This window comes from Camellia sinensis, chromosome 4, assembly GCF_055761805.1.
Source record: "Camellia sinensis isolate YWXY chromosome 4, ASM5576180v1, whole genome shotgun sequence".
NCBI classification, from domain to species: domain Eukaryota; kingdom Viridiplantae; phylum Streptophyta; class Magnoliopsida; order Ericales; family Theaceae; genus Camellia; species Camellia sinensis.
Window position 1 is genome coordinate 204,479,764 of NC_138964.1, and position 144,179 is coordinate 204,623,942.

Here is a 144,179-nt window from a genome sequence, read left to right on the forward strand (position 1 = left end):
CAGAGCTCTAGGTTAGAATACCTAGGGACGGTGGGAAGAGGTTTAACCTCAATTGAGGAGTAGTGTCATGTGTTAGGAGGAATAGAATTGTGTAACTCATAGTTTTTGAGAGCTCTATGCTAATCATAGTAACTATCATTGTTTGATGCTAACTGGGTTGACGCCAAATTTGTCGGATATAAAATCATCACTGCTCTATCTTCATTGAACCTTTCCAATTCGACAAAGTATTGCCTTAAGATGATCAATTGGCAATTTTTGAGTCATGTTTATTGTATCTTGTATGTTGTTCTCATGAAAATCGATTGCACTCTTTTAATCTTTACAGGGTGAAGAATCTCAGGTGTTTGGTTTGAAATGTGTATGGCCAAACACAATTTCAATTCAAATATCTAGTTTGGTCACCAGCTCCATAATCTTAACCCTATTAAAAGTTCAAAACTATCATGTCATCCGACTTTACCGTTTGCTCAAATTCCTTTTGAATTCTTATGCTAGTTATGCTATGGCCGTAGCCACGTCATACTCTTTCTTCTCTACTATAATTGTGTGGATCTTGGGATTAGAGCTTGAACGATTAGAAACACCTATAAGTGTAGCTTCACTGCTAGGAGGTCAAACTCAAGTAGATAATGTCTGCAAATCATGTGAACTAGGAGTCTCTAATTTACGTTTAACTTGCGACCTACGAGTCACGAAAATTTCAGACTTTGACGTTATCCTAGGAATGGACTGGTTATCAGCCCATAGAGCCACCATTGATCGCTATCGGAAGACGGTGATTGCTTACTCTCAGGATGGAACACGATTCCAATTTAAGGGGGATAGACAAGATTCCCTATCACTGACACTTGGAAATTCAAAGTGGCACAATCACCTAGTTGGGTGGCTAGCCAGCTTAGTTCTGGAAGATAAAGATCGTATGGAACTAGGGCTACGAATATGCTGATGTGTTCCCAGAGGAATTACCAGGACTACCCCCAAAGCGAGAAGTAGACTTTACCATTGAACTACAACCTGGTACATCACCGATTTTAATGGCACCACATCGTCTGGCACCAGCTGAATTGAGAAAGCCAAAGACATAGTTGCAAGAATTATTGGACAAGGAATTTATAAGGCCAAGCACGTTCCTGTGGGAAGCACCAACCTTATTCGCAAAGAAGAAGGATGGAACCTTAAGATTGTGCATCGATTATCGACAACTAAATCGAGCCACCATTAAAAATCGATATCCCTTACCCAGAATTGATGACTTGTTTGATCAATTAAGAGGTTCAAAATGTTTTTCCAAAATTGACCTTAGGTCGGGATACCACCAACTTCGTGTTAGAGGAGAAGATATACCCAAAACTGCATTTCGAACCCGTTATGGCCACTATGAGTTTGTGGTAATGCCATTTGGTTTGACAAATGCTCCTGGGGTATTCATGAGTTTAATGAACAAAATTTTTACCCCCTATTTAGACCAATTTGTGGTAGTATTCATTGACGATATTTTGATACACTCACGATCGGAGGAAGACCACGAGCAACATCTGAGGACCATTTTGCAAATTCTAAGAGAAAACCAATTGTATGCTAAAGCTAGCAAATGTGAATTTTGGCTAAAGAAAGTAAAGTTCTTAGGTCATGTTGTATCTGAATCAGGGATATCAGTGGATCCCGCTAAAGTAGAAGCAATGATGGGGTGGAAACAACCTAAGAATACGTTTAAGATTCGTAGTTTCTTGGGATTAGCAGGTTATTATAGGAGATTCATTCAGGATTTCTCCAAATTAGCCAAGCCGATGACACGCCTAACGCAAAAAGGAGTAAAGTTTGAATGGAACGAAGCGTGTGAACAGTCATTTCAAGAACTCAAGAAGAGACTGACAAGCGCTCCTATATTAGTCATACCCGAACGTGACGTTGGGTACACTGTTATTGTGATGCCTCTAAGGAAGGGTTAGGTAGTGTGTTAATGCAAAACAGGAAGGTAGTAGCTTACGGATCAAGACAATTGAAGAATCATGAGAAAAATTATCCTACTCACGATCTGGAGTTGGTAGCTGTGGTCTATGCACTTAAGACTTGGCGACATTACCTTTATGGTGAAAAATTTGAGATATTTACCAATCACAAAAGCTTGAAGTACTTGTTCACACAAAGAGATTGAACATGAGGCAGAGACGCTGGATGGAGTACCTTGAAGATTACCAATTTACCTTGTCCTATCATCCCAGAAAGGCTAATGTTGTAGCAGATGCACTAAGTCGAAAGACAAGAGAGATTGTAGCCAACATATCAATTAAAGAATGGGAAATGGTAAGCACTGTGAATGAGTTTAAGTTACAACCAGAGACTCAGAATGGGAGGGGTAGGTTGTTTACAATAGTTACAACACCCCAACTTCTTACCAAAGTGTTGGAAGCCCAAAGGTTTGATCAAGAGACCGACTTCATCAAGGCCCGATTAGTGTCCGGGGAATCTTCACTAGATTGGACGCTCCATCAAGATGGTAGTTTAAGGTATTTAGGTAGAATTTTTGTGCCAAACATCGAACAATTAAGAGAGGAAGTACTTAAAGAATTTCACCATTCGGTTTTTACGGTTCATCTGGGAGGAAATAAGATGTACCAGGATCTTAAGCGGCAGTATTGGTGGAGTGGAATGAAGAAGGACGTTGCTCAATTCGTATCTAAGTGCTTGACGTGTCAGCAAGTGAAGGCAGAACATCAAAGGCCGGCAGGGAAACTCCAACCTTTACCAATACCTAAGTGGAAATGGGAACACATAACAATGGATTTTGTAACGGGATTACCCCGATCGCCGCAAGGCCATGATGCAATTTGGGTGGTGGTTGATCGATTAACTAAGACGGCACATTTCCTACCAATAGGACCAGCAGCCACACTCGAATCTTTAAGTCGATTATTTATTCGAGAAATCATTAGATTGCACGGAGTACCAGTCTCAATAGTGTCAGATCGTGATTCTCGTTTTACGTTACAATTCTGGCAAAGTCTGCAAAAGGCCTTGGGTACAGAGTTGTGTTTTAGTACAGCTTTTCACCCTCAAACTGACGGTCAATCGGAAAGAACAATTCAGACTTTAGAAGACATGCTTCGAGCTTGTGTGATGGACTTTAAAGGTAGTTGGGAGAAATATTTACCACTAGTCGAATTCTCTTACAATAACAGTTTTCAAGCAAGTATTGGTATGGCACCGTATGAAGCTTTGTACGGACGGCCTTGCCGATCACCAATATGTTGGACAGAAGTCGGAGAAGCACCTCTTTTAGGGCCAGAGTTAGTTCAGGAAACTACCGAGAAGGTGAAACTAATTAGGCAAAGGCTTGAGACCGCTCAGAGTAGGCAGAAAAGCTATGCAGATCAAAGGAGAAGACCTTTAGCATTTAAAGTTGGAGATCATGTGTTTCTGAATATACAGCCTCGCCGAGGAGTTGTTCGTTTCGGAAAGAAGGGAAAGTTGTCACCTCGCTTCATAGGGCCTTTCGAAATTTTGGACAAAATAGGATAAGAGGCGTACCGTTTGGCTCTACCACCTCAACTGGCTGGAGTACATAATGTTTTCCACGTCTCTATGCTACGGAAATACGAGCCACACCCTTCTCACATCATCAATTGGGAGGAAATTAATCTTGATGAAGACGTGACATTTGAAGAAAAGCCTGTCAAGATTTTAGATCATCGCGAGAAGAAATTACGAGGCAAAACTATACCATTGGTTCGAGTTCTCTGGAGACATCGTGGGACGGAAGAGTCAACGTGGGAGCGAGAAGATGTGATACGTATCAGTTACCCTCAACTATTCGAGTCTAAAGGTACGAATGAATTTCGAGGACGAAATTTTCTTTTAGGAGGGTAGATTGTGAAAACCCATCTTTTAATTATTCTTTAAAGAAAATTTATTAATTAATTTTGTCTACAGTCTATCTGAATTATACATTAGTGTAAAAGTTAATTTTAAATTGACTCAATTCAATCACTAACAAGACATTATTAAGAATAATAATTTTGTGGGTGTTCAATATTTGTTGTTTATAAATTATTTTAATTATGATTCAATATAATAACTATTCTTACTAAATACCTTTGTTAAAAATCTTAGTGTGTCAATTTTCAGAAACCCACACAAAAAAAAAAAAAAAAATAAAAAAAAAAAATAATAATAATAATAATAATAATACAAACAAACAAACCATGGGCAAACAACCCATAGTTTCTACCAAACCCACCATCCTTTATAAAATTTAGGGAAGAACTTATGAAAATTAGAGAAAGTCATTCTTAGAACTTGAAGAAAGGGAATGGAATGTTTTTGAGAAAATAAAATAATGGAAAGAATGAAAGGGAGAGAGAGATGTCTTCAATATATATATGCATGCAAGCCTTCCTTGTGCATGCAAGCATTCGGGAGAAGAAAAAAAAAAAAAGAAGAAGAGAGAAATACCCAAAGCAACCAAGCTTAGTGATAGGAGAGGAAGAAGAGTAGGAGATTAAGGAAGCCAAAATTCTCAACCATTTTGTCACTCTATTACTAAGTAAGAAAACCCTCTCAACCCTCTCATTTTTTTTAATATAATTGAAATTTTTCCGATTATGTACATTTGATACATTGTCTAAAACTGTGTTGAGAATACTCTGTCTTGAATCTGCCAGCATGTTACCCGAATTTTTAGACAATTTTATACTCAGAATTTCGAGATGATTTCTTCTACAAATGTGTTGATAATGATGTCTAGTTTATCCTGAAATTTTCGGAAACAATTTTTGAGCTTTCTACGAATTTATACAAATTTTTAACTAAATCTGAAACAGTGTTGAGAATAATCTGTCTTGAATCTGCCAGCATGTTACCCGAATTTTTAGACAATTTTATACTCAGAATTTCGAGATGATTTCTTCTACAAAGTTGTTGATAATGATGTCTAGTTTATCCAGAAATTTTTGGAAACAATTGTTGAGCGTTTTACGAATTTATACAAATTTCTAACTGAATCTGAAACTGTGAGACAGATTTTACCATGTATGTGAAAATTTATTTAAAATTCTATACTAAGCCAAATCTTGTAATTTCTGACTAGAAGATGAAATTTGAGAAGTCTAGTTTCATAATAAATCCTTAGATTATGGGTTTGATCTATAAATTTAAGCATGGAATTAAAATAAGGAAATGTGACAAATCTGTGTCATAAACACCCTTGAAATTTGTTTAGAATTATTTATAAGTTATGTTGGGAAAAGCTTTCTGAAAAATAACCATAACATATTTATTGAGTATCCTGTAGATTGATATGAATTTTAGAGTTGTATAAGTAATGTATTTATAATTTTATTTGCAAGATATATACTCTGAAAATTTTCTGGACAGAATAAAATCACCACTTTAATATTATGCTAGTCTAATTTTGTAAATCAAAAATTTGTGCATGTGTGTGTTTAGGGTTTAATTCTTGTATCTAAGTTATTATTCCATACCATGGTTTAAATAAATTGTTTATTTAAATTCTGTACTTTTATTTAGTATTGTGTGACACATGCAATATTTTATGATTGGGAATTTTAATGAGTTGTATAACATTACTTGTGATTAAAAATTTGGAGTTATTTGTGATTAATATCAAAATTAACTGAAATGATTAACGACATATACAAAGTTAACAATTGACGGTTAATACCAGTTGCTCGGGGTGAGTCTTGGTTTAAAGACTGTACGGAATTAAGAGTTGACGGTTAACACCGGTTGTTCAGGGTGAGCCCTGGTTTTGAGAATTCTCACGTAAATTGTGTTACGAAACTCTAAGATGGCACGGGACGTATTTGAACCCTTTTCGGTATTCGGTTTTGGAATAAGGGTGGATGTGCAGGTGGCACACAGGGAGGTTGCTTACCCCTGGCAGACCGTTTCCTTGGGGCAGACCACGGATGCCACTACTTGGGTATATAACTCCGGACGTGGGCATCCCTGGTAGTTACGGTTGGTAACACTTAAATATTTGACCAAGGGAGGGTTTCAAATTAACCGTTGCCATGCTTAGTGGTTGGTGAGTTAAATCTCTTTGGTGAGATTTCGAGTGTCACCTAAATTATTAAAATTACTGAAACTATTCTAATGGTTGTAATTTATGTGTATAATTATATTGTTATCTCATGTTTAGAATATTATTATTTGTCTCTTAAAAAGAATGGTAGGTTGGTTACGTTTTCTTACTGTGTTGCAAAACTCATGGCATATATTTTGTTGCCCTGGCGTTTCATGCCAGATTATGTTGAAGAAGCGACTGAGGCTGAAATTGGAGCTGCTGCCAATATCGAACCTTGGATGACTTAGAGTCAATATTTTGTCAGAATAAAATCCTGTTATCCCTTGTATTAGGATTAAACTATGTTGTGACGTTGTGTGTGAACTTGTAGTTTTATTCTGTCGTTGGACTTTGGCTTTGTAAGAACTTAAAAGTTCCTAACTAGTAGTTAAAATTTTATCTAGCAAGTTATTGTTAATTAAAATCTTATGACGTTTCAAAAAAAAAATTTTTTTTGGGGCGTCACAGCTTGGTATCAGAGCTCTAGGTTAGAATACCTAGGGACGGTGGGAAGAGGTTTAACCTCAATTGAGGAGTAGTGTCATGTGTTAGGAGGAATAGAATTGTGTAACTCATAGTTTTTGAGAGCTCTATGCTAATCATAGTAACTATCATTGTTTGATGCTAACTGGGTTGACGCCAAATTTGTCGGATATAAAATCATCACTGCTCTATCTTCATTGAACCTTTCCAATTCGACAAAGTATTGCCTTAAGATGATCAATTGGCAATTTTTGAGTCATGTTTATTGTATCTTGTATGTTGTTCTCATGAAAATCGATTGCACTCTTTTAATCTTTACAGGGTGAAGAATCTCAGGTGTTTGGTTTGAAATGTGTATGGCCAAACACAATTTCAATTCAAATATCTAGTTTGGTCACCAGCTCCATAATCTTAACCCTATTAAAAGTTCAAAACTATCATGTCATCCGACTTTACCGTTTGCTCAAATTCCTTTTGAATTCTTATGCTAGTTATGCTATGGCCGTAGCCACGTCATACTCTTTCTTCTCTACTATAATTGTGTGGATCTTGGGATTAGAGCTTGAACGATTAGAAACACCTATAAGTGTAGCTTCACTGCTAGGAGGTCAAACTCAAGTAGATAATGTCTGCAAATCATGTGAACTAGGAGTCTCTAATTTACGTTTAACTTGCGACCTACGAGTCACGGAAATTTCAGACTTTGACGTTATCCTAGGAATGGACTGGTTATCAGCCCATAGAGCCACCATTGATCGCTATCGGAAGACGGTGATTGCTTACTCTCAGGATGGAACACGATTCCAATTTAAGGGGGATAGACAAGATTCCCTATCACTGACACTTGGAAATTCAAAGTGGCACAATCACCTAGTTGGGTGGCTAGCCAGCTTAGTTCTGGAAGATAAAGATCGTATGGAACTAGGGCTACGAATATGCTGATGTGTTCCCAGAGGAATTACCAGGACTACCCCCAAAGCGAGAAGTAGACTTTACCATTGAACTACAACCTGGTACATCACCGATTTTAATGGCACCACATCGTCTGGCACCAGCTGAATTGAGAAAGCTAAAGACATAGTTGCAAGAATTATTGGACAAGGAATTTATAAGGCCAAGCACGTTCCTGTGGGAAGCACCAACCTTATTCGCAAAGAAGAAGGATGGAACCTTAAGATTGTGCATCGATTATCGACAACTAAATCGAGCCACCATTAAAAATCGATATCCCTTACCCAGAATTGATGACTTGTTTGATCAATTAAGAGGTTCAAAATGTTTTTCCAAAATTGACCTTAGGTCGGGATACCACCAACTTCGTGTTAGAGGAGAAGATATACCCAAAACTGCATTTCGAACCCGTTATGGCCACTATGAGTTTGTGGTAATGCCATTTGGTTTGACAAATGCTCCTGGGGTATTCATGAGTTTAATGAACAAAATTTTTACCCCCTATTTAGACCAATTTGTGGTAGTATTCATTGACGATATTTTGATACACTCACGATCGGAGGAAGACCACGAGCAACATCTGAGGACCATTTTGCAAATTCTAAGAGAAAACCAATTGTATGCTAAAGCTAGCAAATGTGAATTTTGGCTAAAGAAAGTAAAGTTCTTAGGTCATGTTGTATCTGAATCAGGGATATCAGTGGATCCCGCTAAAGTAGAAGCAATGATGGGGTGGAAACAACCTAAGAATACGTTTGAGATTCGTAGTTTCTTGGGATTAGCAGGTTATTATAGGAGATTCATTCAGGATTTCTCCAAATTAGCCAAGCCGATGACACGCCTAACGCAAAAAGGAGTAAAGTTTGAATGGAACGAAGCGTGTGAACAGTCATTTCAAGAACTCAAGAAGAGACTGACAAGCGCTCCTATATTAGTCATACCCGAACGTGACGTTGGGTACACTGTTATTGTGATGCCTCTAAGGAAGGGTTAGGTAGTGTGTTAATGCAAAACAGGAAGGTAGTAGCTTACGGATCAAGACAATTGAAGAATCATGAGAAAAATTATCCTACTCACGATCTGGAGTTGGCAGCTGTGGTCTATGCACTTAAGACTTGGCGACATTACCTTTATGGTGAAAAATTTGAGATATTTACCGATCACAAAAGCTTGAAGTACTTGTTCACACAAAGAGATTGAACATGAGGCAGAGACGCTGGATGGAGTACCTTGAAGATTACCAATTTACCTTGTCCTATCATCCCGGAAAGGCTAATGTTGTAGCAGATGCACTAAGTCGAAAGACAAGAGAGATTGTAGCCAACATATCAATTAAAGAATGGGAAATGGTAAGCACTGTGAATGAGTTTAAGTTACAACCAGAGACTCAGAATGGGAGGGGTAGGTTGTTTACAATAGTTATAACACCCCAACTTCTTACCAAAGTGTTGGAAGCCCAAAGGTTTGATCAGGAGACCGACTTCATCAAGGCCCGATTAGTGTCCGGGGAATCTTCACTAGATTGGACGCTCCATCAAGATGGTAGTTTAAGGTATTTAGGTAGAATTTTTGTGCCAAACATCGAACAATTAAGAGAGGAAGTACTTAAAGAATTTCACCATTCGGTTTTTACGGTTCATCTGGGAGGAAATAAGATGTACCAGGATCTTAAGCGGCAGTATTGGTGGAGTGGAATGAAGAAGGACGTTGCTCAATTCGTATCTAAGTGCTTGACGTGTCAGCAAGTGAAGGCAGAACATCAAAGGCCGGCAGGGAAACTCCAACCTTTACCAATACCTAAGTGGAAATGGGAACACATAACAATGGATTTTGTAACGGGATTACCCCGATCGCCGCAAGGCCATGATGCAATTTGGGTGGTGGTTGATCGATTAACTAAGACGGCACATTTCCTACCAATAGGACCAGCAGCCACACTCGAATCTTTAAGTCGATTATTTATTCGAGAAATCATTAGATTGCACGGAGTACCAGTCTCAATAGTGTCAGATCGTGATTCTCGTTTTACGTTACAATTCTGGCAAAGTCTGCAAAAGGCCTTGGGTACAGAGTTGTGTTTTAGTACAGCTTTTCACCCTCAAACTGACGGTCAATCGGAAAGAACAATTCAGACTTTAGAAGACATGCTTCGAGCTTGTGTGATGGACTTTAAAGGTAGTTGGGAGAAATATTTACCACTAGTCGAATTCTCTTACAATAACAGTTTTCAAGCAAGTATTGGTATGGCACCGTATGAAGCTTTGTACGGACGGCCTTGCCGATCACCAATATGTTGGACAGAAGTCGGAGAAGCACCTCTTTTAGGGCCAGAGTTAGTTCAGGAAACTACCGAGAAGGTGAAACTAATTAGGCAAAGGCTTGAGACCGCTCAGAGTAGGCAGAAAAGCTATGCAGATCAAAGGAGAAGACCTTTAGCATTTAAAGTTGGAGATCATGTGTTTCTGAATATACAGCCTCGCCGAGGAGTTGTTCGTTTCGGAAAGAAGGGAAAGTTGTCACCTCGCTTCATAGGGCCTTTCGAAATTTTGGACAAAATAGGATAAGAGGCGTACCGTTTGGCTCTACCACCTCAACTGGCTGGAGTACATAATGTTTTCCACGTCTCTATGCTACGGAAATACGAGCCACACCCTTCTCACATCATCAATTGGGAGGAAATTAATCTTGATGAAGACGTGACATTTGAAGAAAAGCCTGTCAAGATTTTAGATCATCGCGAGAAGAAATTACGAGGCAAAACTATACCATTGGTTCGAGTTCTCTGGAGACATCGTGGGACGGAAGAGTCAACGTGGGAGCGAGAAGATGTGATACGTATCAATTACCCTCAACTATTCGAGTCTAAAGGTACGAATTAATTTCGAGGACGAAATTTTCTTTTAGGAGGGTAGATTGTGAAAACCCATCTTTTAATTATTCTTTAAAGAAAATTTATTAATTAATTTTGTCTACAGTCTATCTGAATTATACATTAGTGTAAAAGTTAATTTTAAATTGACTCAATTCAATCACTAACAAGACATTATTAAGAATAATAATTTTGTGGGTGTTCAATATTTGTTGTTTATAAATTATTTTAATTATGATTCAATATAATAACTATTCTTACTAAATACCTTTGTTAAAAATCTTAGTGTGTCAATTTTCAGAAACCCACACAAAAAAAAAAAAAAAAATAAAAAAAAAAAAAAATAATAATAATAATAATAATACAAACAAACAAACCATGGGCAAACAACCCATAGTTTCTACCAAACCCACCATCCTTTATAAAATTTAGGGAAGAACTTATGAAAATTAGAGAAAGTCATTCTTAGAACTTGGAGAAAGGGAATGGAATGTTTTTGAGAAAATAAAATAATGGAAAGAATGAAAGGGAGAGAGAGATGTCTTCAATATATATATGCATGCAAGCCTTCCTTGTGCATGCAAGCATTCGGGAGAAGAAAAAAAAAAAAAGAAGAAGAGAGAAATACCCAAAGCAACCAAGCTTAGTGATAGGAGAGGAAGAAGAGTAGGAGATTAAGGAAGCCAAAATTCTCAACCATTTTGTCACTCTATTACTAAGTAAGAAAACCCTCTCAACCCTCTCATTTTTTTTAATATAATTGAAATTTTTCCGATTATGTACATTTGATACATTGTCTAAAACTGTGTTGAGAATACTCTGTCTTGAATCTGCCAGCATGTTACCCGAATTTTTAGACAATTTTATACTCAGAATTTCGAGATGATTTCTTCTACAAATGTGTTGATAATGATGTCTAGTTTATCCTGAAATTTTCGGAAACAATTTTTGAGCTTTCTACGAATTTATACAAATTTTTAACTAAATCTGAAACAGTGTTGAGAATAATCTGTCTTGAATCTGCCAGCATGTTACCCGAATTTTTAGACAATTTTATACTCTGAATTTCGAGATGATTTCTTCTACAAAGTTGTTGATAATGATGTCTAGTTTATCCAGAAATTTTTGGAAACAATTTTTGAGCTTTTTACGAATTTATACAAATTTCTAACTGAATCTGAAACTGTGAGACAGATTTTACCATGTATGTGAAAATTTATTTAAAATTCTATACTAAGCCAAATCTTGTAATTTCTGACTAGAAGATGAAATTTGAGAAGTCTAGTTTCATAATAAATCCTTAGATTATGGGTTTGATCTATAAATTTAAGCATGGAATTAAAATAAGGAAATGTGACAAATCTGTGTCATAAACACCCTTGAAATTTGTTTAGAATTATTTATAAGTTATGTTGGGAAAAGCTTTCTGAAAAATAACCATAACATATTTATTGAGTATCCTGTAGATTGATATGAATTTTAGAGTTGTATAAGTAATGTATTTATAATTTTATTTGCAAGATATATACTCTGAAAATTTTCTGGACAGAATAAAATCACCACTTTAATATTATGCTAGTCTAATTTTGTAAATCAAAAATTTGTGCATGTGTGTGTTTAGGGTTTAATTCTTGTATCTAAGTTATTATTCCATACCATGGTTTAAATAAATTGTTTATTTAAATTCTGTACTTTTATTTAGTATTGTGTGACACATGCAATATTTTATGATTGGGAATTTTAATGAGTTGTATAACATTACTTGTGATTAAAAATTTGGAGTTATTTGTGATTAATATCAAAATTAACTGAAATGATTAACGACATATACAAAGTTAACAATTGACGGTTAACACCAGTTGCTCGGGGTGAGTCTTGGTTTAAAGACTGTACGGAATTAAGAGTTGACGGTTAACACCGGTTGTTCAGGGTGAGCTCTGGTTTTGAGAATTCTCACGTAAATTGTGTTACGAAACTCTAAGATGGCACGGGACGTATTTGAACCCTTTTCGGTATTCGGTTTTGGAATAAGGGTGGATGTGCAGGTGGCACACAGGGAGGTTGCTTACCCCTGGCAGACCGTTTCCTTGGGGCAGACCACGGATGCCACTACTTGGGTATATAACTCCGGACGTGGGCATCCCTGGTAGTTACGGTTGGTAACACTTAAATATTTGACCAAGGGAGGGTTTCAAATTAACCGTTGCCATGCTTAGTGGTTGGTGAGTTAAATCTCTTTGGTGAGATTTCGAGTGTCACCTAAATTATTAAAATTACTGAAACTATTCTAATGGTTGTAATTTCTGTGTATAATTATATTGTTATCTCATGTTTAGAATATTATTATTTGTCTCTTAAAAAGAATGGTAGGTTGGTTACGTTTTCTTACTGTGTTGCAAAACTCATGGCATATATTTTGTTGCCCTGGCGTTTCATGCCAGATTATGTTGAAGAAGCGACTGAGGCTGAAATTGGAGCTGCTGCCAATATCGAACCTTGGATGACTTAGAGTCAATATTTTGTCAGAATAAAATCCTGTTATCCCTTGTATTAGGATTAAACTATGTTGTGACGTTGTGTGTGAACTTGTAGTTTTATTCTGTCGTTGGACTTTGGCTTTGTAAGAACTTAAAAGTTCCTAACTAGTAGTTAAAATTTTATCTAGCAAGTTATTGTTAATTAAAATCTTATGACGTTTCAAAAAAAAATTTTTTTTTGGGGCGTCACACTGCATGAATGCCTGTGGGTGAAGGTTGGGTTATTTGAATTGGAATAATTCATCAAATGTTTGTTTTATGCCCACTAGATAGTGGCAAAACCATCTTTTCTAAGCCCACCTGCGGGTGGCAAAATCTGCATTTTAAACCTACTTGCGAGTAGCAAACCATCTTTCAAATAAACAAACATGAAATGTTTTGTTCCAATTCGGGCGACCCAGTCTATACTTATATGCCGTGTGCATCACATAGTAACCTAGGCTAATAACCGGAATAAGGACACATAAAGTTTTCAAAAATTAATATCATGGTTAGTAGAGGCCGATCTTTGATCGGGCGAGCGGGGATACTCACGAAGTGACCTTCCCCAATCGTACCCAAGTTCCCGAGCCGAGGCAACTTTGGTGATGACGGACACGTGGCCTTTGGCACCGAGTCAGGGTTTCCTAAATTTTTCCAAAATAAAATATTTAGGTGGCGACTCTGTATCTGGCAAAGCAGTTCATGTTTGGCACTTTTTTCAAAATTCAGTTTTTCTCAAAACGATTTGCCGGATTTGGACTCTTTGGTTTAGACTTAGAACCGTGACAAATTTGAGAGTCCTGAGCTGTAGTGACCCCAAAATGAACGGAATGGGAGCTCGTTCCTCCCGGGGCGTTCGGGGACGTCTACAGTTTCTGGCGACTCTGCTGGGGATTTAGAGAACTTGACTCGAACTCTTGATATCTGTTTTTGACTACACTTGTGTGTTTCTTTGCATTGCATTTGCACTGGTGCGCCTAGGACACCGTGTTTGCCATCTGCTATTCCTGAACGGTTTGCCGGAGGCTTGTCTTGTCAAGGCATGACCATAAGGCTGACCGGTTGTGGGCTCTGCCTGTATCGGAACACAAACCCCGGTTTTACCGGGGCACCCTTTTTGACCATTCGACCTAGTGCATATTCGAATCCATAGTGACCATTCCAAACTAGGACAGGTTGCTTACCCGTTTATAGGTTGTTTGAAACCGCTGCGTGCGTAGTGAAACCCTAGCTCCTGACAGAATAGGACAGGGAAACCCTACCCCAACATAGGGGTGTTTTGGCTCTCACTTGTCTGCTATGTGCTTTAGAGTGCGTCTCTACAGGAATGCATGTATCAGTTTGTAAGTCTGGGCATCAGGCCTGTGGGCATTACTATCAGTATTTGGGAGTTAGCTTTACCTGTGGGTATTTGACTCAGATTTGGGGCAGAATTTGGGGGCAGAATTCAGTAGAGGGCACACTCATTCAACTATGCTCGTATCTGTTCAGATGGAATCAGGCTGAGATGCTGTCTGTTTTCTCTTTTGCTAGGGTAGTCTGGGAACCATAGCTTCAGAAGGCTCCGATGTCCCCCGAGGTTCATCGAACTTGTGCTGATAGACTTTGTTAGGTCAGAGATTCAGTTCAAGGGCAATCAGTGTTCCTTCGCCAGAGGCAAGGTAAAAAGGGCTAGTCGGGCACAAATCACTGGTTCAGCAGTTACCAGGTCAGCGGCCCTTATCCACCCCACCAGTGAACAGTCAGGCTGAGGTCTCAGTTTCTACTGCAGGGATAGATACCAATCAGTCAGATGGAACAACAGAACACGTCAGGGATGGAGGCAATGATGAGCCAGATGCAAGAAAGTATGAGACTCATGCAGCAGGATGCTGCCCGTCAGGAGGAATTTGCAAACAGCAGGCTGCGATCATGGCTCAGCAGGCCGAGCTCATCACCAAGCTGCAACAGCAAAGCGGCGCGTCCGCTTCACAACAAGTTCCTCCCCCAACAGGAGCTCCAGCACCTGGGGAGACGCCAAACGTCCAGGATGATACGGACATTCCAGGCGGGCCGGCTCTGCCCCCAATTTTACCTCAACTATCCAAAACACCTACCAATCTACCGGACTCTCCCTCCGAGTTCGAGGTCGACCCCACAGCATTGAAGTTGAGCAAGCTTGAAAAGCTATTCAAGAAATCCCAGGGGGTAAAGTCCATCCCGGGCATTGAGGACGGGTACACCGACGCAGCTATAACTCTGCCGGACAGGTTCAAGATGCCTCACATCGACCGTTTTGATGGGTCAGGAGATCCCATGGTCCACTTGAGCTTGTTTTCAGATGTTTTGCGCCCGATGGGCTTGACAAGATTACAGAAGCTCTCCCTTTTTGGTAGGACCCTGTCGGGTATTGCAGTCACCTGGTATGCCAAATTGGAGGATTCAGTGAAACAAAGCTGGGAGGAGATGGCCGAGGCCTTCGTCGCACAATATTCATACAATACCCAAATCGAGATTACGACCCGTGATCTTGAGACGATGAGGCAGGAGCCGAAGGAGAGCTTCTCAGAGTTCGTAGCCCGCTGGAGGGCCAAGGCTTCAATGATGACCCTTAGACCCACTGACAAAGATCAAATTCGGATGATTGTGCGCAATCTCCAGCCCAAGCTAATGCAGAAAATGATCGTGATCCCCTTCCCTACCTTTCCAGACTTGCATGAGATGGGAGTGCAGATCGAGGATGCTATGAAGCAGGGCCTTTTTGACCAGGAGAAGGAGCAGCCCAGGAGGGCGTTTTCCCGCAGTTCGAATGCGACCACCAGTGGTGATGCAGCTGCAAGATCTTCTTATGTGGGCATGGTGGCTGCCACTGCACCAAAAACAACCATCCCATTCACCGGTGCATTCGGGAGTAGCTCGCAAGCAGCCAAAAATCCACCCCAAGCCAAGAAGGTTTTCACCCCACTTTATATGCCTTTGTCAAAGGCTCTAGGGGTTTTGATCAAGAAAGGGCATTTGAAGCCCCTGGAGCCGTAGCCATTACCAAAGAACCTCCCTCTCTCGCACAACCCAGCCGACTACTGTGCCTTCCATCAGCGAGCTGGCCATGACACTGACATGTGCTTTTGTCTCTGCCACGAAATACAAGATCTGATCAACAACGGGGTCATCCCCACACCAGGTCCTGCAAAGTCTATCGGCACTTGATCAGTGAACTTGGGGGATAATGTGATGTGATTGGGGGGATGAACCACCTGCGGGCAGCGCTCAGTTTACTCCAGATATAGTGGATGGCATGCACTGTTTTTGAGCATTTGCGAATGCTAGCTTTTGTGCTTTCTGACTTGGGTATTGGGTCAGTCTTGTTGTTTTGTTTTGAGTCCGTCTTTTGTTTTGAGTCAATCTCTTTTTGGTTTTGGGTCTGTCTTGTTGTATCGAGTCAGTCCTGTTGTATAGGAGTCGGGTGATTCCGGGGGGTGTTACCTCGGGCGTCACCATTTTGTTTTGTGTTTGTCTTTTCGTTTTGCTTTGAGTCTGTTCTTGCTTGGAGCCAGTTACACCAACAGATTTGAATGAAACAGCAGTGGTTTTTCACGCTCTTGTGTTTGCCTCGACCATATGCCAATTGTGCCAGAAAGTTTGAATGAAACGGCGGTACTTTTCGCCTACTCTTCTGCACCCCAAAATCATTGCATTGACCTAAGTTTTTTAAAACTTTTTGAACACTGCGGTGAAAACGAAGAGGAAGTAATTCCTCGGGTTTTGCAAAAATTTGATCATTTGAGAGAAAGAGAGGCGTGCTAAGCCCTTAATGAATGAAATCATGCTTGTTAGCGTGAGTACTGGGAAGGATCCTGGCTTGATCCAGATTGGTTCTACACTATTTTCAGGGCGAGTGATTTGTCGCTTTCTTAAAAATTTTCAAAAGCAAAATATTTTGCGCGGTCCTGCGAAGACCTGTGTGGAATCGCTCCTGAGATTGTGCAGCCTAGGATTGCTCTCAGCCTCGAGACTCAACCCCTTCGCTTCCAAACCTTGAAACTTGAATTCAGAAGGTTCAACGATCAACTATGATGTGAGGCTTGTGTGGCCGGATTTGAAGCAGCCCTCGAACAAGAGGCCAGGAAAGTCAAGTCAAGAAGATCAGACCTCATCAGAAGAAGCTTACAAAGCAAAACAGCAGCCATTCTTGGATTCAGATGACTTCAGGATCTCAAAACTATTTGACATGGACAAAGCTACACTTTTACCCTTGAGAGGCTCGCTGGGCCGAAAACCCGGAAGGGCGACCCAGGCAAAAGTTAGAGCAAAGAAAAAAAAAAGCAAAAAGAAGAAAAAGAACAAAAAAGAAGCAAAAAATGCAAAAAGAAAAAAAAAAAGAGAACAAAAAGAAAGATACAAAGAAAAGAACAAAAGAAAAGAAATGAAAAGAATTGAAAAGAAAAGAAGAACAAAGCTCGCAAGGTCGAAAACCCGCAACGGGCGCCTTGGCAAAAGTTAGAGCCTAAAAAGGAGAGGTTAATACCCGAGTGTACCTTAACCCCGAACTACGTAAGGCTTGATTCCCATCTTTGGGATACGTAGGCAACTTCATTCTGAAGTCCATCCGTAAAACACTTCAAATTCGATCGTGTCCATGCGATGGTTTTGGTCATCTTTGCCTTCTCTGTATCTGAGAATCTGGTTGCGTTCGTCACTCTGAGGACTGCCTACAAAGCGCTGAGGTGCCATCCAAACAAGGGGCAACTTTCCGTTGCCATTCAATACACCGCGGTGTCATTCAAACAAGGGGCAACTTTCCATTGCTATTCAATGCGCTGCAGTGCCGTTCAAACAAGGGGAAACTTTCCGTTGCCATTCAATGCACCGCGGTGTCGTTCAAACAAGGGGCAACTTTCCGTTGCCATGCAGCTCTCTTCGAGCAAGGGGGCAATTTTCATATAGATCCGAGGTTATACGTCTCAAGGGTAAGTTCCGCGCTTGTTAAACATCGGCCATTTGCAAAAATAGTTTTTGAGAATTTTTACTGAAGTTGACTAATCTTCTCGAAAAGTATTCCATTTTTAAAACTGGACCATTTCTTGGACCCAAAAGAGGAAAATTTTCAGTGCTCACAGCCTAACTTGCATGATTTCAAATCAGAAAATTGAACAAAGCATGTTAATCTAACTCTCATTTTGGTCAAAGTTTTTTTTTTAGGAGAAAACTAAAACAAAAAAAAAAATGGTCAAAATGATGAACTAAGGGCACAGTTGAGTCATGCTTCCTGTCTTTCCCATTGTCAAAATACTTGCCAGAAAGGGCACTCTACTTGCCAGAAAAGGGCACAACTGGAGCTAACAACAAAGGGCTGAAAGCTCTCTCACCCTCCAAGCAACGAGGTATCAAGCCACATGCGAAGCACGAACTGGAATGGGGCAAGATATTCCACTTCCTCATCTGGACATATTTGATCACGTCCAAACTCCCCGGAAGAGCATCGTCAACCGAGGTCAGCTACAGATTTGCTACACATCCTGTTGTAGCACAACCCCTCTGCGGGAGAAACTCACTAGCTGTGCGCAGGAAGAGAAGAATCTAGCAGAATGCTAGGGGCACGAGCCCACAGTTTGCTGTTTATCCATCAACCACCCAGGGGAGGGATGAAAAATGAGAGATTGAAGAATAGAGAGATGTGCGATGAGAGGAAAAGTGAGAAGAGGGCTTTTTCAGAAAAACAGAGCTTGAGGGCCGAGTGATGTGAGAACCACAAATGAAAGAGGGTGGGAAACACTACCCGGTGAAACAGGCTCCCTGTGCGCGTCTGAGTGTCGTGTCTTTTTGTTTTATCTCGATTCTTGTTTTGAGTCGTTTCGAGTGTTACTCGATGTGTCTAGGTTGTGTGCCTTTTATCTCCTTGTTGAGTTGTTTTGCTGTGTTCAGTCATAGGCTCAATACTTGGTCGAAAGCTCAACTCTGAATTTCAAAAATAAAATCGTTTTGTGCTCCGAGTGCCATGCCTTTCTCCACATTTATACAAAACAGAATTTGTTCTTTTGTAAAATCGCAGGATTCAACCCAGGTCATGTGAGAACAGTAGAACTAGGACCTATCTGAAGCTATATATGGTTCCGGACTGCAAAGCAAAAGCAAAAGAGAAAAATGTCGGGTATCTGAGTTTGTTTCAACTTCAGTAAGTTCCGAGACTACATTCTGTGTGTACCTCTGCAAGTCTTGCCAAAGCTCCGAAGTATGAGTGTGCCTCTACCTCAAGCTCAAAATCAAGTCAGCTTCAAGCCAAAATGGCAATCGAAGTGCTCCCTCAGAAAACCAGCCCTGCCAGATGCATCTTGGCTGTGTTTGCAATGAGTTCCTAGGAGACCAACTGCGACGGTGGAAACTAGAGTTCGGACGGCTATTGCCTAGAACGCAAAGGTTCGGAATTTCCGAGACTAAAGTCTGGTTTAAATACCCAGGGGTCTATCCTCGGCTTGAAATCTGTATGGCAGCCCCATAGATTGAGATAGCATGTGAATGCGCCTCGATCCTGGATACTGAATCAACCTAGTCTGTCACCCCGTTGGAGAATAGGGAAAGTTGTGAACATGGCCAGAAAGGAAAGGTAGTAACTGCGGTTTGGAAGTACAATCAAGAAAGTGCAAGGAGAACCCACTCTTTTCAGCTCAAAATGTTTCTGCGGAATTTTCAACTCATGTCTTCGATGTGTAGCTCATCGTCGGTCGGTATGCACGAGGTGTATCCTTTTTGGAATGTATCATTGACCCCTCCGAGAGGTAAATCGGAGGTTGCGTTTGGAAATTGGTCTACTTAAGGCTTGTATTCCCTTGTTCGGCATTTTGTGTCAAATATGCGTTGTCACGCACACTCCACTTGCATTGTTATGCATCCTTCCACCCGCATTGTTATGCACTTCTCATGCTTGCATTGTGATGCACGTTCCAATTGCATTGTTATGCACCCACTTCACTAGCATTGTTATGCTCATTCGTTGCATTGTTATGCACATTTATCTAGCATTGTTATGCTCATTGCTTGCATTGTTATGCACATCTATCTAGCATTGTTATGCTCATTACTTGCATTGTTATGTACACTTCACCTGCATCGTTATGCACCTTTTCACTTACAATTGTCGTCTTTTCTCCTCTCGCATGCGGCGCGTTAGGACATCTTCAGTTTCGAACATTCGGACGAGTTCCGGTGTTCATTCTTACCTTTTCTCCCTTGCATGTGATATGCTGAGAGGTTTTCTCTTGCGTGTGATACGCTGAGAAGTTTCCCTTTCCTCCCTTGCATGTGATATGCTGAGAGGTTTTCTCTTGCGTGTGATACGCTGAGAAGTTTCCCTTTCCTCCCTTGCGTGTGATATGCTGAGAGGTTTTCCCTTGCGTGTGATACGCTGAGAAATTTATCTTTTCTCTCTTGCATGTGATATGCTGAGAGGTTTTCTCTTGCGTGTGGTACGCTGAGAAATCTCCCTTTTCTCTCTTGCATGTGATATGCTGAGAGGTTTTCTCTTGCGTGTGATACGCTGAGAAATTTATCTTTCCTCCCTTACATGTGATATGCTGAGAGGTTTTCTCTTGCGTGTGATACGCTGAGAAGTTTTCCTTTTCTCTCTTGCATGTGATATGCTGAGAGCTTTTCTCTTGCATGTGATATGCTGAGAGGTTTTCCCTTGCATGTGATATGCTGAGAGGTTTTCCCTTGCATGTGATATGCTGAGAGGTTTTCTCTTGCGTGTGATACGCTGAGAAGTTTTCCTTTTCTCTCTTGCATGTGATATGCTGAGAGGTTTTCTCTTGCGTGTGATACGCTGAGAAATCTCTCTTTTCTCTCTTGCATGTGATATGCTGAGAGGTTTTCTCTTGCGTGTGATACGCTGAGGAATTTGCCTTTCTTCTCTTGTGTGTGATACGCTGAGAAGTTTACCTTCCCTCTTTTTCGTGTGATACGCTGAGAGGTTTACCTTCTTCCTCTCCTATGTGTGATTGTAACATGCGCCCGCGTGGGGCCTCAATGCTACGGTTCGGACTCGATTTGTGTCACGGTTCTAAATCTGAACCAAAGAGTCCAAATCTGGCAAATCGTTTTGAGAAACAGATTTTTGAAAAAGTAGTGCCAAACATGGACTGCTTTGCCAGATACAGAGTCGCCACCTAAATATTTTAAAATGGGAGAATTTAGGAAACCCTGACTCGGTGCCGAAGGCCACATGTCCGTCATCACCGGAGTTGTCTCGGCTCGGGAGCTTGGGTACGATCGGGGAAGGTCAGCTATGAGCACCCCCTTTCGCCCGGTCCGAAGACCGGCCTCTACTAACCGTGATATCCGTTTTTGAAAACTTTATGTGTTCTTATCCCGTTCACTAGCCTAGAATTACTATGTTATGCGCGCAGCAAACAAGTATAGACTAGATTGCCTAATTTGGAAATAAGCATTGCATATCCGTTTGTTTTGAAAATGCTTTGGAATTTGCTACTCGCAAGTAGGCTAAAACACGGATTTCAATGAGTTTTTCCAACTCAAACAATCGAACCTTCACCCACAGGCATCCAAGCAGTTTATAACACATAAGCATCTAGCCACATGTTAAGCATGCTGACATGGCAACATTCACACTCATGCGATATGCTAAAGCGGAAATACTTACATCGTACTCCGTGCCAAAACAAAGAACTCGTTAGCAAACATGCATGATCCAAGTCCATGTTAAGTGCCTAATGCATCGCATACAAAGTGTTGCTAGAATAGGCTCGGCTATCCTAAACATGGCATGTGAGAATGCACAACTATCACATATTTAGTTTAGAATTTGAAGTACAAATGCAGTTAGCGTGATGTACCGAGCCTAATGCATGCAATACAAATGCGTGGATGCACACATGCATAGCATAAGGTATGCTAATTTAAACGTGCCCTAATCTACCATCGTAAGCAGGTAAATAAAAGGGAAGAAAGAAGTGAGGTTGGAAGACATACACACCACCCACACACACTTATTACAGATTTGCCCTCGCTCGGAGGGACCAAATAAATATTACAGATTAATTAACTACGCAAGCTAATTAATAATTACAAATTAATTAATTTAATTAACAAATTAAATTAAGCTAAATAAAAACAGTAAATCGCCTCGGTAAACGCGCCGCCATGCATAGGCTGCCTCTGTTTTCCTTCCTTCACTCCTCTGTAGGCTGTCAAAACCTTAGGAATGCATCCCTGGACACTGGGGAGTGCCACCGGCTGAGTGGAATTACCACCGGCAGTGGTTTGTGGCCATCGGCACAAAATGAAGCTGTCGGCAGAGAAATTGTTGCCGGCCGGCACCTTACACTGCCGGTCGGCAGAGTGTTCCTGCAGAATCTGCAAATGACAGCAACAGAGGGCAAGGCAAAGCATGGCAGCACAATTCAAGGCATATATGCACCAACCATGTCCCTTATCATGATAATGACTCAAAGGGGCATGTGCCTCGATTCTCGGACCACCAATCACGTATTTCCATGCATGATGGCCCAAAGAACCAAGTATGCAACTTTGATTTCAAATGCAATGCAAACCAATCAAACCAAACAAGGCCCAATTCCTATCATCAAGTCAAGGAACAAGGCATGCATGCAAGATGCAATGCAACCTAAGCATACAAACTAAGGATGCAACATGGCATGAGGACAAGCTTATGCAAGCATACAAGCATACATATGGCAATGCAAATAGATAGAAAGATGGACTTAAACATGAATTAGGCAGCTCTAAATAGGTCTAAAACAGTAGCCATAATGCTATAATGAGGGACCAAATACATGCACACATGCACCTAATTGAAGGCCAACACTTAAGCACAAATTGAACAACCCTCAAACACATTTGAAAGGGGGAACATGGACTAATTAGCATGCAACATGAGCTCTAAAAATGCATGTTAGGATGGTGCCAAACCAAGCAACAAAATCAAGCCAAACATGCAACAAATAGTCCAAGTGTTCAAAGCAAGCCAATGGGGCATTGGATTACACTAAGCCAGACCAAACATGGCATGGACTAAATGACTAAAAACAGAATTTCAGCACATAACATAAGGCCCAAAAGACCACTTAGATGGCATCTAAATGGCTCAAAAACAAAGGCATGCACAAATGGTCAAAACATGGAGCATGTAACACATGCTTCCAAAGCATCAAAGGGGCATGCAAGGCAATCAAGCAAGCATGAAAATGGGACTGAAATAGCTTATAGGGTGGCCCCAAATCACCAAAACAATGCAAAGATGCCATGCTATACATTCATATGCTTAAGGCCAACAAGCCTAAATACAAAGGAGCTATATGATACATGCCAAATTCGACCCAAACAACCTAGGACAGACCTAGAACATGGCAAAACATGCACAAAATCTTCACAAGACTAAGCCTAAAACATGCTCCAACAAAGGCTAACAACCTGAGACATGTTAAGGCATCACAAGGCATTACAAGGCAACTATGCTAAGCATGCATGGAGTACCAAAACCAACTTGAAATCATGTTATATTATGGATATATAAGCATGAAAAACAGCCCAAACATGCTCAACACACACTCAAGCATAGTGCTCTCTCAAGAGGCCAAAATATGCCCTTTTCAAGGACAACAAGGAGAGGGGGTGGCCCTCTCCTTCTTGGGACTTCAAGGCATCATCTTCACCACTGAAATCCCTCAAGATTTCAGTGGTGAAGAGACCCCAACACCAAAATCCCGGAGCTAGCACAAAATGGCCTAAAATGAGGCCTTTCAAGGCCTAAGGGGGGTCAACCACCCTCAAACAACAAAACACTCTTAATAAACAATAAAGAGGGCTTAAAAACAGAACTTTTTTATGTTATACAATAAGCACAAAAACAGCTCTAAGATAGGTAGAAAATCAATGCAAAATTTGGAAAAAAAGGTGTAAGTTTCTTACCCTTGATGATCCCTTCACAAATGGTGCTCCAATGGCCTCCTTTAGCTTGGATCTAACACCAAAACTTCAAAACCAGTCCCTTAGAACCTCAAGAGCCAAAGGAAGGTGAAACACTAGGTGTTTGTGTGCAATAGTATGAACTAAACACTATTTTACACACACAAGAGGGAAAAAAAAGAGAGATAGGATGTGTATCTAATCCTAACCCTAAAACCAGAGCTTGGTCTGTATTTTTCTCTCCCTCTAATGTCCAAAATCTCCAACCCTTGCAACAAGAGAGAGAGCTCCTCTATATGGAAGCTTCTTGTCTTGTAAAGCTTACAAGACAAGCTTCATAAGAGGGAGACGTGTATGGAGGGATGCAAAAGTAAGACAGCTGTCTAAAAATATCTGCAAAAGCAGATGAACAGCAATCGGCCGGCCAAAAATGCCATCTTGGCCAAAAAAAGTGCCGACCGGCACAAAATAGTGCTGATCGGCAACAAAAAGTGCCTTTATTGCCGGTGGCAGCAAACACCAGCCGGTGGCCTCTAGCCACTGCCGGTGGTGGGTGGGGATGGTCTACAAGCCCCACCCTGCCTCTCAAGGGCAAGATGCAAGTGTTTGGTGCAAAACCAGACACTAAACGGTCGAGTTCGGGGATCCTGAGGCAAGGCGCGCGAGCCGAGACCTCCGGGAACTCCAAACGAACACAAACATGGAAGATCACCGTGTGTTCAAACGGTGACGTCCAAGTCTTGAGGACGGTCAAAAATGGGGTGTCTACAGTGATACGCAGAGAGATATTGTGTGTAAGACTCTGGGTTTTCTCAGTAGTCGCTTTTAGCCTTCTCCGCGTGAGACGCAGTGAGAATTGCATAATTTTCTTACATCCTTTCTACATGAAATGTAGTTAGATTTGTATTCACTTGCTTAAAACTGTCGCATAATTGCTTCATTACAGCTCTCTTTGCATGATCATGAGTGATAACCGGCTTCGCGTAGCGTATAAGTCCAACTTTCAAAACCGGCTTCGCGTAGCGTATAAGTCCAACTTTCAAAACCGACTTCGCGTAGCGTATAAGTCCAATCTTCAAAATCTTCTTGCATTCGCTTTGCATTTTGCCCCCTTTGCCTGCGGGCATGCCTGTGGGCACATCTCTGTTTATCTTGTACGTTTGTCTAAGTCTTCGGCCTTGTCAAAAATGGGTCGTCTCTGGGCTTTGACATTCACTCCCGTCACTTGTGACTTCCGAGTTCTGTCAAAGAGGGGCAACTGTAGACACCCCATTTTTGACCGACCTTAAGACTCAGACGTCACCGATTGAGCGCTTGGTGATGTTGCATATCGCACTCGTTCAGAAGTTTCAGAGTCGCGGCCGTGAGCCTTGCCTCCGAACTTCCGAACTCTCTTCTTTGTCTTGCCTCGGTTTGTGAACCAGACTCGATTTTCTCGGTTTCTTTTCCTGAGGGGAGGGAGAGGTCCCGTAGACCATCTCTCAGTGGCAGTGGGCTACATTTTGTGGCTGTAGGCCATTTTTCCCATTTCGGAGCCCGGTTCCCGGTTTTTCGGGACCGTTGGCCGTGTGCCTCGGTTCGGGACCGCCTAACCATCTCCGTTTGCTCTAAATTTTGGCATACATCTTATTTTCTCCCTTTTGAGGGACACTGGGGTCTGAGAAACCCATTTCGTGGCCGAACGCCACTTTTGGTGCTTAGCATCCCATTTTCGGGACCCCGAACTACGTGTTTTGGCCCCCGAGCTTTCGTTTTGCATCGGTTTTCGTTCATTTTTGGCAGGTGCCTCTGTTTCATCACCAGGAAGGTCACTGGAGGGTGGGAGGCCAGCAATTATCTTGGCAACCAGTTATATTCCATTTTCGCCCTCCGACACCCGTTTTTCTCACTTCCGAGCCAATGTTGAACACCTTGGGGCCACTTTCTTCAACCCCAAACCACATATTTGTGTTGTACACACATGGGAGGATCCTAATATGATATGGCCGGCCAAAAATTCCATTTGACCCTTTTGAACCCCTCTTAAAAATGGCCTATTACCTCTCCTGTTTTACAATTTCCAAATTCGAACCACAGAGTTGTGATGAGGGGACCTGGGAGGCCACCTTTTTGTGGTGGCCGGCCACTAAGTGAACTTGACCCTTTTGACCCCTAGCCGGCCGGCTAGGGGGGGTGGCCGGCCGGCCACCTGCAACTCCAAACGGTGGCCGGCCATAATCTTTACACTGTGGACTTTACAGCTGTATAGCTGTTTCCCCCAGAAAATATCTCAATCCGGGGGATATTTTGTGGGGGAAAGCCTTGGTCCTTTTGCCCCCACCCTTTCCTTCCATGCTCCCCCTCCTTTTGGTCCTTATAACCAGCTGCAAGCATTGGTATTAGGGGTTAGAAAAATTGATCTTCAAGCTTGGTATACAAAATCCTCCTCCATCTTTCTCATTTCCTTGAAAACCTCCAAGTCCAACACCACCATTTCTTCTACACCACCAACCCCCACCCTTCCATCCTCCATTCCAGAAGTTTGAAGGTGTTCTCCAAGGCCTAAGGGTGCTGAAAACTCAAGCCAAGAAGCATCCAAGACTTGTCTTCAAAGGTAAGTCCTATTTCCCCTCTTTTGAGCTTAATTTTGCAACATTTCTTAGCCATACATGCTTATTGTTTTGAGCTCCGGCCCTAACTAAAAGTGGCCTTATTTTGAGCTCTTTTTCACTTTTTCTTAAGGGCTCAACCCTGTTTGAGCCCCCCATATTGCACTTGCTTCAATATCTTCCTTGAATGCTATTTTCTTGCATGCTTTGACAGCCTATTATGCTTCCATTTTTGGTCATTTTACAGAGCTAGAAATAGTCTTATTTTGACCTTCTTAACATGTTTCATTGAGGGTCTTTGGCTGTTTGATGAATATTTTGTATACTTTGTGTTATAGCCAATTTTGAGCCTCATTTTGCATCGCATTTCTAGCATGTTTGTATACTGTTTTTGGGTTTTTACAGTTCTGTAAATATGCATATTTTTGGTCGCTCTTCAATGTTGTAGAAGGGAATTTTTCAGTTTGGGCTTTTCATATACCACTTGCCTCTTTGGCCACCTTTTGGCCCTTTTTTTTGCATAAGAGCTTAGCTATATCTATGTTTGTTTTTTAGGGTTTTTACAGTTCTGTAAATGTGCATATTTTGGGCCCCTCTTCAATGTTGTTGAAGAGCCCTAACCTGTTTGGGGTCCGCAGCTGTGAGTTGCTTCATAATCTCATGTTTAGGGCCATTTTTGCACGCCATTGTTGCCCTATCTTCGCTTGCTGTTTGGCCATGATTTGTACTAATAAAATTCTAATTTTGGGGCTGCCTTGCTTCTGTATTTTCATTCCATGTACCAATTATGCGTGCTTTGTATAGCTGTAGTTCATTCTATGCGCCTAATTTGCATTTCGGGAGAGATTCCATGCATCGGGGGTCATTTCGCCTCGTTCCGGGGCTGTTTTGCCCCTCATTTTGCTACTGAAAATTACATGTTTGCATATCACTTTCCATGTCTTTGCCATGTCTTATTAGAGTGGCATTTCGGTGCCTGAGGGTCAGTCCTCGGTTTGCGTGCACGCGTGCACGCATTTCGAGTTGTTTTGTTTTCATCTGATGGCTTCCTATGTGAGTGTGGCTGAGGCTCTCTCATGTTGGTATAAGCCCATTATTGCATTGCGTATGCCATTGCCTCGGTTTGCGTACCCGTGTGCACGCATTTCGAGGAACTTCATTTGCATCCATCGGCCTCCTATGTGAGTGTGGCTGAGGCTCTCTCATGTTGGTATAAGCCCATTATTGCATTGCATATGCCATTGCCTCGATTTGCGTGCCCGTGTGCACGCATTTCGAGGCACTTCATTTGCATCCATCGGCCTCTTACGTGAGTGTAGCTGAGGCTCTCTCATGTTAGTGTAAGTCCATGATTGCATTCTATATGCCATTTTAGTCATATTGCATTGCATATGCCATTGCCTCAGTTTGCGTGCCCGTGTGCACGCATTTCGAGGCACTTCATTTTCATCCATCGGCCTCTTATGTGAGTGTGGCTGAGGCTCTCTCATGTTAGTATAAGTCCATGTTGCATTCTATATGCCATTTTAGCCATATTGCATTGCATATGCCATTGCCTCTGCCTCGGTTTGCGTGCCCGTGTGCACGCATTTCGAGGCACTTTATTTTCATCCATCGGCCTCTTATGTGAGTGTAGGTGAGGATCTCTCATGTTAGTGTAAGTCCATATTACATTTCTATGTCATTTGCATTGCGTATGTCATTTTCTCGGTTTGCGTGCCCGTGTGCACGCATTTCGAGACATCTCATTTTCATAGCATTGTGCATGCTAGGCTGTATCTTAGTTGCATTCATGCATATCATGCATATTGCATCGTGTTCGGGATAGAAGTTAGCCCGGGCACGGGAAACGAGGTGCGTTTCGTACTCCGAGTGACGGAACGTGTCTCAATTCCCTAGTCACTGACACTCCGGATCATCCATGATGGAGTTAGGTTCTTGTTGTGTTTACACGTGCATTCATTTTATATTAAGTTGCACATTTCGACTCTTCTGCCATCATGCATCGATATGCGTGATTGGTGGCACGAGAATCGAGGCATGCATATATCTGTGAAAATACATTGCTGTGCCCCTTTCCTGCTCTCTGTTGCAGCAAATGAAGAATCAGCAAACTTCCGGAGTTTGGCGCGCATTTCAAGAAAAGGTGTAAACAGAGGCTAATTGGGGCATCCCAGTGCATTTCCGCGCAAGGCAGCCCAGACATGCATCATTCATCAGGAGCAAGGCAGTCCCTGGCTTGCACGCCAGTTTTACAGCTTTCTTAGTTAATTTGATTAATTAATTAGGAATTTGTATATTATTTGGACTGTATCATTTGGACTGTAATATTCTTTTATTCGGGACTGTATTATTTATTCGGACCCTCTGCGCGAGGGCAATATTGTAATAAGTGTGCGTGTGTGTGTTGTATGTCTTCCAACCCCACGTCTTTCTCCTTTTTATTTATCCGCTTATGATGGTTAGATTAGGGCATATTTCAATTAGCATACAGTATGATAGCATGTTTGCATTCATTCATCTGTTGTGCATGCACCGGGCTCGGCGCACCATACTAACCGCATTGTATTTTCAATTCCAAATTGAATACATGTTAGCTGTAGCATTCTATATGCCATGATTAGAATAGCCGAGCCTGCTATAGTTGCATTCTGTATATGTTGCATTAGGCATTTCTGTATAATTAGGATCATGCATGGATTTCTAATTAGCTTCCTTTTTGGCTTGGAGTACTCGGTAAGTTTTATGCTTTAGCATCCTTGCATGCGTGTGAGTGACTGCCATGAAAAGCATGCTTACCATGAGGCTAATTGCTTATGTGATATAACTGCCTGAATGCCTGTGAGTGAAGGTTGGGTTATTTGAATTGGAATAATTCATCAAATGTTTGTTTTAAGCCCACTAGATAGTGGCAAAACCATCTTTTCTAAGCCCACCTGCGGGTGGCAAAATCTGCATTTTAAACCTACTTGCGAGTAGCAAACCATCTTTCAAATAAACAAACAAGAAATGTTTTGTTCCAATTCGGGTGACCCAGTCTATACTTATATGCCGTGTGCATCACATAGTAACCTAGGCTAATAACCGGAATAAGGACACACAAAGTTTTCAAAAATTAATATCATGGTTAGTAGAGGCCGATCTTTGATCGGGCGAGCGGGGGTGCTCACGAAGTGACCTTCCCCAATCGTACCCAAGTTCCTGAGCCGAGGCAACTTTGGTGATGACGGACACGTGGCCTTTGGCACCGAGTCAGGGTTTCCTAAATTTCTCCAAAATAAAATATTTAGGTGGTGACTCTGTATCTGGCAAAGCAGTCCATGTTTGGCACTTCTTTCAAAATTCAGTTTTTCTCAAAACGATTTGCCGGATTTGGACTCTTTGGTTCAGACTTAGAACCGTGACAAATTTGAGAGTCCTGAGCTGTAGTGACCCCAAAATGAACGGAACGGGAGCTCGTTTCTCCCGGGGCGTTCGGGGACATCTACAGTATCCTGGGAAAGTCGAGGTTCCTCTGAGGTACATTTTATGCTTGGCTGGATTGCACCATATTCCTTTCTACTTTGGTAGTCTGCTATCTATTAATGCTTCTACATACGGATGATGCTCCTCCATTACACAAAATATGGCATGAGCAAGTTTATTCCCAAAGCTATCTGTCTGATCTAGATCTGAGAAAATTATTCTGGAGACAAAATCGTAATCTAACAATTGTGAGGTTGTTAGATAACGCGTTTTGCCCCTAATCTCTATCTCCAATGGCTCAAATGTTGCTAGATTTATCTGGCAAAGGCAGATGCTGAAATCTAAATTACACTGACATCAGCCAAAATGCTCTGACTTTTTATTGCATTTTTCTTCTTCTAAGCAGGGCTGCTCTTCATTTTCATAGGTATAGGTCCATTGATAAGCTATGCCAGGGCATTCAACTCTTGCTATGGAGAGGTCTTGAAGAAACTGCTGTATGGTGACTAGCTCACTATTTATTCGATCAGTTACAGGGTGCACAAGTGTTTTCTAAGATTGATCTCAGATCGGGGTATCATCAACTGAAGGTTAAACCGGAAGACATTGATAAAACTGCTTTTAGAACAAGGTATGGACACTATGAATTTTTGGTTATGCCATTCGGAGTCACGAATGCCCCTGCTGCTTTTATGGACCTCATGAACAGAATTTTTAAACCGTACCTTGATGACTTTATTGTTGTATTTATTGATGACATATTGATTTACTCCAAAAGTATAGAAGAACATGAACATCATCTGAGACTTGCCCTGCAAACCTTAAGAGAATAGAAACTATATGCTAAACTGTCTAAATGTGAATTTTGGCTTGACCATGTTATGTTTTTGGGGCATGTTGTTAGCAAAAATGGAATTTCTGTTGATCCGCAGAAAATTGAAGCTGTAGTGAACTGGCCTAGACCAACGAATGTGACTGAAGTCCGAAGCTTTTTGGGATTGGCTGGATATTACAGAAGATTTGTCAAAGATTTCTCCAAAATTGCCCTACCATTGACTCAGTTAACTCAGAAGGGGACATCATTTGACTGGACTGACCAAAGAGAATCTGCCTTCCAGGAGTTGAAAACTCGATTAGTGACTGCACCAGTTCTTACCTTACCCTCAGGTACGGATGGTTATACTGTATTTAGTGATGCTTCTCATAAGGGTCTGGGGTGTGTTTTAATGCAGAATGGGAGAGTTATTGCTTATGCTTCCCGACAGTTGAGACCACATGAAAAGAACTACCCGACCCATGACCTGGAACTTGCTGCAGTGGTGTTTGCACTGAAAATTTGGCGTCACTATCTGTACGGGGTGACATGTGAAGTATACACCGACCACAAGAGTTTAAAGTATTTCTTCACACAGAAAGAACTGAATATGAGACAGCGGAGATGGCTGGAACTGATTAAAGACTATGACCTACAGATATTGTACCATCCGGGAAAAGCCAATACCGTTGCCGATGCATTGAGCCGGAAATCAATTGCCAACTTAGCTTGTTTGCTCACCGGACAGAAAGAGTTGCTTTGTGACCTTGAAAAATCTGAGATTGAAATTGTTTTGAGAGGACAAGGTGGAACCTTAGCTGCTATTTCTGCTCAACCGGCACTAGTTGAAGAGATTAAAGAGAAACAGCAACTGGATGACTTCTTGAAGAAGATCATCGAAGAAAGAGAATCTAAACCGAGACCGGGATTCAAATTTGAGAATAATGTACTGAAATTTCAAGAAAGACTGTGTGTACCAAATGATACTGAACTGAAAAGAAGAGTTCTGCAAGAAGGCCACAATTCGAAATTGTCTATCCATCCGGGGAATACGAAAATGTACCAAGATCTGAAACAGAATTTCTGGTGGCCGGGAATGAAGAAAGAAATTGCTGATTTTGTATCCAAATGTCTTCATTGTCAACAGGTCAAAGCTAAACATCAACGACCTGCCGGACTATTGCAACCCCTACCCATACCAGAGTGGAAATGGGAGCATATCACGATGGATTTTATCGTTGGATTACCTCGCTCCAGAAAAGGTATGGATTCAATTTGGGTTATTGTTGATAGACTAACCAAATCTGCTCACTTCTTACCTGTCAAGACAATCTATAATGCGGACAAATTGGCTGTTATCTATATTGATGAAATTGTTAGACTGCATGGAGTGCCTGTGTCTATTGTTTCTGACAGGGATTCGAAGTTTACATCGAGGTTTTGGCAAAGCCTACAGACTGCATTGGGTACTGAATTAAGGCTGAGTAGTGCCTATCATCCTCAGACAGATGGCCAATCAGAAAGGACCATCCAAACTCTGGAGGATCTACTGAGAATGTGTGTCCTTGATTTTCAGGGAAACTGGGAAAGCCATTTGCCCTTAGCTGAATTTGCGTATAACAACAGCTACCATTCGAGTATTGGCATGGCGCCTTTCGAGGCATTGTATGGCAGAAAATGTAGATCTCCGATTTGCTGGGCAGAAGTTGGAGATGGGCCGTTGCTTGGGCCCGAGATTGTGTATGAAACAACTGAAAAAGTGAAACTGATACAGCAGAGACTGAAAACTGCACAGAGTAGACAGAAAAGTTATGCAGATGTCAGAAGACGGGACAGAGAGTTTGAAGTGGGTGATCACGTTTTTGTGAAAGTGACACCAATGAAAGGCCAGACTCGTTTTGGAGTCAAAGGCAAGTTAGCGCCGAGATACGTCGGACCATATGAGATCATTGAGAAAATCAATCCGGTGGCGTATCAAGTTGCGCTTCCTCCTGAAATGGAACACATGCATAATGTTTTCCACATTTCTATGTTAAGAGATTATCTCCGGGATCCCTTCCATGTAATAGAGCCTACCCACGTAGTGTTGAGTGATGACTACACTTACGAGGAACGGCCTATTCAGATTGTAAACCGACGGATCAAGAAACTGAGGAACAAAGAGATCCCGCTAGTAAAAGTTGACTGGCAAAACCACGGTGGCGTGTATGCCACTTGGGAAAGGGAAGATGACATGGCCAAAAGATATCCTGAACTGTTTCCACTGAATCCTGTTTTCTTCCAGAATGAAGGTAACTCGAGTTTAGAGGACTAAACTCTTTATAAGGAGGGGAGACTGTAACAACCCTCATACTGTTTACTGATTAATGACTGATCGATTACCGATAATCACCGATTACTGTTAAACGAAACGGATAATGACTGATAACTGACTGATTATCGAACTGAATGAAATACTGAACTGACTGACTGAAATTGAAACTGAATTGACTGAGTATATGTTAGTTAATTGCATTCTATCTGTTTGATTGTCTGATTACCTGTTCATGTCTATATGTTTTAAACTGCTAATTGAAGGCCTTATCGGCGGCCGAATTAGAAACCGATTGATGTTCCGTGACCCTCATAATCAATGTGATTTTATGGTATATTTATCTGAAAACTGATTAGGTATGATTAAATTAGATTAAAATAAGCCAATTAAAGAGTTTGCCATATTTACCATTTTGCCACTATCTCATATACACACACTTGAGCCTTATACTTGAATCAAAACACATTTGCTCAGCCATTTTCTTGTGCTTAACCGACCAAGAGAGGGAGAGGGAGAGAAATTGAGTTCTACCTTGTGGATTGCTTGGAAATTGAAGGAATTGGAACATAGGTTGCAAATTTAACTTCCTCACCTTGTAACTAAAGCTCTAGGTAAGGAATTCAACCCCTCTTTGTTGTGTTTGAGCTCATTCATGTTAGATTCTTGAGCCTCTAGTGATTCAAGTCTAGGATTGGTTCATTGTGTTGATTTGGAACTCATTTCATGCATGCATGTTTGTAATGTAGATATTTGAGTTGTTTTCATGGCAAAAGATTACATGCATGTCCATATTTTGGTCATACCCCATGAATTCATCATGTTCTTGAAGAAATGAGTCCATTTGAACAAGCTTTGAAGATTTAATTTGGTTTGAAACTCATGCATGACATGTTTGAATGTTGTTCTTGAAAATGGGTTTGAATGTGGTTTTAATTGACTCACCTTTGGGGCTTGAATTCATAAATTGAGCTTTGAAACTTGTTATACATTGAATTTAATGATGTTTTCCAGAATTTGGGCCCAAGAGGTCGAGTTTGGAGTGGTAGAATGCTTGGTTTGAGCTTGGGAGGCAGATCTGGAAATTCCAGATTTGGCTTCCTCGCTCGAGCGAAGGATTCCCTGCTCGAGCGAGCACCTTTGTCCAGGGCTCCGCTCGAGCGACCATCGAGCGACCATCGCGCGTAAAATTTCAGCATCCAGTACTTTTACTGTTTTGCAGACCGCTAGAGCGGAGGATTCCTCGCTCGAGCGAAGCCTTTGATTTTGGACTTACGCTCGAGCGGAGAAAGTCTCGCTCGAGCGAAGCCCCTATTTTCAGCAAAGTTTGCGAAATGTTTTCTAAGTGTATTTTTGCATCCTCATCCCATCCTAGGCATTCTTAGGCCTAGTTTAAGACATTTAGATGAGGATATCGTTGTAGAACACACCAAGGCAAATTAGGGATTTAGTTATGATATTTCCCAACTGTGTAGCTTAGTGTGTGTTCAACCTGTGAACTGTGTAGGGTTGGCAACTGGGGAGACACGCTCTAGCATACCGTAGCCCAGAACTCTGTGAGTAACAATTGTGTAAAGATATGTTCAACTGATATCTTTTGAATACTGAACTGAACTGTTTACTGAACTGGTATTACCGAATGAATGTATGTCCTTTATTTCTGAACTGTACTGTGGCATCCTTAGTACCTACGGTTTACTGTTACTGTTACTGTTACAGAGATCTCTGTCGGTTCCCTCGTGGAACCACTACTGTTTACTGACTGATGGCCATCACTACTGTTCGGTCTTTTAAGACCTACTGTTACTGTTATGCTAATGGATGTACCACATATGACTGTTTACTGTACTGAACAACTGAAATACTGATTGAATTGAACTGTTTTCATTACTGTAAGGACATTCATTCTATACCCCTTTACGCTTTATGTTATTCACTGGGCTTTAGCTCATTGCTCATATATATATGTGTAGGTGTTCAGGCACCAGACCGCAGCTAGAGGCGTCAGGGTTACTCCAGTTTTGTCAAGCCAGCCTTTGTGCCTCACTGCGAGGTTCCGAGTTGCCATGCTATGGCTTTGGGGTGTTTTGTTTGTCTTCCCCCGTCTGTCTCCATACTGTTTGGTCTACTGTACTGATATAAAGGGATTAGGTCCCTGTACTGTGTGACTGTAAATTTTGTATAGACCGTACTGTTCTGTACTGACGGAATGTTTTCTGTACTGTTATGTAGGGTTGAGTCCCTAGTTTGAATGGATGTCAATATTGTACATACTGTTCTGTATTGCTTGTGTATAAATGTATGAAAAGCCTTTTTGCATACAGAATGTCACAGCTCAATGGACACTATTTATTTACTGTATTGGCTTCCGCCAGGCCCTGTACTCTGTTTTACTGTATCACTGTTCTGCAGGCCTTCGGTAATCTCGGATTACTGGCCGGTTACGGTGCTAAACCCATAGGGCCGGGTTTGGGTCGTGACAGAGTGGTATCAGAGCGATACTTAACCACGAGTTATACCGCACACACGTGTCCAAATGAGCTATAGGGTGTCCTAGAAAAGTTATTAGGGCATCTCATGAGCATGATAAGTGTGTGGTTATGTTATGACTGAATACATGCTAATGTGTTAAACTGTTAAACTAATGGCTGCTTATGTTTAAAACTGTTATAACTACTTATAGTGAAATGGACAATGCAAATGAACCTGAATCCTCGTCTACCGAGGCAAGAATGGAAAGAATGGAAAGAATGATAGAACTGATAACTGCTAGACTGGAACAACAACAGAACCAACCGCCCCCACCTCCTCCTCCTCCGGTACAGCCGGAACCTAATGCGAATGTGGATGATGGGGATATTATTGCTCTCACCCATAAATTCAGCAAGATGAAACCGCCGTCCTTTCAGGGAGGCCTTGAACCGTTAAAAGCTGAAGCTTGGGTTCTGGAAACAGAAAAATTATTCGAAGTGTTTCCGTGCTCAGAAGCGAACAAAGTACTGTTAGCTACCTTCACCCTACAAGAAGAGGCTAGAAGGTGGTGGATGTTAATCCGTAATACAAATACTGTTATGACTTGGGCTCAGTTCAAGGAGTCCTTCTTTGAAAAGTATTTCCCTCAGTGTGTTAGGGATAGGAAAGTGACTGAATTTGAACAGCTGAAGCAGGGCACAATGTCCGTTGCAGAATATGAAACGAAATTTACTGATCTTGCCCGTTATGCACCGCATATGGTGGATACTGAATATAAGAAGGCCAGGAAATTTGAAGGTGGCCTTAATGTGGCAATACTTGACCGGATAAATGTTTTGAAATTACCGACTTTTGTGGGTGTTCTCGACCGGGCATTGATGGCCGAGTCGAACATTGCAGCGGTGAAACAATCTGAAACACCAACAACTGAATGGCATGGAAAAAGGCAGGGTTTCAAATTCAAGAAAGGCAAGCACAACCCAGCCAACAAGAAACAGAACACGGGGTCGACAACTAGCCCCAGCCAAGGGAGTGGTTTCATACCACCCTGTCCTGGGTGTGGCAAGAAGCACAAGGGGGTCTGCTACAGAATATCTGGAGCCTGTTACAGGTGTGGCAAGGTGGGCCACATGGTTAAAGACTGCCCCTCTGCTTCACAAGCCAGTAGTAAAGCTGCACCAAGCGCAGCAGCATCAACTGTAGCACCAAAGCCTAACCCCAGAGCTACCGGGAAAGAGCCCATGAGGCAGGGCCGAGTGTTCGCCCTAGTACCGGGAGACGTGCAAAATACTGAGACCGTTGTGTCAGGTATCCTCTCTATCTGTACACAAAATGCATATGTATTGATTGATTCGGGGTCTACACATTCTTATGTATCGCATGCTTTCTCACGGAAATTGAATAGACCCTTAGAACCTATGAACTATCTGCTAGCCGTATCATCACCCGTAGGGGGATCCATGACATGTGCTTATATGTACCCCGCATGTGAAATCATTGTTGGGGATATGCATCTGTTTATTGATTTACTGCCATTGAACATTGATCATTTTGACGTAATATTGGGGATGGATTGGTTACAAAAATATCATGCTACTATTGACTGTGTGACCAAGCAAGTTGTTTTCCGTCCACCTGGTTTACCTGAATTTGTGTTTAATGGGAGTGGAGTCGTACCTCCTCCGTATTTGATTTCGTCAGTAAAAGCTGTTAAATTAATTAGAAAGGGGTGTAAAGGATATCTGTGTTCTGTACTGACTGTGCCTACTGATGATAGCATTAAAACTGATGTGAATTGTATTCCTATAGTCAGGGAATTTCCAGATGTTTTTCCAGATAATCTTCCAGGAGATTTGACCGACAGGGAGATTGAATTTACTGTTGATGTGATTCCCGGAACACAACCAGTTTCTAAAGCCCCTTACCGAATGGCTCCAACTGAACTGAAAGAACTGAAAGTGCAACTGCAAGAACTGTTAGACAAAAAGTTCATCAGACCCAGTACCTCACCATGGGGTGCACCAGTTTTGTTTGTAAAGAAGAAAGATGGCTCGTTGAGGTTGTGTATAGACTACTGTGAACTGAACAAGGTAACTGTGAAAAATAAATACCCTTTGCCACGTATTGATGATTTATTCGATCAGTTATAGGGTGCACAAGTGTTTTCTAAGATTGATCTCAGATCGGGGTATCGTCAACTGAAGGTTAAACCGGAAGACATTGATAAAACTGCTTTTAGAACAAGGTATGGACACTATGAATTTTTGGTTATGCCATTCGGAGTCACGAATGCCCCTGCTGCTTTTATGGACCTCATGAACAGAATTTTTAAACCGTACCTTGATGACTTTATTGTTGTATTTATTGATGACATATTGATTTACTCCAAAAGTATAGAAGAACATGAACATCATCTGAGACTTGCCCTGCAAACCTTAAGAGAACAGAAACTATATGCTAAACTGTCTAAATGTGAATTTTGGCTTGACCATGTTATGTTTTTGGGGCATGTTGTTAGCAAAAATGGAATTTCTGTTGATCCGCAGAAAATTGAAGCTGTAGTGAACTGGCCTAGACCAACGAATGTGACTAAAGTCCGAAGCTTTTTGGGATTGGCTGGATATTACAGAAGATTTGTCAAAGATTTCTCCAAAATTGCCCTACCATTGACTCAGTTAACTCAGAAGGGGACATCATTTGACTGGACTGACCAAAGAGAATCTGCCTTCCAGGAGTTGAAAACTCGATTAGTGACTGCACCAGTTCTTACCTTACCCTCAGGTACGGATGGTTATACTGTATTTAGTGATGCTTCTCATAAGGGTCTGGGGTGTGTTTTAATGCAGAATGGGAGAGTTATTGCTTATGCTTCCCGACAGTTGAGACCACATGAAAAGAACTACCCGACCCATGACCTGGAACTTGCTGCAGTGGTGTTTGCACTGAAAATTTGGCGTCACTATCTGTACGGGGTGACATGTGAAGTATACACCGACCACAAGAGTTTAAAGTATTTCTTCACACAGAAAGAACTGAATATGAGACAGCGGAGATGGCTGGAACTGATTAAAGACTATGACCTACAGATATTGTACCATCCGGGAAAAGCCAATACCGTTGCCGATGCATTGAGCCGGAAATCAATTGCCAACTTAGCTTGTTTGCTCACCGGACAGAAAGAGTTGCTTTGTGACCTTGAAAAATCTGAGATTGAAATTGTTTTGAGAGGACAAGGTGGAACCTTAGCTGCTATTTCTGCTCAACCGGCACTAGTTGAAGAGATTAAAGAGAAACAGCAACTGGATGACTTCTTGAAGAAGATCATCGAAGAAAGAGAATCTAAACCGAGACCGGGATTCAAATTTGAGAATAATGTACTGAAATTTCAAGAAAGACTGTGTGTACCAAATGATACTGAACTGAAAAGAAGAGTTCTGCAAGAAGGCCACAATTCGAAATTGTCTATCCATCCGGGGAATACGAAAATGTACCAAGATCTGAAACAGAATTTCTGGTGGCCGGGAATGAAGAAAGAAATTGCTGATTTTGTATCCAAATGTCTTCATTGTCAACAGGTCAAAGCTAAACATCAACGACCTGCCGGACTATTGCAACCCCTACCCATACCAGAGTGGAAATGGGAGCATATCACGATGGATTTTATCGTTGGATTACCTCGCTCCAGAAAAGGTATGGATTCAATTTGGGTTATTGTTGATAGACTAACCAAATCTGCTCACTTCTTACCTGTCAAGACAATCTATAATGCGGACAAATTGGCTGTTATCTATATTGATGAAATTGTTAGACTGCATGGAGTGCCTGTGTCTATTGTTTCTGACAGGGATTCGAAGTTTACATCGAGGTTTTGGCAAAGCCTACAGACTGCATTGGGTACTGAATTAAGGCTGAGTAGTGCCTATCATCCTCAGACAGATGGCCAATCAGAAAGGACCATCCAAACTCTGGAGGATCTACTGAGAATGTGTGTCCTTGATTTTCAGGGAAACTGGGAAAGCCATTTGCCCTTAGCTGAATTTGCGTATAACAACAGCTACCATTCGAGTATTGGCATGGCGCCTTTCGAGGCATTGTATGGCAGAAAATGTAGATCTCCGATTTGCTGGGCAGAAGTTGGAGATGGGCCGTTGCTTGGGCCCGAGATTGTGTATGAAACAACTGAAAAAGTGAAACTGATACAGCAGAGACTGAAAACTGCACAGAGTAGACAGAAAAGTTATGCAGATGTCAGAAGACGGGACAGAGAGTTTGAAGTGGGTGATCACGTTTTTGTGAAAGTGACACCAATGAAAGGCCAGACTCGTTTTGGAGTCAAAGGCAAGTTAGCGCCGAGATACGTCGGACCATATGAGATCATTGAGAAAATCAATCCGGTGGCGTATCAAGTTGCGCTTCCTCCTGAAATGGAACACATGCATAATGTTTTCCACATTTCTATGTTAAGAGATTATCTCCGGGATCCCTTCCATGTAATAGAGCCTACCCACGTAGTGTTGAGTGATGACTACACTTACGAGGAACGGCCTATTCAGATTGTAAACCGACGGATCAAGAAACTGAGGAACAAAGAGATCCCGCTAGTAAAAGTTGACTGGCAAAACCACGGTGGCGTGTATGCCACTTGGGAAAGGGAAGATGACATGGCCAAAAGATATCCTGAACTGTTTCCACTGAATCCTGTTTTCTTCCAGAATGAAGGTAACTCGAGTTTAGAGGACTAAACTCTTTATAAGGAGGGGAGACTGTAACAACCCTCATACTGTTTACTGATTAATGACTGATCGATTACCGATAATCACCGATTACTGTTAAACGAAACGGATAATGACTGATAACTGACTGATTATCGAACTGAATGAAATACTGAACTGACTGACTGAAATTGAAACTGAATTGACTGAGTATATGTTAGTTAATTGCATTCTATCTGTTTGATTGTCTGATTACCTGTTCATGTCTATATGTTTTAAACTGCTAATTGAAGGCCTTATCGGCGGCCGAATTAGAAACCGATTGATGTTCCGTGACCCTCATAATCAATGTGATTTTATGGTATATTTATCTGAAAACTGATTAGGTATGATTAAATTAGATTAAAATAAGCCAATTAAAGAGTTTGCCATATTTACCATTTTGCCACTATCTCATATACACACACTTGAGCCTTATACTTGAATCAAAACACATTTGCTCAGCCATTTTCTTGTGCTTAACCGACCAAGAGAGGGAGAGGGAGAGAAATTGAGTTCTACCTTGTGGATTGCTTGGAAATTGAAGGAATTGGAACATAGGTTGCAAATTTAACTTCCTCACCTTGTAACTAAAGCTCTAGGTAAGGAATTCAACCCCTCTTTGTTGTGTTTGAGCTCATTCATGTTAGATTCTTGAGCCTCTAGTGATTCAAGTCTAGGATTGGTTCATTGTGTTGATTTGGAACTCATTTCATGCATGCATGTTTGTAATGTAGATATTTGAGTTGTTTTCATGGCAAAAGATTACATGCATGTCCATATTTTGGTCATACCCCATGAATTCATCATGTTCTTGAAGAAATGAGTCCATTTGAACAAGCTTTGAAGATTTAATTTGGTTTGAAACTCATGCATGACATGTTTGAATGTTGTTCTTGAAAATGGGTTTGAATGTGGTTTTAATTGACTCACCTTTGGGGCTTGAATTCATAAATTGAGCTTTGAAACTTGTTATACATTGAATTTAATGATGTTTTCCAGAATTTGGGCCCAAGAGGTCGAGTTTGGAGTGGTAGAATGCTTGGTTTGAGCTTGGGAGGCAGATCTGGAAATTCCAGATTTGGCTTCCTCGCTCGAGCGAAGGATTCCCTGCTCGAGCGAGCACCTTTGTCCAGGGCTCCGCTCGAGCGACCATCGAGCGACCATCGCGCGTAAAATTTCAGCATCCAGTACTTTTACTGTTTTGCAGACCGCTAGAGTGGAGGATTCCTCGCTCGAGCGAAGCCTTTGATTTTGGACTTACGCTCGAGCGGAGAAAGTCTCGCTCGAGCGAAGCCCCTATTTTCAGCAAAGTTTGCGAAATGTTTTCTAAGTGTATTTTTGCATCCTCATCCCATCCTAGGCATTCTTAGGCCTAGTTTAAGACATTTAGATGAGGATATCGTTGTAGAACACACCAAGGCAAATTAGGGATTTAGTTATGATATTTCCCAACTGTGTAGCTTAGTGTGTGTTCAACCTGTGAACTGTGTAGGGTTGGCAACTGGGGAGACACGCTCTAGCATACCGTAGCCCAGAACTCTGTGAGTAACAATTGTGTAAAGATATGTTCAACTGATATCTTTTGAATACTGAACTGAACTGTTTACTGAACTGGTATTACCGAATGAATGTATGTCCTTTATTTCTGAACTGTACTGTGGCATCCTTAGTACCTACGGTTTACTGTTACTGTTACTGTTACAGAGATCTCTGTCGGTTCCCTCGTGGAACCACTACTGTTTACTGACTGATGGCCATCACTACTGTTCGGTCTTTTAAGACCTACTGTTACTGTTATGCTAATGGATGTACCACATATGACTGTTTACTGTACTGAACAACTGAAATACTGATTGAATTGAACTGTTTTCATTACTGTAAGGACATTCATTCTATACCCCTTTACGCTTTATGTTATTCACTGGGCTTTAGCTCATTGCTCATATATATATGTGTAGGTGTTCAGGCACCAGACCGCAGCTAGAGGCGTCAGGGTTACTCCAGTTTTGTCAAGCCAGCCTTTGTGCCTCACTGCGAGGTTCCGAGTTGCCATGCTATGGCTTTGGGGTGTTTTGTTTGTCTTCCCCCGTCTGTCTCCATACTGTTTGGTCTACTGTACTGATATAAAGGGATTAGGTCCCTGTACTGTGTGACTGTAAATTTTGTATAGACCGTACTGTTCTGTACTGACGGAATGTTTTCTGTACTGTTATGTAGGGTTGAGTCCCTAGTTTGAATGGATGTCAATATTGTACATACTGTTCTGTATTGCTTGTGTATAAATGTATGAAAAGCCTTTTTGCATACAGAATGTCACAGCTCAATGGACACTATTTATTTACTGTATTGGCTTCCGCCAGGCCCTGTACTCTGTTTTACTGTATCACTGTTCTGCAGGCCTTCGGTAATCTCGGATTACTGGCCGGTTACGGTGCTAAACCCATAGGGCCGGGTTTGGGTCGTGACATAGACTAAGTATGAAGTTAAGTCCTAAGATGAAAGGATGATTTTGTCGTGTATTCCCAATCCAACTTTGAGGTAATGGGATGTTGATCCTGAGAACCTAGATGATGAAAACTAATCTGTGCGCCGTTAATGCAATGCGCATATGTCTGTTTAGTGCCATCGACTATACTAACTAAAGCTGGGGTTGTTAAAGCTGTGCTCCATCCTAGTGGAACTACGTGTTGTTCAATATATGATTTATTGGCTCCTGTATCTATCATGGCATCTATACTAAGGGTTTTTTCTACAAATTTAATGACACAAGGGATTTCAACTAAGTTTGGTTTGGGTATAACAGGGTAATTAAATGGTAAATATGTATTATCTGACTTTGCTTGAGAGTATTGACTAAAGGGTTGAGAATTAACTAAGTTGACTAATTTTAAAGAATTCATATGTTCTTCCACAAGTTTGTCTTTTAAAGGGTACTTATTGTGAAATTGTTCTAGCTGCTGTTTAAGCTGTCTATTTTCTAGTTCTAAACATTCTATGTCAAAACTAGTTTTAGTTTCTATCTCATGTATTTGAAGTTTAAGTTCTCTTAGTTGTACCTCTAATTCTCTAATTGTTAGATGTAATTCTCTGCTTTCTATACTATGATCCCCTCTGTTATTTTCTAATGTTATCTTATGTGTCATGTTTAATTTTTCAAGATAGACTATACAATAGGTTATGCTGCATAATAAACACTGAGCTCTCTTATCTTTAGCTGGAAACCAATTACAATAGCTACATCTAGTGGTATCAAATCCTAGTCCTGTTTGAAAATTATGCTGACATTCAGCATCTGCATTGCATTCCATCCTAAAGAAAATATCATGAGAAGGAGTTGTTCCTATTTCTTGGTTAAGTTGTCCGAAAAGATTATCTACATCTGTATCACTTTCTGAAGTGTTATTTGAACTTATGGCTTCTATTTGATATTCATAATCACTGACTATGCTATAGACTTCTGAATCATCGCTATTTATGTTAACTATATATTCTTCTAAGTCTTCTATAATATGTAGTCTTTCTATCTGTTTATTAGTATTGGGTCTTTGTCTTTTTGGACAGTTTTTTGCAAAATGATTGGGTTCTCCACATATAAAACAATTACATTTTTTACTGTTGGTTTTCTAACATATCTTTGTTTTCTTTTATCTTTTTCTTCTTTGGGTAGTCGCTTATAATTTATTCTATTAAAAGTTCTACTTTTTCTAATGAATTTCTGTTTTTTCCATGGTTTTCTATATTTTTTCTTCCAATATTTTTCTTTTCTATATTTTCCATATTTTTTGTATTTTTTCTTATTATACTTATCTTCGTATTGCTGAGGGGTATATATTATGCTACTACAAAAACTATAATTTTGTTTTTTCAAATCTCTCTGTATTTTAACTTCTATACATTTTTCTTTAAGTCTATGGAAGGTAAAAACTACCCTAGGTCCTATTCCTAAGGTTCCTTTTATTTTTACTTCTCCTGAGGCTATTTGGGCTAGTAAGTTTACATAATAAATTGACCATTTATTTTCTATTTCTCTTCCTAGTTCTCCGGGTAATTTTCTAAAATATTTATTTCCTATTTCTTCATCAAAACTTTTTCCAGTTCTGACTGCTATGGCTAAATATTCTTTGCTAAAGGGTACAACATATTTTTAACTTCCTATGTCATCTGATCTAATTCAGTTAATGCTATGCTTTGAGTGTAAGTATTTCGTCTAGAATGGTCATATCCTATAAGTATTTCTTTTATAAAGCTAGTGAAATTCTAAGGGTTATCTCCTAGTCTTTTAAGTTGTCTAATTATCTCTTCATATTTTCCTTTAAATGTTAAATATATATTAAAAGTCGAATCTCCTAAAAGTGTCTTTATATATTCCCACATATCAGTTGTTTCATAGGGATTACTTATCCATGCCTTTACCGCATCTTTTTCCCATCTTTCTATTACTTCTTGCCATATCTGAAGGTCGAATCTAGCTAAGTCTAAAAGGGTTCTTTGGTTATTAGCTGGCTGTAATTGTATACTCATATCTGGTTGTTTACACTTTCCATGAAATCTATAACTTTTATTCGGGTCTGCATTACTACATCCTGAACTTGCTAATGGCCTTCTTCCTCCTACTGCATACTGTATTGGCTCGACGGGATCTTCTACAGTTGGTTGTGGGTTATTAGTTCCTGAGCTTTCTGTGTTCATGTAAAAAGTATCTTCTAAGTTGGATTGTTTTGGTATTTTAAATATTTTGCTAGGATGTATTTTATCTTCTATGATATCATCTACATATTCAATATGAAATTCTTGGTCTAAAAATAATACTGCTTCGTCATGGGTGTGTCCTCTAGCTAAGTATTGATAATATCTAGTATCTAATATTTTGTTCATATCGGTTAGGGTGAAATTTTGTAAATCTGTCTCATCAATATTATATATCTTATTTTGTGATATTGTTTTTTCTTCTGTCATTACATAAAGCTGATTTATTTCACTACGATTATCTTGATTTTCTTCCCTATCTATACTACTAAATTCATCATCTTCAGATTTTTCTGGTGCTACATAAGTATACTGAGTAAATCTTACTGTATAGCTTCCATCTGTTCTTTGATATAATAAATTATCTTAAGGGGCTAACCTTTTTTGTCCTAGGAAATCTCCTAAATTCCAATCTAATGCTGCATTATCTTCAGAATTAAATTTTTTAGCTGGTAGTGTCTTTATTCCTTTTGTGCCTAATAACTTAAGTATTTGATCATTTGTAAGTCTATAATGAGTATTACTTTCTGAGACTGCTAAGCCTAAAAATCCTGTGCAAACTAATAAATTCTTTTTTCCTTTTTTCATTTTGTATCCCCTGCTTTTTATTTCTATTTTTATCTTTTTACGAAAGGTCGAGGTTGATAGTAAGAAATCTAGTGTAAAGTAAACTATTCCTCCTTTTGAATTCATATCTAATTCATAGCTGTCTAAAATACTTTGTCCTACATCATTAAACCTATTATCATAAAGACATACGAAAACTTTAGTTCCTAAATTTTCTCTAGTTAAAACTTTAATCCCTACCACAACTAATCCTAAATAAGTCATTTTAAGGTGTTCATTTACTGCATATTTATAGTTTTCTCTATCTATTAAATTTAGCTCTATTTTTTCATCTTCATGGGTTACACTAATCATTTGTTCACCATAGTGTTTAAATCGATATTGTTTTTTATGAACCTTACCTAGCTTATATACATATTTAGCTGGAATTAATTCTAGTTTTTCTTTCTTAAATTTTTCTATTTGTTGTTCTACATCTATAAATTCTTCCATTTTAATATTTTCATCTTCATTACGCTTTTTGCTACTACTTCCTTTTATTACCTGTTTAAACTTCTTTATTTTCTATAAGTTCTACAAATAAGTTTCTTTGGTAATTTAAGTTTTTCGAAATATCTAGCAATATCTTCTTCGTTTACCTGAGATTGAGGTTTATTTACTTGTCCTTCTATTCCTTTTCCTTTTTGAAGTATTATTCTTTCTAAAGAAGCTAAACGATTTTCTAAGCTATGTAGTTGTTTTGATAATTCTTCAAATTTTTCACACAATCTGATTAGAAATAAAATTTCTACATTATTTTGTCTTACTGATATTTTATCTGACTGATTTATTCCTTGATAGCTACTGATTCCTTCTGGGTTATTATGAAAATCTTCTGCCTGTTTTAAAATAGTCTGGTAATTTCTATTAGCCTTTTTATCACTACTCATAAACTAAGATCTTATTAGTTGTTCTAAAATCTCTAATTTCTTTTTTAAATTATCTTGAATTTGGTTGATTTGTTCTATTTGTTTAGCTATTTGATTTATCTGGCTATGAGTTTGTTCAATTAGTTGTTTAAATTCTAACTCTATTTGTTTTGAGCTGTTAGTTTTTATAGTTGAAATTAAAGTTTCTATTTCTAGTTTAGTGGGAAATTTTTCTAAATTTAAATCTGTTCGTTTTTGTAAAATTGAACTACACTGGTCTTGGATATAATCTAATTTTTTATCTTGATCTTTAATTATACTACGATTATTACGGAGATGATCTATAGATGAAATAAAAAGATTACTAATTTTATCTATGTCCTTTTTAATATTTTCTGCAAAATTAATCTGATAATCTATAATACTATTTAACTGAGGATTATGATCATTATGAAACTGATGTGTAAAAGTACGTTCAAAATTTATTTTTATCTATGCTAAGACGATGATTATGACTGCTGAGTTCTAAATCTAGATACTCTACTCTTTTCATACACAAAATTAATTCCTACTTTAAAATTATTAAAAGCTACTATAACATGAAATTTATAACTAAATTGTCCAAAAATAAAAACTACTCTATTACTATAAGCAAAATGCATAAACTAACTTAAACTGTCTTAAAACCAAACACTGCTCTGATATCATTTTTTTTTTTTTTTTTGTGATGAGTTAGTGGTCTATCATTATTTTGAAATTAGGCTGAGAATTATCTAATTAATTCTACAGTTATGCTAATAGGTCTTCAAGCTATTGTATGGCTAGCTTTAAGGCTTCTTGTTTTACGATTATCTGTCTATTTACTTGGAAAATTTTTAAATTGTAATTTTCTAGGGATCTGCCAGAAGCTAATGATAAGAGAAACTGATATCTTAATTTTTGATCTTCTAATTCTTGTATAAGTTCAGTACTGATTTTGATTTTAATCTTAAGTTTTTCTTCTAAGGGCATAACAAAGTTTTGATTTTTAAATTCTTTTATGAACAATATTTCCTTAATATTTCTACTAGGTTGCTCTTCTTGTATTCTAAAATTCTTTTCTTTGGCAAAAACTATTTTTAGGCAATGTTTGTTTTCATTGCATGTACTCCCACCTTGAAACTAAGCTTCGTTCAATATAGCATCTTTTAATTTTGTATTTTTTACCTTTCCCCTTCTGCCTACAATTTTCCCTCAAACGCCTAACCACGACTCTCACAGGCTCTTCAGCTAAGGTCACTCAGCAATAGAATAGAAAACAACAGATACTACGAAGGTGCAAAGCATGTAATATTAATGAGCAAAGAAGCATTCCATAAACTTAGTTTTTTCTGAAAAGAAAATAAATTTTTAGAATAGAAGAGTTACCCTTTTGAAATATTTAAGGAAAAAGAGAGGCTACTCACACTTCATATTAATAAGAAATATACTTACAAAGATTATATTACAGACTCTGAAATTCTGAAAGACTTAGTACACTTAGAGGTTTTTGAGAGGGGTTGAAAATTTTTACAAAGCAGAGTGAAGGGGAATTTTTCATTCTACCTCTTCCGTTGGCAAGAATGCCAATTTATACAACACCAAAAAAAAATAAAACAAAACTTAAAAGTTTTGCCTAACATTTCACGTCTAAGCTTTTCCTAATTTCAAAACCTATTCAAGCTTAGGCTTTAGGCTTTTTGACAATATGTTGACGGGCAATTATATGCATATATATATATATAAGGACAATTATATGCATATTTTCCTAATAAAGACAAATAAAGGTTTAGGATAATGATGTCGGGTACTACTTTGGGCCCCATCGCACATCATTCAATCCTCCCTTTTTGACAAAATTTTGACACTATAATTTATTACAGGATACGTGTAAAGATTTTTACAGCTTTTCTTTAATAAAGCAAGGTAGAGGTTATCTGCATTATTAAAGTAGTGAGTGAAGGAAAATCTTTATTACTGACATACTCAGACACAAATATTTACAGAATCCTTCGACTTTCATTTTTCTGATAATTGAAGAGAATCCTTATCTTCTACCGATTTTGACATCTTCTACTGAAGTACCAATTATTGATGATGGTCTGTGGAGTGAATCTTCAAGGCGGATTCTTTGAGAAAAATTTACAAAATCTGAAGAGTAAAAAATATGAAATATTTTCAAAATATTATACGAGTCTTAATTTTGAATTTTGATATAGATCATTTGAGAGTTATAAAAAGAGAATCTCAATCATTTTCCCCTTAAATATCATCTAACGTCAAGTACACTTGTGTTGTGTTCACCCTAACCTATCCAAGTTTATCGCCCCCACTCTACGTGTCGAGAAGTTTTTTGGTAGTGTTTGTCAAGCTATTTCTTAAATAAAAAAATATATATATATTAAGACCTCATTTGGAAATATATTTTTTTTTAGTAATTTTTTAATTTTTTAATTAAAATATGATGTAAAAAAAATTAGTATATTTGGGATTATTTTTTGACTTTTTATAAAACATATGCAAAAATAGAGAGAAAAGAGAATCTTTAACTTTTTAGTATGTGTTACAACAATGATACATTCCACTAATTTGAGAGCACTAATGGACCACTAATGAGGTGGAAATTCAAAAAAAAAAAAAAAACCTAAGGCCACTCTCTAGAGCTCCTTTAGTGCTCCCAATTTAAAGCTCTCAAACATTTTTCTATGTGTTACAACGGCTTTTTGGTTTTTTAAGTGACTTTTTAACTAAAAAAATCACTTGTCAAACTAGGCCTAAGGTTAGGTTTAGCATCTCTTAAAAAAGTTAAAAAGTCAAAAAATTACTATCTTATTTAAGTCATATTATCTTATTTAAGTCACATCATCTCTCTACTATATCACTTCAAATCCAACCTATATTTCATAAAAAATCAAAAAATATATTTATTTAAAACATTCTAAACAACCCCTAAATTTATAAATAATTAAGTCTGATTAATAGGATGATAAATGTTTCTAAATTGTAAGATATGTATAGAGTGCCCTAGGCTCTGACTAATCAACAGTCTATACTTGGTTCCTAAGGCTGCAAATGAACAGAGCCGTTTGTGAATAGGTTCGAGCTCGGCTTAGTAAGAACTCATTCGAACTCGGTTCTTTAAATTTTTTTTTTTGCGTTCGAGTTCGAACTCGTTAAATTTTTAATAAACAAGCCCAAACATTCTAAAGCTCATCTCGTAAGCTCGGCTCATTAGTTGGCTCGTTTAATATTTATTATTTATATATTAAATAATATAAAAATATGTATAAAAAAATAAGAAAAATATGCTATTTATATATTTAAAAAATATAAATGTAAATAATAGTTAACTATAGATAGTACATTTATATAATAGTGGTAGTAGATATTATTATTTTAATAAAATATGGAATTTTTTTTAGTTTGTTTATATATATTGTATATATAATTGTATAATCAAAGTTTTAATTGTAACTTTATTCTCACATGTAAGTATGAATTTATAAATTTTTTGGCTCGTTAAGGCTCGTGAACAGGTTCGAGCTCGAGTCGAGCCTAAGCCAACTCGGCTCGAGCTCGATTCGTTAAATTTTTATTCAGTTCGAACACGAACTCGAGCTCGTTAAAATCTTAATAAATAAGCTCAAACATAAATTCAGCTCGGCTTGACTCGATTCATTTGCCGCCCTAATTGTTCCATCCTAAATTTATAAAGCCTATGTTTATGGAGAGAAGGGTACAGTTGTGCCTTAAGCAGAGTCCGGATCCTCTCCAGCTTCTTTCTCCAGCCGTTTCTCCGGGCAACGGCTCAGATGGAGCCACATCACCTCTAAACAAATATACGGCTCAGATTTATTGTTTAAACTAAAAATAAATAAATAAAAAAAAGTACACACCTACACCCACTGACACTCTCTCTCTCTCCTTTGAACGTTCTTTTCTCACAGCCACACGTACTCACAGCACATATTCTCTCTCTCTCTACATCACATTTCTAAAAAAAAATTAAAAATTAAAAATTAAAAATACACTCCCTCCCTATCACATTTCTAATAAAAAATAACAAAATTATTTTAATCTTTTTCATTTTATTTTCATAATATATATAAAATTTTAATTTTTATAAAATTAATATCATTCAAAATATACTTTTAAAATAAATAAAAAGTAATTATTCTGTTTAGTTATGCTTTTAAAGTATTATTTTTAAAATATAAAAATTATTTTGATAAAAGTAAACACACAAAAATCATATATTTTTGAAATTCTCAAAAATAATCTTCAATATATATGAAAATAATGACTTCTGTTCATCAATGTAAATTTTTTATTTTCTTTAAAACACAAATTCAATCTATGCATAGGTGTAAAACAAATATAATTTTTTTTTATATCCTTTAAAAAAATTATAAACTTGTTTGGTTAATAAAATTAAATTAAAAGTCATTATTTTCATATGATTTTTTTGGAATGAAGATTGTTTTTGAAAATTTCAAAAATATATGATTTTTGTGTGTTTATTTTATCAAATTAATTTTTATATTTAAAAAATAATAATTTGAAAACATAACTAAACATCTTAATTACTTTTTATTTATTTTAAATTTTTATTAAATATATTTAATTTCAGTCTCATTTTAAAGGTATATTTTCAATGATATTAATGTTATAAAATTAAAATTTTATAGTATTAAAAATTATATATATATATATATGTGTAGGAGAGGGTTCAAGAAAGGAGTTGGAAAATTCGAAGATCTTCGAAGATCCTTGAAGAACAATTTCGAATTCTCTAGAATATGATGAGAGGCTTAGATTCTTCAATAATCTCAACTTAGGAACACGACAACAAAGGAGATGATGGAGATAAGAGATTGGGTGAAGAAGAAGGCAAAATGGCTAGAGAATAGAATAATGGCAAGGCTCTCCCATGGATCTCCCACTTTCACTCTCAAGGTTGATAATGGAGAAGGGAAATTAGTTCTTTCCCAAGAGTTAAAAAATCTCCAAAATCCATCCCTTGTAAAGCTATGGGTGGGTGCTATTTATAGGCACCTCATGATGTAGGATGGAGCCCATGTGCAAGGCACATGGGGGATATTCTCTCTAACCACCTTGTCCGAGGAGGTGACCTCTCCGAGGAGGTGACTTCTCCGAGGATGAGAAAACCCCGAAGAGGAGATCACTCCCTCGGCGAACCCTTCTTCTTAGCCACACCTAACCAATGATCCCCAATCATCCCAAAGGGTCAGGGGTAGTCCCAGAGGACGTCCTGCCGCAAAAAAATATTGCCGAGTCTCATGGACCCCCCGGGGTCGTGCCACCTCGACCCGGGTATAGGCTAGTTTAACCGAAGAGTGAATTTATCTCCACTCACCGTCCTCAGGATCGGGTCCTTTGTTCGGACTCCATTACGCCCATGGTTCTGGTACGTAGATCCTGGAAAGCTCCGAGCCCGCAAGTGTTCTGGGACTCATTAACGGAGCGACTTCTAGATTGCGTCTGAATCCGTTCGAAGTCAAGTGTTTCGGACCTCTAGGTTCGTGGATCCGAACCCTTTCGAGTCCGAGTGCCTCGGATCTCTAGGCTTGCTTAATACCGTTTCGAGTCCGGGCCCGAGTAAGTCTCTAGGTTCGTGGATCCGAACCCTTTCGAGTCCAAGAGCCGTTCAGCCCGTTTGATGGCGATGAATCTGGGCCCGCCAGTCTTGGACTTGCGATAAATTTGGGCCCATCAACGTTGGATTATTGGGCCTAATTAATTTAGTGGGCTTAAACTTAACTCCTCTTACATTTGCCCCTTGCGTGTATGAGAAATTGTAATTTTCTCGGACATGCATAATTTCACCTTGTCAACCATGCTTCACATTACGTCTTTAGAAATATTTGGTCTTGACAAAGTCTAAGGATAAAGCTGAGGATTCACCATAATTTACAGATAAAAGCAACAAGTAATAATAAAAAAATAAATAAATAAATAAAAAAAAATATATATCTTTTTTTTTTTTTTTTTGCGCCATGTTTGGCCAACATATACACCTTCATGCTTTTGATCAAAATCTGAATATTTAAAGATCCACTCACCAAAATTAATCAAGAATTAAATCTCTCTTTTCAGGATATGGTCAAACCCATATATATATATATATATATTTTTTTTTTCTTTTGGTCTTATCTTGTACCTTTGCTTGGGCCACACAGCTTTTCTTTATCATTTTGATTCAAATGCCTTTTGAAGCCAAATAAACCCATTAAAAAAAATTCTTGCCGAAAGTCCAGCCTCAATTCCTTAATTCCTTTAATCAACTTACATAAATTCAATTTGGCAGATTCCCAGAATATTCGGAGATCTATTGTGTAGATCTGAAGGACCACCAATCACAAGACCACCAATCAAGAGGCAAAGAGCTTGTGCTTATCCCCTTTTTTTATTCTGAAATGTAACCAACCAGCAAAACTTTTACTTATTTATTCTGAGAGGTCTAACATCCAAACCCATTTTCGTTTCTCACACTAAATTATTGAAGACCACTGTTTCTCCCTTTTTTGAAATTGGGAACCCATAAAAAGCATGGCACTTTCTATATATATAAATATATATATTTTGTGGAATATGTGAGGGACCACCGTAGCCAAACTTTTTGCTCCAAAACAAACTTTATCTTCTCCAACAACCTGAGGGCCATCATATATATTTATATATACAGCCCTAGGGCTAGCATATTTGTAGCCATAATAATCAAACTTTTATGCTCCAAACAAAGGATAAAATAAAACCTTGGCCCTATTCTCTTTCTGCCAAACTCATTTTCAGCCCAGTATCTGTAAGCAAACCGAGACAAGACCCAGCCTAGCATCTTCCTCAATGAAGCTCTATTTCTGCAATACCAGAGGCCGCTTCTGTGTAGTGTACTGGCCTCCATCGCAGCTCCAAGCAAGGCCGTTGCCAAAGACCCACACCACTGTGCACGCCGTCCGCCGCCACAGCTTTGGCTACCATTAGCGTCGCATCTCAGCCACTGGTTCATGCCGACACCAGCCCAACTCGCTGCTGGCTGACCTATCCTTCTCACCCGATGCCTTGTTCCAATGCCAAACCCACCTATCGTCGGCCTCTCTTTGCCGAAACTTCGCCTCTGGCCTCGGCTGCACAGCGCCAACCACACGTCGCCCACTCAACGCGTCGTGTGGCCTTTGCTTAACGCCGTTCAGCTCGTCCCCCTCTCGGCCCAGTAATACCTTTCAAAAATCGGACCACACAACTCAGTTTTGCTTGCACAGTGCTTACTCTGCCCATATCTTTTATTTTTTCTACACTGATTCAGATCTGTAAACTGTTTTCTCCCGAAACCCTCTTCTCATTCTTGATTTCTCTGATTTCAAACATACTCTTCTTCTTATGATTTTTGATCCGTGAGCAAACATTTTTGTGAAATCCATTTTTGAACTTCTTATTTGTATAAACTCTGATATATAAATTTTTGGATAATGTAACCCATAAATTTCTGCTGTTGCACATCTTGATGAAGAGATCTTGATTTTTTTTTTGTGTGAATATTGGAATAATCAATGTTGAATCCTTGCTAATTTTATTGAAGAAATCTGGCTTTGTTGTCTTGAATCTGTGCCGATAATTTTGACAATAATTTTGACATACATACAGGTCTGATGTTGAACCCTTCGAGCGCCACCGTCGGCTTCGGCGCGAACCCACCACGGCACTGCTCTGTGCATGACCACCTCAACTCACGCGGCTTGTCTGTCTCGTGTCCAACCGCAACTGACCAGTGACGACCACGCCACCCACTCAACGTGGCGTCGGTCTGTCGATATGCCTTCTCACCCACTGAAATCCATCACTGTTAGCCGTGACCTGCCAACGCCGACCATACCACCGATTCAACGTGGTGTCGGTCTGCCTAGTTGTTCCAGTGCCAACCACACACGTCGCCCTTCCAACGCGTCGTGTGTGGTCACCAACTCCGCTACGACATCACTGCTGCCTCCGGCTTCGGATTGTCTGACATTGACCACACACGTCCGCCCACTCAACGCGACGTGTGTGATCTTGCCTAACACTGCACAGCTCGTGCCACCACCGACCTACTGTCTTCAATTGTGATCTAGCCAATGCCGACCATGCCGCCCTCTCAACGCGGCATCGGTCATCGGCCCATCCTCTTTGTGTTGCTATTTCAGATTGCCGAAACCCATTCTTGAATATATATATATATATATATATTTGTTGTTCATGAACTTGGGCTTGCAAAAATATATATGGGATTTGTCTTCTTCACTTCTGAAATAGTTAATGCCGATTCTAGCTTTCCATTGACCCATCTTTATTTGGCTTTCACAGGTTTTGTGAACAAATTTCTAGAACCCTTGAAATTTGACTCTCCATTTCTGATGGCTTTTAAGTTTATGCACTTGGACATGTAAACAATTTGGGTTTTGCTACCTCTGTTTGTTTAGAGTCAAAGTCTTGTATAAACTGGGTCTTTAATATTGAATATTGTAATATGAGAGAGAATGACCCACTTGAATCTTGTATGAGTTATTGCTGTTGAGGAAGAACATATAATCCACGTGAGTGTTGTTGCTAACTTTGCTTAAATGGGACGAATAAAATAATTATTGTTGTTGTCGATGAAACCCGAGAAAATAAACCCTTCATATTGTATATAAATCTTGTTATCGAATGATTGATTGTTGCAACCCCGAGAATATTAGATATCATGCTCGAACTCCTGATGTAGAATTCATCGTAGGACTTGTTGATATGATGAAATACCTCGTTGAATAATAAAGATGATATATTGTTGTTTGTTTAACTTGTGGATGCTTGGGAAATACATAACTGATGCCAAAATTTTGTGTGACCGTTGTAGTTTTACGTCGGCTTGAGAGGAACCAGCCCGGAGAGACAAAAACTTGATTGTTGCATTTTCATGAACTTGCTCAGAGTAATAAAATTGTTGTAGCTTAAATAGATAATTATTATTTGTTGATGTTGCCCCATTCTGATAATGCCTGAATCATGATCTGAAATTGATATTGTTTGTCTCATTTGTTGGCTTTGCTATTTCAGGCAAATGAATTCTTGATTGAAATCCACGATCTCGAGGCCCTTGGAACCCGCACTAATGAGAGCAAGGGCTGTTCCTCGGAAGTCCAAACAAAAACAAGACTGTCCCTCGGGAGTCCGAAGGTAGCACACACCCTACTTTGGCAAGAAAGATTCCTCTGGAAGATAACCGAGTCTACCAAGCTTGCACCAACAGTAGTAAAGATTGTCTCTCAGAAGTTCGAGTGAAAACAAGGCTGTCCCCCAGAAGTCCGAGCAGAAACGAGGCTGTCCCTCGGAAGGCTCTCCCTCAGAAGTCCGAGCAGAAACAAGGCTGTCTCTCGGAAGTCCGAATGGATGTGCACTTCTACTTCGGCAGCTAATGGAAGCAAAGGCTATCCCTCGGGAGTTCGAGTAAGAGTCCACTCTACTTTGAAAAGAAAGATCCTCGAAGCTCGTATTGATGAAATCAAGGGCTGTTCTTCGGACCCGCACTAATGAGAGCAAGAGTTGTCCCTCGGAAGGCTCTCCCTCAGAAGTCCAAGCAGAAACAAGGCTGTCTCTCGGAAGTCCGAGTGGATGCACACTTCTACTTCGGCAGCTAATGGAAGCAAAGGCTATCCCTCGAAGCTTGCACTGATGGAAGCAAGATCTGTTCTTCGAAAGTCTGAGGCAGAGAACACACTCTACTTCAGCAAGAAAGATCCTTGAGGCTCGCACTGATGGAAGCGAGGTCTGTTCTTCGAAAGTCTGAGTGGGAGCACACACTCTACTTCAACAAGAAAGATCTTTAAAGCTTGAACTGACAGAAGTAAGAGCTATTCTTCGGAAGTCCGAGTGGGAGCACACACTCTACTTCAGCAAGAAAGACCCTCAAAGCTTGCATTGATGGAAGCCATGGCTGCTCTTCGGAGGTCCGAGTGGAAGTATACTTCTACTGTGTCAAGAAAACTCCCTTCAGGTTGGTAACTGAGTCTACCATTCCTTTTTCTTCTTTGAGGGGCAACAAAAAATTGAAAACTGTTTCAAGCAACATAACACAATGAAGATATACAATGTAGAGAAAATAACTTTTAATGGAGATACATAATATGGAGGAAATAAATTTCTTCATAACATAAGAAAAATAGAACTTCATGGACAATGCAATAAATGCAAACTGTAAATGTCATAGGTAGACTTCTTTTACGGAATGTTGACATTTGCCCCTACAGTTGCAAGATCATTTGGGAAGCTTTCACCAGCTGTTCGGGTTGTGGCCGTCATATACCATCATAGCCATGTCTTTGGATCTTTCTGTACAGACTGATATCCCCATCCCCGCAGGATTTTTCATGAATCTGTTGTAGTCGGAAACTTGCTTCTTGTTGGCCAACACACCGGGCTAGGAATTCGGTACCTCCTCGGAAGTAAAGTTCACCTTGAATAATTATGAATTGGGCAAGCTTAGCCATAGTCAATTTTCCAACTTTGCTTCTGAGTTGTTCGAGGACTTCTTCTCTCCAGTCCTCCAGAATGCCTTTGTCTTCAGGTATTATCGAAGGCTCTATTCTCTTCTTGATAATAATTGTCGCCTCCTCCTCTGGGATATCAACTCCTGCCCCTAATGTAGTGAGGGCATCTGAAAACTTGTTGTCGGAACGAGGCACATGCTCTATTTCGACCTTCTGAAATTTGTCAAGAAGCCTTCGGACTGTTGTTCGATATGTGGCCAAGGCAGGCTCCTTTAAGACGAACTGTCCTGAAACTTGCTTCACTATCAACTTTGAGTCCCCCCGAATCCGAATCTTCTTGATACTGTGCTTCTCAGCTGCTATCAAGCCTAACATAAGAGCCTCATACTCGGCTTCATTATTCGAACAATGGAAATCCAGTTTATAAGACAAATATAACTTTTCCCCACTTTTGCTTGTAAGGACTATCCCGGTTCCTTCTTTGCCTCCGGCTGCTGCTCCGTCAAAGGTCAATGTCCAAAAGCTTTCCTCGGAAGCCATAGCTGCATGCACCTCTCCTCTTACTTCTTCATTCACTGGCTCATAGTCACCACTTGGAATTTGAGCAAGGAGGTCAGTTAAGGCTTGGCTTTTAATCGCCTTGGGGGCTACACATGTGATCTCGAATTCACTCAGTGCTAACAACCATCTTGCCACCTTCCTGGTTATAGCAGGCCTGCTGATGAGGTATCGGATTGGATTACTCCTAGTAACAATCTGAATCTGATGTGCTAAGAAGTAATGTCTGAGCTTTTGGGTAGTGAATACCAAAGCTAAACAATGTCTCTCTATCAGAGTATATCGGACTTTTTCTCCTCGAATCTTCTGACTGATGTAATACACTGGGCGTTCTGCTCCATCTACATCTTGGACCAATAATGCCCCTATGGACTTGGGGGTTGAAGTTAGGTACAACATTAGAGGGACCCCGGGCTGCAGGGCTATCATGGTCTGAGGCGAGGTCAAGGCCGCCTTGATTCCACTCAAACTTGGCATCTCCTTTTAATAAGAGCCGAAAGGCGCAGAGATCTCTGCCAGTGCTGGGATAAACCTCCGAATATAAGACACCTTCCCGAGGAACTTCTTTAACTCCTTCTGAGAATTTGGGGGAGGCATTGCTTTGATAGACTTGACCTTGTCTTCATCTGCCTCGATACCATGCCTATATACAAGAAACCCGAGGAACTTCCCGGCCGTCACCCCGAAAGTACATTTGAGAAGATTCATCCTCATTTTGAATTTCTGGCACCTCTTGAATACCTTCTCAAGGTCTCGGAGATGGTCTTCTTCTTTCTTGGATTTTACCACTAGATCATCAACATAATCTTCCACCTCATGATGGATCATGTCATGAAAGATTGCAGTCATAGCCCTTTGGTAAGTTGCACTGGCATTCTTGAGTCCGAAAGGCATGACTGTATAGAAGAAGTTTCCGAGAGGTGTTCTAAAAGCAGTCTTTTCTGCGTCCTCTTCAGCCATCTTAATCTGATTGTATCCACTGAATCCATCCATGAATGGGAACATCTGGTGTCCCGAGGTAGTATCTACGAGGGTGTCGATGTGAGGAAGAGGGAATTCATCCTTCGGGCAAGATTTGTTCAAATCTCGAAAGTCTACACATACTCTGATTTGGCCATTCTTCTTTTTTACTGGCACGATGTTTGCTAACCACATGGGGTACTGTATTGGCCGGATGAAACCAGCCTGTTGAAGTTTTTCAATCTCCTCCTTAATCTTCTCTTCGAGATCTGGATGATATTTTCGAGCAGCTTGCTTGGAGTTTGGGAACACATCAAGATAGTGGAAGACTAGGTGAGGATCTAGTCCGGGCATTTCCTTATATGACCAAGCAAACACATCTGAGTATCGGCTTATCAACTTTAACAACTGTTCCCGCTTCTCTGGGCTAAGGCTCGAACTTACGAATACCGGCCTCGGTGCATCTTGTCCATCACTCAGATCTATTTCAGTAAGTTGTTCGGGCTGAGGCTTCGGCCCATCTTGCATACATTCTGGAGCCACTTCAGGCTTTATTACTATATCATTGTCAGGAGGCTCTTCTTTTGACTCGGAGTCGGTGACTGAAGAAACCGACTCCCTGCACCTTCATAAATAGTACACCATCTTGTCTCCTTCTCGGACTTTCATCACCTTCCGAGGAATAGGCGGACTTTCTGGTCTAGACATCGCCCACTTACTTGATTCTGCCATCGACTCCTTGTCATCTTTGATATCCTCCCAACGAGGAATTTTGACCCCTCGAGGCTTAGAGGTGGTGGGAACTTCTTCGACAGCCAGTTCGGTGAAGTAGATGGCATCAGAATAATGAGCTTCATGGATCTCGAAAGGCCTTTCTGTAGCTTGAATTGTCACCGTCTTCTTTTCCCATTTAGCCTTAACACACTGATGATAACTTGATGGTACAGCCCCATATCTATGCATCCAGGTCCTCCCTAGAATGATGTGATAATTTGCCTCAGAATCGATAATATGGAACTTGGTGGCCGAGCGAATCTCTCCAACGGCTAAATCAACTGTTACGCATCCGATAGTAACTCTCCTTTCTCCACCGAAGCCAGTGATGACTATCAGCTGCTTCACAATGCGTTCTTCAGAGATTCCGGCCTTTTCTAGAGTAGCGCGAGTCGTAATGTTGATAGAGGCTCCACTATCTAGAAAGGCCCTGTTGAACTCAACCCCGTTAATAAAAGCAGTCACATAAAGCGGGCGATTGTGAGAAAAAGGATACTTCCGATCAACCTCGGAGAAAGTAATGGCACTAGATTGCTCTTTTGCCTTCCTCGGGATAGATCCCTCAGTCGACATGCATTCCTCATGGTGTGCCTCGGCTATATTAATGATAGACTTGGTGATTTCTGTTCTTGCCACCTTGGAAAGTCCAAGTTGGTCAAAGAACTGCTTGAACTTTACACAGTCTTGCAAGGTTTTGGCATAGTGATCCGGATCTTTTTCCACTCTTGGAGGCTCGTAGTTAACCATCTCCTCGGTCTCTTCAAAATAAGATGCCACATAAACGTGGTGTCCTCCTCTTCCGTAGTACTCTTCTCCTCCTTCTGGATCGAAGGGATCCTCGCCATGAGTCATAAATGTTCTGCCCTCTGGATCGAAAGCACTTCTATAGTAAACTTGCTCACCCTCTGGCTCGAGGATGTCGTCCAGATAACAATCATCGTCATCGAGATTGGCGATAGCCTCGATCATCGGGCCTTCATAAGCTATCATAGCAACATTCTTGCCCTTGTCTCGGTGTTGAGGATATGGTTGTTCTCGGATGTCTTGAGTCCCTTGTTTTTTGAACCTCAATTCATCTGCCTCGACTTTATCTCTGAAGATTTTCCTGAGAGTCCAACACTTCTCTGTCGGATGTTTCAATGTACGATGGTAGACACAGAATTCAGGCTCTCACGGTCCTTTTTTGATGGCATTTCTTCAACATAAGGCAATTTTAGCTCTCCGTCAGCCACCCATTCCTTAACTAGAGCTTTCACTTTCTCGATTCCACATGGATAAGAAACATTCCCCTTTTCACCATTATATTGCTTTCTCTTCTGGCCTCTATGACCTCCTCCTTGTGAATTTCGGGTATCTGGGGCAGAGGCAGCAGCAACAATAGGTCCACGAGACGATTTGAAACTAGTCTTGTAACTGGCCTTAAATCCGGACTCCTGAGCATGAGGAATGCTAATGTTCCGAGCTGCTTCTATTAATGCCGAGAAGGTGGGTAGCTTGTGATTAACTAGAAACATTTTGTATCTGCTCAATGCCCCTTCTAGACAGATTTGAACCAGATAACTCTCCTCGACTGCTTCATGACAATCTACGGCCTTGTCCTGAAACCTTTTGACGTAGTCAAGGATGTCTTCACTTTCTTGCTGCTTTTCTTTACACAACGTAAGTGTGGTCACCTTCTCTGCCACTTGAAAGAATTTGGAGTGGAATTTGTTAACCATTTCCTCCCAACTTCAGACAGAGTTTGGGGCCAAATTAACATACCAACTATATGCTCGGTCGGTGAGGGACTTAGAGAATTCTCTCAGTCGGAGGACGTGGTTTGAACCATGAATACCCAGAGTCTCGATGAATCGCACAACATGTTCTCGGGCATTTCCTTGTTTGCCGTCGAACTTGATGAACTTCGGCACTGTATACCCCTCAGGGTATGGATAGCTCAGCATCTCAATGGGGTAAGGCGGCTTGATGTCTAGATCAGGCAAAGAGGGTAAGGTTCTCTTGCCCTGTTCGAGATCGAACATGGCCTGCACATCGGCGAGAGTGAGAAACTGTTGAGGGAGAGAGTTTGATGGTGGTATTCCCGGGACTTGGCTTATGGACCCGAAGACTGAGCTAGGGGCGACTTGGCCATTCTGGTGCTGCGAATTCATCATTGGTGAGGACATTTGACGATACTGGCCATCAGCGCCTATAGACAAGCCAGTTGGTGATGGGATATTGAATTGAGGCCCGTAGAGTCCACTGCACGGCGCCGCTATACCGGATTGTGCTTGCAGATTTGTTGTCGGCACCAAAGGAGGCCCGCTTGGTGCTTGGGTAACATTTATTGGTGGCGTAACAAGATTAGGTACGGGTAGAGCTCCCTTTTGCACCATCATGCTCCTTATGTTTTCCTGGACACCAACAGTCGCCGGAGCGCCATTCATTACGCCAGAAACTCCCCTAGTCACCATTAGATCTTGGCTTGGCACGCCATGGAGCCCGAGCATGGGCAAACTGCTGCCGCCTACTGTGGTTTGAGCATGTGTTACTGTGGCCGTGTTGCCATGAGCCATAGGCTGATTGGGGCCTACTTCTCATTGGATTTGATTTTGCGCTCCGGCGGGAATAACTCCACCACCAGTTTGATTTCCGTTTGGTGCCGGTGCAAAGTTAGAACTCATCACCAACATGGTGTGAGTGAGATTCTGAAGAGTGGTAAGAATCTCTTGCTGAGTATTCTGTAGTCCTTGAATGGCTTCAAGCAAAAGTGGTTGATCTGGAGCCATGGTTCTGTCATCACCACCATTAGAGGATCCTTGCTGGTGAACTTCATCTTCTCCCGCCATCCTTGTTGGAGTTGTGTGGATTCCAGATCTCGTTGAGACCATTAACCAATCCGCCTCCCCAGCGGAGTCGCCAAAATGTAGGAGAGGGTTCAAGAAAGGAGTTGGAAAATTCGAAGATCTTCGAAGATCCTTGAAGAACAATTTCGAATTCTCTAGAATATGATGAGAGGCTTAGATTCTTCAATAATCTCAACTTAGGAACACGACAACAAAGGAGATGATGGAGATAAGAGATTGGGTGAAGAAGAAGGCAAAATGGCTAGAGAATAGAATAATGGCAAGGCTCTCCCATGGATCTCCCACTTTCACTCTCAAGGTTGATAATGGAGAAGGGAAATTAGTTCTTTCCCAAGAGTTAAAAAATCTCCAAAATCCATCCCTTGTAAAGCTATGGGTGGGTGCTATTTATAGGCACCTCATGATGTAGGATGGAGCCCATGTGCAAGGCACATGGGGGATATTCTCTCTAACCACCTTGTCCGAGGAGGTGACCTCTCCGAGGAGGTGACTTCTCCGAGGATGAGAAAACCCCGAAGAGGAGATCACTCCCTCGGCGAACCCTTCTTCTTAGCCACACCTAACCAATGATCCCCAATCATCCCAAAGGGTCAGGGGTAGTCCCAGAGGACGTCCTGCCGCAAAAAAATATTGCCGAGTCTCATGGACCCCCCGGGGTCGTGCCACCTCGACCCGGGTATAGGCTAGTTTAACCGAAGAGTGAATTTATCTCCACTCACCGTCCTCAGGATCGGGTCCTTTGTTCGGACTCCATTACGCCCATGGTTCTGGTACGTAGATCCTGGAAAGCTCCGAGCCCGCAAGTGTTCTGGGACTCATTAACGGAGCGACTTCTAGATTGCGTCTGAATCCGTTCGAAGTCAAGTGTTTCGGACCTCTAGGTTCGTGGATCCGAACCCTTTCGAGTCCGAGTGCCTCGGATCTCTAGGCTTGCTTAATACCGTTTCGAGTCCGGGCCCGAGTAAGTCTCTAGGTTCGTGGATCCGAACCCTTTCGAGTCCAAGAGCCGTTCAGCCCGTTTGATGGCGATGAATCTGGGCCCGCCAGTCTTGGACTTGTGATAAATTTGGGCCCATCAACGTTGGATTATTGGGCCTAATTAATTTAGTGGGCTTAAACTTAACTCCTCTTACAATATGTTATGAAAAAGTTTAAAATAATTTTATAACATTAATATCATTGGGGTTAAAAATATCCCTTCTCCGTCCATGGGGTTAAAAATATAAATATATGGGCTTCGAGTCATACATCAGCCATATGGGCCTAATTTGGCATTTATGCAAGCTTTAATTCTGCCTTCTCTATTAAATTCAGAATTCATTGGTCAAAAAACAAGAAAGAAAAACCATTAGAATTGCATATTGAATGATAAAAATAAATAAATAACATTTATTTATTGAAATAAAAAATTACATCTATTATGTTATTAAATTCTATGCATTTTTTATTTTAAAAAAAAGAAATTATTAGTTTCAGGCGCTCAATTAGTTTTTTTTTTTTTAATTTTAATTTTTTTGTCCTATAAAAATGGAACACAGAGAGAGAGGGAGAGGACAATATCTGTTATTCGTGTATTGGATGGTTTGTTTCATCTAATAATAAATTGTTTGATTAGTAACAATAATATAATTTTATTTTGAAATTATTATAATGCGCTTTGATTTGAGAAATTATCTGATATGTCAGACTTATCGTGTGACTGTTGACCCACCTTATATATATATATACATAATTATTATGTCTTAAACATTAAAAAAATAAAAAGAAAACAAAAAGAAGAGTACCATAAGGGTGTTTGGGAACTTGATTTTTGGGTTTTTTTTAGTTTTTTTTAATAAAAAAAAATAAATACAAACAAAATATTACATCAAATCCCATAATCATTTTTTTTTTTTTCTCACAAACATCACATCCAATCACAAAATAACCCAACTATCTTCCCAAACACAAAAAAATTTTCTCCAATAATATTTTACAACTAAAAAAACCTATAAAAAAATTCACTCCCCAAACATCCACATAATGTAATTACATAAGTTTATATAATTGAAATGATACACCATATTACATGTACAACTGGTCAACTAGATAATTTATCAACTTAGCCAAGGCCTGTGGCCCGGCTTCAAGTAACCAATCGAGCCATATCCTTATGGGCTAGGCAGAGAGCCCCTTTCGAAACTTAATTCACATATTTAAAGGTAGAAAAATGTTTGAGCGTCACAAATTCTGTGGCTCAAATGGCTTGAAACTGTTAAAACGACGTCATTTTGACAGTTTTGCATCAAAAACGATATCGTTTTGACAGATTCAGACCATTTAAATCACAAAATTTATGACCACCTAACATTGCTGTTTAAGATAAATATCCTCTGTTCAATCTTCGAGTTCGAGTCACGCCATGGACTTTGCGCTTTTCGAGGAGTAAGGTATGGGAGAAGGGGTCATTGAGTCAGGGCTTTGTTGAGGAGAAAGTTAGACAGTCTTTAAATAATGTGGGGTCTAACAGAGGATGGATAAGAGAGTGACCATTGAAAGAAGTAGAAGAAGAATAAAGACGAATTTCATTAAAAGAAAATTGTCCACTCCACTTTTATGGTTTTGTCTTGTTGCTTTGTCTATGATAATAACAACTGAGAAATTCCCATTCGGCTTGGCCTTTTAACGAGATACAGCATGGTTGGCATTAAGGTCCGTCCGTTTGGAGGGTTAGTGGGGGATTGAAATTGGTAGTGAAGTGAGATTCATTAATATTGTATTTATTTTGAGAGATGGAGAGGGGATTGATAGTGAGCTCTGGATTAAGATGGGCCTCCCCAAGGGGATTCGAATGGGCCTCTAAGACTTGGTATTAGAAAAATAGTCCGGCAGACTAGAAACTTTTTATTTTTATTTTATTTTTTGCATGTCGAGCATTTTTTTTTTGAACATTAATATTTAATTTTTTATTTTTTTTGTTAAGTAAAAATCATTATTTTATTTGTTTTATTTTTTTCTTGAAATTATTTTATTTTTTAAAATTTTTTTTACATATTGGGCATTTTTTTTAAAACATTAATGTTTAATATTTTTGTATTTTTGTATTATTTTATATTTAATTTATATAAAAATAATTTAACAATCCCTACACTAACAACTATCATCAAAACAAACACAATTTTACTTAATCCCCTCACTAACAATCCCCTCACTATTAATCCCCTTACTATCAATTCCCTCCATTCTATCTCTGAAAACAAACGAGGCCTAATTGTGTTTGTTTGACTCCATGTTACGGTACGTCTGGCGATTGGAATAATATGGTGTTGCTTTTTTATTTATTAATTAACGTTTAATAAGAATTGGAACCGAGATTTGATGTGTCTAAATAAAATTGTTACAAATTTCAAAAGTTTTATTAAAATTTCTATCGATTTCATATTTATATGAGACATTTGATAAGAATTTTGATAAAACTTTAGAGTTTCTAACATTACTCCGGTCTAAATGCTTAATATTTCTAATCGGGCAAAAAGTGATTTTTCAATTTTTATCTTAATCACATATCAATTAATAAGTAAAATAATATACTACATCATTTTAATTATATGACATACCCTTACATAAAATATTTTCTCAAAAGACTTGCCCAAAAATTTGTGCTGCTCTTGAAGGAAAATTTTTGTCCAGCATAAAACTACATGTTCATAATTCGTTTAAGAATTTTTCATAAAAAAAAAAAAAAAAAAACTGTTTAGTATGGATTCTTATGTAATAAATCTATAACTACAATGTGTTATACATTAATTTTTCTTGGATAATTTTTAAAGGACAAATGTCAATTTACTCGGTAAACTATTTCATATCTTTATACTTATATATATGTGTACGGGAGTGAAATATCCTCTATTCTCTATACTCCTTAAACTCGAGCTTCACGTAACGTTGCCTGACCAGAAAACAGAAAGACGGTGAGCTGCTCGGCGGTGTGCTGCCGGAAAGACCCTCCGACGATCAAGTTAGCACACTTGAAGAAGAAGAAGAAGAAGAGAGCACTTTAGAGAGAGGGAAAGTTGGGAATTCCTCCGATTACTTACCTTCAACGTTCCTTCCTTGCTCCTTTTTCTAGGCTAGCTATGTAGCCTCAGGGATTATGGACGCACTACCTCTACTGTCCTTCCCTGGACAAGTGGCTGTGCTTCTCTCTAGCTTTCTTACACGTGTAGAGACCAAAATCTCCAAACAGCGTTTGTCGAACTGCCAAACGGTATTGACGCATACCAGGAGTGGATTTTCCCTTCATCATATCATTAGTCCAGGTGGCACACTCAACCGGTTTATCACAACCGACCTACCCCTTGGCGAAAACGACACCATGACTGAAACGACTGGCCTATGATAAGTCGGTCCGTCTGAATCGGCCGACCGTGAAGCTGTCGTTCTTTAGTTCGGCCTGAATTCATCCCGGACTGCACTCGGCTCAGTCCCAATGCGTTACCGCGCATTCAACCAGATACCAGACCAAGTCAGCTCGGTTAGGGCGCATGCATGTCTCCATACTCTAGTCGACAATCTTGCTCGGCCTAACGCGGTAGGCCGGGGAACCGTGTCGCTTTAGTTCGGTCAGACACAACTCGGTCCTCACAAGGCCCATCGTCATATCTCGTGTTACCGGAACTTGGCCATATTGATCGGCTCAAATCTCCCTCTTAATATTTTATATTTAAAGTATCTTAATTCGGATGACCCCTGCTATACCTGCTCGCCATTTTATAATTAGATAAATCCCAAAGTACATGGATGCTAAGGCTCAAAATAGGGAGACTAAAGTGAGATTTTGATAAAAATATCAGGATCTTAAATGTGATTAATTTTTTCTTGTGGTTGTTCTCCATTATAAATGAGTTAAATTATAATTTCACTCAAAATTTAGGAGTTAGTTAAGACAATCAAAATGTTATGGAATAAAATGAGATTGAGTATAAAGCGTAATTTGTCCTAATTTTGTTTCTAAAATTACGTTGAATGTTTTGAGAAATCTCTCAAACATTTCTTAGAAACTTCTTTTATGCTCTATTTGCTTTTACACAAATGGTTATTCCTTTGGTTCTTTTATAGAATAATTATTTCCTTACTATAGTGAATGATATGTATTTTTTTTATTTTTTTAATTAATTAGTATTTAGTATTTAATTAATTAGAATAAAGTGAAATGGATAATTCCATCAAAATATTTATTGGGGAAAAAAAAATAAAAAAGTCATTTTCGTCTCTATTCCCAATCCTTCTTTCATTTTTTTCTTTCTTTCTTTCTTTCTTTTTTATTTTATTTTATTTTATTTTATTTTATTTTAATGATACAGAATTTTAATTGATTCACCTAGTCATTGAATACATGACGTTTTGAATTTTATTTATTTATTTTTTATTTTTTTAATGATACAGAATTTTAATTGATTCACCTTGTCATTGAATACAAGACATTTTGAATAAACTGTGAATACTTTTTGTAACTATTTTTTTTTCTTGGGCAAATTACATATACACCCCTCGAGGTTTGGCTAAATTACAGATACCCCCTGAGGTTTGAGAAATTACGAATTCCCCCCTGAATGCTATATTTGCATAAGAAATTAGGGGGTAATTTGTTATGAAATATAAACCTCAGGGGGCAAATTGTTATGAAAATACAAACCTCAGGGGGCGGGATGTAATTTTTGAAACCTCAGGGGGGGTATCTGTAATTTAGCCATACCTCGAGGGGTATATGTAATTTGCCCTTTTTTGTTCCAAGTTTCTTGAGAATGAATTTAAAAAAGGAAGGTCGTTTTCGAAGAGAACAAAAGAAAATTTAGCTTGCATTCCCACAGACTTGAGTTTCATATTGGGCGTTTTGGAAAAATAATTAAAAGTTAATTTTTTAATTTTTTTAATTTTTTTTACTGTTTTGTGTGAGAGGTAATATAACCCAAAATGAATTAAAAGTTATCTTTTGACTTTTTTTTAACTTTTTTTTGACATGTTGCCAAAACATAGTCTTCAAGCGTATACTGTAATCATGCCTTCGGCTCCTATTTGAAATTTCGTCCTCAGTTTTTGATAAGAATAAGGACTGATTTAAGAAGTTGGTTAAAAATTGATTTTTTTATTTTATTTTTTTTGATATTTTTATCTTTTTGTGTATAAAATATGAGAGGTGATGTGATCTAAAATGAATTAAAAGTTAAAAGTTAGCTTTTAGCTAACTTCCCAAATCACCCATATGAAAAATAATTTGTTTATTTCTCAAGCGAGGTTTTGAGTTTTTACTCTATCCGTTTTAAAATGTTAGTCTCTTATTTTATTTTTCATTATCTCAAAATATTATTCTCTTTTCAAAAATGAAGGAATAAAATAATATAAATTTTCTATGTTGTCCTTCAAAAATAATTTATTAATAACACAAAAAATATAATTATGACAATTGATATTTTTTTAAAAATATACCATTAAAAAATAATTAATTTTTTTTTTAAACTACAATAATTATACTATTAAAAAAAAAAGAAGTTAAATTCTCAATTATTTTGAAAAGTGAGGGAGTAGCGAAATTCCAGTCTACCGAAGAATGGACGAATCAAAAGTCGAACCATAATGAGACACAAAACACTGATTATGGTCATATTCATCCACTCACATCTCTATTGCACATACACTTGTCTCTCCCGTTCAGCTTAAGGTAAAACACAAACTAAACTGCTCTACAAAAACAAAACAAAACCAAAAAAAAGAAAAAGAAAAGAAGGAAAGAGATAAGAAACTCTTTTTCTCGGGCCATTTATAGGATTAAAAGGCTATTTGACATGATTGATATAAGTATACTTATTTAGATAAGTACACTTATTTGGATTACATTACCTCTCTATTTTTTTTGCACATCTTTTTGTAAAAAATCAAAAAGTATATTTATGTAAATCATCCCAAACAATCCCTAACTATTCTACATAATTAATACAAAATTAACTTTGTTTTCATTCACCACTCACTCTCTCACTCTCTCTCTCTCTATCTCTCTCTCTCTCTCTCTCTCTCTCTCTCTCTCTCTCTCTCTCTCTCTCAATAATATTATGATGTATCAACTTGTAGATTGTAGGTCTCAGTTGTTCCGCACTACTCATCACTCAATACTTGTAAAGTTATCTCTTAAAATCCTAATAAAACCAGCTAAATTTTATAATTTTAACTAATAAATATCAAGTTAAAATACCATATAAATTTGTAATAACACCACCCATCATTTTTCCAATTCTAAACAAGGATAAGATCACAAATTTTATGAGATGTAAAAGTAGATGAAACTAACTAGGGCATTGGCCTAATCATTATGTAAAATTCTTCATAGCGTGAGGTTTCAAATTCAATTCGTATGAAAAGAAGTTTGATAAGTTTTTTGGTGGTATATATTTCTCTCCACTATAAGGCCATTATATGCAATTAGTAGTTGTTATTAGACCGTGCTAGGTGGGCTTGGTTTATTAATTATGTTAGATTTTTTTTTAATTTTCTAACTATTATAAATTAATAATCTATTTAATGATTTAAATATGTTTTTTATATTCGTAATTAGTCTTTTTTTAAAAAAAAAGGCGAAAGTAGATGAAACTTTGTGTGGAGCAATTTGCCAAACGAGTCCAATCAAGTTGGGTGAACTACACACCCTCCTTATCAAACATTATCATTGGTTTGTGAAGGGAATGAGCCGTGTCGATCGTCTCAGATTTCTGGAAACCCATGCTTTTAATGATTTGAAAGCTTAATCAATTTTTTAATATGGGAGCATGATTTTATTGGATTGAACGTCCCGTTCCGCCAGCAATCACATTAACAAATTTTAGGAAAATTATAGAGAAGGGAAAAAACATTACCATCAATATATGAGCTATAATTAAAATTTGATAATTTGATAATTTGAATTATCAATATTTGTGTTCTTACAGTTTTTCATTTGTACCTCACTATAAATAAATTCACAATTTTTTTTTTAATTTTTCCCACTTAAATATAATTCCTCCCAAATTTTACCTTTTTAATCAAATTGATTTGATAATTTGATAATTAAAATCATATAATTTTATTATTTTTGTCATACAAAAATATGACAAAAATATGATAGATATAACTTTAAAAATTCATTGTCCAATTTTTGAAACTAAGATAATGAAAATGACTCTAATTATCAAATAATTTGTTTTATTTTACATCATCATAATATCATTTGTAGTGAGTCAAAGAGAATCCTACCCCTATATTTTTGTAAGAGGAGTTAAGTTTAAGCCCACTAAATTAATTAGGCCCAATAATCCAACGTTGATGGGCCCAAATTTATCGCAAGTCCAAGACTGGCGGGCCCAGATTCATCGCCATCAAACGGGCTGAACGGCTCTTGGACTCGAAAGGGTTCGGATCCACGAACTTAGAGACTTACTCGGGCCCGGACTCGAAACGGTATTAAGCAAGCCTAGAGATCCGAGGCACTCGGACTCGAAAGGGTTCGGATCCACGAACCTAAAGGTCCGAAACACTTGACTTCGAACGGATTCAGACGCAATCTAGAAGTCGCTCCGTTAATGAGTCCCAGAACACTTGCGGGCTCGGAGCTTTCCAGGATCTACGTACCAGAACCATGGGCGTAATGGAGTCCGAACAAAGGACCCGATCCTGAGGACGGTGAGTGGAGATAAATTCACTCTTCGGTTAAACTAGCCTATACCCGGGTCGAGGTGGCACGACCCCGGGGGGTCCATGAGACTCGGCAATATTTTTTTGCGGCAGGACGTCCTCTGGGACTACCCCTGACCCTTTGGGATGATTGGGGATCATTGGTTAGGTGTGGCTAAGAAGAAGGGTTCGCCGAGGGAGTGATCTCCTCTTCGGGGTTTTCTCATCCTCGGAGAAGTCACCTCCTCGGAGAGGTCACCTCCTCGGACAAGGTGGTTAGAGAGAATATCCCCCATGTGCCTTGCACATGGGCTCCATCCTACATCATGAGGTGCCTATAAATAGCACCCACCCATAGCTTTACAAGGGATGGATTTTGGAGATTTTTTAACTCTTGGGAAAGAACTAATTTCCCTTCTCCATTATCAACCTTGAGAGTGAAAGTGGGAGATCCATGGGAGAGCCTTGCCATTATTCTATTCTCTAGCCATTTTGCCTTCTTCTTCACCCAATCTCTTATCTCCATCATCTCCTTTGTTGTCGTGTTCCTAAGTTGAGATTATTGAAGAATCTAAGCCTCTCATCATATTCTAGAGAATTCGAAATTGTTCTTCAAGGATCTTCGAAGATCTTCGAATTTTCCAACTCCTTTCTTGAACCCTCTCCTACAATTTTATATATAACAGATAAGTTTACGAACACAGAAATTATCATATATATATATATATATATTATTAGTGGTGTATCTGTACTATATACACAATTAAAACAAATAATTGAAATTTAATTTTGAAATTAAATAATAATATAAAATTTGTTTGACATGTATAGGAAAAATAATTTATAATTAATTAAATTTTAATCATTTTCATTGGAGGGCTTTTATTTATTTATGACATCAATTGTATGTTCTAAGTTTTCAATACGAAATAAATTTCACAATTGCACAGATTGAACAGAATGAGCTTTACATTACAGGTATTAATAACAATGGAGGGATGACGTGCATGGTCACAATTGGAATAACTTCAAGGGTTTGCCTAGTTCATGAAATTTGAGGTTTATGGGTGTGCCCCTTTTATGTCTTAAGGTCAATGCCCATTAGCAATAATAAACTTCATGGGGTCATGTTCATATAGAGTATTTGCTTTGGTTTTAAATGGACCCCGCAAATAGGTTGCGAGATTGATCTATCAGAATTAATCAAGACTAGCATAATACTTATGCTATGCATGGTTTTAAATAAATAATTAGTAATTAGTGTTGGTGAAAATATCAGAAAAATTATATTTTATTGATAAAAAATGCAAAGAAAATGAGATACAAATAAATCAGACTGAGGCACGGATATCTCATTTTCTTTAAGGAGATCAAGCCCACTGCGATAGGAAGAACCCAAATACCAATGCAACAGTCACGAAACTATGACTTGTTCCCTCCAAGATACAACAGCCCGATCACTTGTCGTATGATTCAGGCCAACTCTACACAAGATGGTGAACCCAAAGCTCTACAAAAAAAAAAAAAAAAAAAAAAAACATCTTTCTTTAGCTAGTAATCTTTCAAGTATAAAGAAATAGTTGGTGTAGAAAAAAGTAGATGAAAGGAACTATTTATAGGCCACTAGGATCTTACAATTTACACCAACTAATAATAATGACTATTAAACTAGAGAAAATGGAGAGTTTCTAAATATTAACTCACCACCAAGTTCATGAACTTCCAATTAATCTCCATTCATGAACAAGACAAAAAGTCACCAAAAATAATAAATCTCCAATCACCAAACAAAATGAGATTTATGAACAAAACCAAAAAAGTCACAAAAATAAATAAATAAATAAAAGATATTAAAATGATCCAACAATCCCCCACTCATTTTAATATCAACAAGGACAAGAGAGATTACCAAACAAAGATAGACTAGTGTACATCATAAAGGTGTGCTCTGCATTGAACCTTCATTAGTGAAACAGAAACATCTACTCCAGAGTCAGTAATGATCTCAGACTTGAACTATGACTACTTAGAAGAAATAAAGTATTACTGCTCACACATAATAATCCAGGTGTTGACATGAGCTTTTATTAGCCAGCACATTACGGCCTTAAGCTAATCCCAGTTTTCATGAGCATATTTGAGAATAAACCTTGTTCTCACAGAAAGTGGCCCGGCTTCCATGCTCACATAGGTGAAACTTGTTAAGGATGTTCCTGTAATTTACACACCCCACTTAACAAGAGTTACAGAATTTCATTAAGAGTATAAAAACTCAACCCTCCAACATTACATGACAAATGCACTTATATTATACGGATAGACAATAAAATATTAAGGAGTGCATTTTTTACAACCACTATATGATTCATTCTTTCCATTGAACCTTGTTAGAGGATCTCTGGTCCTCAGGTTGGGTGTCCTCATACATGGCTTATGGTTTTATAGGTTTCAAACCCATCCCCTCGATGTATTCCAGACCCTCTCGCCAAGGCCTTGGTTAACGGATCTGCAAGATTATCACAAAATTTTACATAATTCACAGTTATGATATCATTACTTAAATAGGATCTCACATTACTGTGTTTCCTTCGAATAGATCTAGATTTATCATTATAAAAATGGTTGTTCACTCTACCAATAACAGCAGTGCTATCACAAAGAATTAACACATGAAGAATTGGTTTTGCCCAAAAGAAATTTCATGTAACAAATCTCTCAACCAATTCGTTTCCTCACATGTTGAAGCTAACGCTATAAGCTCAGCTTCCATTGTAGAATTAGCAATTATAGTCTGTTTTTTAGACTTCCAACATATAGCACCACCACCCAAGGTAAACATAAAACCCGAGGTAGAGAGAGAATCACCTAACAAAGTGTTCCAATCGGCATCATTGTATCCCTCAAGTACCCCAGGATACTTGTTATAAAACAAACCATAATTTTTGGTACCAGATAAATATCTCATAATTCTTCCCATGACCAGACCATTTCCTCGACTTGGCTTGCTAGTAAACATGCTAAGTACTCCAACAGCATATGCAATGTCAAGTTTAGTACAGTCAGTATCATGCTAACATATTCCTTTTGATTAATCACTTCTTTTTCATTTATTGCAACAGATAAATGTATGCTTGCATTAAAAGAAGCAGCAACATGTTTACAGTCTAGAAAGTTATATTTCTTTAAAATTTTCTCAGCATAATGCGACTGATCAAGAAAAATGTCATCCTTAGTCTTGGTAATTTTAATTCTCTAAATAAAATTGGTTTCACCAAGATCTTTCATATCAAAGTGACTATTAAGCATATTTTTAGTCTCATTTATAATATGCAAATTAGAGCAAAAAATAAATAGATTATCCACATATAGGCTAATAATCACATGTGCATTCTCACAAGTTTTATAATATATGCACTTGTCACATTCATTAGTCTTATAGCCATTCTCAAGCATGCAAGAATCAAATTTCTCATGACATTGTTTAAGAGCTTGTTTTAAACATATAAGGATTTAGTTAGCTTACACACCTTGCTTACTTGGCCAAGCTCCACAAAGCCCTCAAGTTGGTCCATGTAAATCTCCCCATCTAGATCTTTATTTAAAAATGTTGTTTTCACATCTATTTGATAAATTTTTAAATCATGAATTGCACCTACTGCTATCAGCAGTCTAATGGATGTAACTCTAGTAACCGGAGAAAAAGTATCAAAGAAATTAAGATCAACTTGTTACTTAAAACCTTTAGCGACAAGCCTCACTTTATATTTATTTATAGTTTCATCCGGTTTAAGTTTTTTACGAAGGACCTATTTACACCCAATAATTTTACAACCTGGAGATAAATCTACTAGTTTCCATGTTTTATTTGAAAGTAGTGAATCTATTGCATCATTTACAGCCTCTCTCTAGAAAATAGCATCAGGTGATGATAGAGTTTCTTGCAACGTAAGAGGAATTTCTTCCACATTGTAAAGACAATAGTCAAAGCCAAAAAATCTTTTTCAACTCTAGCTTGTTTACTCTTTCTTGATTGGATTTGAGAATTTTCTTATTCTTGAAAAACTTGAGATAAAGTAGAAGAGCTAGGCATGGATAAAATATTTTCAAAAATTATTTGATCCCTACTATTTCTAGATTTGAAAGAAAATTTATTTTCGTGAAAAATAGCATCACCTGATTTAAAAATAATATTATTTTCCATATCAAAAAATTTATAAAATGTATTGTGCAACGCATACCCAAGAAAAGCACAGGCTTGTAGCTCGTTCACCCAATTTAGGTCGTTTAGGATCTGCAAGCTTCACAAAAGCTAAACAACCCCAAACCCTCAAGTAACCTAGATTTGGTTTATGCCCCCCGCTACAACTCATAAGGTACAATTTTAATCTTTTTGTGTGGCACTCTATTTATCACATGGCAAGATGTCAAAATAGCCTCGCCCCAAAGATTTCAGGAAGCACCTGAATCAACAAGTATAGCATTCGTCAAGTCAATTAACGTTCTATTTTCTCTTTCAGCTACGCCATTAGATGAATGTGAATATGGTAGATGAGAGGGTAATTTTTTAGGAAAGAATTGGGCCGAGCTGTGAGTTGGGCCCTGCGGCCCAAAGTATGAAGGAATCTGTAAGAAACCGTAATGTTATTTCGGCCCAGTAGAGGTGTAGGTACTCTGGCCCAGGAGAAGTGAAGTTATTCCGACCCAGGAGGTGTGTGGTTACTCCGGTTCAAGAATGTGCAAAGCAACTCCGGTCCGGTGGCAGTTTGAAGTGAGTCTAGCCTTGCATTTAGTCCGGTCGTGACATATTATGGTTAGGTCGGTCAGAACTTGCTACTTAGAAGATTCATCTAAACACACCATGGTTGAACAGGGGAAAGCCGAGATAAGGAGTTGGAGGAGAAATCCGAGCTAAGGATAGTTCGGCCTTCTCTGTAGCTCTACATAGCCAGTTTTTATTTCGGTTAAATGGTAGTTCGGCCATGGAGGAAACCATCCCACTTGGTTTAAGCAGTGGGGGAGGGTGTAAAAGGATAAGCATTATCCTCAGGAGTATGAATCCTAGGAGGACTCTGTATGGAGAAATAAAAGTCCTACTAGGATTATGCCACTCGAAACCTATAAAAGCTCACAAGCACCACCTTGGAGGAGGTAATTGAACACAATTCTTTCTGAGAGCATAAAACTTTGTCTATTTGTCAAGCTTACTGACTTAGGCATCGGAGAGGTTTCCGGCACACACCCGTCGGCTAGCTCACGTTTGTGTTTTCAGGTGATAAAGCGACGTCGTACGGAGGAGCGTGGACTTGGTCAACAGGATTATACGAGGAGAATTATTTCCTCCCCGTACAATTGGCGCCGTCTGTGGGAACAAACAGACAAGAACAAAAACCTCTTGACTAAGCTCCTCCTTTTCTCAATCAATGGCACACATTGAAGAACTACCGCAGTCCGCCGTCGACGGGCTAACTCCAGACGGGGGCGCAAGGCGAGAAGGATTACCCTCTATCCCTCCTATGGCAGATCTGGAGCCCCAACAACATAACTCCAGGAGGAGTGGCAGGGGAAGGCGGAATAGCAGCCCTCGTCACTCTCAAAGTCCTGACAGGCAAAGGAGGATGATTGATCCTCAAGCCCTAGAAGATCGCGTGAAGGAACAAGATGAACTAATTCGGAAGATGGCGGCGGACATGGAAGCATTAAAACGCCAGATGAAGACTAAAGATGTGGCGACAGGAGAGGGGCGCAAGCACAAGACGCCCCCTCGCCGCTCAGAGAATCGTAGTAGGAATACTACACCCTCCCAAGGAGAGAGCAGAAGCCTCAGGACAGGCGACACTCATTCCTTATCTTCCAGGACTCGTCACTCCAGGTCTGAGAGGACGAGATCCGAAAGATCATACACTGAAGGAAGCACGTATTGGCCTTCACATTCACACCAAACCAGATCTAGACAAACAGAGCTGCCCAGGTCATCCGACTTACGAACCGTGCTCGAAGAAAAAGCACGATACAAGGAGGATGCCAGGTCAAGGGATCCACACCGAGTTTCGGCCTTACAACGGTTGGCTCCTTGGACGCATGGAAGCGTCGAGATTGGAATGCCAATACCGCGACCGGCTTACGAACCAACGGACAAGGCATTGGCAAGACTACAGACTTCGCCGTTTGTCCCAGCAATCGAAAACACGCCCCTACCATCAGGCTTCCTTCAGCCGAAATTCACCACATATGAAGGGAAGACGGACCCGTATTCACACTTGAGCCACTTTCACCAAGTCATGGCTGTGTACAGACGAAACGAGGCCTTAATGTGCATACTCTTCCCGTCAAGTCTTGGCGACCTAGGCTTGACTTGGTTCGAAAAGCTCCCAGAGGGCAGCATAGCCTCCTGGGCCCAATTGGCAAAAGCGTTCGTAACGAGGTTTCGAACAAACACTAAAACAACGGTGGAGATAGACCAGTTACTCTCCATCGACATGGGTAAAAAAGAGACCCTCAGATCTTACAACAGTCGCTACTGGGAGACATTCAACCAGATTGGAGACTGCCCCACCAATCTAGCTATTGCGCAGTATAAAAGAGGCCTTCCAGTCGGAAACAGACTAAGGGACTCGATCACCATGACGCCACCCCTTACCATGGAAGCCCTGATGGAGAGAGTGCATCAGCACATCAGGGTAGAAGAGGATGGCGCACGTGCCAAAGCAAAATCTGGTGCAACCACAGTACCAGAAAAGAAGACCCCAGCGAAGGTCAATGCAGTAGATCGGCAGAATAGAAACGGGTGTGGCAGACGAGATAACGGAGAAGACCCAGACAAAAGATGGTTGAGAATCCGCACTGCCATAACAACGGTGTTCAAAAAACCAATATATTGGATTCTGAGCGAAATAAAAGACGAGCCTTTTGTCAAGTGGCCAGCCAAGCTAGGGGAAGCTCAGAAAAATTACGACGACAGATCACGGTGCACCTTCCACAAAGAAAAGGGGCACCGAACTGAGAATTGCACGCCACTGAGACAGCACTTGGAAGAATTGGTGGCAGCAGGCCACTTGGACAAATACATTGAAGGAGGGACGCAACCGGCCCCCCAAGATCATAATGACCATCCCAACAGAATGACAATCGATGCACCGCCTCAAGGTATCATCAATGTAATACATGGAGTCTTTGAACCTGAGCGTGTATGCGAGCTCAGGGGATCAATCAAGAAGGCTGAACACTTTAGGGAAGTGTTAAGTACCCAACCTGCTACCAAGAAGGCGAAAACAGAGGCAACAAATGTCATGTCCTTTTCGGATAAGGACTTGGATCGAATATACTGTCCTCACAATGATGCGCTGGTCGTCACTCTCCGAGTCAAGGATTTTGACGTCAAGCGGATTCTGATTGACCAGGGTAGTTCATGTGAGATCATGTACTACGACACATTCAAGCAACTGAAGCTGCAAGACAAAGACTTGACGCCTGCAGTTTCTCCCCTGATTGGATTCAACTCCATGCCAGAGTGGCCTGTCGGCAAAATAATCCTTCCAGTCAGAGCAGGGAGTGTAACAAAACAAGTGGAGTTCTGGGTATTGAAGGTCCCCTCCACATACAACATCATCTTGGGCAGAACATGGCTGCATGCCATGCGTTCGGTAGCATCATCATACCATCAGGTAATGCGGTTCCCCAATGACACCGGCATAATTGAAGAAGTCTATGGCGATCAGATCATGTCAAAACAATGCTTCGCCACAGCGAATGGAAGCCGAGCTGCCAAAGGATACGTTCATTCGGTGGAAGAACCAGAGAGTAATAAACTATTCGCGGACGTCGGCAAAGAGGCTGATCAGAAAGCGGTGGAGGACTTGGTGGAGGTAAAAATAGATGAGAAGAACCTGGATAAGTTCTTCTTGCTTGGCTCATCGTTGTCCAGCACTGAGAGATTAGAGGTCTTGGAATTCTTGACCTCTAATATCGAAGTGTTTTCCTGGACACCTTACGACATGCCAGGCATTGATCCAAACTTTATCAGTCACCAACTCAATGTCCCCCCATCCGCCAGACCTGTCATCCAACGCACACGCAGATCGGCACTCCACCACGCCGAAATAGTGGCAGAAGAGGTAGGCAACTTGCTGGAGGCAGGAGCAATAAGGGAAGTGCACTACCCAAGATGGATCTCCAACACAGTCGTAGTGTCAAAAAAGAATGGTAAATGGCGTGTCTGCGTCGACTACAAAACAGTCAACAAGGCGTGCCCAAAAGATAGTTTTCCTCTACCAAGGATAGATCAACTGGTGGACCTAACGGCAGGGCATAACCGACTTAGCTTTCTGGATGCATACAGAGGCTACCACCAGATCGCCATGCATGAACCAGACCAGGAGGTCACATCCTTCACAACACCAAGGGGGTTATATTGCTACAAGGTCATGCCCTTTGGCCTAAAGAACGCAGGGGCAACATTCCAACGGATGGTCACCAAGATGTTTGAACCATTGTTAGGCAAAACAATGGAGGCTTACATCGACGACATGGTGGTCAAAAGCAAGGATGAGAATGACCATCTTAAAGATCTAGGCGAGATGTTCCAGATCCTGAAGAAACACAAGTTGCGCCTCAATGCGTCCAAATGCGCATTCGGAGTTGGATCTGGCAAATTCTTGGGCTTCCTGGTGACCAACCGAGGTATAGAAGCAGACCCCTCTCAGATCAAAGCAATCCAGGAGTTGGAGAGACCAAACTCAGTCAAAGAAGTGCAGCATCTCACTGGTATGGCAGCTGCGCTCAACCGGTTCATAAGCAGGTCATCAGACAGACTACGACCATTCTTCCAAGCTTTAAAAGCCAAATTTGAGTGGGATGAAGAATGCGACCGAGCTCTGGAAAGCTTGAAGGAGTACATGTCTTCCCCACCACTACTTGTTACTCCAGTACCTGGTGAAGAACTCTTTTTGTACCTGGCAGTCTCTCAGCACGCAGTCAGCGTAGTGTTGGTTCGAGCAGAAGGAATACAACACTTGCCCATCTTTTATGTCAGCAAGACATTATTGGGAGCCGAAACAAGGTACTTGCCCCTGGAGAAACTGGCATTAGCATTAATGATGGCATCCAGAAAGTTGGCGCACTACTTTCACGCCCACACCATAGTCGTCCTCACAGCCTTTCCATTAAAAGCTCTGTTTGAAAGGGCGAACTTTAGTGGGCGAATTTTGAAGTGGGCAGTAGAGTTGGGACAATTCGACATCAAGTTCCAACCCAAGACCGCAATAAAAGCCCAATCTTTGGCAGACTTCATCGCAGAGTTTACTCCTGGAAGTCATCATATCTGCCCAGTCGACCTAACTGACACAACCGAACTAGGGACGGAAGTTGACGCCGGAATAGCGCAACCCCTAGTGGAAGGTAGTCAATCAAGCACCAAGGCAGACCATACTAAGGACAACAAGGGAGAGACAAACAAAGGCTCACCAGCAGTTCAAACAGAGGACAAAGGACAGACAGCCAACATGGACCTTGAAGAAAACACCATTCTTGACCTCACGACATCATCTGATCCTTCCACTTGCTGGAAACTATTCGTTGGAGAGATGTGGAAGCTCTTTGTGGATGGAGCATCCAACCGACATGGTGCAGGGCTTGGCATAGTCCTCATCTCTCCAGATGGCCTGGTTATAGAGCAAGCAATCAACCTTGGCTTCCCAGCATCCAACAATGAAGCGGAGTATGAGGCGCTTCTCGCAGGACTCAAGTCAGCACACTTCATGAAAGCAACCGAACTAATGGTATACAGTGACTCTCTGCTGGTGGTAAACCAAATTTCTGGCGAATACGAAGCAAAGGACGACAGAATGGCCAAGTACCAAGAGTTAGTCAGAACAGAGATCAAGAAGTTTGATGTGGTAAGGATAGAACAAATTGGCAGGGAGGAAAACTGCCGAGCGGACGAACTGGCAGGCCTGGCCTCAATGGCAGATACATCAATCCCTCATCCATTACTCATCGACTTCTTACCAAGACCAAGCATAGAAGACCCCGAAGCAGAAGAAGTATGTTACACAGAATTAGGCCCTTCATGGATGGATCCCATCATCCTGTTCCTAAAAGACGGCATCCTACCAGAGGAGAAAAAAGAAGCCAACAGAATAAGAGCAAAGTCGCAGCGATTTTGGCTATCTCCATCTTTGGCACTATACAAGAAGTCATTCTCTGGGCCTTACCTCAAGTGCGTTCATCCCAGCAAAGTAGAAGCATTCTTGTTCGAAATACACGAAGGGGTGTGTGGAAGTCATCAAGGGGGAAGGTCGCTCGCTTACAGGGCTATTTCGCAAGGATATTGGTGGCCCTATATGCAAGCAGACTCAGAAAAATATGTGAAGAGGTGTGAGAAATGCCAAAAATTCGCGCACCAAATACATCAACCAGCAAGAGAACTCCTACCATTAACTAGCCCATGGCCTTTCGCAATGTGGGGCTTGGACATAGTAGGTCCACTTCCAACAGCGCCCGGCGGCAGGAAGTTCTTTCTCGCAGCAACAGACTACTTCACAAAGTGGGTGGAAGCAGAAGCGTTGGCATCAATCAAAGAGAAAGACGTGAAGAAGTTTGTTTGGCAGAATATCATCACTCGGTTTGGCATACCAAAAGCACTAATCTCAGACAATGGTACTCAGTTCAACGGCAGAATCTTCAGAAGCTTTTGTGAAGAGTACAAGATAGAGTTCTACAATTCCACACCGGCATATCCTCAAGCAAATGGGCAAGCTGAAGCATCAAATAAAGTCGTCTTGGATGGACTAAAGAAAAGGCTAGAGAAAGCAAAAGGCAAATGGGCGGATGAACTTCCTCACGTCTTATGGGCTTACCGCACCACACCTCGGCGATCAACTGGAGAAACACCATTCTCCTTAGCCTATGGAATGGAAGCAGTGATCCCACTAGAAGTTGGCCTACCCACAATTCGAAGCGAAAATTTTGATCCAGACTTAAATGGAGAAGCCATAGCCTTACAACTCGACCTTGCAGAAGAAAGAAGAGAAAGAGCACTAGTCCACATCGCCTCATACCAACGAGAGTTAATCAGAAAATACAGCAAAAAGGTGCATCCAAGACAATTCAAGATTGGGGATTGGGTACTACGCAAAGTAATGGGAAACACCTTGATCCCAGGAGACGGCAAGTTAGGCCCAAATTGGGAAGGTCCTTATAAGGTGGTTGGGTTAGCAGGCAAAGGGGCATACCACCTAGAAGACAAGGATGGCAATGCAATCCCTAGGCCATGGAATACGGCCAATCTCAAGTTATTTTACTTTTAGCTTTTCTTTTTCAAAAACATGTAATTTTCTCTTCCTTCAATAAAATGAGAAATTCTTTTTAGCAGAAGTTGTTCCTTATAGAAGTTAGCTTTAGTAAATATTAAGTATATTGCAAGCATTCTATTCTAAGTTAGTGGGAAAAACTAACTTAGAGGTTGGCTGGATTAAACCAACACCCTTCCTAAGCCCAGGATAAGGATCCAGGCTGTAGGACATTTGGTCGGAATAACCAAATACTATAAGTTAGCTGGAAAAACTAACTTCGATGGTTGGCTGGAATAAACCAACTCTTGTTACTCTTCAGCCGAAGTAAGTGCAAGGCTGAAGAGTGGTTGGCTGGAATAAACCAACACCTGTTACTCTTCAGCCGAAGTAAGTGCAAGGCTAAAGAGTGGTTGGCTGGAATAAACCAACACCTGTTACTCTTCAGCCGAAGTAAGTGCAAGGCTGAAGAGTGGTTGGCGGGAATAAACCAACACCTGTTACTCTTCAGCCGAAGTAAGTGCAAGGCTGAAGAGTGGTTGGCTGGAATAAACCAACACCTGTTACTCTTCAGCCGAAGTAAGTGCAAGGCTGAAGAGTGGTTGGCTGGAATAAACCAACACCTGTTACTCTTCAGCCGAAGTAAGTGCAAGGCTGAAGAGTGGTTGGCTGGAATAAACCAACTCTTGTTACTCTTCAGCCGAAGTAAGTGCAAGGCTGAAGAGTGGTTGGCTGGAATAAACCAACTCTTATTACTTTTCAGCCGAAGTAAGTGCAAGGCTGAAGAGTGGTTGGCTGGAATAAACCAACACTTGTTACTCTTCAGCCATAGTAAGGGTATGGCTGAAATTGGATTGACTGGATTAAGCACTTTGTACTCCTCAGCCGAAGTGATTATATCGGCTAAGGAGTGGTTGGCTGGTAAGCAAAGTTTAAAAAGCCAGAACCGAAATAGAAGTTAGTGTAATAAAAGGCATTACAAAGTACAGGCATACATATCAGAACCAGAATAAGAGTTGAAGCAAATTTTCCATTCATTAAAAAGTCATTACAGAAGGGCACAGCCCGGTTACAAAGACAAGGTAACAAAAAAAGGAGAAAAAATCAGGAAAAAAGTTCTTCAATTTCAGCATCAAAAGCCGCGTCACCAGCAACTTGAAGACCGGTTGCAAGAGGAAGTTCACTCTCGGTTGCCAGAATGCTTTCGGTTGGAACCACGGTTTCATTTGGCTGTTCAATAGGTAGGTCATCCACCATGGGCTCCAACCGAAGTGACGGGTCTGCACTTACAACCAGAATGTCTTCGGGAGCAGAGGAGTCATCAGAGTCTGAGTCCTCCAGAAACTCTTGTTGCAAGGCGTTTGCATACTCCGCAAGGGACTTCAGTATAAAGTAAGTTGGAGGGTCGAAGACCTCGATCTGTTGATCATGACCGAGCTTCTCCACAGCCGCCCTCCAGCCGCACTTGAAGAACAGCTCCTTGGCGGCGTCACATTGTTTGACATAGGCGTCTTCTGCCTCCTTATAACCTCGCTTGTACCCCTCATTTTCGGCCGCCTCCACGCTCTTTTTTAGTTCGCTTATTTCGGTGTCTTTTCTCTTCTCAAGCTTCACCAACTCCCGCAAATATTTGTCCTTCATAGCAATGGCCGCTTTCTGCCTTTCTGCCTCCGCCGAACTAACCAGATCGGCAAGACGGCCGTTCTCCGCTTGTAGCTCGGCCATTCTCTTTTCGGCTTCTTCTAGCTCGGCCGCCTTTGCCTCGGCTTCCGCCATTGCTTGCCTTGTGGTTTTTCTCAGTTCTTGGACTTTCTTGTAAGTAATATTGTTCTTTTGTAAGGCCTGGCAAAACAAAGATTTCCTTTGAACCGAAGTAAAAGTTGGAAAATTTAGGCAGAAAAAACAGACAGAGCTACTTACCAAGATCATGGACTTTGATGTGGACCGGATTGACTTCATTTCGGTGTTTAATTGCTTTAAGTGGTGCTCCATGTCCTTGGGGAGGCACACACTTTTGGCCAGGTTAAAGGCCAATTGGTGATCTTTTTCAGCCACGACCGAGTCAGTAGCTTTGATGTCTCGGTCGTTGAAGGTCAGCGGCGGAGCCCACTTCGGAGATTCAGCTCGGTTAGTTTGCTCCGGTTGGGGGGAAGGGTGAGGACTTTGGGGGACGGATTCAACCTCATCGACAAGTTGCTGTTCAGTCGATGTAGATCGGGCGCGTTTGGAAGGGCGAGATGAAGAAGGCCGTTGAGAAGGGAGGGCCACAACGGCAGGCTGCGCCTCAGTAGTTGGTGGTACTTCGGCCCTGGTTGTTGCGGTCAGAAGGGCCCTAACTCTGCTTTTCTTTGCCATCTCTTCTTCAGCAGTTAATGAGACAAGTCGTATTTCGGGTAAGGTTGGGTCCGGTTCTGGTGCTTCCTCGAGAAGGAAATCGGTCACTCGAGCCTTCCGACGACCGCTATATCGGTAGGTCGGTTCAAAGTTTAGAAGTTTGGCCCAACTCTTTTCTTTACACCGTAGTGCGGCTCGCAAAATCGCAAGGTTGGGATAGCTGTATAGGGAACGGAGGTGGGCGAAATCTGCAAAAAGAGAAGTGTTAGTTCGGCCAATAGACTAAAAAAACCGAAATAACATACAAGGAAGAAGACCGAAGATAAATTACCGGGCTCTCCCTTTTTCCAATTTATAGGTCGGCCGGGAATTTGGGCTTGAAAGTCCTCAAAGTTCCCAGAGACCCAGAAAAAATCGTCGTCATTAAGATCTTTGTCCGGTGTGTGTTTAACTATCTTCTCTCAGCGGCGGCGAATCCTAAGGTAATAGACCCACCCAGCATCTTTTGAGCCGATGGAGTATTGATGGAATATTTCGGCCAGGCCAAGGTTTAATCCGGTTTGGTGGTTCAGTGCGGCTATCCCCATTATAATGCGGTATGTATTGGTGGACAGTTGGGTGGGGCATAATCTAGTCTGCCTAAGAAATTTGCAGATCAACGGTTGGACAGGAAACCGTAGTCCGGTTTCTATTATGGATTGAAGGGTAAAATGGACGAAGCCTTCATTTTCCCAAGGAATAACATCTTTTTTGGCCAACGTCAGATGGACATCATCAGGAATTTGGTAATCTTTCCTAAATTCGGCCATGCCACCAGGGGTCTCAACTAGGTACCTATACTTACCCGTCTGATGAATAATTTACTTATAATTTATATCGGTGCAAAAATCGTGCTCAGTAGCTCGGTTGAGTGCACGCAGGAGTGCCTGGGTAACCTAAGTCTGCAAAGTAAAAAACAGAGGGGGTTAAAGCACTGATCAATGGACCGTGCTACAATTTAAAAGCAAGGTATAAGAGCCCTACTTCGGCCTCAAGAAACTGGTTCTATCTCGGTTCATCAAAAGGTTTGGTAGCTCGGTTTGAGCAGTTTGCTCGGTAGACCGGTTTAACGTCTAGGGGCAGCTTTCTGAGTTCGGTCTAAAAAAACTAAGAAAGCTGGTTTAGCCCCAAGGCCTAACTAGGTTGCGGTGTGAATAAAGTTACTTCGGTTAAGCCTCTAGGGGCGGCTTTCTGAGTTCGGTTTAAGAACTAAGAAAGCCGGCTTGGCCCCGAAAGCTTAGTTCGGTTGAAAACCTAAGTTCCTAGTTTGATATATTCAAAACTCGGTGATCTTATTTCGGCTAAAGTGAGTCAGGCTCTGGTAACCCTTTGAAACTTTCAAGTTCTAGTTCGGTTATTGACTACAGTGATCTACCTATTTAGGGTAAACAGGATCCTAGTTCGGTTGCTACCTAGTTTTGGATCTAAGGCAAGTTTTTTACAGGAGTTCATGCATATATAAGCTCTGCTATTGTTTTTTCGTGAAAGTACAAAAGCGAAGCGTCAAAAATGAAAGAAAATGTTTGCAAAAAAACATACAAAACAAGATATACAGATGCGAAAGCAAAATAAAGGAAGCAAAGTGAGTCTACTTACCAGGTGGAAGAAGTGGGATCTGATGATGGGAAAGTGGCAGCAAAATCAGTTCTCAAAAGTAAAGGAAGAACACGAACGGCAAGAACACAGAAAGAGGAGATGAAGAATGGAAGGTGAATGATCCAAGAAAAAGAAGGGTTGTTTTGTGAAAGATGAGAGAGAAAAACGCGGCAAAAAAGGGCGGGACTGTTCAAAAAGTTCGAAGTACGAAGGCGGCGTGATGATAGCTCACGGCCTATCAGAGCCCGCCACGTGGCAAGGGAAAGGGAAGCGTTACAGTCGCGATTGAAGAGACGTTTTGACCGGATAAAGCAGAGTTCGGAGTAAAACTAGCTCGGCTGGATACACTGAAGGTTTTTTTATCTCGGCTGGAAAGGCTTGTAGAACTTCAGCTCGGTTGAAGGATCTGTAATCTCAATCATGCTATGCAGATGAAATTAAGGGGCAATTGAGAGGGTAATTTTTTAGGAAAGAATTGGGCCGAGCTGTGAGTTGGGCCCTGCGGCCCAAAGTATGAAGGTATCGGTAAGAAGCCGTAATGTTATTTCGGCCCAGTAGAGGTGTAGGTACTCCGGCCCAGGAGAAGTGAAGTTATTCCGGCCCAGGAGGTGTGTGGTTACTCCGGTTCAAGAATGTGCAAAGCAACTCCGGTCCGGTGGCAGTTTGAAGTGAGTCTGGCCTTGCATTTAGTCCGGTCGTGACATATTATGGTTAGGTCGGTCAGAACTTGCTACTTAGAAGATTGATCTAAACACACCATGGTTGAACAGGGGAAAGCCGAGATAAGGAGTTGGAGGAGAAATCCGAGCTAAGGATAGTTCGGCCTTCTCTGTAGCTCTACATAGCCAGTTTTTATTTCGGTTAAATGGTAGTTCGGCCATGGAGGAAACCATCCCACTTGGTTTAAGCAGTGGGGGAGGGTGTAAAAGGATAAGCATTATCCTCAGGAGTATGAATCCTAGGAGGACTCTGTATGGAGAAATAAAAGTCCTACTAGGATTATGCCACTCGAAACCTATAAAAGCTCACAAGCACCACCTTGGAGGAGGTAATTGAACACAATTCTTTCTGAGAGCATAAAACTTTGTCTATTTGTCAAGCTTACTGACTTAGGCATCGGAGAGGTTTCCGGCACACACCCGCCGGCTAGCTCACGTTTGTGTTTTCAGGTGATAAAGCGACGTCGTACGGAGGAGCGTGGACTTGGTCAACAGGATTATACGAGGAGAATTATTTCCTCCCCGTACAGTAGAGTAGTCTCATGAATAATTCCTAATAACTGAACAAAAGAGTTGAATCCAAGAGATTCATACTCCCGACCTCTATCACTTCTAGTTTTCTTAATCTTTTTACTGAATTGATTTTCCACTTTAGGAAGGAATTCTTTAAATTTCTCAAAAGCATCACTTTTATTTTTTAATAAATATATGTTTGTGTATTTTGAAAAATCATCAATAAAAGTAATAAAATATTGGTTACCACACCGAGTTAAAATTCCTTCAAACTTATACAAATCAGTATGAAATAATTCTAGCAATTTGGTATTTTTGTCAACATTTTATGAGGCCTCTTGGTAATTTTTGCTCTACTGCAAACTTTACATTTCTCAATTTTTTTTTGTCACTTCAAGAATTAATCCTAAACTACTCATGATTCCCACATATTTACTGTTAATATGACACAAGTGAGCATACCAAAAATTAATAGAAGGCAATATATAAATGAAACAAAGTTTACCATTGTAGTAGAATTGTCATTACCCTCTTGTGTTATTAAAGCATTTTGGCCTCTAGCCTCCTCTTCGACTCGGATTCAACTGATCAACGTCTCTAAGGAAGTTTCCTTTTATTTGTGGCGCATGCTCTTTTGGAATTCTCTCCAAGATGGCAGTAGCTTGTCAACAAGTCCTGAAACTACCATGTTGTCATCAATCTTGATGCTTTCAGATCTTACTTCTGCAACTATCATTTGGAAATCTTGTGCTTTTGCAACTATCATTTGAAAATCTTGTGCTTGTTCCACAACAGATTTTGCATCCACCATTTTGTAGCAAAGAAAGCGGCTAGCTGCATACTTTTTTGCTCCTACCTCTTCAGTATCATACTTAGTCTGTAAAGCTTTCCAAATTTTCTTTGCGAAAGTGTAAGTGGTGTCATAGTAATCATAAAATTGCCCAGCAAAGCAATTTAAGAGATAAAAGCGACATTTATACTCATTTGTATTGTAGGAAGTCACTTTTGCTTCATGTGCTTCGTAGTCTTCATCATTCATCTCCTCGGTTGGGATTTTGTTTGGGTTCTTCTCGGTAAGAACATATGCAACTTTCAAAAGGCTAAGGTAAAAAAAAATTCTTTCCTTTCCACTTCTTAAAATGAACTCTTTTAAACTTGAAAGGCTTGTTGAGATCTCTAATTCCATCATTGGTTTTTTTTTCCTGATACTTGTTCCATGGTTGATCACCTTAAAATTGTTGGTGAAAATATCAGAAAAATTAATTGATAAAAAATGCAAAGAAAATGAGATGCAAATAGATTAGACTAAGGTACGGATTCTCGTTTTTTGTAAAGAGATCAAGCCCACTGTGGTAGGAAGAACCCAAATACCGATGCAGCAACCACGAAACTATGACTTGTCCCCTCCAAGATACAACAGCCCGACCACTTGTCGTATGGTTCAGGCCAACTCTGCACAAGATGGTGAACCTAAAGCTCCACCAAGGAAAAATATCATTCTTTGGCTAGTAATCTCTCAAGTCTAAAAAATAGTTAGTGTAGAAAATAGTAAATGAAAGGCATTATTTATAGGCCACTAGGACCTTACAATTTACACCAAAAAAATAATAATGACCATTAAACTAGAGAAAATGAAGAGTCTCCAAATATTAACTCACCACCAAGTCCATGAATTTCCAATTAATTTTCATTCATGAACAAAACCAAAAAAGTCACAAAAATAAATAAATAAATAAGTAAAAGATATTAAAATGATCCAACAATTAGTTTTAAAATTAAAATTAAACCGTGCAAAATAAAAATAATTAAATTTTGATTATTTTTATCATAATTTTGCTTATGATTCTTTTTTTCCTTACCATTAATACTATGTTTTAAGTTGTAAATAAAAATGACATAATTCAATTGACTCAACATTTATCTTAACTTAGTCATGACCTAATCATTAGAAAATTATCTTAGTCAATGCGTAAACATGAACCATTTACTCATTTATTCATTAAATTGAAGAATAAATATATGTTAGTATTTTTTTAAATAAAATAATAAATATGTACATGTTTATGTATAGTTATTAAAAAAATTAAAACATAGATAAAATTTTAAATTTATATTTAAAATTATTGAGGAATCAAAGTTATCCTAGACAATAAAAATGACATAATCTAACTGACTCAATATTTATCTCAACTTGATTAATAACCAAATTATTAGAGAATTATCTTAATATATGCCTAAGAATGAACTACTTAACTCATTTAATTATTAAATTGGTGAATAAATATATGTTAGTACTTCTTATAATAAAATATTTAAGAGTTAGCTTGAAAATTTATAATTGTACTAGACACTAAAAATGATATAATTTAATTGACTCAACATTTATCTCAACTTGGCCATGACCTAATCATTAGAGAACTGTCTTAGTCTATGTTTAAGTATGAACTACTTAACTAATTTATTTATTAAATTGATGAAAAAATGTATGTTAATATTTTTTATAATAAAATAATAAATATGTACATGTTTGCGCATTGTTATTAAAAAAAATTAAAACATTGATAAAATTTTATATTTATATTTAAAATTATTGAGGATTTATAGTTGTGCTAAACACTAAAAATGAAAAAATCTAATTGACTCAACATTTATCTGAATTTGGCCATGACCTAATTATTAGATAATTGTCTTAATCTATGCCTAAGCATGAATCACTTAACTCATGAATTTATTAAATTGGTGAATAAATATATGTTGGATTTTTTTAAATAAAATATATAAAAGTTGGCTTGAGGATTTATAGTTGTGCTAAACACAAAAATGACATAATCCAATTGACTCAATATTTATCTCAACCTGGTCATGACCTATTCATTAGAGAATTGTTTTAATCTATGCCTAAGTATGAACCACTTAACACATTTATTTATTAAATTGGTAAATAAATATATGTCACTATATTTTATAATAAAATAATAAATATGTACATGTTTATGTACAGTAATTAAAAAAAATTAAAACTTTGATAAAATTTTATATTATATTTATATTTAAAATTATTGAGAAATTATAATTGTGTTGGACACTAAAAGTGATAAAATCTAATTGACTCAACATTTATCGTAACTTGGGCATGACCTAATTATTAGAGCATTGTCTTAATCTATGCCTAAAAATGAATCACTTAACTTATTTATATATTAAATTGGTGAATAAATATATGTTAATATTTTTTATAATAAAATATATAAGAGTTGTTTTGAGGATTTATAGTTGTACTTGACAATAAAAATGACATAATCTATTTGACTTACCATTTATCTCAACTTGGCCATAACCTAATTATTAGAGAACTGTCTTAGTCTATGCCTAAGTATGAACCACTTAATTCATTTATTTATTAAATTGATGAATAAATATATGTTAGAATATTTTATAATAAATATTTACATTTTATGCATAGTTGTTATAATAAAAAAAAACCAGTGATAAAATTTTATATTTATATTTAAAATTACTGAAGATTTATAATTGTGCTAGACACTAAGAGGGACAAAATCTAATTGATTCAACATTTCCCTCAACTTGTCCATGACCTAATTATTAGATAATTGTTTTAGTTTATGCCTAATCATGAACCACTTAATTCATTTACATATTAAATTGGTGAATAAATATACGTTAGTATTTTTTATAATAAAATATATAAGAGTTGGATTCATGATTTATAGTTGTGCTAAATACTAAAAATGATATAATCTAATTGACTCAACAATTATCTCAATTTGGCCATTACCAAATCATTAGAGAATTGTCTTAGTTTATGCCTAAACAAGAGCTACTTAACTAATTTTATTTATTAAAATGATAAATAAATATATGTTAATATTTTTTTAATAAAATAATAAATATATACATGTTCATAGTTATTAAGAAAATTAAAGCTTTAATAAAATTATATATTTATATTTAAAATTATTGAGGATTTATAGTTGTGGTCCTAAAAGTGACATAATCTAACTCATTTATCTTCACTTGGTCATGACCTAATTATTAGAGAATTGTTATAATTTATGCCCAACCATATACCACTTAAATCATTTATTTATTAAATTGATGAATAAATATATATTGTTCCACCCATCTCAAAATATTAGTCCTTTATTTTATTTTTCATTATCCCAAAATATTAGTCACTTTTCAAAAATTAAGTACAAAAATAATATAAATTTCCTATTTTGCCTTTCTTTTAAATTCATTAACAACATAGAAAATACAATTATGATTTTGATATTCTCTAAAAAATGTACTATCAAAGGGTCATTTTGAAAAATTAATTTTTTAAAGTACAATAATTGTACTACTGAAAAAAGTTGAATTTCCCAAAAATGACCATTATTTTAGGACGAAGGGAGTAGTATTTTTTATAATAAAATACATAAGACTTGGTTTGAGAATTTATAATTGTGATAGACATTGAAAGTGATATAATCTAATTGACTCAACATTTATGTCAAATTGACCATGACTTAATCATTAAAGAACTGCATAATGTATGTCTAAGCACAAACCACGTAACTCATTTATTTAATAAATTAGTAAATAAATATATATTAATATTTTTATAATAAAATAATAAATATGTATATGTTTGTGGATAGTTATTAAAAAAATATAAATCTTTGATAAAATCTTATATTTATATCTAAAATTATTGAAGATTTACAATTGTGGTAGACATTAAAAGTGACATAATCTAATTCACTCAACATTTATCTCAACTTGGCCATAACTTAATTATTAGAGAATTGTCTTAATCTATGCCTAATCATAAATCACTTAACTCATTTATTTATTAAATTAGTGAATGAATATATGTTAGAATTTTTTAGAATAAAATATATAAGAAATGGCTTGAGAATTTATAGTTGTGCAAGATATTAAAATTGACATAATCTAATTGGCTCAACATATATATAATAAGACAAAAGAATTTTTGAAATTGTCCTACACACATTTATCTTACTAAGACATTTGGATGGTTAAGATTCATTTATGCTTGAAGATGGACGGTAGAGATGATAACCTTCTATCTCACTCTGCCTCAACTTCCCGCCCAGGAGTCACATTTCAAAAATAAACCTAAAACTTTGCAACCACCGATAGTGGGGATGCAGCTGCCAGGGCTGCGCGACAACAGCTGCTGTGCGGTGAAATGGACCCATTTCAGGGTCTGTTTTGATAATCTGAACTGTTCAGATTTTAGAATATATCAAGTAGAATATGCATGCAAAAAATCAAGTTAATCGGATATCGTTTACTTATTCATCCACTCACATTTGTACGTATAAAAATAAATAATAATTGTGAATTAAAGTATTAAAATGAATATAACTGTGAGTGGATGAATAGGTCAACGATATTCGATTAACTTGATTTTTTGTAAGCATATTCTACTTGATGTATTATAAAATGTGAACAATTCAGATTATCAAAATGAGCCCTGAAATGGGCCCATTTCACCGCACAATAGCCATTGCTGCACAGCCTGCGCAGTAGCATCTCCACTCCAGCAACCACCCATCCTGATCTGTCTCCTCCACTCTTTACAGAAGAGCGACCCACGCTTATCCGCTCTCTATAAACTTTCCTCTCTTTGTCTTTCAGTCTCACTATCCAATTTTCAAATTTCTCTCTCTTTCTCTCTCTTAGCCATACTTCCCACCGCAACATCAGTACATCTCTTTCTGAAGACTCTCTTGCGACCCAGCCACCGCATAACGCCACTTCCTCTAGTCATCTCCACCGCTGCTGCTCATTACCACTGCCACTGCTTATTATCGTCGTCGCTATAGATAGATCAACATCAGGCTACTACCATAAAGAGTTTGCTATTTGATCACCACTACGATTTGGGTATGCAAGCCCAGGGGAGGCCCGATCCTTGAAGATGTTGCGGCGACGGAGCCTGATCAGTCACTAGATAAGAACTTCAGTTATATCCTGATTTGGTCATACATGCCAAACAAGGGTCAAAAAAGGATACCTTAGAGATCTACCTCTTGCTGCAAAGGTTCCATCTTCTCAATTATATCATGATTTCAATCACTTTTAAGTAAATTGATATATCATACATGTGTCGACTTCACTTCTATAGCATTTGCAGTTTGATCCAATTAAGAGAAGAGAGACCAATGTTTCTGGAGAGAGGATAGATGAGAGAGAGAGAGAGAGAGTAGGGCAAATGTATCTCTAAATTGATATATCATACATGTGTCGACTTCACTTCTATAGCATTTGCAGTTTGATCCAATTAAGAGAAGAGAGACCAATGTTTCTGGAGAGAGGATAGATGAGAGAGAGAGAGAGAGAGAGTAGGGCAAATGTATCTCATAAGTGAGAGAGAATGAGTGGTGGAAGATGGAAGAGAGAGAATGAGTAGGGAATTGATGTACAACCCATGTGGTTCTATGTTTCTAATCTTTAAATTGATGTATTTGGGTTCTTTTATTTATTTATTTATTTATTTTATATAGATTTTTTTTAAAAAAAATTTATGTAGCTTATGGGTTTAAATTTAAGTTTTTAAAAAGTTTTAGGTCTGAAATAATACTTAATCTTCATAAAATAGGTTTTGATTTTATAAATGTATTTTTATTTTCAATTTGATTTATGAAATGGATTTAATTCCTTAATGAAAAATGAGTGTTGATTTTTTATGGTTTTGAAAAAGCTTTTGAAATGGGTGTTGATTTCCTATGGTTTAGCAAAATAAAATCACAAATTTAAGATAAAATAATTATAGTTTTTTTTTTCAACAAATAATTATAGTTTTTTTTTCAACATATATTTTTTTTATTTATATTAAAAACACGCGTAGTCTCTAATTAAAAAGAGAGAGTTAGAAAAAGAGACCAATCTGAGACACAATAAATAATTGAAAAGATGAGTGTAATTGGCAACAGAGTGTGGTCTCTAAAAAAATTAATAAAGCAACGCAGAATTATAGGAGGTGTTTGGGAGGATAGTTAATTTAGTAAGTTATTTTAATTTTTGGTTAGTTTAATAGGTTAAAATAATAATGTTTAGCAAGATTGTTGATTTTTTTTTTTTATAATTAGATGTGATGTATATGAGAAAAAAATGTAAAATGATTATGAATTTGATATTATTTTAACTTATTTTATATTTTAATATTATTTTAATCAAAAAAATATTTAAATACATATGACTCAAAAAAATGTTTGAGGTGACATTGTTTAAATACATTATAGATGTATTTTTTTTGATAAATACACTAAAGTTTATATATGACTCAATTCAACTACATTTTAAAATTTTAAAACTGTGTTAACACACCTTTGTTCAATACTGTATTAGTCACTATTTTAAATTCTATAATTTTTTTAGATGGTGAAATTCTATAAAAAGTTCAATAAAAATTTCAAATACGAATTAATATCGAGGCTGGCGGTGGTGTTGCGGTAGATGGTGGCGGAAGTCTTATGTGTGGAGTTTTATATTGCAGTGAAATTATTGTCATCTTGAATTGATTTATCATAATTGATTTATGTAACAGTGAAATTATTATCATTTTGAATTTTTTTTTTTTTGGGTAAAGGATGTGATACTAATATTAATAATTTATGTTAAATGATTTTTGTAGAATATGTGTACCAATATTATTTATATACACTAGTTTTTCTCTATTTGGCTATGACCTAATTATTAGAGAACTCTCTTAATTTATGCTTAAGCATGAACCACTTAATTCATTTATTTATTAAATTGCTAAATAAATATGTGTTACTATTTTTTATAATAAATATGTACATGTTTATGCATAGTTATTAAAAAACAAAAATTAAACTTTGATAAAATTTTATATTTATGTTTAAAATTATTGAAGATTTATAGTTGTGCTAGACATTAAAATTGACATTATCTAATTGACTCTACATTTATCTCAATTTGGCCATGACCTAATTATTAGAGAATTGTCTTCGTCTATGCCTAAGCATGAACCACTTAACTCATTTATTTATTAAATTGGTGAATAAATATATGCTAGTATTTTTATAATAAAATATTTAAAAATTGAGGATTTATAGTTGTGCTAGATACTAAAAGTAACATAATCTAATTGATTCAACATTTATCTCAATTTGGCCATGACCTAGTTATTAGAGAATTTTGTTAGTCTATGCCTAAGCATGTACCACTTAACCCATTTATTTATTAAATTGGTGAATGAATATATGTTAGTATTTTTTGTAATAAAACATATAAGAGTTGGCCTGAGGATTTATAGTTGTGTTGGACACTAAAACTGATATAATTTAATTGACTCAATATTTATCTCAACTTGGCCGTGAACTAATCATTAGATAATTGTCTTAGTATATACCTAAGCATGAATCACTTAACTCATTTATTTTTTAAATTTGTAAATAAACATATATTAGTATTTTTTATAATAAAATAATAAATATGTACATGTTTATGAATAGTTATTAAAAAAAAATTTAAACTTTGATAAAATTTTATATTTATATTTGAAATGATTGAGGCTTTAAATTATGCTAGACACTAAAAGTGACATAATCTAATTGACTCAACATTTATCTCAACTTTTGGCCATGACCTAATTATAAGAGAATTGTCTTAATCTATGCCTAAGCATGAATTATTTAACTCATTTATTTATTAAATTGGTGGATAAATATGTGTTTTTATTTTTTATAATAAAATATATAAGAGTTGGCTTGAATATTTATAGTTGTGCTAGACAATAAATGTGATATAATCTAATTGACTCAATATTTTTCTCAACTTGGCCATTACCTAATCATTAGAAAATTGTCTTAGTCTATGCCTAAGCATGAAACACTTTACTCATTTATTTATTAAATTGGAAAATAAATATATGTTAGTATTTTTATAATAAAATAATAAATATGTATATGTTTATTCATAGTTATTTAAAAAATTAAAACTTTCATAAAATTTTATATTTATATTTAGAATTATTGAGGATTTATACTTGTGCTAGATACTAAAAGTGATATAATCTAATTGATTCAACATTTATCTTAACTTGGGCATGATCTAATTATTAGAGAATTATCTTAATATATGCCTAAGAATGAATCACTTAACTAATTTATTTATTAAATTGGTGAATAAATATATGTTAGTATTTTTTATAATAAAATACAAAAGAATTGACTTGAGGATTTATAATTGTATTAGACACTAAAACTGACATAATTTAGTTGACTCAACGTTTATCTCAATTATGAACACTTAACTCATTTATATATTGAATTGGCAAATAAAAATATGTTACGTATTTTTTAATAACATATTTTTTTTCTGATAACATATTTTTATTCGCCAATTCAATATATAAATGAGTTAAGTGTTCATAATTGAGATAAACGTTGAGTCAACTAAATTATGTCAGTTTTAGTGTCTAACACTATTAAAACTTTAATAAAATTTTATATTTATATTTATATTTATCTCAATTTGGTCATGACCTAATTATTAGAGAATTGTTTTAGTCTATGTCCAAGCATGTGTCACTTAACTCATTTATTTATTAAATTAGTGAATAAATATATGTTAGTATTTTTTATAATGAAATAGTCTAAAATCATCTAATATATAAGAAGTGGCATAATCTAATTGTTTCAACATTTATCTCAACTTGGCCATGATCTAATCATTAGAGTATTGTCTTAATCTATGCGTAAACATGAATCATTTAACTCATTTATTTATTAAATTGGTGAAGAAATATATGTTCGCATTTTTTATAATAAAATGATAAATATGTACTTGTTTATGTATAGTAATTAAAAAAAATTAAAATTTTGATAGAATTTTATATTTATATTTAAAATTTAAATGAATAGATAAGTATATTTATTTGTGAAAAAATTATCCAAGGCTAGCTTAAAATATGGTCATTATTCTAACCATAATTTGGACCTGATTTAAAATTTTGATCGACCAATTAATAGAAATGGATGGTAATAATCAATTTAAATTTTATGTTTAAATTATATTATAATTTCTTAGGTTTTGAATATTATGAAGTAATTTAAGGGACAATAGTTGTATTAAACATTTAAAGTAGTTTAGAAGTTGGATTAAAATCAATTTTTATGCTAATAATTAAATTTTTAGAGTATTATTTTCATTCATATCCAATTCATGATCACTTAATCCACTTATTTTTTTGTTTTTAAAATTGGTAAATATATTATAGTTATTTTTTATAACCAAAATAAGAAAATGTACGTATACTTTTGGGATATTTATTTATTTATTGTAAATTTTTTATATATTTATATAAAAAATTATTCACAAATAATTAAGTATATTTATTTATGAAAAAATTATATAATACTTGGTCGACTTAAAATATAGAATTTGTTCTAGTCCTACCTTGGACTCGATTTAAAAATTGATAAATTAATTAGTGAAAATATTTAATAATAATCAAGTTATACTTATATTTAATAATTTGTTAAATTATGATGATTATGAGTTAATACTGAATCAAATACTAAAAGTAGTGTAGAAACTGAATTGGTTGATTTTTATGCTATATATCAATCCAATTTTTAGATAATCGTCTTGGTTTACACCCAACCGTCATATTGTCCACTTATTTATTTTTTTAAATGGTAAAAATTTGTATAACTAGAATAAAAAAATATGAATATATATTTGGCATATTTATTAATATTCTAAAACTTCAATTAAGAAACTATATATTTATTCTTAAAATATGTCTACTATTAAATTATACCTGAAAGACTTATTTAAGATCAGATTAAGATAGTTCATAGATTTTATTTTTAGCCTGGAACTTGATTAAAGAAGTGAAGTTTCAAAGAAAATCATAATTTTGAATTTAAATTTTATTAAATTTTTATTTAATATAAATTTTCAGGTAAAATGTTTTAATATTTTAAAAATAATTAATTATTTATGAAATGAAGTTACCATTATAAAAAACACTAAAAAAAAATTGTCTTTTAATAGTGTGAAATTTTATTAACTAAAGAATTAAATTGATGAGATATATAATTTTTTTTTGAAGACAAAATCAATAAATGAGGCTAATAGGAAGGGTACTTATAATCATACACACTTAATTTATTTTCACACCCATGACATGTATTAAAAAATTTATAATTTAAGCATAAATATCAGTACATATGAGTGTATAAAAAAAATTAAAAAAAAAGTGTACAAAAGATATTAAATATGTGTAATTAAATTAAAATATTTTGAAAATTCTTAATTTTTATCATGAATTTTAAAGATTTGATAGTAATTATATATGATATGAATAATATAATAATATAATAAGAAATAAGTTTTAAATTTTTTTAAAAAAAAAATATAAATCAATGGGAGAGGATTAGGTTGGAAATATCTGAAATATTTTTTTATCTTTTTTTATTAAAAATTATAAATTATGAAATTATTAATAATTTAAAAATTATTACTTTAATGGATTAGTCAATATTATGAAATCCATAAATTTATTTTGACGTTTTGAAACTTCCAAGCTCACAAAAATCTTATTTTATTTATATAATATATAGATAGACACGCCCCCGAATGATCTAAGACATTTGAATATAAAAAACAAAAAAAAAAATCACAATTAGAATGGGCTGAAGAATTTTGATTGGTGGAACTAGATTCTCGGTTGAGTGGGGATAGGCTAGGGGGTGGGTAGTAGGTAAAGGTTAGGGGTAACGGAAACGGTTTAGGAAACAGTGAAGTGGAAGGGAGGGTGGAGGAAGGGAATTAGGATTAGAGATCACGATTGGAACTCGGTCCGAATGGGATTCGATTCTTCGATTTCGAATTGAACAGTTATTTTTCAAAAAATACTTTCGACGGGTTGGGAATAGTATTAAAAATTGTATTCCCGGTGATGCTCGGGCCGGGACGGGGATATATGATTCAGTCCCGGACCCGGCTTGATCCCGATCTCGATCCCCGCCCCGTATAAACCCGATGTGAAATTACTATTTTACCCCTCACTTTATATATATGTGCGCATATAGGGTTTGGTTGAAGCTATCTGCTCTCACTCTCACTCTCACTCTCACTCTCACTCTCACACACAAAACACGCTGCTCTCTCTCTCTCTCTCTCTCTCTCTTTGCCGTTGCCAAGAGGTTAGGGTTTCGCCTCCCTGTCACGACCCAAACCCAGCCCTATGGGTTTAGCACCGTAACCGGCCAGTAATCCGAGATTACCGAAGGCCTGCTTAACAGAAATACAGTAAAACAGAGTACAGGGCCTGGCGGAAGCCAATACAGTAATTAAACAATGTCCAATGAGCTGTGACAGTCTGTATGCCAAAAAGATTTTTCATGCATTCACACATAAACAGTACAGAACAGTATGTACAATATTCACATCCATTCAAACTAGGGACTCAACCCTACATAACAGTACAGAAAACATTCCGTCTGTACAAAACAGTACGGTCTATACAAAATTTACAGTCACACAGTACAGGGACCTAATCCCTTTATAACAGTACAGTAAACAGTCAGTATATACAGTACAGTTAGACAGTATGAAGACAGGCGGGGGAAAACAAACAAAACACCCCCAAGCCATAGCATGGCAACTCGGAACCTCGCAGGGAGGCACAAAGGCTGGCTTGACAAAACTGGAGTCTAACCCGCGCTCCTAGCTCCGGTCTGGTGCCTGAACACCTACATATATATATGAGCAGTGAGCTAAAATCCAGTGAATAACATAAAGCGTAAAGGGGTTTAGAATGAATGTCCTTACAGTAATGAAAACAGTTCAATTCAATCAGTATTTCAGTTGTTCAGTACAGTAAACAGTCATATGTGGTACATCCATTAGCATAACAGTAACAGTAGGTCTTAAAAGACCGAACAGTAATGATGGCCATCAGTCAGTAAACAGTAGTGGTTCCACGAGGGAACCGACAGAGATTTCTGTCACAGTAACAGTAAACAGTAGGTGCTAAGGATGCCACAATACAATTCAGAATATAGGACATACATTCATTCAGTTAACAGTAATCAGTTCAGAAAACAGTACAGTTCAGTTGTTCAGAAGATAATCATTTGTGAACATATCTTTACACAATCGTTACTCACAGAGTTTGGGCTACAGTATGCTAGAGCGTGTCCCCCAGTCGCCAACCCTACACAGTTCACAGGTTGAACACACACTAAGCTACACAGTTGGGAAATATCATAACTTAATCCCTAATTTGCCTTGGTGTGTTCTACATCTATATCCTCATTAAGATGCCTTAAACTAGGCCTACGAATGCCTAGGATGGGATGAGGATACAAAAATACACTTAGAAAACATTTTGCAAAGTTTGCTGAAAATAGGAGCCTCGCTCGAGCGAGACTTTCTCCGCTCGAGCGTAAGTCCAAAATCAAAGGCTTCGCTCGAGCGAGTAATCCTTCGCTCGAGCGGTCTGCAAAACAGTAAAAATACTGGATGTTGTGATTTTACGCGCGATGGTCGCTCGATGGTCGCTCGAGCGGAGCCCTGGACAAAGGTGCTCGCTCGAGCGGGGAATCCTTCGCTCGAGCGAGGAAGCCAAATCTGGAATTTCCAGATCTGCCTCCCAAGCTCAAACCAAGCATTCCACCACTCCAAACTCGACCTCTTGGGCCCAAATTCTGGAAAACATAACTAAATTCAATGTATAACAAGTTTCAAAGCTCAATTTGTGAATTCAAGCCCCAAAGGTGAGTCAATTAAAACCACATTCAAACCCATTTTCAAGAACAACATTCAAACATGTCATGCATGAGTTTTTAAACCAAATTAAAGCTCCAAAGCTTGTTCAAATGAACTCATTTCTTCAAGAACATGATGAATTCATGGAGTATGACCAAAAGATGGACATGCATGTAACCTTTTGCCATGAAAACAACTCAAATATCTACATTACAAACATGCATGCATGAAATGAGTTCCAAATCAACACAATGAACCAATTCTAGACTTGAATCACTAGAGGCTCAAGAATCTAACATGAATGAGCTCAAACACAACAAAGAGGGGTTGAATTCCTTACCTAGAGCTTTAGTTACAAGGTGAGGAAGTTAAATTTGCAACCTATGTTCCAATTCCTTCAATTTCCAAGCAATTCACAAGGTAGAACTCAATTTCTCTCCCTCTCCCTCTCTTGGTCGGTTAAGCACAAGAAAATGGCTGAGCAAAATGTTCTTCAAGTGTGTACATAAGGCTCAAGTGTGTGTATTGAGTGGGCCACTCATGTGGCAAAATGGTAAATATGGCAAACTCTTTAATTGGCTTATTTTAATCTAATTTAATCATGCCTAATCAGTTTTCAAATACTTATACCATAAAATCACATTAATTATGAGGGTCATAGAACACTAATCAGTTTCGGATTCGGCCGCCGATAAGGCCTTCAATTAGCAGTTTAAACATATGAACATGAACAGATAATCATACAATCAAACAGATAGAATGCAATTTAACTAACATATACTCAATCAATTCGGTTTCCAATTTCAGTCAGTCAGTTCAGTACTTTAATCAGTTCAATTATCAGTCAGTTATCAGTCATTATCAATTCCGTTTAGCAGTAATCGGTGATTATCGGTAATCGATCAGTCATTAATCAGTAAACAGTATGGGGGTTGTTACAGTCTCCCCTCCTTATAAAGAGTTTAGTCCTCTAAACTCGAGTTACCTTCATTCTGGAAGAAAACAGGATTAAGTGGAAACAGTTCAGGATATCTTTTGGCCATGTCATCTTCCCTTTCCCAAGTGGCATACACGCCACCGTGGTTTTGCCAGTCAACTTTCACTAACGGGATCTCTTTGTTCCTCAGTTTCTTGATTCGTCTGTTTACAATCTGTATAGGCCGTTCCTCGTAAGTGTAGTCATCACTCAACACTACGTGGGTAGGCTCTATTACATGGAAGGGATCCCGGAGATAATCTCTTAACATAGAAATGTGGAAAACATTATGCATGTGTTCCATTCTAGGAGGAAGGGCAACTTGATACGCCACCGGATTGATTTTCTCAATGATCTCATATGGTCCGACGTATCTCGGTGCTAACTTGCCTTTGACTCCAAAACGAGTCTGGCCTTTCATTGGTGTTACTCTCACAAAAACGTGATCACCCACTTCATACTCTCTGTCCCGTCTTCTGACATCTGCATAACTTTTCTGTCTACTCTGTGCAGTTTTCAGTCTTTGCTGTATCAGTTTCACTTTTTCAGTTGTTTCATACACAATCTCGGGCCCAAGCAAAGGCCCATCTCCAACTTCTGCCCAGCAAATTGGAGATCTACATTTTCTGCCATACAATGCCTCAAAAGGCGCCATACCAATACTCGAATGGTAGCTGTTGTTGTAGGCGAATTCAGCTAAGGGCAAGTGACTTTCCCAGTTTCCCTGAAAATCAAGGACACACATTCTCAATAAATCCTCCAGAGTTTGGATGGTCCTTTCTGATTGGCCATCTGTCTGAGGATGATAGGCACTACTCAGTCTCAGTTCAGTACCCAGTGCAGTTTGTAGGCTTTGCCAAAACCTCGATGTAAACTTCGAATCCCTGTCAGAAACAATAGACACAGGCACTCCATGCAGTCTAACAATTTCATCAATATAGATAACAGCCAATTTGTCCGCATTATAAATCGTCTTGACAGGTAAGAAGTGAGCAGATTTGGTTAGTCTATCAACAATAACCCAAATTGAATCCATACCTTTTCTGGAGCGAGGTAATCCGACGATAAAATCCATCGTGATATGCTCCCATTTCCACTCTGGTATGGGTAGGGGTTGCAATAATCCGGCAGGTCGCTGATGTTCAGCTTTGACCTGTTGGCAATGAAGACATTTGGATACAAAATCAGCAATTTCTTTCTTCATTCCCGGCCACCAGAAATTCTGTTTCAGATCTTGGTACATTTTCGTATTCCCCGGATGGATAGACAATCTTGAGTTGTGGCCCTCTTGCAGAACTCTTCTTTTCAGTTCAGTATCATTTGGTACACACAATCTTTCTTGAAATTTCAGTACATTATTCTCAAATTTGAATCCCGGTCTCGGTTTAGATTCTCTTTCTTCGATGATCTTCTTCAAGAAGTCATCCAGTTGCTGTTTCCCTTTAATTTCTTCAATCAGTGCCGGTTGAGCAGAAATAGCAGCTAAGATTCCACCTTGTTCTCGTAAAACAATTTCGATTTCAGACTTTTCAAGGTCACAAAGCAACTCTTTCTGTCCTGTAAGCAAACAGGCTAAGTTTCCAATTGATTTCCGGCTCAATGCATCGGCAACGGTATTGGCTTTTCCCGGATGGTACAATATCTGTAGGTCATAGTCTTTAATCAGTTCCAGCCATCTCCGCTGTCTCATATTCAGTTCTTTCTGTGTGAAGAAATACTTTAAACTCTTGTGGTCGGTATATACTTCACATGTCACCCCGTACAGATAGTGACGCCAGATTTTCAGTGCAAACACCACTGCAGCAAGTTCCAGATCATGGGTCGGGTAGTTCTTTTCGTGCGGTCTCAGTTGTCGGGAAGCATAAGCAATAACCTTCCCATTCTGCATTAAAACACATCCCAAACCCTTATGAGAAGCATCACTAAATACAGTATAACCATCCGTACCTGAGGGTAAAGTCAAAACTGGTGCAGTCACAAGTCGAGTTTTCAGCTCCTGGAAAGCAGATTCTCTTTGGTCAGTCCAGTCAAATGATGTCCCCTTTTGAGTTAACTGAGTCAATGGTAGGGCAATTTTGGAGAAATCTTTGACAAATCTTCTGTAATACCCAGCCAATCCCAAAAAGCTTCTGACTTCAGTCACATTTGTTGGTCTAGGCCAGTTCACTACAGCTTCAATTTTCTGCGGATCAACAGAAATTCCATTTTTGCTAACAACATGCCCCAAAAACATAACATGGTCAAGCCAAAATTCACATTTAGACAGTTTAGCATACAGTTTCTGTTCTCTTAAGGTTTGCAGGGCAAGTCTCAGATGATGTTCATGTTCTTCTATATCCTTGGACTAAATCAATATGTCATCAATAAATACAACAATAAAGTCATCAAGGTACGGTTTAAAAATTCTGTTCATGAGGTCCATAAAAGCAGCAGGGGCATTCGTGACTCCGAATGGCATAACCAAAAATTCATAGTGTCCATACCTTGTTCTAAAAGCAGTTTTATCAATGTCTTCCGGTTTAACCTTCAGTTGATGGTATCCTGATCTGAGATCAATCTTGGAAAACACTTGTGCACCCTGTAACTGATCAAATAAGTCATCAATACGTGGCAAAGGGTATTTGTTTTTCACAGTTACCTTGTTCAGTTCACGGTAGTCTATACACAACCTCAACGAGCCATCTTTCTTCTTTACAAACAAAACTGGTGCACCCCATGGTGAGGTACTGGGTCTGATGAACTTTTTGTCTAACAGTTCTTGTAGTTGCACTTTCAGTTCTTTCAGTTCAGTTGGAGCCATTCGGTAAGGGGCTTTAGAAACTGGTTGTGTTCCGGGAATCACATCAACAGTAAATTCAATCTCCCTGTCAGTCAAATCTCCTGGAAGATTATCTGGAAAAACATCTGGAAATTCTCTGACTATAGGAATACAACTCACATCAGTTTTAATACTATCATCAGTAGACACAGTCAGTACAGAACACAGATATCCTTTACATCCCTTTCTAATTAATTTAATAGCTTTCACTGACGAAATCAAATACGGAGGAGGTACTACTCCACTCCCATTAAACACAAATTCAGGCAGACCAGGTGGACGAAAAACAACTTGCTTGGTCACACAGTCAATAGTGGCATGATATTTTTGTAACCAATCCATCCCCAATATTACGTCAAAATGATCAATGTTCAATGGCAGTAAATCAATAAACAGATGCATATCCCCAACCATAATTTCACATGCGGGGTACATATAAGCACATGTCATGGACCCTCCTACGGGTGATGATACGGCTAGCAGATAGTTCATGGGTTCTAAGGGTCTATTCAATTTCCGTGAGAAAGCATGCGATACATAAGAATGTGCAGACCCCGAATCAATCAGTACATATGCATTTTGAGTACAGATAGAGAGGATACCTGACACAACGGTCTCGGTATTCTGCACATCTCCTGGTACTAGTGCGAACACTCGGCCTTGCCTCACAGGCTCTTTCCTGGTAGCTCTGGGGTTAGGCTTTAGTGCTACAGTTGATGCTGCTGTGCTTGGTGCAGCTTTACTACTGGCTTGTGGAGCAGAGGGGCAGTCTTTAACCATGTGGCCCACCTTGCCACACCTGTAGCAGGCTCCAGATATTCTGTAGCAGACCCCCTTGTGCTTCTTGCCACACTCAGGACAGGGTGGTATGAATCCACTCCCTTGACTGGGGCTAGTTGTCGTCCCCGTATTCTGTTTCTTATTGGCTGGGTTGTGCTTGCCTTTCTTGAATTTGAAACCCTGCCTTTTTCCATGCCATTCAGTTGTTGGTGTTTCAGATTGTTTCACCGCTGCAATGTTCGACTCGGCCATCAATGCCCGGTCGAGAACACCCACAAAAGTCGGTAATTTCAAAACATTTATCCGGTCAAGTATTGCCACATTAAGGCCACCTTCAAATTTTCTCACCTTCTTATATTCAGTATCCACCATGTGCGGTGCATAACGGGCAAGTTCAGTAAATTTGGTTTCATACTCTGCAACGGACATTGTGCCCTGCTTCAGCTGTTCAAATTCAGTCACTTTTCTATCCCTGACACACTAAGGGAAGTACTTTTCAAAGAAGGACTCCTTGAACTGAGCCCAAGTCATAACAGTATTTGTATCACGGATTAACATCCACCACCTTCTAGCCTCTTCTTGCAGGGTGAAGGTAGCTAACAATACTTTGTTCACTTCTGAGCACGGAAACACTTCGAATAATTTTTCTGTTTCCAGAACCCAAGCTTCAGCTTTTAACGGTTCAAGGCCTCCCTGAAAGGATGGCGGTTTCATCTTGCTGAATTTATGGGTGAGAGCAATAATATCCCCATCATCCACATTCGCATTAGGTTCCGGCTGTACCGGAGGAGGAGGAGGAGGTGGGGGCTGTTGGTTCTGTTGTTGTTCCAGTCTAGCAGTTATCAGTTCTATCATTCTTTCCATTCTTTCCATTCTTGCCTCGGTAGACGAGGATTCAGGTTCATTTGCATTGTCTATTTCACTATAAGTAGTTATAACAGTTTTAAACATAAGCAGTCATTTGTTTAACAGTTTAACACATTAGCATGTATTCAGTCATAACATAACCACACACTTATCATGCTCATGAGATGCCCTAATAACTTTTCTAGGACACCCTATAGCTCATTTGGACACGTGTGTGCGGTATAACTGTCACGACCCAAACCCGGCCCTATGGGTTTAGCACCGTAACCGGCCAGTAATCCGAGATTACCGAAGGCCTGCAGAACAGTAATACAGTAAAACAGAGTACAGGGCCTGGCGGAAGCCAATACAGTAAATAAATAGTGTCCATTGAGCTGTGACAGTCTGTATGCAAAAAGGCTTTTCATACATTCACACATAAACAGTACAGAACAGTATGTACAATATTCACATCCATTCAACTAGGGACTCAACCCTACAGAACAGTACAGAAAACATTCCGTCTGTACAAAACAGTACGGTCTATACAAAACAGTAAAACAGTACAGTTCAGTTGTTCAGAAAATAATCATTTGTGAACATATCTTTACACAATCGTTACTCACAGAGTTTGGGCTACAGTAGGCTAGAGCGTGCCTCCCCAGTCGCCAACCCTACACAGTTCACAGGTTGAACACACTAAGCTACACAGTTAGGAAATCTCATAACTTAATCCCTAATTTGCCTTGGTGTGTTCTACAATGATATCCTCATCTAAATGTCTTAAACTAGGCCTAAGAATGCCTAGGATGGGATGAGGATGCAAAAATACACTTAGAAAATATTTCGCAAAGTTTGCTGAAAATAGGATCCTCGCTCGAGCGAGACTTTCTACGCTCGAGCGTAAGTCCAAAATCAAAGGCTTCGCTCGAGCGAGGAATCCTTCGCTCGAGCGGTCTGCAAAACAGTAAAAGTACTGGATGCTGAGATTTTACGCGCGATCGTCGCTCGATGGTCGCTCGAGCGGAGCCCTGGACAAAGGTGCTCGCTCGAGCGGGGAATCCTTCGCTCGAGCGAGGAAGCCAAATCTGGAATTTCCAGATCTGCCTCCCAAGCTCAAACCAAGCATTCAACCACTCCAAACTCGACCTCTTGGGCCCAAATTCTGGAAAACATCACTAAATTCAATGTATAACAAGTTTCAAAGCTCAATTTATGAATTCAAGCCCCAAAGGTGAGTCAATTAAAACCATATTCAAACCCATTTTCAAGAACAACATTCAAACATGTCATGCATGAGTTTTTAAACCAAATTAAATCTTCAAAGCTTGTTCAAATGGGCTCATTTCTTTTTCAAACCAGTTGGAAACATGGTCTATAACAACAATATGAGCATGCATGCACTAATGTCCATGTACTCAACCTCAAAATGCAATAATACTAACATGCATGCAAGAGATGAGCTTCAATCCAACATGTATGCACCAAAACATGGCTTAACTCTACAATTAAAGCATGAATTGTGCAAGAATGAACTCAAGAACAACAACAAGAAGATGAATGTCCTACCTTAGTCTTGTATTCAAGGTCTAGGAGCTCAAAGTAGCAATCACACTTCAATTCCTTCAATTTCCAAGCAAAACTAAGCCAAAAGAGGTGAAATCTAACTCTCTCCCTTAACTCTCTCCCTCTAGTCGGCAAAAGCAAGAATGAGCTGAGCAAAATGTTTGATTCAAGCATTTCAAGGTTCCAACATGTTATAATAAGGGCCCACTAACAATGGCAAAAGTGTAATTACGTCGAATTCTTTAATTAGCTTATTTTAATCTAATTTAATCATACCTAATCAGTTTTCAGATAAATATACCATAAAATCACATTAATTATGAGGGTCACGGAACATCAATCGGTTTCTAATTCGGCCGCCGATAAGGCCTTCAATTAGCAGTTTAAACATATAAACATGAACAGATAATCAGACAATCAAACAGATAGAATGCAATTAACTAACATATACTCAGTCAATTCAGTTTCAATTTCAGTCAGTCATCAGTTCCGTTTAGCAGTAATCGGTGATTATCGGTAATCGATCAGTCCTTAATCAGTAAACAGTATGAGGGTTGTTACAGTCTCCCCTCCTTATAAAGAGTTTAGTCCTCTAAACTCGAGTTACCTTCATTTTGGAAGAAAACAGGATTCAGTGGAAACAGTTCAGGATATCTTTTGGCCATGTCATCTTCCCTTTCCCAAGTGGCATACACGCCACCATGGTTCTGCCAGTCAACTTTCACTAACGGGATCTCTTTGTTTCTCAGTTTCTTGATTCGTCTGTTTACAATCTGTATAGGCCGTTCCTCGTAAGTGTAGTCATCACTCAACACTATCCGAGTAGGCTCAATCACATGGAAAGGATCCCGAAGGTAGTCTCTCAACATAGAGATGTGGAAGACGTTATGCATATGCTCCATTTCAGGAGGAAGCGCAACTTGATACGCCACCGGATTGATTTTCTCAATGATCTCATATGGTCCGACGTATCTCGGTGTTAACTTGCCTTTGACTCCAAAACGAGTCTGGCCTTTCATTGGTGTCACTTTCACAAAAACGTGATCACCCACTTCATACTCTCTGTCCCGTCTTCTGACATCTGCATAACTTTTCTGTCTACTCTGTGCAGTTTTCAGTCTTTGCTGTATCAGTTTCACTTTTTCAGTTGTTTCATACACAATCTCGGGCCCAAGCGAAGGCCCATCTCCAACTTCTGCCCAGCAAATTGGAGATCTACATTTTCTGCCATACAATGCCTCAAAAGGCGCCATACCAATACTCGAATGGTAGCTGTTGTTGTAGGCGAATTCAGCTAGTGGCAGATGACTTTCCCAGTTTCCCTGAAAATCAAGGACACACATTCTCAGTAAATCCTCCAGAGTTTGGATGGTCCTTTCTGATTGGCCATCTGTCTGAGGATGATAGGCACTACTCAGTCTCAGTTCAGTACCCAATGCAGTCTGTAGGCTTTGCCAAAACCTCGATGTAAACTTCGAATCCCTGTCAGAAATAATAGACACAGGCACTCCATGCAGTCTTACAATTTCATCAATATAGATGACAGCTAATTTGTCCGCATTATAGATTGTCTTGACAGGTAAGAAGTGAGCAGATTTGGTTAGTCTATCAACAATAACCCAAATTGAATCCATACCTTTTCTGGAGCGAGGTAATCCGACGATAAAATCCATCGTGATATGCTCCCATTTCCACTCTGGTATGGGTAAGGGTTGCAATAGTCCGGTAGGTCGTTGATGTTTAGCTTTGACCTGTTGGCAATGAAGACATTTGGATACAAAATCAGCAATTTCTTTCTTCATTCCCGGCCACCAGAAATTCTATTTCAGATCTTGGTACATTTTCGTATTCCCCGGATGGATAGACAATTTCGAATTGTGGCCTTCTAGCAGAACTTTTCTTTTCAGTTCAGTATCATTCGGTACACACAGTCTTTCTTGAAATTTCAGTACATTATTCTCAAATTTGAATCCCGGTCTCGGTTTGGATTCTCTTTCCTCGATGATCTTTTTCAAGAAGTCATCCAGTTGCTGTTTCTCTTTAATCTCCTCAATCAGCGCTGGTTGAGCAGAAATAGCAGCTAAGATTCCACCTTGTTCTCGTAAAACAATTTCGATTTCAGATTTTTCAAGGTCACAAAGCAACTCTTTCTGTCCTGTAAGCAAACAGGCTAAGTTTCCAATCGATTTCCGGCTCAATGCATCGGCAACGGTATTGGCTTTTCCCGGATGGTACAATATCTGTAGATCATAGTCTTTAATCAGTTCCAGCCATCTCCGCTGTCTCATATTCAGTTCTTTCTGTGTGAAGAAATACTTTAAACTCTTGTGGTCGGTGTATACTTCACATGTCACCCCGTACAGATAGTGACGCCAAATTTTCAGTGCAAACACCACTGCAGCAAGTTCCAGGTCATGGGTCGGGTAGTTCTTTTCATGTGGTCTCAACTGTCGGGAAGCATAAGCAATAACTCTCCCATTCTGCATTAAAACACATCCCAAACCCTTATGAGAAGCATCACTAAATACAGTATAACCATCCGTACTTGAAGGTAAGGTTAAAACTGGTGCAGTCACAAGTCGAGTTTTCAACTCCTGGAACGCAGATTCTCTTTGGTCAGTCCAGTCAAATGATGTCCCCTTCTGAGTTAACTGAGTCAGTGGTAGAGCAATTTTGGAGAAATCTTTGACAAATCTTCTGTAATATCCAGCCAATCCCAAAAAGCTTCGGACTTCAGTCACATTTGTTGGTCTAGGCCAGTTCACTACAGCTTCAATTTTCTGCGGATGAACAGAAATTCCATTTTTGCTAACAACATGCCCCAAAAACATAACATGGTCAAGCCAAAATTCACATTTAGACAGTTTAGCATACAGTTTCTGTTCTCTTAAGGTTTGCAGGGCAAGTCTCAGATGATGTTCATGTTCTTCTATACTTTTGGAGTAAATCAATATGTCATCAATAAATACAACAATAAAGTCATCAAGGTACGGTTTAAAAATTTTGTTCATGAGGTCCATAAAAGCAGCAGGGGCATTCGTGACTCCGAATGGCATAACCAAAAATTCGTAGTGTCCATACCTTGTTCTAAAAGCAGTTTTATCAATGTCTTCCGGTTTAACCTTCAGTTGATGATACCCCGATCTGAGATCAATCTTGGAAAACACTTGTGCACCCTGTAACTGATCAAATAAATCATCAATGCGCGGTAATGGGTATTTATTCTTCACAGTTACCTTGTTCAGTTCACGGTAGTCAATGCACAGTCTCAGTGAGCCATCTTTCTTTTTGACAAACAAAACAGGAGCACCCCATGGCGAAGTGCTAGGTCTGATGAACTTTTTGTCTAACAATTCTTGCAGTTGCACTTTCAGTTCTTTCAGTTCAGTTGGAGCCATTCGGTAAGGGGCTTTAGAAACTGGTTGTGTTCCGGGAATCACATCAACAGTAAATTCAATCTCCCTGTCAGTCAAATCTCCTGGAAGATTATCTGGGAAAACATCTGGAAATTCTCTGACTATAGGAATGCAATTCACATCAGTTTTAACGCTATCATCAGTACACACAGTCAGTACAGAACACAGATATCCTTTACACCCCTTTCTAATTAATTTAACAGCTTTCACTGACGAAATCAAATATGGAGGAGGTACTACTCCACTCCCATTAAACACAAATTCAGGCAAACCAGGTGGACGGAAAACAACTTGCTTGGTTACACAGTCAATAGTGGCATAATATTTTTGTAACCAATCCATCCCCAATATTACGTCAAAATGATCAATGTTCAATGGCAGTAAATCAATAAACAGATGCATATCCCCAACAATAATTTCACATGCGGGGTACATATAAGCACATGTCATGGATCCCCCTACGGGTGATGATACGGCCAACAGATAGTTCATAGGTTCTAAGGGTCTATTCAATTTCCGTGAAAAAGCATGCGATACATAAGAATGCGTAGACCCCAAATCAATCAATGCATATGCATTTTGCGTACAGATAGAAAGGATACCTGACACAACGGTCTCGGTATTCTGCACATCTCCCGGTACTAGTGCGAATACTCGGCCTTGCCTCACAGGCTCTTTCCCGGTAGCTTTAGAGTTAGGCTTTGGTGGAGCATTTGATGCTGCGCCGCTGGCTGCAGCTTTGCTATTGCCTTGAGGAGCAGAAGGGCAATCTCTAACCATGTGGCCCATCTTGCCACACCTGTAACAGGCTCCAGATATTCTGTAGCAGACCCCCTTGTGCTTCTTGCCACACTCAGGACAGGGTGGTATGAATCCACTCCCTTGACTGGGGCTAGTTGTTGTCCCCGTATTCTGTTTCTTGTTGGCTGGGTTGTGCCTGCCTTTCTTGAATTTGAAACCCTGCCTTTTTCCATGCCATTTAGTTGTTGGTGTTTCAGATTGTTTCACCGCTGCAATGTTCGACTCGGCCATCAATGCCCGGTCGAGAACACCCACAAAAGTCGGTAGTTTCAAAACATTTATCCGGTCAAGTATTGCCACATTAAGGCCACCTTCAAATTTTCTGGCCTTCTTATATTCGGTATCCACCATGTGCGGTGCATATCTAGCAAGCTCAGTAAATTTCGTTTCATATTCTGCAACGGACATTGTGCCCTGCTTCAGCTGTTCAAATTCAGTCACTTTTCTATCCCTAACACACTGAGGTAAGTACTTTTCAAAGAAGGACTGCCTGAACTGAGCCCAAGTCATAACAGTATTTGTGTCACGGATCAACATCCACCACCTTCTAGCCTCTTCTTGTAGGGTGAAGGTAGCTAACAGCACTTTGTTCGCTTCCGAGCACGGAAACACTTCGAACAATTTTTCTGTTTCCAGAACCCAAGCTTCAGCTTTTAACGGTTCAAGGCCTCCCTGAAAGGATGGCGGTTTCATCTTGCTGAATTTATGGGTGAGAGCAATAATATCCCCATCATCCACATTCACATTAGGTTCCGGCTGTACCGGAGGAGGAGGAGGTGGGGGCGGTTGGTTCTGTTGTTGTTCCAGTCTAGCAGTTATCAGTTCTATCATTCTTTCCATTCTTGCCTCGGTAGACGAGGATTCAGGTTCATTTGCATTGTCCATTTCACTATAAGCAGTTATAACAGTTTTAAACATAAGCAGTCATTTGTTTACCAGTTTACCACATTAGCATGTATTCAGTCATAACATAACCACACACTTATCATGCTCATGAGATGCCCTAATAACTTTCTAGGACACCCTATAGCTCATTTGGACACATGTGTGCGGTATAACTCGTGGTTAAGTATCGCTCTGATACCACTCTGTCACGACCCAAACCCGGCCCTATGGGTTTAGCACCGTAACCGGCCAGTAATCCGAGATTACCGAAGGCCTGCAGAACAGTAATACAGTAAAACAGAGTACAGGGCCTGGCGGAAGCCAATACAGTAAATAAATAGTGTCCATTGAGCTATGACAGTCTGTATGCAAAAAGGCTTTTCATACATTCACACATAAACAGTACAGAACAGTATGTACAATATTCACATCCATTCAACTAGGGACTCAACCCTACAGAACAGTACAGAAAACATTCCGTCTGTACAAAACAGTACGGTCTATACAAAACAGTAAAACAGTACAGTTCAGTTGTTCAGAAAATAATCATTTGTGAACATATCTTTACACAATCGTTACTCACAGAGTTTGGGCTACAGTAGGCTAGAGCGTGCCTCCCCAGTCGCCAACCCTACACAGTTCACAGGTTGAACACACTAAGCTACACAGTTGGGAAATCTCATAACTTAATCCCTAATTTGCCTTGGTGTGTTCTACAATGATATCCTCATCTAAATGTCTTAAACTAGGCCTAAGAATGCCTAGGATGGGATGAGGATGCAAAAATACACTTAGAAAATATTTCGCAAAGTTTGCTGAAAATAGGATCCTCGCTCGAGCGAGACTTTCTACGCTCGAGCGTAAGTCCAAAATCAAAGGCTTCGCTCGAGCGAGGAATCCTTCGCTCGAGCGGTCTGCAAAACAGTAAAAGTACTGGATGCTGAGATTTTACGCGCGATCGTCGCTCGATGGTCGCTCGAGCGGAGCCCTGGACAAAGGTGCTCGCTCGAGCGGGGAATCCTTCGCTCGAGCGAGGAAGCCAAATCTGGAATTTCCAGATCTGCCTCCCAAGCTCAAACCAAGCATTCAACCACTCCAAACTCGACCTCTTGGGCCCAAATTCTGGAAAACATCACTAAATTCAATGTATAACAAGTTTCAAAGCTCAATTTATGAATTCAAGCCCCAAAGGTGAGTCAATTAAAACCATATTCAAACCCATTTTCAAGAACAACATTCAAACATGTCATGCATGAGTTTTTAAACCAAATTAAATCTTCAAAGCTTGTTCAAATGGGCTCATTTCTTTTTCAAACCAGTTGGAAACATGGTCTATAACAACAATATGAGCATGCATGCACTAATGTCCATGTACTCAACCTCAAAATGCAATAATACTAACATGCATGCAAGAGATGAGCTTCAATCCAACATGTATGCACCAAAACATGGCTTAACTCTACAATTAAAGCATGAATTGTGCAAGAATGAACTCAAGAACAACAACAAGAAGATGAATGTCCTACCTTAGTCTTGTATTCAAGGTCTAGGAGCTCAAAGTAGCAATCACACTTCAATTCCTTCAATTTCCAAGCAAAACTAAGCCAAAAGAGGTGAAATCTAACTCTCTCCCTTAACTCTCTCCCTCTAGTCGGCAAAAGCAAGAATGAGCTGAGCAAAATGTTTGATTCAAGCATTTCAAGGTTCCAACATGTTATAATAAGGGCCCACTAACAATGGCAAAAGTGTAATTACGTCGAATTCTTTAATTAGCTTATTTTAATCTAATTTAATCATACCTAATCAGTTTTCAGATAAATATACCATAAAATCACATTAATTATGAGGGTCACGGAACATCAATCGGTTTCTAATTCGGCCGCCGATAAGGCCTTCAATTAGCAGTTTAAACATATAAACACGAACAGATAATCAGACAATCAAACAGATAGAATGCAATTAACTAACATATACTCAGTCAATTCAGTTTCAATTTCAGTCAGTCATCAGTTCCGTTTAGCAGTAATCGGTGATTATCGGTAATCGATCAGTCCTTAATCAGTAAACAGTATGAGGGTTGTTACAATAACTCGTGGTTAAGTATCGCTCTGATACCACTCTGTCACGACCCAAACCCGGCCCTATGGGTTTAGCACCGTAACCGGCCAGTAATCCGAGATTACCGAAGGCCTGCTTAACAGAAATACAGTAAAACAGAGTACAGGGCCTGGCGGAAGCCAATACAGTAATTAAACAATGTCCAATGAGCTGTGACAGTCTGTATGCCAAAAAGATTTTTCATGCATTCACACATAAACAGTACAGAACAGTATGTACAATATTCACATCCATTCAAACTAGGGACTCAACCCTACATAACAGTACAGAAAACATTCCGTCTGTACAAAACAGTACGGTCTATACAAAATTTACAGTCACACAGTACAGGAACCTAATCCCTTTATAACAGTACAGTAAACAGTCAGTATATACAGTACAGTTAGACAGTATGAAGACAGGCGGGGGAAAACAAACAAAACACCCCCAAGCCATAGCATGGCAACTCGGAACCTCGCAGGGAGGCACAAAGGCTGGCTTGACAAAACTGGAGTCTAACCCGCGCTCCTAGCTCCGGTCTGGTGCCTGAACACCTACATATATATATGAGCAGTGAGCTAAAGCCCAGTGAATAACATAAAGCGTAAAGGGGTTTAGAATGAATGTCCTTACAGTAATGAAAACAGTTCAATTCAATCAGTATTTCAGTTGTTCAGTACAGTAAACAGTCATATGTGGTACATCCATTAGCGTAACAGTAACAGTAGGTCTTAAAAGACCGAACAATAATGATGGCCATCAGTCAGTAAACAGTAGTGGTTCCACGAGGGAACCGACAGAGATTTCTGTCACAGTAACAGTAAACAGTAGGTGCTAAGGATGCCACAATACAATTCAGAATATAGGACATACATTCATTCAGTTAACAGTAATCAGTTCAGAAAACAGTACAGTTCAGTTGTTCAGAAGATAATCATTTGTGAACATATCTTTACACAATCGTTACTCACAGAGTTTGGGCTACAGTATGCTAGAGCGTGTCCCCCAGTCGCCAACCCTACACAGTTCACAGGTTGAACACACACTAAGCTACACAGTTGGGAAATATCATAACTTAATCCCTAATTTGCCTTGGTGTGTTCTACATCTATATCCTCATTAAGATGCCTTAAACTAGGCCTACGAATGCCTAGGATGGGATGAGGATGCAAAAATACACTTAGAAAACATTTTGCAAAGTTTGCTGAAAATAGGAGCCTCGCTCGAGCGAGACTTTCTCCGCTCGAGCGTAAGTCCAAAATCAAAGGCTTCGCTCGAGCGAGTAATCCTTCGCTCGAGCGGTCTGCAAAACAGTAAAAATACTGGATGCTGTGATTTTACGCGCGATGGTCGCTCGATGGTCGCTCGAGCGGAGCCCTGGACAAAGGTGCTCGCTCGAGCGGGGAATCCTTCGCTCGAGCGAGGAAGCCAAATCTGGAATTTCCAGATCTGCCTCCCAAGCTCAAACCAAGCATTCCACCACTCCAAACTCGACCTCTTGGGCCCAAATTCTGGAAAACATAACTAAATTCAATGTATAACAAGTTTCAAAGCTCAATTTGTGAATTCAAGCCCCAAAGGTGAGTCAATTAAAACCACATTCAAACCCATTTTCAAGAACAACATTCAAACATGTCATGCATGAGTTTTTAAACCAAATTAAAGCTCCAAAGCTTGTTCAAATGAACTCATTTCTTCAAGAACATGATGAATTCATGGAGTATGACCAAAAGATGGACATGCATGTAACCTTTTGCCATGAAAACAACTCAAATATCTACATTACAAACATGCATGCATGAAATGAGTTCCAAATCAACACAATGAACCAATTCTAGACTTGAATCACTAGAGGCTCAAGAATCTAACATGAATGAGCTCAAACACAACAAAGAGGGGTTGAATTCCTTACCTAGAGCTTTAGTTACAAGGTGAGGAAGTTAAATTTGCAACCTATGTTCCAATTCCTTCAATTTCCAAGCAATTCACAAGGTAGAACTCAATTTCTCTCCCTCTCCCTCTCTTGGTCGGTTAAGCACAAGAAAATGGCTGAGCAAAATGTTCTTCAAGTGTGTACATAAGGCTCAAGTGTGTGTATTGAGTGGGCCACTCATGTGGCAAAATGGTAAATATGGCAAACTCTTTAATTGGCTTATTTTAATCTAATTTAATCATGCCTAATCAGTTTTCAAATACTTATACCATAAAATCACATTAATTATGAGGGTCATAGAACACTAATCGGTTTCGGATTCGGCCGCCGATAAGGCCTTCAATTAGCAGTTTAAACATATGAACATGAACAGATAATCATACAATCAAACAGATAGAATGCAATTTAACTAACATATACTCAATCAATTCGGTTTCCAATTTCAGTCAGTCAGTTCAGTACTTTAATCAGTTCAATTATCAGTCAGTTATCAGTCATTATCAATTCCGTTTAGCAGTAATCGGTGATTATCGGTAATCGATCAGTCATTAATCAGTGATTATGGGTACGTTTGTTTGGACGAACTGAATAAAGGGAGATTGTAATCTATCGGATTATTAGTCTTGGGATATATTATTCCCGGACTATTTGGTTAAACTAGATTGGTATCCTATGTTTGTTCAGTCATTAGATTAGATGTCTGGATTGGACTATTTTTAGTAAATTCAATATTTTTTTGGGATATTATGGAAAAGAATAAATGATCAAATGATTATTTTATCCTTTTCAATTATTTACTAAATAGCTTTAATATTTTAAAATAGCTTTAATATTTTAATTATTTTTAGCTAGATTAAATAAAAATTTATTTTATTTTATTTTTTGCACAATTAAATAAATTTATTTTTAAAAAATTAAATAAATTAAATATAAATAAAAATATATGTTATTTTTTAATTAAAATTTTAAATAAATTTATTTTAAATAATAATAATAAAATAATAAAATAAAATAAAACATCTATTAAAATTTAAATAATGAAATTAAATAAAATATAAACAAAATTTTAAAATAAAGCATCAATAAAATATCTATAAAAAAATATTTTAAAAAATTAAATAAATAAAACAAAAATAAAAATAAAATAAAATAATTTTATTTTTAAATTGAGATATTTAAATTTTTTTGAATTTTACTAAATATAATACATAATTAAATACTAGAGGGCAAAAATATAATTTTATTGGCTAATCCCATGGGATGAGTTATCTCATGGTTTTTATCTCATCCCCTCCTATGGGATAAGATAGTCCCACAAATATGGGACTAATAGTCCGGGGACACTATTAGTCCGGAGCAAAACTTTTGAAACAAACAATGGACTATTAGTCTGGTGGGACTAATAGTCAAATCTCATGACCTAATCCTTTAAAACAAACACATCCTATATGAAATGGGATGGAGCGGATTATGACAAACTCGTCCCAAACCCGACTTGTAATCATCCCTATGTATGAAAATTCTTTTTAGAGAACAAAATGAACATAATTCTTAACGTAAATAATGTCTGTTTTAATTTATTTTCAATAATGATAGACTAAATTAGGAAATTTATTAGGAAATCTTTTTTCAATTACTTGTATCTTAATTGGTCCATAAGATATTTTTATATTCCAGTAAGTCATATTATTTTAGACATTTGATCCATCAAATCTTAATTCTTATATTTTAAATAATTTATGGATAATTTTACCTTTATAAATATTTTTTTTTTAACTCTTAACAACTTAGTGTGCACTATTTTAGATTATTTTGAATGTTCACATCATGAAATATTCATACTGTCAATGTAAACATTAATGCGCACTTCAGTCTATTATTATTAGGGTTATTTTGCTAACTATGTCATCCATATGACTTATTAGAATTGAAAAATAATAATTTAGGCTAAATAAAACATAAATAGATACAACAATGATTCATCCCCCATTTTCTCTCCACCCCCTTTGACCCCCTCTCTCTCTCATTGGTTACTTTTTTTTTTTTTTTTTTTTTTTTTTTTTTTTTTTTTTTTTTTTTCCTGCTCCTCCAATCACCACCCGCCACGTGGCAAATGGGGGGGTGAGGGGGTGACCCCCAAAAGGGAGTCCCAAGCATTATTCAAATAGATAAAGGGGCGTTTTGCCAACATGCCAAAAAAGTCAACTTTTTTACCAAAAATAACTCAACTTTTTATCAAAAAAGTCACTAAAAAAATTAAAAAATTAATTTTTTACCAACTTTCTAAAACACCACAAAAAGAGATATATGAATAAATGTCTTTTTCAAATTACTTATCGTTGTTTCAGAACTTTTCATCTTTTTAACGAGTATATTATTGCCATCTTTTTAAAGGTTTTTGTTTTTTTTTTAGAGTTTAAACTACTTGAAATATATATCAAATTTTACTCTCTTTTTTAAACTATAAAAATCAAAATTAAAATAATATTCGAGCATATTGAGCTTGTTTGGTTTGAATTTTCAGGATTTACTTTAGAAAATTAAATTTTTTTGTTTTTCGTATTTTTTTTGTTTTTATTAAATTTTTTTAATATTCTAAGAAATTTTTTTTAAAATTTTTAGATACACCTAACATAAATACACTTAAAAAATATAATATTTGTGAAAAAAACTTTAGAAAATTTACTAAATATAAAAAATACAAAAAAAAAATTCAGCACATTTTTCATTTTTTTTTTGTGTATTTATTGATTTTTTAAAATATTTTTTTACAAATATTTTATTTTTTAGATACATTTAAGTAAGGTGTATCTAAAATAGTAAAAAAATTGCTTAAAATTTTAAAAATATTCACTAAAAGCAAAAAAACACAAGAATTAAATAACTTAATTTTCAAAAAATTGAATTCATAAAATTGAAATCAAACACACTAAAATAATATCATTCACTTTGCTTATTTTTGATTTTCCAAAAACACTTTTCGAAAAATTTTACTTTCTTCTTTTCAGTATTTTTTTTTGTTTTTACTGATTTTTTTTTATAAATATTTTAAGCAATTTTTAAAATTTTTAAACACACCTAACATAAATACACGTAAAAAGTATTATTTTTGTGAATTTTTTTTAAAAATTCACTAAATTCTAAAAATACAAAAAAATACGACATTATTAAAAAAAAATTTATGTATTTTTTGTGAATTTTTTTTATGTATTTATTAATTTTTTAAAATATTTTTTCACAATTTTTTTTACTTTTTAGATATATCTAAATAAGGTGAATCTAAAAAAGTCAAAAAAATATTTAAAATTTTAAAAATATTCACTAAAAATAAAAAAACACGAAAAATAAAAAATTCAATTTTTAAAAATCTTAATCTAAAAAACTCAAATTAAACACACACATTATTACTATTTAAATCCAACTCTATACGTTCAATAATTAAAAGTTCCATTGTTACCATTTGACTTTATGTTAAAATTTTTAGTATAAAGTAAAAAATGTTGGAAAAAAATGTCAAGAAAATGTTGGTTTTAATCAATATGATAATATTTCTTGCACATTTAATATTTACTAATATTATACTATTATATAAAACAACATGTTGTTAAGTCATTATAAATTATAAAAACGCATGTCACAAAAGTGTTGATTTTGATCAATATGATAATATTTCTTGCATATTTAACTTCTAAAAATAAAAATAAAAATAAAAATGGGGGAGAGATAAAAAAGATATTTATCGTATATTTAATACTTAGTATTATACTACTATATAAAGCAAAATGTTGTGGAGTCATTATTGAAAAATTTAAAAATTCACCGCACATATTAATTTGTGATTATGTATTAATTTTAACCAGTAAATAATAATTCCAATCAAATAATTAAAGACGAATCGACACAATGATTTAACGTGAAAAAAATCACAATTGGAGCAGCTCCAATGGTGATAAAAAATCACGGGCTAAAATTACAAAACAATCCATTAAGAAGACAAAAAGGAATTATACAAGTATACTTTCAATTACCTAGCGAATTCACGTCCAAATTGAACTGACCCCAATGTGACTCTTCCATCATCGTCTTCACATCGGAATTGTGTTGTTCAACGTTAAATCCATAACGCCGACGTCGAATCCACGACGATGAGCCACTCCGGAATCTACCAAAATTTCAGGCCCAAATTTCACGGAATCCATCGAAGAACAACTCTCTCTTCTGTGAATAAAACAAAATAAACAAATCCCTTGATATAATCCACTCAATTCATGATATAAACTCTCATATATATCAAAAGAAACAAGTAAAGAAGCTTTAGATGAAAACCCTAATATCCAAAAAGAAGATCTGGAAGTCGTCCCCTAAAAACTGAATTAATTGCAAATTTATAGCAAACAGAATCGCGATCTTTGCTTGAGCAGTCTAACTAAAACGCGTGTTTCAGAATAAGGATCTACGCTTGAGCTTAAAAATACAATTCTCAGTACTTTTGCAGGCGAGTGAAACTTTTGAAAGGATTGCATCTTCGCTCGAGTGCACAATCGACTGCTGGAGTGGTCAAACAACTTCGACATAGTTAATGAAGTGACAAACATGATAGGATTAAGATCATAAACTCCTTTACATAGGCATAATTCGGGTTTGATTCACATCTAAATACTCATAAACTTACTGAAATAAAAGATTGAATAAAATTACAACTGAAATAAGGGTTGCCAAATGGAATTACCAATTACAAAAACCTAACAATTATAAATTATAAATTATAAAAATATATGTCACAAAAGTGCTGGTTTTTTTTATCAATATGATAATATTTCTTGCACATTTAATTTCTAAAAGTTAAATCTAAGTAAGAACTTGAAAATTTGAAAAAAAAAAGAGAATAACTTGAATTATTAAGACCTCGTTTGGGAACAGGCTAATTTAGCCTCCATTTGGGAAGTGGGTTAGTTTTTTGACTTTTTGACTTTTTTGGTTATTTTAGCATGGTAGAAAGCTTGGTTTAGGAAGGGCTTTTTGACTTTTTTGATTTTTTTTGTGAGAAAAGAGTGTAATAATTATGGGTTGGATGTGATGTTTTATTTGTTATGGCTAAAATAGCCTATTTTGTCTTTTGTGGCTAAAATAGCCCGAAACTAACTTGCCAAACGGACCCTTAGTAACTTTTTGGCTATTTGATTAAAATATGAACTAAAAAAACTAGCATGTTTGGGATGAATTTTTGACTTTTTACGAAAAGATATGCAAAAAGTAGAGAGAAAAGAGAACCTTTGACTTTTTGGTATGATTTATTGATTTTTTGACTTTTTTAGTAAATGTGAGGGTTCCTAAACGGGCCTAAGTATTGAAAACTTTTACATGAAGCCACTAATAATGAAAATTTTAATTATTGAACATATAGAGTTGAAATATCTAAATAGTAACAACATGTTCAAATATTTAGATATCTAAATATCTAAAACTTTTAATCTGACCAAGCAACATGTTCAAATATTATTTTAATTTTGATTTTTATAGTTAAAATAGTGAGAGTAAAGTTTGATATGTATTTTATATAGCTAGATTTCTAAAGAAAAAATAAAAAATAAAAATTTAAGTATCATGTTCATAATTCATTTAATCATTGATTGCATTAGCATCCGAAAACTTAAAAAAAAATGGCAGTAATATTCATACTGCCCTTGTGAAAAGTTATAAAATAACGATAAGTGATTTAAAATGAAATCTAAATATCATTGCTTAAAATAAATTAAGGCAAACATAATTTAAGCTAAAAATTATGTCTATTTTTTATTTATTTATTTTTTCTAAAAGGAATTCCAGTGTATAGCACGGGTGCACTGCTAGTCATAATTAAAATTGGGACGATCCCAACATGCATTATATTTATTCAGTTATGTGTTGTTTATTAATTGTGATATGTGCCATGTAATTAATTTGAGTATATTTGTTCAAATTGAAAATTATTTGTTGTGATTTCTGTTCTGAATATGAAATTGAAGGCCTTAATGGCGTTGAAAACCAAAGCTGAGTACATGAATAGACTAATTGAAATTTTTAGAACCTTATGATAAGTTTGATTAAAAATTGATTCAGATTAATTAATTAAATTGTGTTTAATTAGCCTAATGTTCTAATTAATGTCACTTTAACTATAAATTTGTGTCTTAATTGAGCTAATTTTCTCTTCATTCTTGAGTGCAAAATTCTGAGGGATAGCTTTAGAGAGAGATAACTCACATTCTAGAGAGAGAGTGTGTGTGTCTGTGTAGAGATTGATGGAGAAATTGAAGGTATAGCTTGAATTGGTCAGCTTATGCTAGAATTGGTGTGCTTAAAGCCTCTAGGTGAGCATCTAACTCTCAATTCTTGAAGATAATATGTTTTAGAGTTGAATTCATGGATTATATATGATTTTGAGCATGTATTTTGTTAAAGAAAGTCAAGAAGATGGAGAAACTTTATATGCATGTATTAATATGTTGAATTTTGTCATGTTGAGTTGGAATCCTAGCATCCATGTTAAATTGTGGGTTAATTTGAGCATGCATGTTTCATTCATCATATGTTAACGCTTAAATTTATGTTTCAGAAAAGAGTTTTGTATATGCATGGAACTTTTGAGCTCAAATTTGTTAAACTCATGAGTTTTGAGAAAAGAACTTCGAAAAACTTACATGCATGAGTTTTAGATTCAATTTTGGTAGATTAAAGTGATTTTGAGCAAATGATTTTTGAGGGGTCATGTATACATGTTTTCCAAAGTAACTTTGTGTTTGTGAATAAGCCACACATGACCCAAGGCTTTAAATTTGCATTTTTGGAGCTCAAACTCCGTTATGGAAAACCCAGAAATTCTGTAGACCGCTCAAGTGACCAAGTGTGCGTTTAAGCGAACTTGACGAGCTCCTAGTACTTTTGTAGTCTTTACAGACAGCTTGAGTGACCAAGTGTGCGCTTGAGCAAACCCTCTGTATATTGTTGGACTGCTTGAGCGACCAAGTGTTGGCTCGAGCACAGATCAGACCGTTCTAGTATTTTTTTCATTCAGAGCAGTTTGCTCGAGCCACCTGGTGGCTCGAGTGGTCAGGCTATTTTTAACATATTTTGACAAGTTCTTTTGTGTTCATATCTTCGTTCTCATCTTCTTTGGTGCATTTCTAGGCATGATTTGTGACTCATTGAAGAACTAATAAGTGAGAACCAACATGAATGATTGAATTAGAAAGAGAATATGAATTATTCGATTCGAACCATGTATTCTAATGTGTATGTTTATGTTTATGTGTAGGTTTGAACATTGTGGAAGAACAACAACTTACTCAAGGTGAGTAATATCTCAGTAAAGATATTTTCTCTTATTCTATTTTCTGACTGTATCAATGTGGTAAGCTTTCTGCACTTATGATTTTAAAAGTATGAATGAGCCTTTTATTTGTTTGCTTGGTATGTTATTTGTATTGTATCTGTTAGACCCAAGGTCGTTCTGTTATAGACCTAAGGTCGTTCTGTTATAGACCTGAGGTCGTTCTGCTATGTGTTAGGCTGAAGGCCATTTTATATAGCTGCATTGGACCCGAGGTCGTTCTATCATGTGATGGACCCAAGGTCGTTCTGTTATGGACCCAAGGTCGTTCTGCTATGTATTAGACTGGAGGTCGTTTTGCTATGTAATGAGGTTATCTTGTGATTTTACTCAAATATATAAAACTCATTTATATAACCTCTTTATTCTTGTCACGACCCAAACCTATCCCTATAGGTTTAGCATCGTAACCGGCCAGTACTCCTTGGACTACCGAAGGCTTCTGAACAGATTAACAAGATTAAGGGGCTAGCGGAAGCAAATACATAAATATAGTTGTCCAATGAGCTGTACTGACTTATATGAACAGAATAGTTAAAACTTTATATACATAACCGGTAATCAACCATACATTATACCCACACACATTATACCCACACACATTATACCAAAGGCCTCCTTGGTGATTTATCAGTCTCACATTGCACTTTGCGAGATTAGATTCAGAACCGTGACAAAACGAGTCCGAACTGTAACATGAGGCCCTCGGGGCGCGTTTACACACCTTCAAGCTCAAAACTCGAATTCCAACCTCCAAAACACATCTCTTGGGCCCCAAAATTTGAGATAACATAGTAAACTTGTAAAACATGAAGAATTTAGGATCATTTCATAAAATCATGGCCCAAGGGTTTGCTAAAAGTTCCCAATTTCAACTTAAACTTCAATAATGTTTATGAACACAACATGTATGAATTTTTCTTGTATCAAACTTCTCAAAACATGATCAAACACCACAAAACAACTTGAAACTCGATGATCTTCCCTAGTTAAGATGAATTTCAAACATGCATGAGAGAATTCTTGGAGTTCATGCTCAATTTGTGAGAAAATGTACATGCATGCATGAATTGCAACTCAAATCTTTTTTCTAAGCTCAAAATACACATCAAACTCATAATCTTGAAGAAATTTCATGTTAAATGACTTAGTTACACAATCTAGAGGTTGTAATCTTACCTAGAGTCTTGAATTACTTTTGTTCTAGCACAATCTTGGTGAGCTCAAGTCAAAGCCTTCAATTTCTCCTTAATCTCTACCTTTCTCTCTCTAGAATTGCACCCTCTCTCTCTCTCTAAGATGAATTCTCAGATTTGTGCACTAAGGGAGATGAAAGAAATGAGCTCAAATGAGCTTATTAGGCACTTTATATACCTGTGATGTATTAATACATGAACTAGAGCATTTGGTCCATCCAAACACGACTTAATGAATCAAACTGAATCAATTTTTAATAAAACTTGCCATATGGTTCTAAAAATTCCAAATAACATATTGGTGCAGTCAATTTCATTTTCGGATGCCGATAAGGCTTTCAATTTACATATTAAAGTGGAATTCCAAATAGATATTTATATAAGTAACAGATAAAAGGTCAAAATCATACAAAGTGCAGAATAAACACATACTTTATTTTAATCCACTCATTAACATCATTAAATACGGATTAGTGGCTAATTACGGATAGGGGTTGTTACAGTCTTCCCACCTTAAAAAGTTTGGTCCTCCAAACTCAAGTTATCTTATATCAAAAGAAATGATGTTCATTGAAAATATAACTGCAATTCTTTACAAAACAGAAGCATAACCATATTCATAAATATGCTCATAACCCAATCTCGACCTTAGCTTCGTACTGAAACAGAATCACAAATTATATACAGAGATTAGGGTTTGTATCAAAACAGAGTCTTATATGCATTCTGATTTTACTCAGAAATAGATTCATATACATGTTCATATTCACATTCTTGTCCAGATCATACACAGATGTCATAATTCTTACTTAAACATACGTGATACATTCATTAGCTCTAACAGAGCAGATATAGAACAGATGCAGACACGTGATAGTTATGAATAACCAGTTCCATAAAGGAACCTCCAAATTCGGGAACAGAGAACAGATAAGCTGAGCCCCTATGACGGGACCTCCGGTACGGGTAACAGAGTGCAGACAGATATAAGTTCCATAAAGGAACCTCCGATACCGGGTAACAGCCAACAGATATCACACAATACCAAGAGTCACACAAATACATATCAGAGATTGGACAATTATTCATTGCACAACACATAATATTTTAGAAAACAGATCCCCTTTAGACGCACAGAAAACAAATACAGTTGAACACAACTTTACTAAGTTACTATTCACATTACTTGTCAAGTACTTATCGGGGTCATAGATTCACACTGTTTCCTGTTATTAAGTCACGGAGACTTGATTTACTCACTCCCGAGTCATCCATCCGGTCCTTGTTCAATTTGGTTTTCAATCCGGTAATCTTATTACAGTTAATCCAGGTCATTTTGAAGTTATCATTCATATACTATTCATCAGCCTCAGTTTCTACAGATTCAATTGTACTATGTGTCAATACAGAAGCAGTCATATATACTGATTGCATATCCTCCCAGGTAATCGGAGTTTATAATCGAACCAGTCTACTGTCAATAAATTCCATCAGTTTTGAAGTACAGTAACACAAAAGCAATCATTCTCTTAGTCAAACAAGTTCATGGTAGTAACGGTAATACCAGAGTAATTAACCACGCGTCATGTATACGGTATTCCCATATTCTCCAAGCACAAGTTACCAAATTTCATAATCTCATTCACGTGTTTTCCCAATCGGTTACAGGCATATGGTAAGAAGTCATCTATAACCACGTAGTCTGCTGTTGACGGTTCACATTCTTCCTAAGTGTTCGGGATTGATTCAAGTTTTTATTCGGTTAATTCCCTTAGTAACACAGCCCTGTCATTTAATCATAAGCAATTCACAATCCCCCATAATGTAACCAAATCAGATAATAGTTCTCTATTTAGGTAAAGGTCTCTTCAGATCAAATCAAATGAAAGTTCAAGGCGTGAGTCATCAAACAAAAGTTCTCTCAGGTAAACAAAGGTCTCGTCAGGCCACGGTTCTATCAGATTAGATCAGGTAAAGGTTCTAGCCTTATTATTTCCAAATGAGGTACATTAATTCTATAGTTCATACTCCATTCGCTTAGGTGCATAGTCAGTAATTCCACAATTAGTCTAAGTTCATCAATTCTCAAAGTCACATCAGAGTCATGTATCATAGTAGTTCATGTCTAAGTGTTCCAGGTGTAGACGCGCCCGCGGAGGGGGACCTCGCCACTACAGTTCGGACTCGCGATTTTTGTTGTTGCGGTTCTTAATCTGAACCAAAGAGTCCAAATCTGGCAAATCGTTTTGAGAAACAGATTTTTGAAAAAGTAGTGCCAAACATGGACTGCTTTGCCAGATACAGAGTCGCCACCTAAATATTTTTTATGGGAGAATTTAGGAAACCCTGACTCGGTGCCGAAGGCCACATGTCCGTCATCACCGGAGTTGTCTCGGCTCGGGAGCTTGGGTACGATCGGGGAAGGTCAGCTATGAGCACCCCCTTTCGCCCGGTCCAAAGACCGGCCTCTACTAACCGTGATATCCGTTTTTGAAAACTTTATGTATTCTTAAACCAATTGTTAGCCTAGAATTACTATGTTATGCGCGCAGCAAACAAGTATAGACCAAATCGCCCAAATTGGAACAAAACATTTCATGTTTGTTTTGAAAATGGTTTGCTACTCGCAAGTAGGCTAAAATGCAGATTTTGCCACCCTCAAGTGGGCTTTTAGAAAAGATGATTTTGCCACTATCTAGTGGGCTTAAAACTCACAGTTTTAATGCATTATTCCAATTTAGGTAATTCAACCTCCATCCACAGGCATTCAAGCAGTTATATCACATAAGCAGTTAGCCTCATGGTAATCATGCTATCATGGCAACATTCACACGCATGCGATATGCTAAAGCATAAAAGCTTACCTAGTACTCCGTGCCAAAACAGTAAACTAGTTAGCAAAATGTGCGTGTCCTAGTTCATGCTAAATTGCCTAATGCAACGCATGCAAGATGCAATTTAGATAGGCTCGGTTAACCTAAGCATGACATATGTAATGCGATCAATTATCACATATTCGATTTGTAAATTGAAATACAAATGCAGTTAGCGTGATGCACTGAGCCCAATACATGCAGTACAAATGCATGAATGCACGCATGCATAGCATAAGGTATGCTGAATCTAAAAATGCCCTAATCTACCATCGTAAGCAGGTAAATAAAAGGGAAGAAAGAAGTGGGGTTGGAAGACATACACACCACCCACGCACACTTATTACAGATTTGCCCTCACTCGGAGGGCCCAAATAAATATTACAGTCCCAAATAATAAACAAATAAAATTATTACAAAATTTTCTAATTAATTAAAAGAAAGGATGCGAAAGAAAAAAAGGAGGGTGGCCACAGCCTCTGCCTCAGGGTGCGCAGATGATGCATGCTCGGAACTTGGCTCGCCCGAAAAACCCGTACCGTACCCCTGCCACTTCTGTTTGTACTGCCTTATCTCTCTGAAAATTGTCCAAGTCCTGGAGCAGGCTTTACACACTGCAGAGCACCATCGGCCAGACAGAATTCCTACCGGCACTCCAGAATCTCCATCGGCTGTTGAGTTTATAATCGGCACTTAAAATATTGCCGGCCGGCACTGAATTTTGCCAGTCGGCAGAAACTTCCTGCAGAGACAGTTTTGACAGCAAACAGAGAATAGATAGTGCATGGCATGGATTTTCAGGCACATGTAAGCATGGTCATACTTCCTATCATGTTTTGGACTCAAGGAGGCATGTCCTTCGATCCTCGAACCATCAATGGCGCATGGTGGCTCAAAGGATCAAATTTGCCATTTGATATAAAGACGCATGCAACAAACAAAATGAAAACCGAAGCCTTATCAAGTTGGAGTCAAAGGCCCCGGTGACCGGGAATCGAGGCACATTACATCACTTGAAGTATGAATGTTCCTTGATTCCCACACTTGGTTTGACACCCCAAACCAAGTAAATGTAATGCATGCTATGCAAACATGGCTCAAACTGCAACATGATACCAAGATGCAAGGCACAACAAGCATTATGCAACCAACATGGCAAATGTGTAATGCCAAGCATACAAGGTGCAAAATGTGATGGCAAATATGGACCAATTGGACAGTGGGATTTATATACTACAAGGCTTAATGAAGTAATCATGCAACAAATATGAAACAAGCATGCAATGGGGCCTAGAACCATAAAGGGGCAGACCTTTTACATGCAAAATGGGGCTCCAAAGCCTCCTAATATGGCAACTAAAATGACTCCAAAGGAGTGTATGCACCAAGGCTCAAATATAGGCATAAAGGGGCACACCCTCAAGACACAAAAGGGGTCATGCATGCACACATACAAACATGATTCTTGGACTAAAATATGGTCCTAAATGATGTTAAATCATGAGGGTGATCACAACCATGCATGCTAGAGGTCAACATGCTCAAAGCTTTCAAGCCAAAATACATAGCACCTATAACAAACATGTCAAGCATGACCAAATGGATAACCAACAGACTTTAAGCATGGAAAAACAATGCTAAAAGCTTCATGGAACTAAGCCAACACACACAAGAATCATGGTCTAAACACAAGGGACATTTCTAGGCCAAATGGAGCAATACAAAGCAAGTGCTACAAGCATACAAGGAGGCACAAATCCGGCCAAAAACAGAGATCCCACATGACCTAAAAACACCCAAAAAGTTCTAAAATGAAGCAAAAACCAAGCAAGCATGCATGCCACCCTTTTAGGTCACAACTCAAGGAAACAAGACAATAAAGGGAGAGGGGTGTCCCTCCCCTATGCAAGACTTCAAACTGACCTCTTCAACACTAAAAATACACTGATTTTCAGTGGTGAAGAGATCAAAATACAAAGATGACCAAAGCTTAACCAAAGAGGCAACAAAAGTGGCCAAACAAGGCCTAATAGAGTGAGTTTGCACTCAAAACACCAAACAACCTTAATGAAAGTTCTAAAGCATGAAAATATAAGCCTTTTTCATGTTATACACAAGAGCTAAAATAGCAAGCAAGATAGGTAGAAAACTATTGCAAGTTTGGGGAATATAAAGCAAGATGCTCACCCTTGAAGAACCCTTGAAGAACAAATAGTCTAGCCCTCTTCTTTTGATCAAAACCAGTCCAAAAACTCAAGAATCAACCTCCAAGTTCCTCAATCTCAGAGTAAGGTGTAATAGTGTGTGTAATGGTGCAAAAGTAAGGTAAAAACCACCTTTAGGCCAAGGAAACACACACAAAGGAGGGGGGAGAGGGAGATATAGAGATAGAGTGTATCTATACCTCAAAGCTCTGGTTTTTGGTTCCAAAATTCTAACCTAGATCAAAGAGGAAGGCCCTTTCTCTTATAAGACTCCCTCTTGCAAAGCTTATACAACAAGCTTGCTTAGAGGGAGATCCCTCTATACACGTGTATGGAGGGAGGCAGAGTTGGTGCCAGCTATCACAGCTGGCACAAAATATCTCCAAAAAGTGGATGAACAGTGGTCGGCTGCCCAAAAAAGTTGTTTCGACAAAAAAAGGTGCCGACCGGCAACAAAATATGCCGACCGGCAATAAAATGTGCCGACCGGAAACAAAATGTGCCGATAGAAGCAAAAGACCAGCCGGTGGCCTCTAGCCACTGCCGGTGGTGTGTGGGGATGCCTTACAAGGCCTTCCTTGCCCTTCCAAGGCAAAACATAAGTGTTCGGTGTGAAACCAGACACTAAACGGTCAAGTTCGGAGATCCTGAGGTAGGGCGCGCGAGCCGAAACCTCCGGGAACTCTAAACGAACACATACATGAATAATCACCGAGTGTTCCAAGCGGTGACGTCCAAGTCTCAAGGACGGTCAAAAATGGGGTGTCTACACCAGGTCATATACAATGTGTTTCCTCATAATAATTCTACAGGTAAATGCACAGGCATGTAGTTATACACATCGAGAGGTAAGCATTACAGTCAATATAGCAATTTCCCAAATGAGTTTTTCATGTAAGCATAAGGTACACAACGGTGTATCACATACAGTTTCTCAGTGGTACACAATAGCAGATTGTTATACAGAAGTTTCAAATCGGTCATACAGTCGCTAAAGTATAGGCTCACTAGTTGAGTCAAACAGTCTTGTCAATTTTCAACAATCGTAGTTCACAATTTAGAGTTTATCGCTCGGGGTCTTTACTTAATCACACAATCCCAGGGTCATAATCCCAACGGTCAAGTTATCAACAAATAATCATATCAATCATTCTGGGCAACGGTATAGTCATATATATATACATGTCCAGAGTCTAATAACCTTCCCAATACAGATTCACGAGGTCTATGTACAGATGAACACAAAACAGTTTCCCCAGATACAATAGTTAAGGCAACAAGTCATAAGTCTACTCAGTCTAGATACAAATGCAGCGGACACAAAGAGTGTGTCGAGTTCAATTAATTAACATCCCATACAAAGGTATAGGCATATGTAAGTCCAAACATGTTCCATATCCAGTCAATAATAGTGTGTCTCCCTATTTAACAGTTTGAGCATAGTTCAACATGTCAGTCACGATAGTTCATATCAACTAGTAAGTCTCTAAGTGTTCATGAACCACGGTTCAATCCCATCAATACTAATAGTATTACAAGCATGGAAACATACAAACAGCTACGAGTCCAAAATCAATTATCATTTAGGCATTCGTTCACAATTCATAAGCAAAAGTTTGTTCTTCCAAACTGACATAGGTTCTCAATCTCAGAAGTTCTGTACGTGGTTGATTCATGTATATAATTCGAGATCACGGGTCTACTCATTCGATGATGTCAGTCAATATATAACAGTTCAGTTCAAGTCATGGTCGTACAGATTTCCCAAACTATAGTCAATCGTGATGTGTTCCCATGTTCAATAGTTCTAGCATAGTTCAAAGGTCATACCTAACAGTTCATATTAAATTTTGCAATACGGTACAAGGATTTAACCCAGCAAGTTCTCATTGTCCATAAGTCTCAACAATTCCCAAAGCTCAGGTAATTTGTTATAGAGCTTTGGGCATCTCACATAAAATTAGCAAGTTTTCGAGGCAGTCAATAACTAGGGGTTCATAATTCTAATAATTCAATTGGTTCAATTAACATGCCCACAATCTATATCAAGTTAAGGAATGTACACTTCCACACAAATTCCTATAAAAACAATTGCACATAGTTAAGGTAATACCTGCGTCAGTTGTTTCAGTGCTCTGAGCATTTTCTGGAACTAGGGTATAGGAATAAAATCAGTTGCACTAGCATCAGGCCTATTATTGTCCGGATGCGTTCGTGGGCAAGAATAAGCCAAGTGTCCTTTCTGTCCACATCTAAAACAAGCTCCTGACAGGCGGCGACAAATGCCCCAATGTTGTTTCCCACATTCTTTACAAATAGGTATACCATTGTTCACATTGCTTCCCCGACTCTCCTTGTTCACAGTTATTGCCCTAGATTTTTCATTCGCAGAGGTCATCGAATTACTAGTCGTTTCGACTTTCTGTTTCTTCTGTTTTGTTCTTTCAGATTCAGTTGATGATGTTGATTTTGATATTTTCAAGGCTGCTATGTTTGCCTTGGACATTAAGGCCCTATCAAGAACATCCACGTATTTTGGCAATTTTAAGACGCCAACTTGATCAAACACATCTAAGTCAAGCCCACCTTCAAATTTCCTAGCCTTTTTGTAGTCGGTGTCTATCATGTAGGGTGCATAACGGGCCAGTTCGATGAATTTTTGTTTCACATTCGGCCACAGTCATTTTGCCTTGTTTTAGTTGTTCAAATTCGGATATCTTCCTATCCCGGATGCATTAGGGAAAATATTTTTTGAAGAAAATTTCTTTAAACCTCTCCCACGTCATACCTTCATTATCATTTCGTACTAACATCCACCATCTCCTAGCTTCTTCTTTAAGTGTGAATGTTGCCAACAAAACCTTATGTGCCTCAGTACATGGAAATACCTCAAATATTTTCTTAGTTTCTAAGACCCAAGCCTCAGCTTTCAACGGTTCAATACCCCCCTGAAATTTCGGTGGTTTCATCTTGTTGTATTTCTGTGTCAGTGTTACCATATCATAATTAGCTGGTTCAGGTACATGTATTTGCCCTTGTTGCTGTTGTTTCAGATTTTCGATTAAGGCTTCAACCATTCTTTCTAACCGGCTAATTCTAGCGTCAGAAGATTCAGATTCGTCTATATTCCTTGTCCTTTCCATTGTCTACACACAAACAGGGTGATTATTAATATTGGTATAGTCCTTACTGGCTTCATGTTTCATTTTCATGTCAAATCAAACAGTCCGTCATTTTATTTAAACTCAAATATATTCACGTAGGTTACGTAGTCTTTCACGCTCATATGGTCATGTTCACAAGAATTACACATTCAACATTACATGTTATTTCGCATAACTCATAGATTCATTCCTTTCCACATCCAATTCAGATATGCTCATAATAGTTCATATGCTTAAACATGATAATGCAATGCCCCTATTTCATTTCTAGGACATCCAATAGCTTATATGGACTCGTGTGTGCAGTATAACTCGTACTTTGATACCACTCTGTCATGACCCAAACCCGCCTCTATAGGTTTAGCATCGTAATCAGACAATAATCCTTGGACTACCGAAGGCCTCTAAACAGATTAACAAGATTAAGGGGCTAGCGGAAGCAAATACATAAATTTAGTTGTCCAATGAGCTGTGCTGACTTATATGAACAAAATAGTTAAAACTTTATATACATAACCGGTAGTCAACCATACATTATACCCACACACATTACAGTATTTTAAGTACAGCCAACGACATCAAATCAAGTCTTAAATAAACAGAAACCACAGAACTTAAACACAGGACGCTTCGGGAACCTCCACGTGAGGCACAATGCTTGGCTGACAACGGAACACAGATCCAGACAATAGCCTTCAGGCTCGGGCTCCAGGATGCTCACCTATACATATATATACACACAATGAGCTAAAGCCCAATGAATAACATTAAGGTAAAGGGGTTAGTGAACGAAATTCGAATATATCATAAGCAGAAAATAGACCAAAGCATAATCATTCTCATATCAGAACATAATAATGGTACATCCCATAGAACACATCACAGAATGTCTTCCGACTAGAGTAATTGGTTCCGGATACCGATTAAACACAGTTCACCACAATGAAGTGGCTAACGAGATCTCGTAAACTTGTATGTCATGGACCCGCATTTTCATGCCGTCCCCTATGACTTGGGACTATCTATGGATGCCATAATAGATTTCAAACTTGGAATATTCGTTCACGAAAACATATATCATTTCAGAAATCAGAACTTATCATATTTCATTTGGAACGTAATTCATATGAACGTATCTTTACAATAACGTTACTCACAGTGGTTCCAGTAAGCGGTCAATCAATCCTCGAGTCTTGACCTACAATCACAAAATACATAACACAAGCATGTCTTATCATTACACATTCAAGTGGCCATTAAGACTTAGCTTTCATTACATTGGTTTTTATTCTGTCTTATTACATTGCCTAAAACACACACACTTGCAGTCTCGGAACTTAATACATTCTTTCCTTAGTGTGTTTCTAATCCATAACCTCATTACTATGGCTTAATCAAGGCTTAGGAATGCCTAAGATGCAATGAGGATGCCAAAACATGCCTTGGAACACTTAAGCAAAATTTCTGAAAATAAGGTCCACGCTCGAGCGTAGCTTTCCTCGCTCGAACGGACATGCAAAATGTGAATGGTCGCTCGAGTGCACATTCCTTCGCTCGAGCGATCTATAAAAGACATGAAACTTCTGGGAGCTTGCAATTCGCGCTCGAACGGACTTTTGGTCGCTCGAGCGGAGTGCACGCACTCAGATTGGTCGCTCGAGCGTGAACTCCCACGCTCGAGCGTAGATGCAAATTCTAGAATTTCCAAATTGCACCTTGTAGACATCCCATTTTTGACCTTCCTCAAGACTTGGACGTCATCGTTTGAACACTCGATGATCATCCATGCTCGTGTTCGTTTTTAGTTCTCGGAGGTCTCGGCTATGCGCCTTGCTTCAAGATCTCTCAACTTGTCTGTTTTGTGCTTGGTTGTGAACCAAACACTTGTGTTTTTGCTTCTAATGGAAGAGGGAGGCTTGTTTGCCATGCCCTCAACCCACCGGCCAAGGCTTGAGGCCATCGGCCCTGTGTTATTTCCATCGGCCAAGTGTGTTGGCTGATTGGCACCGTTTTTGGTCGGCCGGCCATTGTGTTGGTCGATCGGCCATTTTTGCTGGCCGAACCCTGTTCATCTGCTTTATGCAGATATTTTATGCCAGCTGGATTAGCTGGCATGCACATTTGCTCCCCTCTATACATGTGTATGGAGGGATTTGCCTCTTGGTTTAGCTTGCTTTGGAAGCTTTGTTATTAAACTTCTATAAAGAGGGAGCTCCTCCTCCCTCCTCAAGGGTTCAGAAAAATGGCCTGGAGAGGATAGACATAGTTTTGTATCTATATTTCTTTGTTTAGTCTTGTTTTGTGACCTAAAGTGAGTTTTTGTCTTACTTTTGCACTTGAACACCTAGCATTACACCATCCTTGGGTTACTGAGGTACTAGAGGGTTATTATTAGGGTTCTTGAGCTGTTTTTGATCAGAGAAACCTGCTGGAGCTTTGTTCTTGAAGAGGTTCTACGAGGGTGAGTTCCTTGCTTTAGATACCCCTTTCTTGCTTAAGCTTTTAGCTTATCTTTCTTATTGTTTTAAGTTTAGTTTATAACTGACAAAAGTTCTGATTTTTAGTGCTTAAGACCTTTGTTTAAGGTCATTTTTGTGTTTGGGGTTGTTTCCCCCCTCTTAGGCCTTGCTTAGCCTTGTTCTTGTGCTTTTTTTAAAGCTTTGAGATCACCTTGTTTAGGCCTTCTCACCACTGAAATCTAAAAGAATTTCAGTGGTGGGGATGGTGTTTTAAGGTCTCAAATAGGAGAGGGCCATCCCCTCTCCTTGTTGTCTTGAATGCTTGCATAAATGGCTTGTGTTGGTGGCTTGCATGCTTAGCTTGTTTTAGCTTTATTTCAGTATGTATTAGGCTTTGTTTTGCCCTAATACATCTCTGTTTCAAGTTGGTTTAGACATACCATACATGCTTTGTATACTTGTGTTGTAATCTCATGATTTGCCTTAACATGCATCATGTTGTAACATGTCTTTTTAGCATGATTTTGGCTCAACTTCATGAAGCTTCTAGCTTTGTTTTAACATGTTAAAGCTCTGATTTTGGTTGTTTTGGTCGTCCATGACTTGCTTTGTATAGCCACCATGTAATCTAGCTTGTAGGCTTTGAGTATTGAATCCTTTGACCTGCTTTACTTGGGCCATTTTAGTGGTTTGGCATCACTTGTTATGTTATTTCAGTCCATATAGTATGCTCAAATACTTGCATTTACCACCTATTCCATGCTTTGGATAGTTGGTACGTTATGCCTCATGAATGTGTCATCATGTATGCTACCATGCTTAGGCATTTGGGATGCCATCTAAGTGGGTTTTTGGGCTTATTTTGACATGCCATAACTCTGTTTTTGGTTGCTTAAGTCATGCCATGTTTGGCTTTGGTAGGTGTAGTGTAACACCTCTTTTGTGGCCTTTGTTTGCTTCATGCTTTTGGTCCTTCGTTCAAGCATGTTTTGGCTTCATTCCTTGCATGTTTTTAGGACCATCTTGACATGATTTAGGACTATTTTGGGTTATGTTTGCCATATGCTCCTTGTTTTGTGTAGCTTTGGTTCAAGTCCCCTTACTAGTCTTAGGACTTAAGCCTTATGCATGCTATGATTATGATTATATGTGTGTGATTTGGCATAATTTCTAACATCATTTCAAAGCATGTAGTATTGTTACACTTGCCTGTTTTTCACTCTTTTAAGTGTGTTTAAGAGCTGTGTCTTCATGTCCAGGTAATAGGCCAATTAATATGCATGTTTGCATATGCTTTTGTCCCTCATTTCTTAGCATCTTGGCCATTGATTTGGACCTATTTGAGAGCTATCCATATTGGTTTAAGTCCATCCTTTGCATGTTGTTGCATGCTTGCCTTGCGTGTTATTACATACTTGGCCTATTAAGATGTTGTTGCATGTTTAAGTGATATTGCATTTGGCATGCATCTCTTGTTAAGTTGCTTAACTGTAGACACCCCATTTTTGACCGTCCTCAAGACTTGGACGTCACCGTTTGAACACTCGGTGATCATCTATGTTTGTGTTCGTCTTGAGTTCCCGGAGGTCTCGGCCACGCGCCCTGCCTCAGGATCTCTCGACTCAACTGTTTTGTGCTTGATTTTGCACCAAACACTTGTGTTTTGCCTTTGAGGGGCAGGGAATGGCTTGTTGGCCATCCCCACACTCCACCGGCCATGGCTTGAGGCCACCGATTGTGTTTTGTTTCCATCGGCCAAATGTTTGGCCGACCGACAGTCTAGATGGTCGACCGGCTATCTATTTTGGTCAAATTGTATTTTTGGCTGGCCGACCACTGTTCATCTGCTTTTTCAGATATTTTTGTGCCAGCTGTGATAGCTGGCACCCACTTTGCTCCCCTCCATACACGTGTATGGAGGGATCTCCCTCTTGACTAGCTTACTTGAGAAGCTTTGCAAGAGTGAGCTCTATAAGAGGGAGCCTCTTCTCCCTCCATTAGGGTTGACAAAAAAAGCTCAAGAGCTCTGAGTTTTAGGGTTAGGGTTTACATATACTCTATCTCTATATCTCTTCCTCCTTTTGGTGTGTTAGTGTGTGTTTGTTCTTACTATTGCACACAAACACCTACCATTACACCTTTCCTTAGTAGCTGAGGTCCTTGGAGGTTGTTCTTGAAGTTCTTGGCTGGTTTTGAGCTAAAGGAGGCAACTGGAGCATTGTTTGTGAAGAGGGCCAACAAGGGTAAGAACTTACTCATTTTTATCCCATTTTTGCATAGCTTTTTAACCTATCTTGCAACTATTTTTAAGCTTCGTGTATAACATATAAAAATTCTGTTTTTACTTGCTTAAAATAGTTGTTTAAGAGTGTTTTGGCATTTGGGGTTGTTTGACCCCTCTTAGGGCTTGTTAGGCCCCATTTTGTGCCATTTTGGGTGAGCTCCGGGACCACTTTGTTTGGGCCTCCTCACCACTGAAATCTTGAGGGATTTCAGTGGTGAGGATGGTGCCTTGAGGTCCTAAGAAGGAGGGGGCCACCCCCTCTCCTTTTTGTCCTTGAAAAGGTCCATTTTTGCCTCATGTGTGAGCACCTAGTTTAGGTTCATGTTGACCATGCCTTAATTGTTATTTGGTAGTATTTTGCCACGTATTACTTCTGTTTCATGTTGGTTTGGACACACCTTGCATGCCTTGCATACATGTCTTGTAATGCCACATTTTTGCCTTAACATGCTTTAGGTTTAGACCCTTGTTCTAGCATGATTTAGGCCTAGCTCTGTGAAGCTTTTGTGCTTGTTTTAGCATGTTGAAGTTCTGTTTTTGGTTGCTTTGGTCGACCATGGCATGCTTAGTATAGCCTCTTTGCATTCTTGGCTTGTGAGCCTCAAGTGCATGGACCATGAGCATGCATTACTTGCATTATTTTAGTGGTTTGGAACCATTTACCATGTTATTTCAGTCCTTATAACATGCCTATATGCTTGCGTTTGATGCTCCTTCAATGTGTTAAAAGGTTGTTGCCTTATGCTCCATGAATGTGCCTCTTTGTATGCTTGCATATTTAGACCACCTAGATGCCATCTAGGTACATCCTTAGCTTCGTTCAGGTCTACATTGGACCTGTTTTAAGTCCCCTTAGCCTTGTGAGGCTTGGTTGGCTTGGCCTTGGTTTAAGCCTCCTTGGCTTGCCTTGAGTACTTGGACCATTTGTTGCATGCTTAGCTTGTCTTATTGACTTGGTTTGGCACCTTTCATGACATGATTTTCAGAGCTTATAATGCGTGCCATTTGCCCATGTTTGCATCCTCTTAAGTGTGCTTGAGAATTGCTCTTTAATGCTTAAGTGTTGGTCCTTGTGTGCATGCATGTTTACATGTCACTTTGCCTTCATTCTCGAGCATGTTGGCCACTGTTTTGGGCTTAGTATAGAGCTGCCCAAACTAGTTTAAGTCCATTCTCGCATGTTGTGGCATGCTCACCTTGTGTGTTGATTGCATACTTGGCTTATCATGTGTTGTTGCATGTTTAAATGGCTTTGCATTTGGCATGCATTTATCTTGGTTAAGTTGCCTAACATGTTGTCACATGCCTTGCCTACTTGTATGCCCACATTACATTTTGTATGCTTGTCTTTCCATGCCTTGCATGATTGATTCCTTAGGTTGTGTGCCTAGCATCATTACTTGCTTGCATGTTCATATTGCATGCCTAGTTCACATGCCTAGGTTGCATTACATTGGCATGCATGCCTCACCTCTAGATCAAGCCATGATAGAGGTTGAAGGCTCCCTTGTATGTTTATATGCATTGCATTACATTTGAAATCAAAATGGCACACTTGGTCCCTTGGGCCATCACGCATTGAAATGCGCGATTGGTGGTCCGAGAACCAAGAACCATGTCCCTTTGAGTCATAAACATGATAAGGGATGTGTTGGTACACACATTTGCTTGGAATACATTGCCATGCCTTGTTTTGCCCTCTGCTGCTGTCAAAACAGGATTCTGCAGGAAGCTTTGGCCGGTCGGCCATCTTTAGTGCTGACTGACCAAGTATGGATGGCCGAGAGCTTAATCAGTGGCCGGTGATCATTCCCCATGGCCAGTGACCATTCTTTATAGCCGGTGGTGTTCCCCAATGTGCAGAAAGTGTTCCTTGGGAATTGTGCCGTTCTCAGAGGAGCAGAGCAGGGAAAACAGAGGCAACTTGTACATGGCAATGGACTCCCGAGCGAAACCGAGCGCGCATGCATTGGACCCTCTTCCCGAGGACTTTATCGTTTTCTTTACTTAATTGATTTGTTAATTAATTAGGTGGTCTGTAATATTTAATTAGCTTGTAGGTTGATTAAATCTGTATTATTCTTTCGGTCCCTCCGAGTGAGGGCACAACTGTAATAAGCGTGCATGTGTGTGATGCATGTCTTCCAACCCCCACTTCTTTCTCCCTTTTACTTACTTGCTTTTGATGGTTAGTATTAGGTTATATTTAATTTAGCATACCTTATGCTATGCATGCGTGCATCCATACATTTATGTTGCATGCACCGAGCTCGGCGCATCATACTAACTGCATTGTACTTCAATTCCAAGTTGAATACGTGTTAGTTGTAGCATCATCATATGCCATCCATAGATTAGTCGAGCCTATTGTAGCTGCATCTTGCGTGTGTTGCATTAGCCATCTTAATATGGACTTGGATCATACATTGATTGCTAACGAGTTCTTTGTTTTGGCTTCGAGTACCCTGTAAGTATTTTGTGCTTTAGCATCTCGCACGAGTGTGAATGTTAACATGATAGCATGCTTACCATGTGGCTAGATGCTTATGTGATATGAACTGCCTGAATGCCTGTGGGTGAAGGTTGGATTGCTTGAGTTGGAACAACTCATCAAAATCCGTGTTTTAGCCTACTCGCGAGTAGCAAATTTCAAAACATTTTGCAAACAAACGGATATGCGATGCTTTGTTCCGAATTAGGCGATCTAGTCTATACTTGTTTGCTGTGCGCATAACATAGTAATTCTAGGCTAATAACCAGAATAAGAACATGTAATGTTTTCAAAACAAGATATCATGGTTAGTAGAGGCCGATCTTTGATCGGGCGAGAGGGGGTGCTCATAGCTGACCTTCCCCAATCGTACCCAAGTTCCCGAGCCGAGGCAACTTTGGCGATGACGGACACGTGGCCTTTGGCACCGAGTCAGGGTTTCCTAAATTTTTCAAAATAAAATATTTAGGTGGCGACTCTGTATTTGGCAAAGCAGTCCATGTTTGACACTTCTTTTCTAAAAATCTGTTTTTCTCAAAATGATTTGCCGGATTTAGACTCATTGGTTCAGATTAAGAACCGTGACAATTTGAGAGTCCGAACTGTAGTGGGCCCAATATGAACAGAACGGGACTCATCCTCCCGGGGTGTTCGGGGACGTCTACATGCTTAACATGTTGTTACATGTTTTCCTCACATGTTATTACATGCTTGAATGTTGTCACACGCCTTGTATGTTTGCATGCTTGTTTAGGTCGCATTGCATTTGGCATGCTTGTTACCATTAGCCTTGTATGGCATTGTCATTAATATGCTCATGTTGCATTAGCCTTGCTTGCATGCTTAGGTTGCATCGCATTGAGTTGGCATGCCATTAGTTTTGATAAGTCAATCATGTTGTATTGCATGGCATTTGGCATGCTTGCTGCATTGCATTATGTGTGCATGCCTTACCTCTTGATCAAACATGATAGAGGTTGAGGGCCCTCGTATGTTTTTGTGCATTTCATTCGATATTAATTGCACACTTGGCCTTTTTGGGCCATCCTGCATTGAAATACGTGATTGATGGCCCGAGTGCCGAAGACCATACTCCTTTGAGCTTTAAACATGATAAGGAGGGTGGTTGTGCAAACATTTCCTTGAAAATGCATTTCCATGCTCTGTTTGTCCTCTGTTGTAGGAAAAATAGGATTCTGCAGGAATAGATGGTCGGTCGGCCATCTTCAGTGCCGGTCGACTAACTTTACCTGGCCGAGAGCTCCACTTTTGGTCGATGATCATGTTCCCATGGCTGGTGACTTCATATCTTGGCCGGTGACCTCCCACAGTGATCAGGGAGTGGTTCAGGAGCATCCCAGGTGCAGAGCAGTGCAAACAGAGGCAACATGAAGCATGGCAACGAATTTCCAAGCGAAGCCGACCGAGCATGCATTTGCCCCTCTTCTCGAGGCCTCTTTACTGTTTTTCGTAGCTTAGTTAATTTGTTTAATTAGTTAAGTGTTGTGTAATAATTAATTAGCTTGTTAGTTAGTTAATTAAATGGTTTGTATTATTTTTTCGGTCCCTCCGTCGAGACGGCGCAATTATGTAATAAGCGTGTGTGTGTGTGATGCATGTCTTCCAACCCCCATTTCTTTCTCCCTTTTACTTATCTGCTTATGATGGTTAGTTTAGGGCATATTTTGATTAGCATTTCTTATGCTCGCATGTTTGCATCATTCATCTGTATTGCATGCATCGGGCTCGGCGCATCATACTAACTGCATTGTATTTCAATTCCTATTTGAATACATGTATCAAGTATTGCATCTAACATGCCATTTTAGAATAGTCGAGCCTATTTTAGTTGCATCTTCGCATGTGTTGCATTAGCCATCTCAACATGAACTAGGATCATGCATGATTACTAACTAGTTTCTTGTTTTGGCTTGGAGAACATTGTAAGTGTTTATGCTTTAGCATCTTGCATGTGTGTGAGTGTTAACAAAAATTTGATCAAACTGAGAGAAAGAGAGGCATGCTAAGCCCTTAATGAATGAGATCATGTTTGTTAACATGAGTACTGAGAAGGATCCTAGCTTGATTCAGGTTGGTTCTACACTGTCTTCAGCGCGAGCGATTTGTCGCTTTCTTAAAAGATTTCAAAAAAATGTTTTGCGCGGTCCTGCGAAGACCGATGTGGAGTCGCTCTTGAGATTGTGCAGCTTAGGATCGCTCTCAGCCTTGACTCGACCCCTTTGCTTTCAAACCTTGAACTTGAATTCAGATCGTTCGACGGTCAACATCAAAGGAAGCTTGTGTGGCCAGATTTGAAGCAGCCCTAGAACCAGAGGCAAGAAAGTCAGGTCAAGAAGATCAGATTGTTGTCAAAAGAAGCTTGCAAAGCTAGATCAGGAGCACCCCACGAACTAGGGGCAAAAATGTCAGATGTGCTCGAAGAGCGAAAAGTTGGGACATTTCTCAAGCTAACGAAGATCGGCAAGAATGCCAAATCCCAGAAGGGAGGAAAGAAGAAAGTATTGTTGAAGGATAACCAAGTTCCTATCCACAACACTATGGGCAAATTCAGCCCCCATTGGATAGACTTCTGTATCATCAACGGACAACAGTCAACCTCCTGGATTCAGAGGGCTTCGAGATCTCAAAACCATTTGACATGGACAGAGCTACACTTTTACCCTTGAGAGGCTCGCTGGGTTGAAAACCCGGAAGGGTGACCCAGGCAAAAGTTAGAGCAAAGAAAAGAACAAAAAAGAAAAGAAAAAAAGAAAAAAAAATGCGAAAAAAAGAAGAACTGAAAATTTTGCAAAAAATGAAAAGAAATAAAAAGAATTGAAAAGAAAAGAAAAACAGAGCTCGCAAGGTTGAAAACCCGGAAGGGTGGCCTTGGCAAAAGTTAGAGTACAAAAGGAGAGGTTAATACCCGAGTGTACCTTAACCGGAACTATG